Source organism: Oryza glaberrima, chromosome 9 (assembly GCF_000147395.1).
Source record: "Oryza glaberrima chromosome 9, OglaRS2, whole genome shotgun sequence".
Classification (NCBI taxonomy): Eukaryota; Viridiplantae; Streptophyta; class Magnoliopsida; order Poales; family Poaceae; genus Oryza; species Oryza glaberrima.
In genome coordinates, this window is record NC_068334.1 from 11,009,059 (window position 1) to 11,152,557 (window position 143,499).

General features: G+C 42.2%; 9 protein-coding genes, 2 non-coding genes and 2 pseudogenes across 15 annotated transcripts in view; 8 read left to right on the forward strand and 5 right to left on the reverse strand.

Annotated features, from left to right (window-relative positions):
- Nucleotides 1-510: 510 nt before the first annotated feature.
- Nucleotides 511-1,592, reverse strand: LOC127783904 (uncharacterized). Its single transcript, XM_052311054.1, has 2 exons — nt 1,335-1,592; nt 511-1,023 (listed from the first exon to the last, which is right to left on the reverse strand). Exons 1-2 carry the CDS (start codon nt 1,590-1,592, stop codon nt 511-513), a joined length of 771 nt encoding a protein of 256 aa, XP_052167014.1.
- A 16,591-nt stretch (nt 1,593-18,183) lies between these two features.
- Nucleotides 18,184-19,127, reverse strand: LOC127785051 (probable glutathione S-transferase GSTU1). The gene has a single exon (XM_052312474.1). The coding sequence runs from the start codon at nt 19,026-19,028 to the stop codon at nt 18,345-18,347; it is 684 nt and encodes a 227-aa protein (XP_052168434.1). The 5' UTR covers nt 19,029-19,127; the 3' UTR covers nt 18,184-18,344.
- A 4,996-nt stretch (nt 19,128-24,123) lies between these two features.
- On the forward strand, nt 24,124-25,333 carry LOC127783953 (FCS-Like Zinc finger 6-like). The gene is made up of 2 exons (XM_052311109.1): nt 24,124-24,671; nt 24,778-25,333. Exons 1-2 carry the CDS (start codon nt 24,265-24,267, stop codon nt 24,947-24,949), a joined length of 579 nt encoding a protein of 192 aa, XP_052167069.1. The 5' UTR covers nt 24,124-24,264; the 3' UTR covers nt 24,950-25,333.
- A 13,027-nt stretch (nt 25,334-38,360) lies between these two features.
- Nucleotides 38,361-38,447, reverse strand: TRNAY-GUA (transfer RNA tyrosine (anticodon GUA)). The gene is given in 2 exon segments: nt 38,361-38,396; nt 38,411-38,447. It is a non-coding gene; the product is annotated as a tRNA-Tyr (tRNA).
- Nucleotides 38,448-38,719: 272 nt separating this feature from the next.
- LOC127785041 (polyamine oxidase 6) lies at nt 38,720-46,518 on the reverse strand. The gene is made up of 10 exons (XM_052312463.1): nt 46,384-46,518; nt 43,897-44,146; nt 41,110-41,256; nt 40,293-40,548; nt 40,052-40,195; nt 39,786-39,935; nt 39,451-39,708; nt 39,260-39,341; nt 39,029-39,117; nt 38,720-38,938 (listed from the first exon to the last, which is right to left on the reverse strand). The coding sequence occupies exons 1-9, from the start codon at nt 46,505-46,507 to the stop codon at nt 39,038-39,040; spliced, it is 1,491 nt and encodes a 496-aa protein (XP_052168423.1). The 5' UTR covers nt 46,508-46,518; the 3' UTR covers nt 38,720-38,938; nt 39,029-39,037.
- A 9,702-nt stretch (nt 46,519-56,220) lies between these two features.
- Nucleotides 56,221-64,267, reverse strand: LOC127784992 (polyamine oxidase 7). Of its 3 annotated transcripts, XM_052312421.1 has the most exons (11): nt 64,140-64,267; nt 61,904-62,153; nt 60,208-60,354; nt 58,237-58,492; nt 57,965-58,108; nt 57,702-57,851; nt 57,059-57,316; nt 56,824-56,905; nt 56,581-56,664; nt 56,446-56,503; nt 56,221-56,361 (listed from the first exon to the last, which is right to left on the reverse strand). In XM_052312421.1, exons 1-10 carry the CDS (start codon nt 64,261-64,263, stop codon nt 56,478-56,480), a joined length of 1,521 nt encoding a protein of 506 aa, XP_052168381.1. In that variant the 5' UTR covers nt 64,264-64,267; the 3' UTR covers nt 56,221-56,361; nt 56,446-56,477. The 3 variants fall into 3 exon arrangements, with proteins under 3 accessions (XP_052168381.1, XP_052168380.1, XP_052168382.1); XM_052312420.1 differs by having other exon boundaries at nt 56,222-56,503; XM_052312422.1 differs by lacking the exons at nt 56,221-56,361; nt 56,446-56,503; nt 56,581-56,664 and having other exon boundaries at nt 56,825-56,905; nt 57,027-57,316.
- Nucleotides 64,268-66,389: 2,122 nt separating this feature from the next.
- On the forward strand, nt 66,390-72,561 carry LOC127784202 (uncharacterized). 3 transcript variants are annotated; one of them, XM_052311392.1, is made up of 2 exons: nt 66,390-66,869; nt 69,815-72,561. In XM_052311392.1, the coding sequence occupies exon 2, from the start codon at nt 71,505-71,507 to the stop codon at nt 72,510-72,512; it is 1,008 nt and encodes a 335-aa protein (XP_052167352.1). In that variant the 5' UTR covers nt 66,390-66,869; nt 69,815-71,504; the 3' UTR covers nt 72,513-72,561. The 3 variants fall into 2 exon arrangements, with proteins under 3 accessions (XP_052167352.1, XP_052167354.1, XP_052167353.1); XM_052311393.1 differs by having other exon boundaries at nt 70,257-72,561.
- An 8,431-nt stretch (nt 72,562-80,992) lies between these two features.
- LOC127785217 (annexin Gh1-like) lies at nt 80,993-82,867 on the forward strand (annotated as a pseudogene).
- A 565-nt stretch (nt 82,868-83,432) lies between these two features.
- On the forward strand, nt 83,433-83,577 carry LOC127785519 (small nucleolar RNA Z247). Its single transcript, XR_008019771.1, has one exon. It is a non-coding gene; the product is annotated as a small nucleolar RNA Z247 (small nucleolar RNA).
- A 7,430-nt stretch (nt 83,578-91,007) lies between these two features.
- LOC127783729 (uncharacterized) lies at nt 91,008-96,455 on the forward strand (annotated as a pseudogene).
- Nucleotides 96,456-97,389: 934 nt separating this feature from the next.
- On the forward strand, nt 97,390-101,884 carry LOC127783663 (protein ALTERED PHOSPHATE STARVATION RESPONSE 1-like). Its single transcript, XM_052310857.1, has 5 exons — nt 97,390-98,347; nt 98,441-98,512; nt 98,634-98,851; nt 100,899-101,122; nt 101,296-101,884. Exons 1-5 carry the CDS (start codon nt 97,390-97,392, stop codon nt 101,882-101,884), a joined length of 2,061 nt encoding a protein of 686 aa, XP_052166817.1.
- Nucleotides 101,885-109,982: 8,098 nt separating this feature from the next.
- LOC127784667 (ethylene-responsive transcription factor RAP2-13-like) lies at nt 109,983-111,847 on the forward strand. Its single transcript, XM_052312006.1, has one exon. The coding sequence runs from the start codon at nt 110,504-110,506 to the stop codon at nt 111,377-111,379; it is 876 nt and encodes a 291-aa protein (XP_052167966.1). The 5' UTR covers nt 109,983-110,503; the 3' UTR covers nt 111,380-111,847.
- Nucleotides 111,848-142,000: 30,153 nt separating this feature from the next.
- Nucleotides 142,001-143,499, forward strand: part of LOC127783540 (probable trehalose-phosphate phosphatase 7) — a 2,245-nt gene continuing 746 nt past the window's right edge. The window contains exons 1-5 of the mRNA XM_052310730.1: nt 142,001-142,324; nt 142,424-142,564; nt 142,646-142,978; nt 143,061-143,208; nt 143,311-143,381. Of these exons, the coding sequence (XP_052166690.1) occupies nt 142,049-142,324; nt 142,424-142,564; nt 142,646-142,978; nt 143,061-143,208; nt 143,311-143,381 (969 nt within the window). The 5' untranslated portion in view covers nt 142,001-142,048. The remainder of the gene's footprint in view (nt 142,325-142,423; nt 142,565-142,645; nt 142,979-143,060; nt 143,209-143,310; nt 143,382-143,499) is intronic.

The window sequence follows — 143,499 nt, forward strand, 5'->3', positions numbered from 1 at the left end:
ACGAAAGAGAGACTAGATAGTAAATAATAAATCAGTAAAGAAAACAGAGTACATATAAACAAAACGGGATGAGTAACAGATTAGGTTAACGGCGAATCTCAGCTGACGTGAACGGTCGCTGTCAACGTACATGCACGACGGGTTCAAAATAGTACTCCCTCCGAATTTAAATTTTTTAATAAGACGAATGGTCAAATATTTATAAAAAAAATCAACGGCGTCATACATTAAAATACGGAGTGAGTAAATATTAACAGGTCGAGTTGTGCGTGACACGTACAAATCTCACCATGTATATGCATGTAGGAGTACAAACCAAATTTATTGCTCCCATTTATTCCGATTTTGTTACAAGCTCGATCGATGCAAATGTATAGTGTACTGTATTACAAAACACACACGATTATATTGATGATTTCAACCATATCATCTACTACTACATAACTTTATTTATATAGTAATATAATACGTAACTGTATTTAACATGGTCGTATATACTCAGATATATAGCTAGTGGGGAATACAACGCACAGGCTGCTGCGTATTGGGATCAGTTGTACAGGACGAGTGTCCTGGGGCTGCCGCCTTCAGCGGCATCGTCTCAGATGCAGCAGCAGCTACAGCAGCTTCGTTATGGCCGCCGCCGGCGGCTGCGGCGGCGGCCAACGGCCGCGCCGCCGTCACAGAGTTGGCAGACGCAGCGACAACCAGCAGCAGCATCGTCAGCGCCGCCACCGGTGAGAACCATGTCGCCCGTCGGCTCTTCTTGTTGATCTCGCTCGCACGACCATTCATGACGACCATGAGCATGACGATGATCATCGTGGCGATCAGTCTGTCGGCGATGCTTGATTGGATTTGGTCGTCGGTCCGATCGAACTGCTGGCCATGGCCGTCGTCGGAGTTGAGCTCTGGCTGCAGGGCGGTGGGCATGCGGTGCCCCCGCCACTTTCCGGCGGCCGCCGACGCCGTGTTCGCCTCTGCACGTGCGGGATAAAAAACCTGCTGTGATGCTGATGACAGCTGCAGGGTGTGCAGATCATGAGTCAAAGAGTCAAACATCACTGGTTCAATTTTTCCAGCACAAATTAAATGAGATGCTACAGTACAGTAAAGGTTCAAGTAAAATACTGCACTTCCTAAAAAAAAAGAAGGTAAAATACTGCAGAGAAAGATTCGTGAGATGAAAACCTCGAGATACCAAATTTTTGGTACATTGAGTTACTTAATATCTGAAGATATATGGTACCTACCTACCGGTACGTACCATTTTAAGGATGCTAAATTAGTAAATTATCCTCATGAGATAATTAAACACGGGTAACGGGTCGTACCTTTCCGTCGGAGCCGTCATCGTCGGCGCCGACGCCCTGGTTGGTGATGGCGTACTGCACCTCGTCGTCGTCGACGTTGCCGTCCTCCTCGGTGATGGAGTGCACTTCGCGGTGACATACGTCGCCACCGTCCACATCGGTGAAGTTCCTTGCGGAGTCGACGCCGCCACCACCCACCTGCAGCTTGGTGATGGCCACGTAGAGCAGGAGAACACGACGTAGGCAGACGAAGAGCAACACCTGATCTGACGTACTCATGGCCTAACGCTGTGTGAATTCTATTGTAGTGCTTGATGACGGTAATTAATATTCGTCCGAGCTAGCGCAAGGGTTTATATATATATATAGCCCAGCGCCCGAGGGAGAGGGGCGCTGGAAATTCTTCTTGCCGAAGCTTTCTTTCTGATAAGAGGTTGTGTGAAAGTTCATTTCTTTATTTATCCCTACCTAATGTACATAGTTATCGAGATATATGCATAGTCATTCGTTCGTGATGTCATGACTGCCATTCGTGCAGCCATGCATGCTCGATTGTGCCAGTAACCCAAATTCATTATAGTAGTACAAAATTAAAAATAAATTGATGAAGTAAAACAGCATGAGAAGGCTGATACGTAATTCTGGAGTTAAACAATTGAGTCCATCCATGCATGGTAATGGTGCATCAACACCATGCATAGATGTAAAAAGATGGATAGATGTCATATCCTGTTTTAGGCCAGCTAAGCATGCATCCACATACTATGTATATGCATGCAAGAAAAAGTGATCGTGTGTGAACGGCCGCGTACATACTCACAAGTTCCTTATGCGAACAAAAAAAATATTACCACTAGCCGCAAGTAGTACAAACAGAATCATACAAAGGGGATTTGCAACGAGACAAAACAGAAAAATACCAAGGCGTTTGTAAGGAGACAAGTGCTCCGTCCTCACTCCGTTCTAGACAAAACTAAATGAATTAATTTGCACATATATTTAAAAACTAAATGAATTTGAACATAGATTAATTTTTATAAGTTTTGTTTTTTCTTAAATACAAAACGACTTTTTATGGTGTCACCCTTTTATCCTTACTGCCGAATAAATAAAAAGCTAGAAAAAAATGTATCTGAGGACTTCCGGCCAAAGGACATTAGCAAAAATAGATTTTCACTGGTGGTCGCCATTTCTTCAGTCGGACCTCTTAGCAACCGTTTTTCGCTGGTGGTAGCCAAAGAGTACCGCTCACAAAATTAATGTCAACTTATTAAAACGCCCACAGCCCACCTCACCACCCGTCCCCGCCTCTCGATCTCCTTCCCTTCTCCCTCCTACCTCCAGACTCTCTCGCCCCTCGCTCCTTCCTTCCCTCGCCCTTCTACCTACTTCCTCTGGTCCTTTCTCCACCACCGCCAGGCGTGCCACTACTGTCGCCTCTCTAGGAAGCTGTCAACATTCCGTACTGATGCAAGATTAGCTAATAAGGAGGTCAGGGCCATCGGATCTAGGAGACCCTAGCCTCTCCGCTGGTGGATTCGGTTGGCTGGAGCGGGTGGCGAATAGGACGATGATGAGAGGGAGTAAGAAGATGACCGGTGGTGAGACTCAAGTTGGGATCGCTAGATTTGACGGCGGTTCTTGGACCGCTAGATCTGGCAGCGGCGACGGTCCACTTCGACGACGACCCTTGATGGCGACGGCACGACGGCTCCACACGCAAGCTTGACCATGTTGACCCTCAGTGGTGACAATGTCTAGGGTTTGCGGCTGACTCAGTGATGGCGATGCCGACTGCAGCTTGGTGACAACAGCGATGACCTTGACTGCGATGCTTGTGGTGACTGTTGATGCTTGTGTTGATGTAATGCTGCTGTTTAGGGTTGAAAGTGATTCAGAGAGTTTCCGTCTGACCGGACCTTTTTTCGGAATCGGATAGTTTCGGTCGGATATATCCGGAAAATTTTTAATTCGAATATATTTTTCGGAAATGAAAACGAATATGATATAGGTGATATCCGTCGGAATCGGATAACGGTCGGATAATATCTGGTATTTTCTATCGGATATCCGACTTACACATAAGGCTGCCATAGCCTATAAACCATCCTTACCCAAGAGGCAGCCTAGTCCAACAACAAGGATAACCCTAGGAAGTCTCCAATACTCTCTTTCTCTCTCTTTCAGTGATACATGCACATTAAATTATTTGTTTCATGATAACATAAATTTGTATGGAAAGTAAACATAACATTTTCTATCTCTTCCTTGCCCTTACAAATAGAGATAAAATTTGAAAATGTTGATGTTTTGTTTTTGAAAACTAATGGCTACATCTCTTCCTCAATTTAAGAAGCTTACTTTGAGGGGTATTGATATTTAGATAATTATTCGTTCTGTATTTGTTTCTATTCGTATTCGCTCTGTATCTGTATTCGATAATATTCTATTCTGGTTTTGTATCCGGGTTTCCGATCCGATTTTGATTATGAGAAAAAAAAATATGAAAATGAATATGATAGAGCAAGTTTTTTTTTTGACCGTATTCGATCCATTTTCATCCCTACTGCTGTTGATGGAAGTCTGAATGTAGATATGATGTAGTCTGCTGTTAATGCTTTGCCACTGTTATTCACTACTAGAAAAATGAATTTTTAGCAACGTTGGCCTTTTATTTCTTCAAGTAGGTATGACCCTCGGAGCTAAATGGCCGCCTAGAAAAATATAAATCGGGGTGGAGCTCACCATCCGCCTGCGAAAATCAATTTTTCCAGGCAGACCACTTAGGAGGCCTGCCTGCGAAGATACATTTATTTTCATAGGCGGACCTCTTAAGTGTTCCGCCTAGAAAAAAATATGATTTTTGCAGGCGGAACCTTATGTGGTCCGCCTGCAAAAATCATGCCTCCAAAAAAAAATTAGTCATCCTTATCCTCTCCTCCACCATCCTTATCCTTTCCTCTCCACCACTCATTTCCCTCCCCCTCCTCTCTCTCTCTCTCCTTCTCTCTCACACTCTTAGCAAAAAAAAAATCCTCCACCGGCTCCCCTCCTCCCCGTCTCTGCCGCCGGCTCCCTCCTCTACGACGATGACCGCGACACCGCCTCCGCTCGCCGTCGGCTCCCCTCGGCCGCGAGACGACGACCTTCGCGGCGCCGTGAAGCGGCGGATCCACTGGCTCCGCCGACGGCTGCCCTCCTCCCCGCCTCCGCCGCCGGCTCCCTCCTCGATGATGACGACGATGACCGTGACGCCGCCTCCACGAGCCTTCGACTCCCCTCGGCCGCGACGACGACGACCTTCGTGGCGCCGTGATGCGGTGTATCCACTGGCTCCCCTCCTCCCTACCTCTGCCGTTGGTTCCCCTCCTCGCCGCCGGCTCTGTCTCCGCCCTCGGCTCCCTCCTCACCACCGGCTTCCTCCTCGACGACGACGACGACGACGACGACGCCAACGACGCGAAGACGACGACGACGTGACGACGGCGCCACCGGCTTCCTCCTCGATGATGACGACGCGATGATGGCGCCAACCCCTGTGGGGATGACAGCGGACGGAGGAGGAGAGCCGTCGTCGGCCGGAGAGAGAGGCCGGCGGCGGCGGTGGGGCGTCTTTTTTTTTATTCGCTCAAATGTGCTTTGCAGGCGGGTGAATCTACCGTCTGTGAAGATGTCGTCCGCCTGCAAAAATTGATTTTCGCATATGGGCCTATGAAAATTATCTATTTTCACAGTCGTTTGCTTATAGGCGGAACGCTAGTCCGCCTAAAAAGACGGATTTGGCCCGCCTGCAAAATCCTTTTTTCTAGTAGTGATTAATGGAAGTCTGGATCCGTTGAAGTGTCGATGCTTGCTGCCACTACTGTTGATGGAAGTCTGGATCTATCTATTCTTATTTTTTTGGGCCAAAAACCTAATGACTAGACCGTTTCTGGATCTTCAGTCTCCACTAACGGGTGACATAATGACGACACACCTGAAAAAAAAATTGGATTTTTGCAAACAGTTCTCTTAGATGTACGCTTGTCAAAATTGATCTTTGTAAGTGGCTGTGAATCCGCATGCAGAAACGGTCGATTTTTATTAGTCTTTAGTCAATGGTGCCGGACCGTTAATCCGTTAGCAAAAAACACTTTTGGTCGCTAGTGAACACTTTTTTTAGCAGAGTTTGACGGGGGGATCGGGTAACGGAGCCAACAATATGACGGGCCGGCTAGTGCTAATCAACTATGGTGTTTTTGACAGCAATATGCAGAATGTGTAGACGTTTTTTAGGTTTGAATTGGTTGGAAACTCATCGTCCTGCCGGTTACCATTTGCGAATAAAATTCCCGTTCCCAAGTTTTGTACACGCCTCACCTGGCGTTTTTTCTCCTTGGAAAGGCACCTTAATTTTTACTTGACAACACATGTAATCGCACGTGAGAACTAAGATGAGAGATCTTGTGTTTGAAACCCACATCCAACATATATTTTTTTTGACTTAGTAGATCATGGTCTTTAATCTTTGATTTGCTGGTCACGGATTTTATAACCAGGATTAATAGGGTTTTCAACGTGTATAAAAGATGAGTTGTCGACCGGTGCACCTGTCAAATTAACTGCCTTGCATCCAAAGCTACAACTACGGCTGATCCTGATCCTATCCAATATTATTCTAGACTAAAATTAAAAAAAGTTGTTCCATCGGTGTGCTCCATGCTCCGTTTCAAAGATTTTGGAAAAAAACATTGCTGAAGTCGTGGAATCAGAACACAGCCCAAAAAGGCCGTGTTTAGTTACAAATTTTTTTTTCAAACTTTCAACTTTTTCATCACATCAAAACTTTCCTACAGACATAAACTTTTAACTTTTCCGTCACATTGTTTCATTTTTAACTAAACTTTTAATTTTGATATGAACTAAACGAAGCCAACAAGGACAATATTCCAAAAGGCACCGCCGTCAACAGCCGAAAATTCAGAACAGGCGGCGAAGAGCAGCACTCACGCGTGATGATTAATTAACAGATAAACAAAACTGGTTTTGTTACCATGCACGATTTCATATAACATCAGCTGGCTCGCGAGACGCAAAAGCATGGGGATCAGGTGTACGTACGTTGGAGTTGGACTACACGTCTAAACGTACAAATTCAAGTGCAAGACATACGTACTTACGCAACTGAGATGGACAACGTGATGACGGTATATATACACAGACACAATTAATGGAGTCCGAACTACTCCTCTAATTGAGAATCAATTGAAATGAAAGCATTTCTCACCTGCGTGTGCGACGGCAGCTGGGTCCTTGCGCGCTCGATCATATGTCGATCAGGTCGTGCATGACTGGCACGTCAGAAACGACGACCACCTTGCCCGCTGCGCTCATTTTAATTTTTTTCTCCACTAACTTTGTTTAGTAGCTACTGCTTCAGCGAAGACAGATGCATGCTTTCCAATCTGCAAGTCTCCCTTTCCAATTGTCACTCAAAAATGAACTTAAAAAATAGTTACTTATTATGTGATTTCACAATAAATTTAATCCTAAAATCATGAAAGCTAAGCGCACGGTAACAAGTAGGGGTGAAATAGAATGTGTATTTCTGACCGCCCAACCCAAGGCCTGTGGAAAGGATGGATATTGGAGAGAAAAATGGATATCCAGTAATATCCTAGTTCGAATTCGATCGAATCTGCAAAAATAAAAGGTTAGGATACGGGAAAAATTATATCCTTCCGTATGTCCCATATTATCAAAAGTATATGGAAACATACTATAAAATTCATCCACAAACATAATAAAATACTGATTAATCACTATTTTATGAGCACACAAGTAATATTGCATAATCTTTTCCTTGATGTACTTTTTTAACACTCTAATTGCCTCCCTAGATTTAATATTTATTAATTAAAGATACAAATAAATACGCGTTCCCGAATCTGATTCCGAGTAAAAATTATATATAAAATAGGATACGGGATGAGGATTCTTAAACATGGGCCTAATGGGTAACTAACTATTTATGGGCTCCATCATTTGGATCCCTCAAATAGGTGTCAGTTTGAATCGTAAAACAAAATATAGACCATCCTCAACTTCTAAATGCAGTGTAAACTAAATCCCTCAGTGGTTTTGGTTGGTGGTTTTAGCTGACGTGGCATGTTGACCCAGTTGTTTTTCTATGTGGTGTTTATTATGTGGCATCACAATTTTTTTTTAAAAGAAAGTGGGACCCACATATCATAACACCACCTTCTTCCTCTTCTATCCTCTCCCTCTGTCCCATGATCCCATCCTCTTTGTTCGGAGGTTTTTCCTCTTCTACCTTCTCCCTCTCTCCCATCTTTTCTTTTAGCGGGTAGATGCGCCAATGAGGAAGCAATGGAGGGGAGGGGGAGCTCCGATGCGGCAGCGGGGCACTAGAAGCTGGAGGGGGAACTCCGGTGCGAGCTTGGTTTGGCAAGAGTGACGATGCGGGTGAAGACTGAAACCATCGGTGACCGATATTGGAGACCAGGTGGGTAGGGACATTGCCATATCCCTTCGCTTCCACACCCTCTTTCTCTTGGTTTGCCTGCCTTCTCCTCAAGGTTCTCCATGTCGCTGGCAAAGGACGGTTTTGGCTGCCCTCCCAAAATCCTTCCAACTCGATTGGTGGCGGCAGGTGAGCCGGCAGAGGGAGCAAATCGATGGGGACGACTGCGCCATGGCCTCCTTGGCCATGGTGGTCCCTACGACGAAGATGAGCAGAAGGGTGGGAGGATACCGAACGAGCGCAGGGGCTTCTCAAGTGGCGGCTCCACGGCAAGTTCTTCCCGCCGTTGCCCTGACGGGATACCAAGCTGGGTCGCCATCTTGGCAGTCTCTGCAGGCAAACTCTGTGGGGGCGGAGGCGGCGATGGGGACTCTGCATGCTCTGCTTCGGTGGGCAGGAACGAAGACTGGCGGCAGCCCTGGAAGAAGTCATCATAAGCCATGGGCAGAGCATTGTTGTGTTCAATGGGAGGGGGGCACTGACATGTGGGTGATGAGAGAGAGGTTGGTTTACTGACATGTGGGTGATGATGAGAGGGGGGCACTGACATGCGGGTTCCACGTGAGTTTTTATTTAGTGCCACATCAGCACCACGTCATTCAAAATCACTCTCAATACTTTCTTTAAGACTATATTTACACTAATTTTAGAAGATAAGGGATACGTTATACCCATTTTATGGTTTTAGAAGATGAGGGATACATTATACTCGTTTTACGGTTGAGGGACGTAATTGAAACTGAGCCAGATAAGGGATGAAAAGTGAGCCTTTTCCTTCTGCAAATAGGCCGACCTAGAAATGGTGAGATTTATGGCCCGATTTTCCACAATGGTATAGTGATGAAGTACTGCGATAGTGCCAAACAATTAAGCGAATGGTACGCAGGCGACGAGTCACATATATATGATGCCAACAACTGTAGGATTTCCTAAGATGAGTTGTAGTAAAACAGAAACCTCAATTTTTTCAGGATAAAATAATTAACTAAATGATGAGTAATGAGTAGTGCGTGTGCGTTAACGTTACGTGTGATGACCGTGGAGTTCATACCGAGTGACCTCAAGTACTAGTCGTCAGTTGGTTATGTCGCACGTAAGTGTACATCAAGTACGATTTTGTCCTCCTGCTGGTTGTGACTGAAATTAACAAGCTAGCAAAACTGAAAAATGCAAATTACAATTGCCTGCTGGAACTTAATTACACGCATACTTATGCGGTCCTCATTTGACCCCACGGGTTTGAAATCTTGACGTCTCGGTACTGAATGATGATGCGGGCTGTGGTTAGCTAGTGTTTATTAGCGTACGTCATATATGTTTCTGTACGTGGAGACCGGGAGGAGTATATAATTTGATCCATTCCTGAGATCTCTGTCTGAATCTCGATCGATTAATTGTTTTTTCGGTCTGTTGTTTTTTCTCAGACAAACAAAGTCAAGATAGAGACACGACGGTCGTCTCGTCTCCCCCCAGCTAGCTGCTTGCTGTATTTGGTTAATTTTATAATGGAATGATCAAAACAATTAGGGAAAATATATGTAATGGTGTCGGGATGTTGGCGTGCAATGGCACAGCAAGTGGTGGAATATTTTGACCTCCGCACGCGTACGAAGTAGTAGAACCTCGTTTGACACACTGTTTCGACCGGTGCATCGTGCAAGGGCGAGTTAATTTCGGATATATATCGATCACACAGTGCCCCGCCTTAAGCCTTTTATTATCTCCTCGGCGTGGAGAGAGATTCTTGTTTCACGGATTAATGGGTGTGTTTAGTTCCCGAAAAAGTTAAAAGTTTGAAAAAAGTTGGGAGTTTGAAAAAAAAATTAGAAGTTTATGTGTGTAGAAAATTTTTCAATGTGATATGATAGATGAAAAGATGGGAATAGGAGAAAAACTAAACACGGCCAATCGTAATCGTAGAAGGCATAACATATTACATATCTCATATCTCTAATATGGATATATAAACACTAGCTTGTCTCTGTCCTTGGCAGTTCTGGTGTCTTCTCAAGTTGACGTGAAAGTGTGCCTCATCGGAAATTCAAGACAATCACACTAGTAATGATCTGCATCTTAACAAACTAGACATCCACACAAACAACACAGAATATGGCCCAATCTAAAATTTGGCAATGAACATTTGCAAGATAAGAAAAATCAAGCACAACCTATAAGAGTCAGAAATGGTGGTGGCGCTCGTGGGTGAAGGAGATGGTGGAGGACGCCGGTGGTTGGGGGGAGAGGGCGTGGACACCGGCGGTTGGGGGATGGAGGCGGCGGTAGCCGGATCCTCGTACCAGAACCCCGTGGAGGCCGGATCCAGCGGCGGCTGTTGGGTGGGCGTTGGAAGACGACAGGGGCGGATCCGAGGTTTGTGGGCGTAGAAGTTGGTTGCGCCGTCGATGGAGGCAGTCACTCGTCGTCTTCATCGCAGCCGCCGTCAGCATCGTCGTCATCGTCGCAGCCACCATCACCGTCGTCGTTGTCGCAGCTACCGCCGCCATGGCCGCTCGCTCTCGCCCGCCTAAGCCTGCCGCCGCCACTCCCGAGGGCGGAGACGGGCAGATCTGCTGCCGCCGAGCCGCCGCCGCCTCCCCTCCCGCCGGATCTGGCGGAGGGGAGGGCGCCACCGCTGCCACCGTCGGGCCGCCACCGCCTCCCCTCCCTTAGTCGGGCCTCCAGATCTGGCGGACGGAAGGCGCTCCCACCATCCGCCGCTTCCTCCTACCCTCCCGCCATCTACAGCCGTTGCATCTCCACGCCGTCCGCCGCCACCACGCCTCCCTTCCCGCGCCTCCCCTCTCACCTCTGCCGGATCTGGCGGGATGGCGCCGCCGCCCCTGCCAGGCCGGCGCTGGCGCCGCCGCTACACGCAGAGATATGGAGAAAGGGAGAGAGAAGTCGAGAGAAATGGAGAAAGAGAAAGAAGACAACCTTGTCTCTTCCGAGTGTGGGCCCCGTCGGGAGAAGAAATATCTCCTCCGGCTCGGGTTGGGAAGGTTGGTGACGGCTTCGAGTATATATAGTGGGGACAACTAACCTCAAACGGTTTAGGGTTTGAACCCGTTTGAGGTGAGTAAACCTCACCTCTGACGGGCCATCCGGTTGCAACTCGTCACAGGTAACTAGTCACCTGTGACGGGCCAGAAGTACAAACCGTCAGAGGTGAGGATTAACTCACCTTTGACGGGTTCCGTTTTCGACCCGTCATAGGTGACTAGTTACCTGTGATGGGTCGCAGCTGAATAGCTCACCGATGACGGAATCTTTTAGGACCCGTCAAAGGTGACCATCATCACTGACTACCACTTATGCCCGTCACAGATATGTCGTCACAGGTGTGAGGATCTGGTGTAGTGAGAAGAGGCGCCATCCTTCCGCTCTTCTTCTTCTTCCTCTGGTCCGCCGCAAGATCAGCTAACACGATGATGATCATGGTCACCAGCTGAGCGGCCAGGTCGGAGTTGATCAGCTCTGGTAGGGCAGTGACGACGCGGCGGTGCGGCTTGCCGTCGCCGACGTCCACCGCGGCGGACGCCGGCGGCAGGGAGGAGTCAGTACGTGTCCCATGAACGATTCTTGTGGACGGCATGGAACAGTTGAAATTAACAGGCTGCAAAAATCAGCGTCAACATGTATAGCAGTACAGTCGTACAGGAGATCGACATAAATTCATCCGTAAATAGGTCAGCTTAATTAATTTGGGCATGGGTCTTTAAAAAGGAGAAAATGACAAACCCTGTATGGATAGGATTTATATTTTATAGGCTAATTTAGTTCTAGTCAACACTAGATTGAAAATGCGGCTCGATCTCTCACAGGATCGATGCGCGCACGTACGTGTTCTTGCACTCATTTTTCTAGCTTCCTCTCGTTTCGTGGTGTCTTTTGCTGTATGTAAAAGATATATATTTATACATGCGTAGAATGGTCAGATTTTATATATATATGTTACCGCTTAAACATAGTGAACTTGACCTTTTCATCAGTTTATATGTAGCTGGAATTAATAATATTCAAAGTACATGTACACTTTTTTTATGTTATTTGTTGGTTGGTATTATGGTATACATATGTACGGTTATTAGCATATCGCCGAAACTTGTGCACACATGCATACGTTCCCCCCAAGCAAAATGAACTGAGGATGGAAACGTTTCCTATATAAAAACCCTAGCTAGCTAGTAGTTATAAACTGCGTCCTCCTCAAAGCTCTCTTCGACCAAATTAACAAACACATGAGATATGAGGGCTATACCTGATGGTGCTGTGACTCCGAGCCAGCTGAAACAAAGGTCGGAACGGCGCCGACGACGACGCCGGCCGTCGTCGACGGGTGAACGCGGCGACAGTAGTCGTCGTTGTGGATGAGAGTAGCAGCATCGGTACGCACAAGCACCGGCCACACACTAGTCAAGCCGGCGTCGTCGTCGTCGCCATCCAACGGGCACACATACGGTAATAAGAAGCACACAAAGGCGAGAGACAATAGTGCAGTCAAGCAGCAAAGGGTACTGATCAGTGCTGGGTTTGATCGACGAGCCATGGTGGCTGATTAACTGACCGACCAGCTCTATTGCAGTACGGCTATGTCCTGTCTGCACTCTCTGGAGATCACTTGGAGAGGGATGAGGAGCCGAGGAGGAAGTTGCCCCTATTTATAGGCCTAGTGTGGAGTACTCCCTCTGTTCCAAAATAAGTACAGTTTTATATTGTTTATATCCAACGTTTGACCGTTCGTCTTATTTAAAATTTTTTTATGATTAGTATTTTTATTGTTATTAGATGATAAAACGATGAATAATACTTTATGTATGACAATTTTTTAAAAAAGTTTTCAAAAATTTTTCAAATAAGACAAACAGTTAAAAGTTAGACACGGATACCCACGACTACACTTATTTTGGGACGGAGGTGATAAGTTAATTTGTGAGTTTTGTGTCCAACGTTTGACTATCCATCTTATTTTAAAAATTTATAATAAAAATTCACTCATAAAGTACTATTAAGGTTTTATCATCTAACAACAATAAAAACATTAATCATAAAAAAAAATCAAATAAGACGAACAATCAAGTTTTGGACACAGAAACCTATAAATGAACTTATTTTGAGATGGAGGGTGTACCATTTATTCTAGTTAAGCTCCATATGTGACGTATCCTCAAGAAAAAGTCGGTGGTTTGATATATAGAGGTCTTGACTTGGTTTATTTGCAAGGGAATAAGACAACGGTGATTAGTGGATAAACACAACAGTAATATGCACGCGGCTTTACCATATTTTTGGATTGATGCAGCAAATAAAAAGGTGGACTATAGTTTTAGCATAGACAGGATGCATGCATTCTTTTCAATCTGCAAGTCTCCCTTTCCAATTGTCACTCAAAAACTAGACTTAAAAATAGTTACTTATTATATGATTTTCACAATAAATTAAATCCTAATCATGACAGCTAAGCGTGAGGTAACAATCTAACCTTTCCACAGGCTTTGGGTTGCGAGAATCCTAACGAGCGATCAATCGCTCCGGGCGATCAATCCCCCTCCCTTCACTTTTCTTTTTTGGCACCGCATTATTTTCCTATTTTAAAAAATTTATGCACCTAAAGTTTACACGTCTAAAGTTTATACACTTAAAGATTACAGACCCAAAGTTTATAAGTCAAAAGTTTATATATCCGATTCAAATTTAAATTTGAATTCAAATATTTTTTATATATAGTATATTTATACATCTAAAGTTTATAGACCCAAAGTTTATAAGTCAAAAGTTTATATATCCAATTCAAATTTGAATTTAAATTCAAATATTATTTTGAATTTGAATTCAATTTTTTATATATAGTATTTTTATACACCTAAAGTTTATAAGTCAAAAGTTTATATACCCGATTGAAATTTGAATTTGAATTTGAATTCAAATTTTTTTATATATAGTATTTCTATACACCTAAAGTTTATAGACCCAAAGTTTATAAGTAAAAAGTTTTATATATCCGATTCAAATTTAAATTTAAATTCAAATATTTTTATATATAGTATTTTTATACATAAAATTTCTAACTTTGTTTTTTTATTATTTTTAAAATTTATGGTGTAGTAGGAAGAGAAGAAGGGGAGAAGGAAGGGGGAGAGGACATATAGGGGGATGGGGGTGATCGCTGCCAGCGATAACCCGCCCATTAGCGTCGCCCCTTGGGTTGGGCGGTTAGAAATACGTACATATCCTCTTTCACCCCTAGGAGCCGGTATGAATAGTGCACATATCACTCATCCCGTATCCCGTATCTTGTTCTCGATTTATATAGTTTTCCTTAGAATCGGATTCAGAAACATATATTTATTTATATATCTAATTCATAAATATTAAATCTAGGGAGGCAATTAGAGTGTTAAAAAATGCATCAAGTAAAAATTTATGTAATATTACTTGTGAGCTCGTAAAATAGTGATTGATCAATTTTTATTATGTTAATTTGTAGATGAATTTCATAGTATTTTTTCATATATGTTTGATAATCTAGGACATAGAGAAGGATATAATTTTTCCGGTATCCTACCTTTTTCTTTTCAGATTCAAATTTAAACTAGGATACCGTATATCCATTTTTCTCTCCTACCCGCGCCATTTTCGAATTTAGAGAATACCATGATCGTCCAACCGTATCCAACCCGATTTCAACCACAGTAACAAGTCGATGGTGCATGAAATGGAATTTGTATTAGTCATCGACTCAAAGTAAGCAATAAAGAGGAATAGATTAGTTTTCAGGTGTGCAAGGGTGTAACGTGACTGAGACATGTCCATTGCATGCATATGGCCATATATATGGGTACGTGGAGGTAGCGAGTCTGGCGATACATTGTGCAATTAGTTGAGCTAACAAGTACATAATGCATGCATGATGTGAGTTAGTATCTATACTACATAACAGGCCCGTTGCATATATACAGGTGGGGAGTCATATACAGATGAGAGGAACACAGAAATGACCGGAGAGAATCATGACTTAAGTCTTCAATTCGTTCAGTATAAAATACTTTGTGTGTGATCACCTAATCCTTTGGCTTTACCATTAATAGTCCACCGATCAAGCGCGTATACATGATAAGGTAAACCAAAATTGAGTCATTGTCAGTCGCGATCCAACCAGCCATAATAATGATCCAGTCACACTATAAGAAAACGATTTTTGCGACCAAGCTCTTATTTTTCGTTGGCGAAGTAAAAAAGATCAGTCTATAAACAGATTTGAGAAAGATATATACTTCTTAAGAATTCCGTTTATAAAAATAAGCTTATTTTTATAGGAAACAGATCCACATGTCCATTTTACATTAGCAATCCCCTCTCCTTTCACCCATTAATTAAGTCTTTCCTCATTCCTCTCCTCATGTCCTCATTCCTCCCCTACTCCCCATCTCATCATTCCTCTTCTCCCCTGTCTCCTCTTATCTCCTTCATCATGAACGTGCGAGCGGGCCAGTGGCCAGCTTGACAATGGGAACGACAGTCTCCGCGGGTGGTTAGCAAACGGCGAGAGGGCGGCAGTTTGCCTTCAGAGGAGCACGTGAAGATTATAATGATGCTACCAAACCGCGCAGCACTAAATCAATCGCGTTGATGTAAGGTGTAGTGGGCCTCAGCAGCAGCGACGATGACAAAGGAAAGCCACGCAACTGCTAATCCAGTGTCCCTGGAGCCGTAGGGGTGGATCCGCCGCCCATTGGCCTCGGGTGCAGCGGGCCTCGGTTCCAGCGACGATCACAACAGCGCCAAGCCACGCGGTGGTGGATCAAGTGGCCTCGACCTCGGGAGGCCAGGGCGGATCCACCGCCGCCAGCCTCGGGTGAGGTGGAGTCTCAGTGATGACAACGACAACAACGGCGGAACAACGGCAGTGGCGGATTGCATTGATGATGATTGGGACGGATTGCGGTAGTATAGATTGGGAGCTAGATTTTTTTTTATTTTGTTTTGCATGCGGTTGGCTTAACTTGACCATTCGTGGAATCCATTTTCGTGCGTGGTTGTACCGTCCATTTGAGAAAAATACCGATTTTCGTAGATAGTGTGGTTCAGCCGTTTGTGAAAATGTGTTTTGGCTAATTAATTACAGGTCTGACGAGGCAATACCAGGCGAGATATCGATCCGAACCAGTAGACGGTGTTTGGCCTCTTTGGGAGCAAGTCCTATGTCCATCGCCCGTTTATTTGGATCTATGTTCACGTGTACGCTAAAAATCGATAGACCAATTCAGTGCCGTTCCATGAAAAAAAAAACAGACGACGCTGTCCTTCTAGATGATGGACGACAGGACGAGCCCACAAAGCACGACAACGATCCTCGATCCACGAACAAACAGCCGGTTAGTCATCGAAAATAAGCTACGCCCTCTCAATTTCAAATATAGCGTGGAACTATCTTTTTTCGATGTTTTATAATATAAGACTTATATGTAAACATTTAATTAATTAACTAGCGTATCCCTTCCTCCAGATTCATTTTTGAAAATCCTTTACTCTCTAAATCACTAAATACACAGAGTATAAATATGTACCGTAAAAAATACCCGTACGTTACAACGGGAAAAAATAAAAGTACACCAAATATTAAATAACTTTAAAATGACATTATTTTTCATAACATGGTGTAACATATGTTTTCTTTCCGTGTAGAAGCACAGTGTATATGTTTTTTTTTCCATATATTTATAAATTATTTTATTACAGTAATAAAGAAATATTTATTCATATTTGTGGCTTAGAAATCAACACATTAATTGAAAGAAAAAATACACCGTTGATCATAGGGGATCTAGAAAAAGTTTTGGTCCATGTTTAAATATAATGATGTAGATTTATCAAATATAAGCTCTATATTTATAATTAGAATTAGATTTATCCAAGTCATGATCTCATACCGGCCAGCAAACCGAACTGTTTTCTTCGTGCCAACATAGATGGGATACAGCTGGGGTTTGGAAACATGAACACACAATAAATAAAAGGTCATTTCAGCAATTATTTAATTGAAAAAAGGAATCAAAATCCTCACTTTCAGGTTTGGGCTGAATATGGTAAAGTCCTGACTCCCTCCCTTAGTCTCTTCTGTTTCCTGTTTCTTTCTCCGTTAAAGTACAGTTTGCGTCCTACTTCAATCGGGCCTAGGAAAAGAAGTCCCAGCAAAAGTGTAATTTATCTCCCTATCGCTACAGTAACTTCTTCGAGCTCCAGCCGAGCTAGAGCCAGCCTACACCCGACGCCACCCCAATCCCGCGTCCGATTTAACCAAACCCGTGGAGATAATCTCAAAATAATTGAGGGTTTTTGTTCTATATCTCCTACTCTATCTTTCCTCTCGAGAAATTGAAGGAAAACCGCCGTCAGAACTAGTTAGGGATTTTATCTGATTTTAATAGTTGAGGAAGACCTATAACCGATTTTGTGGTTCAGGGATACCAATCGATCTCGACGTGTAGTTGAGGGAGGCAAATACAGTTCTTCCTTTATTAAACTCGTAAGCAGGATTCCTAGACATGGGCCTAATGGACAACTAACTATTTATGGGCTCGATCTCATGCTGTTTCTGCAAATAAGTCGGGCAGGAAAGGAATAAGTTCATCTGATGTCCCTTAACTTATTAACAAATCCGATCTTAGTCCTTCAACCGGAAAACCACATACAAGGGATCCCTCAACTGTCAAAACCGGTGCAAAATAAGTCCTAGGACGGTTTTAGCTGACGTGGCCCCTGTGTGGCTAATTTGACTCGGTTTTCATTTGACGTGGCAATTCTGTGGCACATGAAGCAAAATTTAACAATTTAAAAAATAAAACAAAATACATGGGCCCACGTGTCAGTAGGGATGCAAGCGGCCAACCCGCAAATATACTTATATGTTAAATAAAGAGTAATCTGCGGATTTTCGCGTCATGTCTCAGCTTGCGGTACTTGGGGGGATAGGTGGACTTTTTCTTTCCCCGAGTTGGTCTAAACAGAGAGGCTTATGGGCCCGCTATTTCGGAATAAGAACGTAACGCACGTGCGGCCCATGATCAGGTTGACACAGCCCAAACTCGTCGGCCCGATGCACACATTGGCTTAATGGGCTTCATGTAATGGGCTAGGCTTCCCTTGATACCCCGAATGTCCTTTTTAATTTTTACCTCACGAGAGGACTGAGGACGAGGTGTCGCACCGCACGTGCTGCAGTCAACCCTGCATTTCATTCTCCGGGGGATATCTATTCGTTTCGTACAATACGTACGACGACCCATAAAAACAAGTACGTTAAATTGTTTTGATTATGGACAAACAGAACGCGCAATTCAAACACACAAGTACACAACTGCACTTTCTAATTTATTCGTGAAGCTCAAGCACATACATACAGGTGATAGGTAGGAGCAAAATCACAACGCGATAACCAAATACAGTAACAATAGATACTAGATCATATATATGCTGCGATTGTTAACCAAACCAAATCTGGAATTCTCACTCTACTTGGCGCCAAACTTGCCCTTGAGGTAGAGCGCGAACTCGTACACCTTCTCAGGATCAGTAAGCGTCTTGGCGACGCTGTCCCTCCCCTTGCATCGCTCCCCCCACGCCACCAGCCGCGGGCAGATCTCCGCCACGGCGAATCCCGCGAGCCTCTCGTAGGCGTGGAACCACGCCACGAACGGCACGAGCACGACGTCGAGGTAGCCGAACGCCTCGCCGCCGAAGTAGTCCCCCTCCCCGAGCTCCGCCTCCAGCGTCCCCAGCGCCTCCGCCATGTCCCTCTTGGCCTGCTCGTGCGCGGCGTCGCCGGCCCTGAGCTTCCAGAGGCGTGTCTGGCAGTCGAACAGCTTCTTGTCGACGTAGTCCGCCCAGAACCTGGCACGCGCGCGGGCGTATGGGTCGCTGGGGAGGAGACGCGGCGACTCCTTCTTCTCCGGCTCCGGCGGCCATGTCTCGTCGATGTACTCGAGGATGACGAGGGACTCGCAGACGGGGCGGCCGGCGTGGAGGAGGACGGGGACCTTCTTGTGGACGGGGTTGGAGCGGAGGAGGAGGTCGCTCTTGTCGGCGAGGCTCTGCTCGCTGTACTCGTACTCCACGCCCTTCTCCGCCAGCGCGATCCGGCAACGCTGCCCGAACGGGCTCACCCAGAAGTCCAGGAGCACCACCTCGTCCGCCATTGCCGGCCGCCGGCGCTGCTAGCTGCTCGTCGGAGAAGAAGATTGGAAGAAGAAGCTGGTAGTAATGTGGATCAGTGAAGCTAGCTGCTTCTGCGTTTTGTGTGTGATTTGGAGGTTGTTCTGGTGAGCTTTTATAGGCGATGGAGATGTGTGTGGCTTGCGTCAGCAGTGACTGCTATGGCTCAGTTGATTATTCCAAAAGGAGGCTTCCTGGTTCATGGGTGTGGCCTATTTTGGCATATACATATATGCACTTGGATTTTGACAATACAAATGCATAACTAAAATTCGTCATATTTTTTGTTATGATGTTGTACTAGATGGTTTGAGGCAATACAAAATGTACATACACATATGTGTGCTTCCAAAATTGTTTTACACCAACGATAATAGCTAGAATTTAACTCCTGATGAAGTGATTATTACCTAGATGCAATGGTGGGAAAAATATTTATTGCAAACTTTAAAACTATCATAGAAAAAATAAAAATTTAAGATTTATCTACGTCACTATAAGGTACATGAATAAATCTCAGATGATTTTTCTTAAAAAAATATATATACTATAGTTTTTAAATTCGCGCTATGATTTACATTATATATTTTTCTGCCTACTCTCTATTCCTAGTAAAAGATAAGTAAGTCATGTATTAGTTTTTTACCTGCTAGGAGAAAATTTACATACAGATTGTTTCTTGCTGTGATATTGCGTCCGCTAATACAGAGTAGGCCGGTGCTTCCTTAATTTTCTTTGTTCTTTTCGACAAGGATATGATATGCTTCATCAAACGTGTACACACGAGTACCAAACGCACTCACCCAGTCTCTCCGGCAGTAAAGAATTTTAGTACTTAATTTTGGTGTGTGCTTGCAGTTCCAGATTGTTCTCTCATCCTTGACCGCAGCGGCGGCGTCACGGCCTGCGTCACGGTCTGAATTCCCTGCTTGCAATTCGTGGATGTTTTGTTGTGTGATCTGTTGATCTGTTCTGCTAGCTGTTGCCTCCTCCTACCTGCTCCTGTTTTTTACTAAAGCACGTGTACATCTAAATTGGATCTCAAATCAGTACTCTAAAATGGATCAAGAACGCAAGATACCCCAATTACAGTGATAAAATGAGGATGACTTCTGAACTGAACCTCCTGGTATAGCATTCGAGGGCAAATAAGAGTCAAGTAATGTGACCAAAGCTACAATGGCTCACAAGCAGGGGAAAATTTTTCTTTTCTTAAGGTTGCGGTAGATATACTCGATGGTTCCTAGATGGATGGATGAACGAGCTGTAAGAAATCCCATATTACGATCGACTGTTGTGACGTTAGGCATGAGCAGGGAGATGACAGGACAATGTTGAATGATCCTCTTTTCTGCTTGCACTCCAAGTAGCATCTCCCAATTCTTCTCTCTCTCTCTCTCTCTCTCTCTCTCTCTCTCTCTCTCTCTCTCTCTCTCTCTCTCTCTCTTCCTTTCCTTTTTTGGAGATGAACAGTAAATAGTGACAAATATTTAGAACCGAGGTATTCCGAGAACATATCAATTATCTCAAACAATGAAGAAACTTATTAAAAAAGTAATGCAGATATGCATCAACTAACAACAGGTTACCCTAGCCTCAAATCGATCTGACACAAGTTCACTCACTCCGTATGATTGCTATCACCATTCACCAACATGTTCAGGTTCCATGGACAAATGAACCAAGGGTAACATGTTAGAGAAATATGCTAGATATATAGATATATAAGAGGTTGCTAAAGTTAGCGATCACAGAAGCATTGCCGAGCTACTGTCAGAACCATTCTTGGTTGTTTTCTTTCTAATATACCGACGAAGCTTTTGCATGTGCTGGAGGAAAAAGAAAAGGCATAGCTGTAAGAGCTTGAGAAAGATGCAGCACCAGTCCAATGGCGATCTCTGCTGAAACGACTCTCAACCCACCAATGATCCTAGAAGTTCAGGCTTCAACGAAACTGAAATTCGGTTTGCGTTGTCGTAACGGATGAGGCTTTTATGTTTTCTACGCATAACGAGAGCAATATTCAAATCCTTCCTCTGGCAAAGCTTCTCCGGGAGGAGTCGCGACGGTGGGTGGTAGAACGGTAGAACCGTGCGGGGCTAAATGTTCTATTGGGCTTTTAGCGTTAGGCCTATCGAAAGTGGCTCTATCCTGCAAGGGCGTTGGGCTGGGCCTGCTCGACAGGCCCACCAAGCGAGACGGCCCACCTTACAATACTGTAGTACTAGCAACTTATGGCCTCCGCATCACTCCACTCCCCCCCACAGAGAATCCAGTTAAAAAGCACGAGGGGAGGTGGGCCCAGAGGAATCCCACCTATAATCGCCCGCCACGTGTGGGACCCTCGGCGTCAGGTGGGCCCCATTCTCGCTGTTCCTGTTCGTCCTGCCTTCCCAAAACCGACGGCGCTACAGCGGCCGAGCTGACCACCGTACGATACCCCACGGCCCGCCCACACCGACTGACGCGTGGGCCCAGTGAAACCCGCGTGTACGCGAGGGCCGCGTGCGGCAAGCGATTTGGGTGGGCGCTGGAGGCCGACCTTTCCCCACGCGTGGCCCACGACATTCTACCGGTCCAAGTCGTCCAGCTCAGGCCGGGCCCACTATCCCGATTCCCATGGGGGCGCTTTATTATGCCCCGGGGCTTTTAATTGCTCAAGTGATTTTCCGGAACTTTTGTTTAGGTTTAAGTCTATTGGATTAAGTTTTTATGTTAGCTTTCTTGGTTAAGTAAAAATGTTTGTTCAACCTAACTTTTTGGTTTAATAGCATAAGATTAGACTATAGCTTTAAAAAAACCAAACGAAAAAATTAATTATTTTTTTAGGCTTGGGATTTTAAGTTATCTTTTTGGCTTATTTGATTTATAAGCTAATGGATTTAAATCATAAGTTTAATCGTGAAGTTATAACTCTACCTCACTTAAGTCAAAGAAAAGTTTTCTAACTTAGCTTTTGGCATAATAGTGTAAGAGTGGCTTACCACTTAAAAAAACGAAACAAAAAAAGCTATTTCAGTGTCCATAATGGAGTACTTGTTTATTTAGGGTTAAACTTTTTGACTCATAAACTGGCTTATAAATCTAAACAAATAAGACTTTAAAGTTTTTTGGTTGAGAAGTTGGCTTATAAGTCTAAACAAATAGGACCTCAGTGTTGTTAGTATGCTAATATTCCTTTGGGCCTGTACCCTTTTTCATATAATATAGCAAGATTATAAGAACGTAAGATTAAATTTGATACGGTGTTTAGATTCGTTATACTATGAAGTATTTCATATGATTTATAAATTGTGATATTATATGATGGAGGGAGTACTAATTTCATAATTATGAATCAATTTGTGATTCTTTGATATATTTTGGTGGGAAGAAATCTCAATAAGGTCTATTTTTTTCTAAAAACGAAGGGTTGGTTTGGTTTGTGGCCTAAATAGGCTTTACCAAATTTTGTCGGTGCCAAATTTTGGTAAATTTTGGCATGATTAATTTTGGTAAGGCAAAGTTGTGTTTGGATTGAAACCAAAATAGGCTAAGTTCACTATTGAAATGACCTATTTTCTTATGCATGCCAAAATTTGACTTCAAACCAAATAGACAATAAACACTATTAAAATTACCAAATATTGATAAGCCTAATTTTGACCTCAAACTAAACCAGCCCGAAATGCATATATAGTGCTTGACTGTTTGGAGCGTTCACAATGCCGTTGTGTCACTCATAAGTGAAGTGTAATAATGGAGTGACAAGTATTGCTTACAAAATATTTTGCGCATGAAAATAGCATCATGTACACAAACCTACACGACCAAATGTGATCTTTGATCAGAAAATAAGAGGAGATGCTCGAGTTTTGGTAATTTTGGCTAAATGTTTGTTTTAAAGAAAAGGCACCAAGCATTTATATGATTGAAGGGACCTGTGAAATCCGAGGAGTAAATTATTTTCCTATCGTCTTGGTAGTTAGGCATAATGAGACAAACAACCTTTTGGCAAGTTCATAAGTTTTACGTGTAGTTTAACTAAGCTAGTTAGACTGAGGTTTCTTTGGTGAAACTTACCCTGTTTCAAATAGTATATTTTCAGTGGATGCTTACATCTACGATTAATTATTCTTTCAGTGATAAACGATATCTCTATCAACAACGAACCACCCATGATGACTTTATCAATCTCTAACCTAGTCTTTCAGAGGTGTCCATAGTGTAGGGTGTACAAGTGTAAACTTCGTCAATCACAAGATATGCTACATTTATTGTGATGAGTATGCGCACATTGTTAGCATCTATGTTTATACTGTGTTCATTAAAAAAAAATTAACAGCTTCTTTGGAGCAATGATTAAAAAACACACCAGAATATTGTTTTACTCCACCTTATTGCTGTAGGATTTGAAAACATATAAATATTTATTTAGCGCATTGAATGGTTTTCATGAAACAAAACTTGTGAATTTTGGAGGCACATTCGATAGCTATTGCTACGTTGCGCTGCACTTTTATGCGCGGTTGTGCTGCTTGCTGCTGCAGTTGGCTGCGGCATAGCCAGCCAACACAGACCCTATATTCCTTTAATTGTTCCAAACAAGCTAACATGAAATTTTTTCCAATGATTAAAATCCTTCAATTTTCTTTGAAATTCCAAAAATCTTAAGGAGCCCTAATAATTAAGTTTGGTTGCACATACATGACAACTGGTATGTGCACCGCAGAGAACCCCACACCAGACTCAGCTTTCATGCATCGAGCTGCTCAATCACACAAAATTTCTCCCCATTTATGAGATATCCCAATCACACTAGTAAATGTTGGTAGTGCCACTACCAATATACAAAACCAACCAATAAAATTTAAAATAAAAATTTAAATAAATTCAGCATCGACAGCTCCCCGACCGAGCCAAGATGCGAACAAAAACGCAATCATCAGTCGCGAACAAAAGAAACACAATTGGCTCGAGAGAACGAACAATCAGTGCAGAGCCGAGCCCCCCGCGCTGACGTGGATCCGACGGATCGCGGGATCCCGATCCGACGGCCCAGATTCCCTCTCCCGCTTCTTTTATCTCCACCCCCTCCTCCCAGATCCTCTCCTCCACACACGCTCGCCGCGCGCACGCACGCTCGTCGTCGCCGGCCGCCGCCTCGTCGTCGTCGTCGGAGAAGGAGGAGGAGGAGGAGGCCGTCTCTCTGCGTTCTGGCTGCTCGCCTGCGTGCTGGTGATGATGGTGGGGAAGAGGGGGAGGGGAGGGAGCAAGAATAACCCGATGAGGCGGACGACGAGCATGACGGAGTTCTCGCCGCCGGACGTGCTTGCGGCGGTGGTGGAGGAGGAGGGTGAGGATCTCGAGGCCATGATGATGGTGGTGGGTCAGAACGGCGGCGGCGGCGGAGACGGGGCGCAGGACTGGCTGGCGTCGTTCGGCGGCGAAGGCGGCGGCGGAGGAGGAGGAGGAGGCGCGCCAGGGCAGGACTGGCTGGCGGCGTACCGCGCGCGCGCGGCGCCGGCGAGGGCGGGGCTGAGGCGGAACTCCGCCGACTACTGCGCCGTCGAGACCGCCTCGTTCCTCCGCGCCTGCGGCCTCTGCCGCCGCCGCCTCGGCCCCGGCCGCGACACCTTCATGTACAAGTACGAACAGTCGAACACCTTACACCTCCTCCTACTCCTCTTCTAGTTCCTCCATGAATTCATCCATGGCGCCCACGGCATGTCTAACGCACTGTGCGCTTCGCAGGGGAGAGGCGGCGTTCTGCAGCCTGGAGTGCAGGCAGCAGCACATGACGCAGGAGGAGTGGCAGGACAAGTGCGGGGTGACGTCCATGAAGAAGGAGGCGCCGGCGCCGCCCAACGGCCGCCGCCGCTCCAGCAAGACCACCACCGGCGGCGGCACGGTGGCGGCGGCATGATCGATCGATAGCCACAGCCTCTAGCTACCTAGCAAGAACGCGGAGCTCATCAGCGTCACATACCTAAGTATACTACAAGTTACAACCACCATGCACACGGCTCAATTACGACGACGACGACGACGACGAAGAAAGCAAAGCAAGAATCGATTATTAATCCACCATTATTGTATGGTTCGATCGATCGATCCATCGATCTGCCTGTAGAGAGATACCATTAGTTTTGATCAATCCATGTATGTATCACCTGATCAGTACTTGGATCGATCGAGATGTTAATTAGTTTCAGAGTTCTTGCCGATCAGTGATGGGTTGATAAATTGATTAATTGATCATATATAATGTTGTGGGGAATCTATGGCCTCCTGGAACAGAGGAATTTCATATGAATTTTGTGAGAATTGGACTTTTTTTTTGAAAAAAAAAGCTATATAAAAGGTTCTTAGAGTTAGTGGTGCAGATTGTTTGTCTACAGTTTAAGCACGAAGAATCGATCGATGTCAAATAAAAAAGAAAAGAAAACAGAAAGAGAAAGCTTGCGATTCTTCCTTAGTTGTTTCTGTACGTGTTCATGAGACGGCCACCAGCTTGAGCCACTGAACCATGTCATTAAGGTGATTAAGCCAATCCCGTGATTTTCTTAAGTACTAGTATAAAGCTTGGTAATTAAGCTCTCTAGCTATGGATGCTTGTCACATGGATACCGATGTGGCCATTACTGCTAGAAGCCACTTGCCTGCAGCTGCAGGGGACAAGCTGAAGTAAATACAGAAATGCTAACAACTCTCATTATTTTAATGTGCAAGTACAAGTTGGTACATCTCCAGAATCAGGTTTCAGTGAAAGAAAGTACTCCTACTACTTGTGCGTCCGCATCTTTAATCAGATGCATCGGTTCTGAAGTTCTGATCAGTCTGAAACTCACATCGTACGAAGCAATTACTAGTTAATTTGAATTTAAGATTCAGTTATCACAATCTTACTACTAGTATTATTTTGCCCACATGTGATTAAATATATACTACCTCTGTCCCAAAATATAAATATTTTTAGCTGATTCATAGCTAAAAGTTATTATATTTTAAGACGGAGGTAGTATTATATATAAGCCGTAACCTACAGCTAATTATAACCCGTAACCGCTTATTAGAAATAAAATTATGCGTAAACTTTTATATATGTGTTCTTAGTAGGCTCAGTTCAGCGGTGGGAGATTGTGAGTTTGTTTTGTTTTTCGTCCGCACGCTTCCTGAACTACTAGACGGTGTATTTTTTTTACAAAAAAATTCAATAGAAAAATTTCTTTAAAAAATCATATGAATCCATTTTTGAAATTTAAAATAGTTAATACTGAATTAATTATGTGCTAATGGCCTACCTTGTTTTACGTATCTTCTCAATCTCCTGTTCTCATCTCATCTCAATCAATCTTCTGTTCTCATCTCATCTCAAACACAGCTTAAAGGTCAATATAAAAGAATAAGAAATTTTTTTCATGATTTTTGAGATTGTACGTGTACATACTAAAAATTTTACACTTAAAATTTTGGTAAATCAAGCTATCCAAGACTTGGAGATACCAAGTTTTGCACTGAAAAATATAATATCTCTCGATACCTTGCTAATTAGGACAGTAAGGTTAACTAAAAAATAATGTACAATGACGAAATATCGGAAATAACTCTAAGAGAGATTTGAAATTTAAATTTTAGATGCAACTGAAATGCTGAACAGTATGTACTCCTACGTGCTTATACATTGATAGTATTTTTTTTGCTTCTCCCTGAACGAATTTTTACTGCTAGAAGAGGCAAGGTAGCCGTCATGCCTTTGTCTCTATATATATATGGTGGTACGGCCGTCGATGTGGACACCTAATTTGTGAAAATGCTAAGTGCAGGTTAACGCTTTTGGGCTATTTGGTGCTCCTGCCGTACGCCGATCGATCGGCTACCCAACCAAAGAAGCAATGTTCCGTTGTTGTTGAGACAGGTTCCAAAGCATTTATTTTGCATGATTCTGATGGACCATGTTTTACTTTCTCAGATGGCGCGATTGCAAATTTAAGTTGATTTGGACTTTCTGATTTGAAGCTTTAGACTTTTTAAACACTGTACTACAGAAATAATTTTTATATACAATAATCCCTATAGATTGTAGACGGACCGTAACTGATCACGCCTGCAAAAATCGATTTTTATTTTCGCACATGGCTCCTTAAGAGGTCCGTATATAAAAAAATCTATTTTCGTAGACGAACCACTTAAAGGGCCGCACACAAAAATAAGTATATTTTCCCATGCGGTTCACTTAAGGGGCCGCATATAAAAATAAATTTTTGCATACGGGCCTCTTAAGTGGTTTGCATGCGAAAATACCCCTCTTTTGCACATATATTATTTTTCTCCTCTCTCTTTTCCTTCTCACCACTTTAATTTTTTTCACCTATTCTGGTCTCTCTCTCCCTCTTCCTCTCCTCTCCTCTCCTCTCCTCTCTCTTTCTCTCCTCTCATCACTGAGCAGGAGTGGGCGCCACCACCCCGCGTTGATCCGGCGGCCCGTCCCTGCGTGGATCCAGCGCTGGAGACGACAGTGGGTGGTGGGGCGGCAGATCCGGCACCTGCAATGATGAAGGGTGGTGGGGGCGGCGGATCCTGTGCGGCGATGACGGCGGGCGGCGGCAGCGACAACGCTGCCCCACGCAGATCGAACACTGGCGACAATGACAAAGGGCAGTAGGGGTGGCGGATCCGATGATGACAACGATGGCGGGCGGCGGGGATCCGGCCAACAACGGCGGCGGGCTAGTGCTTTGACGATTTGGGTTTTTTATTTTTATTTTTTTCGTCGAAATTATTTTTGCTTGAGGTGACCGTATGCGAAAATGGGATTTTCGCATGCTGTTGCGCTGCCCGCATGCCAATATCCGATTTTGACAAATCTTTTGGCGTAGGTGTTTGCGTTGGCCACATGCAAAAATCACTTTTCACCGCATATAAAAACAATCTGTAGTAATGAAATTTTACAAACATCTTTTTAAGATAATTCAGATATTTTATTGATCGCACAAGAAGTACTTACATCCTTGAGCCCCTGCGGTAAAAGCAGTTGACAACATTTTGTTAATTCTTTCCTTAGTTCATATTCATATTTTAAGTTGTTTTGACTTTCTTTTTAGTATTTTTTAAGTTTAATTTCAAAATTTTAGCCTATCAAATTAGTTTCATTAAAATGAACAATTAATATGTTTTGATAATATGTTTATTTGGTGTTAAAAATATTGCTACACTTTTTTATAAACTTTATTAAACCTGAAAAAAATTATCATAAAAAATCAAAATAATTTTTAATACGAAACGGAATGACTAAGTAAAAAGCCTCGAAGGAGTAATGGAAGGTGACTAGACAAACCCATGTCTCCTACTACCTCCGTCCCATAAAAATTGAGTTTTTACCTTTGAACATTTGTCCCATAAAAGTTGTATTTCTACTTATGTGGGACCCATTAAACTGATTGCATATTCTTGTAATATTCTTTCCTTCCATCCCATCTCTAACCCATTCTCTCAACATTCCTTTTAACCAAGTTTATATATGGAATGTGCGCATGTACTGTGTTCATTAAATAGGGTTATTGTAGTCATTTGTCTATCCTCCTAATATGCCTTTAATTTTTTAGAAATTCAATTTTTATTTGACGGAGGTAGTAAAATTTAAAGTACTAACAAAGACCATGCCTAGTTCACTATTCAAATAAGAAACTTTTTAAGCAATATACTAGCTACCTTATTAATTTGGTAATTGGATACTGTCAGTATTAGCGTATAAATATCATTTTGAATATGCAAATGTATGAACTGAGATCGTCTATGAGATCTCCAATTTGGTGAGGGCGAGGCTAGCACAGTAGTAGCACTATAAATAATCACTAAAGTTTTCATCTCTTCTCAACCATAATTAGAGCATAATTTAGTCCGACTTTTCTCGCCTGTTATTCCTTGTTTCGCAAGTACTGGTTAGAGACTTGTCGCCTCTGGACGAAACCCGTTTTGTTCTCTCTCTCTCTCTCTTCTTTCTTAATAATTGATTGGTGAAACCCCTACCCTCATTTTAGAATAAAAAAAAGAGAACAATATCACTGTAATTCACATAAAAACAACCATACTTTTTAGGATTGGTATAGTTAAAAAAAAACATCACGACAAGCTATTAACACACACTAGACGCCATAAAAATTAGCATACATTTGGCAATGAAGTATGAGGGTCAAGAGTTTATCCCTGTATATAACGTGATGGTGATGTATATATAGGGGATTGATAATAATAGTTCACTATTCTCTTCCTTGCAAACTCTTAATTATTTTGTGCCATGACCAGCCTAGACAATGGGACATCACCTACTAGCTTATTTCTATTTTCACAATAATTTCTAGCAGACAGAAACAGCTATATGGTGCATATGGCCATCGAGCCTAGGCAGCTGCCCAGCCAGGCTAGAAGCTGGTTTCGACAGCGTGAGTGTGACCAAAACCAATAATTTGCTTCATGCATAAAAAATAGAGTAAAACATTTTTCCCGAAGTAACTAAACATTTTAACTTACTAGCAACTAATTTAAACCTCACGCATGAATGTGCCTCTATTGAGAGTGTTTGAGATGATACGAAAGAAGAAGATTGACAAGATACACAAAACAAGGTGACACATTAGCCTATCAAGGTGACAAGAAAATAATTAATTGAGTATTAATTATTTTAAACTTTAAAATGGATTAATATGATTTTTTAAAATAATTTTCCTATCAATATTTTTTAAAAAATCATTCTTTAGCAGTTCGGAAAGTAAACGCGTGGAAAACGTGAGACTTTTTCTCTCTTTGTCCCTCTCTAGAGGTAAAGAAAAAAAAATACACAACCCATTTACACACACCATGATCAAACGACAACATCAAACCATTTAGTCCCTTGATTTGTCTTCAAGCCAAACAAATTAAAAACCAATGCCAAAGTACCAAAACAAGAACACATGTTTGAACCCGGGAAGAATGTGCACAAAAGTGCAAAATCACAACTGGATCGCGAGGTCGATCTCTCATCACTTGCTCACTAGCCAGTAACCACAAAAAACCCATACATTTCAGTGCTCACGAGTGGTCCGTCGCTTTGGATGGATCCACTCGCAGCCAACCACGAGAGGAGCTTAGCCCCAGGCCAGCACAAGCAGCACCGTCCAGTTGTACCGCGTCTCCATACGCACGCACGCGCAGGACCGGCTAAATTCCTCCCAAAATTCGTCACACCCAACGTCTCCCATTTGCTCCCTTCCCCTTTTACATTTTTCTCTTGTCTCCATCTCCCTCTTTCCATGGCTAAAGAGAGAGAGAAAAAAAAAGAGGAAATGGTATAATATCACACATGAGAGCCAAAAGGAAAAGGAAAGGCCATGGCTTTGGAAAGGAAACTTTACTGTTTTTTTTTTCTTCTTTTCATTCTCTCTTTCTTTGCAAAAGTTCTGTGACGTGCTCTTCCTAGCTATTTAGTGGCTAGAAGAGGTGCATGGCATACGAAAGTTGAGGGGTGATTCGTAATATGAAGCTACCAGGAGCTCGAATCCATGCATATGGGTCCTCCTCGTTAAAAAAGGCGATTCCTAGGGTTTGCTAGATGAGGTTGATATCTAGAATTGCGATTCGCCGCGTTCGTATGATACATAAACACAACTAATCCATCATTCTTGGATCTCGCAAATTGAAAGAAAGGTCATTCATGGGGTTTGCTAGATTAATTGTTGACGGGTAGCTAGCTAGTACTGGGATGCGCTGCACTTTGTAACATGAAATGTTACGGATAAATTAATGGTGCACACAACATAAGTTGGTAAGAGTAATAAGTTCGTAATGCATGTTTATATATATATATATATATATATATATATATATATATATATATATATATATATATATATATATATATATATATATATATATATATATATATATATATATATATATATATATATATATATATATATATAATGTTGAATGGTTTCGTGATGTTTAATTAGTATTGAATGAAGAGTATATGTAGAAATTCATATGTTTTATAACGGGGCAACATATCCTATGCACACAGACCCTCACGTGTATACACGTACACACCAACTAAAAAATGTCACCAAAAAATCTAGAAAAAATCATACACATACTTTCAATTGTATTACACCTAGGGTTAAAATCTTAACGTCAAATTCATTATATTTTAGCCGTAACTAAAAAACAAAAAATCTGACAGTTTTAAGGTTGCAATTTTGTCAGAATTCTATCTTTTTTGTTATTCTCTATGTAGAATGAATTTGAAGATGCGACTTTGCACGTAGATGTAATACTATTGAAAGTACATATATGAATTTTCCTAGAATATTTTGTGATAATTTTTAGTTGGTGTACACGGTGTGTATACGCGAGGGCCTGTGTGTATAGGATACGCTCCCTTATAACGGAGTATACCTCAAGTTTTCCTATTAGTTGTTACTGTAGACAAGAAGTTGTTAAGAGCAAGTTTGAAACACAAAATAAATATATATTTGCTTAGAATAGGAGTAGTTTTACAAAATTCTGTTTAAATAATTGAATATCACATGCATAAAACTTTTGTAAAGCTCTCCCTCTATTTGCCAAAGCGCGGCACTCTGGCATATATATTCTGCAGCAAATTAACCAAGGGCGGACCAAAGGCCTGGATGACCTGGGCGGCTCATTAGCAGGTCACTCTATTATGATGACATGTATTTTCTACAATGATGTTTTAACTTCTACGCGTGTGTTTGCCCAAACTCTAGAGAATTCTTGGGTTCTCGCTGCAATAGCGAGAACAATATGTATCTCTTTCTTGATCGAAATATGCCAATATTTCCCCTTATTCGTTAGCATTGGCGAAGCTAGGATCTAGACATGAGGGGGGACGAGCTAACTTATGAGGTGTTAGTTAAAAAAATATATCAAGACAATCCATGGAGATTTTAGGACTTTGATTGCATATTAGAGTAATTCTCTTCTCGCGCAACTTCCATGATGTTGGCATGATTTTATTAGAATAAGGTAGCAATCTTCCGTCGATTTTGAAGAATATGGATGAGCAATCTTCCCCCCACCCCCCTTCTTCATCGTATTCTATTTAATTTGGCAGGCAAAACTAGAATTTCCATGGTTTTTCTTTCGCACGTTATTGTATAAATTTTCGTAAAAAATCATAACTGTAAGTGTATAGGACCTAAAGTCATCAAGTAATAGCCCATCTTAATCTTATCATCACTAACGCAGCATGATAGGAATCGGAAGGGATCTGCATTTTGGGTTCGCGGGGGGGGGGGGGGGGGGGGGGGTTCATCGTTGGAGGGGCCAGGCCTCCCTCTTGCCCTAGGTTTCGCGCCCCTATTTATTTGACTAACTTCCGTTTATATATTCCTATCCTAGCTAAGAGTTAGTTGGCAAGACAACCGAAAGAGGGGAGAGGATGAAATATATATCAAAAAAATGATAGAGAGGAGATTGTATTAATTCATCTTGAAAACATGCATTATATATATATATATATATATATATATATATATATATATATATATATGGTTGGAAAAAAATAATATAACTCATTAAATGGGAACACTTTAACTAGAAAACCTAAACATCATCCATATATGAGAATAAAAGCAACATGCTTAAATGAAATGCCACTAAAAACCAGGGCCGTCCTTAGGGGCGTGCGGCCAGCGCGCCCGCACAGGACCCCCAATTTTTAGGGGCCCCTGGGCCCAAAACTTCAACACTAGATATATAACTCAATAAGTAAATTGGTAGCCTAACTAGTCCCAAAAATATGTTTTTTTTCTTGTTGTTTCGGCTTCGATTACGCCTTTGTCGGTTCACAATCTTGAATCGTCTCCCATTGTGGACCTCGCCAATCGCCAATCGTCAATCGCAACGAACGAGAGCAGTAAACGACGCCTCACCTCTCTCTCTCGTGCGGTCATGCCGCCTAACGCTGTTGCCGCCTGACGCTTGCCGTGCCCCTGACCTAATTCTTTCTGGTAATTTCTAATCCGGTACTCCTTAATTTTATATTATCATTTTAGGCCATTCTAGATTTCTATGAAATATATTAAGAAGTATAAATTATTTTTATATTATATCATCAGTTAAGTTTTTATCCTTCAACTTTGCACAGGGCCCCTAAATTTGACGGGACGGCCCTGCTAAAAGCATAGGTATAGTTCCTCCGTCCATAGTATTTGACACTTCATTATAACTCTATAAGTAGCCACTAAGTGCCAGTTGATAGAGCTTTAATTAATCCAGGAATTTTGAATTTAATTAAACAGCGATAATGTCAAAAAGAAGCTAAAAGAGTGTGGACTATTTCAGTTCTGAGTCTACTTACATTGAACAATTCAGCCGGCATTAGTTAGAAGTTAATGTCATTAGACTATTTAAATGGCAATAATTCCTTTCAGCAATAGTACCAGGGAGAGAAAGTTAAGTACTATAGCTGAAATGATTTAACTTAGGGAGTGCTTAATTCGCGAAAAGAAAAAATTTGGGTGTCACATCGAATGTTTGACCGGATGTTAGAAGGGGTTTTCTAACATGAATGAAAAAACTAATTTCATAACTCGCTTGGAAACCGCGAGACGAATCTTTTGAGCCTAATTAAACCGTCATTAGCACATGTAGGTTACTGTAGCACTTATGGCTAATCATGGACTAGTTAGGTTTAGAGGGAACACAATTAGATTAGCCAATTGGCAATTAAATGCATCATGGCTGTGTTTAGTTCAGCGCAAAGTTTGGATTTTTGTTGAAATTAAAGATGATGTGACTGAAAAATTGTGTGTGTATGACATGTTGATGTGATGGAAAAGGACTGAAGTTTGGATCCAAACTTTGGATCTAAACACAGCCCATATAAAGTGACAGAGCCAGAAGTTTCAGAACAGCTGAGGCAACTTACCCAACAACATGCTCTGCATTCTGACTAGTCTCCCCTTCTAGTGCAGTTGCAATCACTTGCCAAAACAAGATCTTAAAAATTATTATGACATTGCCATCCTAACTTAATCTGGGAACTATTTGGTGATCTCAGTGCTGTCCCTACAAGAAAAAAGTACATGGAGTAGTGGAGGGGCCTTGCTCCTTGTTGGAGAAAGAAATCTCACTTGATAGGTTCCTTTTCTAGCTATAAACATAGTTATTAGCGTATTGATAAAGAAGTATAATAGTGTATGTAGCCTAGCTAATTAAACAGTACTTTCAATGACTTTTCCACAAAAATTTCAGGTGCTGTTGAACTGATAGATACTCTGACCGAAATCACTAACTTGAGATGGCTCCAAGAGAAAAGTGATACATATATATCTTAATTGCTAATATCCTAGGAAAAACACTTAATTGCTAATTTCTAACTATCTTAGATTATGTGTAATACATAATTTTTCAGATAATGTTCTCTATTTCATATATACCTGCTTGATTTGCTACATAGGAGTTTTAAGGAACCTGTAATTTTGGCAGCATCTACCAAGTGTGGGCTTGTCCGAGTCAGCACCAATCAGGTAGCTAGGTTGTTGTTTTCCAGCCCAAAATTAAAATCATTTTCGCCATCTTTTGGGTCCTGGTTACTGGTAGCCAGTAGGCTTGCACTCTGAAATGACACTTGCAAGTAGCATATATCTTTGGCGTTTTTTTGGTTCAAGTGAAGTGAACGATTGGTATTTGGGACCATGTACAAGTGGCAAGCACTGCAGTTTGGAATGAACTTTTCAGTAAAATATATGTAGAGAGAGTGATGCAAGTTTCAGCTGCTTGTGGCCAAAATTTACAGAACAATATTGTAAAGGGATGTGATCTAGGTGCAATGCTCAGCAGCAGATGATGCATGGGTGTCAGGGAGCAAAGAACCTGGTTAACTACTACTGATGATTCTGATAAGTATGTGTCGCCAGATCAGCGAAAGCAACATATGGCTCTGTATAATGAAAGGAAAAGGCTTTCAAAGCTTGACGTTTGCTTCAGAATAAAAAAAAAAAGACTGATGTCATATGCTGCGTAGGATATGATACTAGTGTTACATATAATTAGCATCAGTCCATCAATCAGACCAGGATATCATTGCAGAGTTGAGCGTCCCTCATGATGTGTCAACAGCAAACAATCCCTTCAAGTGTGCATATGCATAGTCCTTTCAAATGATACATTGAGAAAACAGATGAATGTAGAATATATATATATATGGAACTTTGACAGAATTGTAAATACAAAACAGAGAATCGCAAAACGCATAAAAAATACAGAAATAACTATTTGAATAGGTTTCAGGAAAAATGCAAGAAATGAATGAGTGAGATAGATTAAAAAGAATTTTCCAAGAGGTTGAGCCTCTTGCTAACTTTTCTTCAAAATCTACTTTTAGTGAGCCATTTTTTAGAAATTTCATAGGATTCAAAAAGCTTCAATCATATATTTCAAATGATTAAATAGGAAAAATTCCTATAGAATTTGAGTCCTACAAAATTTCTCCACGAGTATTTTGTTTCAAAGGGGGCGCCATAATCAGATATTGTGCATTCCTCATGATCAGTACCATACATAATTGATAACAAATCATTATCATGATCATTTGCAGCGACAAAAATCGATAACAATGTTGAATTAAATCACAACCATTGATTTATCTTTGTCGGTAAGAAGGTTTTGCTCCTAGTCACAGGATCCGTCCCTCGACCCGGAAACACCGTCCCTGTCCCGGGAACACGGATTATTTTCGTTCCCACCTTGTAAAAATCTCTCGTGAGTAGGGTATCACGTTCCTCGATCCTATATCGACCCGGAAACTTTGTGACTATACTTTTTGCTCGCTTGCCTATCTACGACTAAATTAAACCAAACGGAGCAACTTACCTATCTGCACTATGGCCTGGTTTAGTTCCTAACTTTTTCTTCAAACTTCCAACTTTTCCATCACATCAAAACTTTCCTACACACATAAACTTCCAACTTTTCCGTCACATCATTCCAATTTCAATCAAACTTCTAATTTTAGCGTGAACTAAACACACCCTATATTTGAGCTGCAAGAATGGACAGAAAAGGAGAAAACCACCGTACGTCAGTCTACCCGCAGGAGCCCGGATGGCTGAACCGCCATGACCACGACACGGCAGCTTGCCGACCCGTCAATGCAAGCTGAGGACACACGCACGAACATCAACTTGGCGCAGCGGCAGTGCTCTTCATGTTTCAGTTCAGGTTCACTGGAATTACACATACAGATACAGTGCCCCTGCCTCTTGACTCTTGTGCAGTGCCAAGAGGCGGCAAGCTGGCTGCTTGGTGGCCAGTCGGATATATCGATCAACCGATCGACCGGCAACTGCAATTTAACGCAGTGGAAAGCTCTGCCGGCGAAAGGGAGGAGACGGCGGCTAGTGGCAGGCAGGGTCGACGTGCTGCGTACGTACGGGCGCCACCCCTGAAGTGAACGGTCAGGCCGAGAGAGCTCGTGTTGTTGCTGCCGTTTTTGATCTTCAGTAGCCACAACCACATTTGCATGTACTTTGGCTTTTGCTGTAAGCTGGAGAAATTAATGGTAGTCTGTCATGTTGATAGTACAGGGAGAGTGATAATCCAAACAAATCAATCCTATCCTAATATATCTCTGACTACCATATACTCTATTATGTCATGTTTCTTGTAATTATTCGATTCTTTCTGCCATGTGCCAAATACGCTGGCATCTGTTTCAAAATACTAGTACTATTTTTAGATCTTGAAGTAAAAAAAAAAAAACAAGGGTAGAGGAAAACATTTTCTTTTAGACATTTTAGTGGTCAAAATTTGAACTTTGAATTGCTTGGATTCTCTTCCCAATCATGTTATTGGTTGAAATATGTGAAATTCAAGAACAAATACCATATCGAACTAAGAGCACATATTTGGTGCCAGGACTTTGGAACGCCAACGTAAAATGCGCCTCATTTTACCGTGGGCATAATTTTACTTAAAATCAAAACGATTTTGCTAAACATCAGACGACAGTTTTTTTCCCCTAGAAATCACTCGAATTTGCTTCCATTGGATCACGCATGATTTAATTTAACGGCTGCGATGCGTCTCCTACCATACACGCTATACAGACCGCCTAGTAGTATTTCTATCGAGCACACAACAAACACTATAAACAAATAAGGAATATGAACGGATGCAACCATATAAGTTAGTTTGGTTTGATAATTTGATGTTCTATTTTTCATGGCGACTTCGTGGTTATGTTTTTTTCTCGATCCTTTGATATATCTACAAATGTAAATTCAATTGATATGACATGTAAGTGTATTATAATATTAATAAAAATATTGGGAAAGTAAATATGTATTTATTATTTTCTTTAAAATATAAAATTACAATTCTATATAACTAAAATTGCATTTATAAATTCAGTTGATATGACATGTAAGTACACTATAATTTTGATAAAAATAATATGTAAGTAAATATATATTTTTATTTTTTTTTGTAGTTCGTTGGATGTAAATCTTAATGTAGGAAAACTCTGAGTGATTTTATCACTTGATAAATGGATAGGCAAAAAAAAGAAAAGGGATAAAAGGCTTTGTGGGAGGCATGGGCCGGCTGCGGACCGTGGGCCTGGAACAGGTTGCAGGCGTCAAAAGAGGCATTCTGAAAGGCCAGCAGGCCCAAGAGCCCGTTCTTTCCGATCGATCGAGGAAGCCAACAGACAGCGCCGCCGCAGTCCGCACGACGCTCGAGCAGATTGGCCTCCGGCGACCGGAGAACCGCGAGAAGAAACAAGCCCTGCAAGAGAAGCGGTGCCCTGCCTGCAGGGAGCACCCCATGGTTTGTTCTTGTATCTAACTTAGTACTCCCTCCAAATATTTACTCCCTTCATCTCTAAATATTTGACGCCGTTGACTTTTTTAATTATGTTTAACCGTTTATCTTATTTATAAACTTTTGTAAAATATGTAAAACTATATGTATATATAAAAGTATATTTAACAATGAATCAAATGATAGTAACATAATTAATAATTACTTAAACTTTTTTAATAAGACGAGCGGTCAAACATGTTTAAAAAAAGTCAATAGCGGTAAAAATTTAGAGATGGAGGGATTAATTATTTTCCACATGTATGTGGCTTTTCTTTATTACAGTATATATATTTTTTTGCCAAATTCTATGGTTTCAGTGTTTATATGCTGACGTTAAATGTTGTGTATTAGTCCAACCGAGCACGAGCTGCTTGGAGTTTGCATTTTGAATGCCTGTAACTTGGTCGAAAAACAAGTTCTAAAAGAACGAAAAAGAGTTTGCATTTTGAATGCCTGAAAAACAAAAATTGTCCGACCTGCCGGATTCGAACCAGCGACCTAAGGATTTCTCTGCATCAAACTACAGTCCTCCGCTCTACCAACTGAGCTAAGGTCGGATTTAGTGTTAGACACACAAATTTTATATATATACACTGCTATATTGAGTTCTGTTTTTTTTTTTGACATTGAGTTCTGGTTAGATATTCAGCAAAGTCATAATCGAAGCTATAGATATTGCTTGTTTTTAGAGAAAAATATCGGTTTTTTGATTCATATAAGTAGAAAATGAAATGGCTAATCCGAAGAGATTGCTCTCCGTTTCATCCTTCTCCATTGGTCCATCGGAATCCCAAGCGTGAATTGGTGAATGAACGGAGTATCTTGTAGTCATCAGAAATTACAGATTTACAAATCTACGCAAGATTTTATTCATTTCGAAACAATAGCACATATATACATCAGCTGAACTGCTGAAATATATATTCAGCAACAAGAAATAGCATAAGTAAACAATTAGTGTAAACACTTTTTCCTCAAATTGCTTTACACCTCGATGAACAAATTGTGGAATCTCACATTTCTCATCCCATCATGAAAATGCTTGCGCCTAGAAATACAAATCAACACGCAGGATTAATTAACTGAAGATATAGCTTGGAATGTTCTCACAGCCAATTGACAAGGTAGTTTGACTTGCCTCCACAAACTAGCCGTGCTTGCCCCCGACATTATATTTGCACATCTTCTTCTGTGCACAGTTGATCAGAATCTCTGCAGAGTCAATACCTGACAAAAACAAGCAAAGGCACAACGCACACTTGAGCACAAATATTAGCATTACAAATCTCGTCGATCCCTACCCTAGGGTAGTTCTCTTTTAGAACAATAAAAATGGTTTAAATGTCCGGCCTATCTGACATATGGATACCTGCAAGATAAGCTCCATGGACATAGCCATTGTAGCGCTCGCTCGTGTGCTCACCGGTGAAGTACACTCTCCCAACCGGCGCCTTGTGCACAGAAACAGCAAAAAATACACACAACCAAAATTAATCTCAAATCCAAACCGCATCAATTTGTGAATTGTGATTAGCATTTGGTTGGAGTAGTAGTTCGTACCCTGAGCTGGTCATACTCGTAGCGACTGACGCCGATGGGCCAGTTGGAGAAGCTGCCCCGGAAGAACCTGTCGGACCACCATCTCGGGACGAGGATGTCGGTGGCGTCGGGGACGTCCTCGTCAGGGAACATGCTCCTCACAACCTCCATGATCTCTGCCTTGGTCTGGCTGTCCGGCTGCTGCTCGATCCGCCTCGACTCCTCGTCGGTCACCGTCACCAGGAGCACATTGGCATCCGGGTATTGCTTCTCAAACTCCTGAAGAATGTTCAGATCATCGCAATGTACTACAATTCGATGTGAGTGGATTGTATATATTGCTGCATATTTTGTACCTGCCAGACTCCGTAGTAGCCTCTCCTGGTGCTCGCGTAGAGGAAGAACTCCCTCCCTGCCCCTTCGGGCCAGAATTTCTTGGGGAACTTGACGAATATCTTGGTGTACACGGCCATGTCGAATTGGTAGATCGCAAGAATCTTCCAAGACTGATGGAAACATGCAAGAAACGTAAAGTAAATTTGACTGTTCGATATGCACATCTTAATTTATATTTGGAAGAGGATATGTTGAACATGCAAGGACATTGGACATAGAAACTGACAGGCAGCTGTGGCTTGAACTGTATGAGATCGCTCTGCAGGACTCCCAAGCTCGCAGAAACCATGACATAGTCTGCCTGGTACGTCGAGTTGTCCTCCGTCTTCACGGTGACGCCGGTCGAGGAGTAGGAGATCTCACGCACCACCTGCATCGATTATATATACCACCATGATGATCGCGTGCTTAATCAGTTCATCTTTTCTGACAGAAAAGATCATGGCATCAGAAGTGATATGATCAACCTTGTTGAGCTTCAGGCGGGCGTCGGCGATGTTGCCGGACTTGTCGGCGTTGAGGTACTGGCCGGCGAGGTGGTGGACGACGGACTCGTAGCCACGTTGGTCGGCGACGAAGTAGGTGTCGTCTCCGAAGTCGGTGAAGGTGGGGAGGGGAACGGTGTTCTGCAGGCTGGTCACGCGCGGCGGCTCGGCGAACTCGTAGTCGTAGGTGAAGTAGTCCACCGCCATGTCCACCGGCGACGACGGGCCGTTGGGTAGGCTGCCAATTGCATGCATTTGCACGCACCCGAAACAGCAGAAAGTAAATTCACAGCTTGTAGTGCTATGTTGTACTGCTTGTCAGGCCAGTTATTCAGGCCAGCTAGCTTGTACTGGATTTTGGATTTTTCATTTGCGCGTTTTCTAAGCTTCTAAATGGATATTTTGTGTAAAGTTTTCTATATACTGTTTTGCTGAACCAACTTTTTAAATTTGTAAGTAGTAGTTAATTAATTAATTTGTGTATATACCCTCAAATAGCTATCACAAAATCAACTTGTTCATTGATCTATCAAAATTCCAACTATAAATCTTGAAGGAGGCCTTAGTGTCTTTTTGGGCCTAGTTGATAGTCCTACATCTTTCGAGGCCCAATATACGATTAGTTCAGTCCTTACACAAATTTCAAACGATTTTCTATATCTATCTATACTCTTACAGTAAGACAAATCAATTCGAATAACTTTTTTTCGCAAAAAAAATCAAATAACTTTTGAAGTGTTCTTTTATGTGCTTAACGTTTTTTTTTTCAAGTAAAGACTTGAGGGGCAGAGGCACGTACTGATCGTTGAGCCGTTGCATTGAAAGGATTGACATGTCGTCCCGGCCACTTGGGTGCAAAGTGACGGAGAGATTCTGCCCACTCTTGTCCACTTCATCTGCCCGATCCATTCTCTTCTGCACGTATGCTTCGTCACAGAGGCCTCCGCTGAAGTTATACAACATCAGGCAACATGCATATATATATTGGAGGAAAAAAAATATACATGATACTAATTAATTAAGTTTCCATTATTTTTTTAAAAAAAATAATTAAGTTCGGTGTAGAATCTACTCATGTCACAAACATTTATCGGTTTGAACAAATATAAGTTCCTGGACCCAGGTAGAAACTTGCAGTATCCATATGCGTTAATTTGTCGAGAATTTATACGTTTGTTTTTTTCCGAAAGATCAAAATTTCAATTTATATTATGTTTGTTATGTTGACATTATGTATTTGTTCCAATAAACGATGAGGGCATTACTTCATCGGATACGCACGTAACTTCACACGTTCTAATGATAATTCCAAGTCCAAGTTCAGTTCGGCCTCCGGAGATAGTACTTACTTCAAACGGACGTAATGTCTCCATGCCAACTCCGATTTAGGTGATCCTGGACTTGATGGAAAGCTTATCTTGCTATCTTTCAAACGCATCCGGTCTCATATCCAAATTCATTCCGAGTCAACAGGAATCTTCAAAACAAGACATGGCTAGTCCCATCTCGAAAGTGTCTCCCTCCACCTCCATGAATTAGCACTTAACTCTAGATCCATTTTCCTATATAAATGTATATGTATACCCTCTAGAACAATTGTGTTTTGGTTTAGTTGGATTTTGCCAAGTGCCATTCACCTTGTCTATAGTCCTCGCTCGATTAATTAGTCGGCGACAATAGATTCAGAGCCTCTAATAGTTGGTGTGTTGATTTACCGGATCGATTAGATATATCACTTTAATCACAACTATTAATTTGTGCTTAATTACCTATTCGCAATATTTAGATTGCATCTTATATCTTGTTCTTGCAGTGTTCTCTCGTTTGCATTGTAAAGATCATCAACCGTGTGTCACGGTTGGTATGACATCGTTTGTGGTGTAGCGATTGCACAACGTCATGTCCTTGTTCTGATTGGTAGCCATATTGCAAATGTCGCACTCGATCAAACCGAGAGTTATCCCCTCACTAGAAGATTGGACCACGAAAGAGAACGTCATCCATAAAATTGAATCCCCACTAAATATTTTTAATGCCAATTTTCTCTTCTGATGAGAAGTAACGTTACCATAACTATTTCTAACCTTTCGATCACTTATGCATGGTGCAAATTGTCCATCTTTTCTCATAAAGCCATGTGCACATGTAAACATTACATATGGCCAATTTGATACAACTTGTATGCTATTGCGATTGGTTTCCCATAAGCATGATGGGGCCGGGCACTGTTATCTTGTTGGCCACTTGCCTACGAACGTACAACTGTGAGGTGGCATTCAGCGTGAAATAAATAGAAGGTTGATCATTAGAACAATCTTAACCCAAAAACTATTACTAGTTTTCATATATAGCATGTTATATCGACAATGTACGCAGAAACTATATACCCAATATAGACGATTTATTTAAAATAAACTCTCATCCAATCATCTCCCTTCTCTTTCTTTTTATCCTTATTTTTGTTCCTTTAAAACTAGTGTCTTGTATAAGAAATAGTTTCTTCATCTTTTTCCCTTTGAGTGTTGGGATTGCCCTTAAGTGGTTTAGAAGGTTTAGTATTTATCTACTCCCTTCGTCCTAATTTTTTTTTATTTCTAGCTACTAATTTTAAGACCTTATTCTGAAGTGCTAATTCAACTTAGCTATTTCTCATTTTCCGTTAGTATGTTTTTAAATTGCTAAACGATGTCTTACCTACAAAATTTCTTTTATATACAAGCTATTAAAAATCAAAAAGTTTTTAATAATTAATACAATTAATTATATGCTAATCACATTTTCTCATGTGCGGCTAATTAGCCGTTTGATGTATCTGCTTAGAACGGGTTCTAAGACAAAGGTAGTATTTATAAGTTTACCCTCTCATGTTTACCTATCTATCTTCCAATGAGAACCCATACTATCTATAGTTTACTACTAAGGAACTCCTCGCACAAAAGAAATAAAAAAACTCAAGAAATGGGGAACTGATAGCTAGTGGCCGGGAAAGAGAAAAAGTTTGACCAACAATACCTAGTTTTCTTCCAAGTACTATTCTATGTTTACACGGTAGATAGTTTCAAGGTAAAACCAAAAGTTGGGAGAAAAGTCACTTATATCTCTTGATCTATATTTGAATGTTTTGTGCTTGAACATTGTGTATGAATGTTTTAATTACCTGAAAATTGTGTGAAATTTCTCCAATATTTATATGAATGTTTTAATCTAAAAAAAAGCTTTGCATTTTGAAATTTTTGATCTCTTGTTGAAATTTCATCAACTTTTTCAAATTAAGTATAATTATTCCATTTCGTGGGCCGCACAAAGTATCCAATTATTAGTTACTCTTGTTGATAAGTGAATGGTGCATGAATACTAAATGATACAGTTCTGAGTGCTGTGCTGTGCATGCAATAATTAACCAACAGTGGTGACGATTTGGAATTGATCTGATGATGAGTGTGTTAATTATTGTACTATGATTCGCACACATCAACATATGCAATTAAAACATGTCATTAGAGAAATATGTCTGATTAATCACGTGTCAAGTTGTTAGCTGCTCCAATTTATCCACCAACTTGTGGTTGTGTGAAAATGTACGTACTCCTTGTAGACGTTCTGGGCAAGGCTGTCAAAGTCGGAGCGGAAGCTTCTGAGCTTGAGGGTGGAGTTTACGATGGGCCAAATGGGGTTCTTCTTTTCGCCATTGACGCCCTCCACCCAGTTGGCACCGATCTCCACATTGACGCCAGCGAAACTCTGCTTATGCATCCGCCCGCCAATGCGGTCTGTCGCCTCTAAGATCAATACGTCTGCTATCCCAGCCTCCCATAGCCGCTTCCCTGCTGAGATACCTGCACAGCAATATAGATGTAAATCAATGTACATGCGGTTCTCAGCTTGTGGAGACCGAGATTTTAACTCATGATATGTACTACTCCTATATATGGTATCTACCACCGGACCAATTTATCTCTAATGTGTGAACCATAATTTGTACTATGGGTCCATATAAACTAACATGTAACATAATTAAGAACATAACATTGTGGCTAACATAGTAATAATATTGGAGTTACTACTATAGAATCCCTAATAGATATCAGCTCATAAGTGTTGGTTCGTTTAAAACCAACACCTATGCACCTTTTAAGCAGCTATAGGAAAAGCTGGCATTAATTCTATAAGTATCGATTTTGAAAAAACGAATGACACATATAATATATCATAGGTGTTAATTAATTAAAAAGCTGACAAGTATAATGTCCACTCCCCCCTCCCCTTCCTCCCTCCAACGATTTGGTCCGGTGGTGTCTAAGGTGTGGTCGTGTCATTGTGTGCACATGCGTGCTCATGCACAGGGGCACTCCTCATTCAACGCTCGGAACCCTGGTGGATGAGCACCTATTGAAGTTCCATCGGGACTGCACGCCCGGGGCCCACCGCCTATCTTTCCCCGCTGTCGACGAGTTGCTAGGACACTTCAAGCACTTCTACAAAGAGCTTTGTCGCCCTTTGCTACCAGGTCGGTGATCCCTTGCGCCTCCACAACCCTTTTTTCCAAAGATTATAGGTGTCGGGTCTGTCTATAGAATTGACACCTATAATCTCTATAAGTGTTGATTTTATAACTGGCACCTATGCGAACGGGCAAAGGCGCCTCCAAATTAATGCTGGTTGGGAATCTAACACCTACGAGGGATTTTCATTCGGCAACTGTTATACTCTCTCTGTAGTAAAATAAGACAACCTAGAGCGACATATCCTAATACAACAAATCTTAATATATATGATACAATAAATCTGAACATATAGGATGCGTTATACCCTAGTACGAGGTTGGTTTATTTTCGGATGGAGGGAGTAGGGAATAATACGAGTGATGGTAGATACCACTGTAAAAGTAACTAGCATGGTGGTCCGTGCAGATTGCGCGGTTAGCATCATTATATTTTCTCTCATATAATAGCATATATGTTTTCTCATTATATTATTAAAATATATTACAATGACAACATAATTTTAAATTTTACAATAACTTTACGAAACTACTAATGTGTAATATTCATATTGTATTTTATATACATGTTAGTTATTAATTATTTTTTATATCAAATTTTAGTTATTTATAAATTATATATATTCCTATATGGACTCTAGACTCGTCTTTTAATATTTATTTTTTTTAATTCTGAATTTTTATTATTTCTAATTGTATTTCTACGTGGACTCTAAACTTATCTTTCAATATTCTTTAATTTTTAATTTCAAATTTCAGTTACTTCTAAATTGTATTCCTATATTGACTTTAAACTCTTCTTCCCATATTTTTCTTAATTTCGAATTTTAGTTATTTGTAAATTGTATTTTTATACGGACTCTAAACTCTACTTTTAATTTTATCATGTTTATTCCCAATTTTAGTTAGTTTCAAATTCCTATATGGACTCTATAATCTACTTCTAATATTCCTTATTTTTTAATTCCAATTTTCTATTTTTTTAGTTGTATTTCTATATGGACTCTATACTCTACTTCTAATATTCCTTATTTTTAATTCCGAATTTCTATTATTTCCTAGTTGAATTTATATATGAACTCTATACTCTACTTCTAATATTCCTTATTTTTAATTCCAAATTTCAGTTATTTCCTAATTGTATTTCAATATGGACTCTAGTCTCCTCTTCTAATATTCCTTATTTTTCAATTTCGAATTTTAGCTATTTTCTAATTGTATTTCTATATGGACTCTATACTCTACTTCTAATATTCCTTATTTTTAATTCCGACTTTCAGTTATTTCTAAATTGTATTTCTATATGGAGTCTAGTCTCCTCTTCTAATATTCCTTATTTTTTAATTCTGAATTTCAACTATTTCTAAATTGTATTTCTATATGGAATCTAGTCTCCTCTTCTAATATTTCTTATTTTTTAATTTCAAATTTCAGCTATTTCTAAATGTATTTCTATATGGACTCTGTCTTTTCTTTTTCTCCGATTAATGTGAAAATTTCTAGACCATGAGAGCGAACGTGGAGGCTCATTTTTCTATTTTTATAATAATATAATAGATAGATTATACGTACCGGATATGCCAGCGCCAACAATGATGACCCTTGGCCGGCCGGTGCCAGCGACGAGGGACGGAAGAAGCTGTGCTATGGATAGCGCTAAGACAAGAAAAATGGCCATCGTCGTGGGCTTCGTCATACTGTCTTCAAGTACTCTCGATCTCCCTTCTTGGCACGAGAATGAACTTGTACCTACATATATATATAGTTTCCGAAAGAGGTTGTTGTGTGTACATTGTATTGTTAATTTGGAGGAAAATAAACGTGACACATATATAGATCGAGTCGTACACGCATGTTTTAAGGTTGTAAGACGAACAAATAGACCGACCAGCGAAACAAATTGATCGTCGCCTTCCATTTCAACGCGTAGCCATTGAGAATTCGTATTTGCTATAATTGTGTCGAAAGATTTTTTAGTTGATTACAGTCAGTTCTCTAGCCGTTGGATCTATGTTTAAGATCCATGCTTCCATACCTTTTCCTTGCCAAGAGACCTGAAAGCATGCTAGCTAACCTCTAAAGTCATGCAAATCCGAGTGAAACGGCTCCTAATTTCGTGTTATATGCATGCATGCATGCTATTCCTTAATATAAATTTACACCCCACTTACATCCCACTTACACACCATTTACACATGTAATTACTATATAATTTTGAGACTTACATATGTAATTTTGAAACTTATATTATAAATTACTAAATTCACATATGTAATTTAGGGACTTACAATATAAATAAATACGTGTTGCCTATTTTTTAAGTAAAAAATATGGCGCTATAAATATAACTACACCGGACCCTTGAGAATTTTATGCGTACAGGTCAAATGTTTTCCTTTCCGAATTTCCGATCTAAGGTTTAACTTCAGTGTCATAAACAAACGGTAACGGTGCACCTGGAAGTCATATATATGCATATACATGTCACGTCATATATGGAAACAACTAATTAATATTTCCTATCTAGCTTAACCTATGACATTGTTATCTTGTAGACATGTGTTCGATAATTAAATCATTTGACTTATAAAAAAGAGTAAATTGCATAGTGGAACATCTCTTTTTACACCATTGTATAATTTGGAATAGGGTATGTTAAACTACCCTCCTCAATTTGAGCGAGATTTGTTTGCTAAACAGTACACTAAAAATGGTTTTGTAGACAATCCCTTTAATTTTTTCTCCAGACAGGCTAAAAAAACCCGTATGTTAAAAGATTTTGAGCTAACAAATAAATACATATATGCAAACTTGTTAAGAGGCACGCTTAGCAACAGGACGGCCACCTAGTCTTCTCCCTCTTATTTTCTCTCCTCCCTTAAAAAATTCTATGTCCTCCTTTACTTCCCCTCTCCTCTCGAGACATCTCCTCCCTCATCCTCTCCTCTCTTCCTCACCGTGTCCTCCACCAACCGACGATGGGAGCAGTGACGACAGTTGCGACGGGAGTGCCTGCAACTAAAGGAGGGGTGGCGACGAGAGCAGCAGAGCAAACTTGAGCTGGCGCCAGCGGCCCCACGGCAGGTGCATCCATACTGCTGGGAGGGGCCGATTCGGAGGCAGTGCCTCCGTAGTGCGCAGATTTTGACGCCGGCCCTTCGAGGGACGAAGGTGGTTGGCTACTGGCGATGGCAGCTTCATGTATAGTGGGCTCTGGGCTTCGGGCTCGCCTCGGGAGCTACAGGGACGACGGCATCGGGGGAGCGGCAGATCAGCCGCCGCCAGAGCTATGGTTCGGAACTAAGGATTCATGATTTTAGAGTTTTTATTGTTTTACCTTTTTTTAGGCAGCGCCATAACTAACCACCCGTGAAAATCAGTTTTTGCGTGCAGTTGTCCATGCAATTGCACTGTAGTAGTGCAATGTTTCACCTTGAGCACGTTTCTCTTTTTTATCCACTCGTTCTTCAACCATACAAATCTGAGTTTGCGGTTGTGGCCATGAGCAAGGCAAAACGAGCTTAAGTTGTTCCTATCCACACTCATTGGTGCAACACCCTATAGGTGTCGGTTGGGAACCCACATATGTGCTAGTTTCGGCAAAACCAATGAGGAGAAATCATATAGGTGCCAATTTAGGAACCCATACCTATGAGGTTCCATGGAACCAAAGAAATTGTAGCGACCCATATCCAAGAACACATTGATTAACATCACATTCATCAACACCATATGCCACCATCCATCCAACAACAACATGGAGACCCTAAGATTGAAAGGTTTCCATGAACATCGAAGAAAAAAATTGAATCAAGCATGCACAAGTCAGTAGACAAGAACACAGATCTGGAAGGAAGAATACTACACCATCACCGCTGTTGCTCCCCATGGGTAATATGGAGTCAAGAATCTTCCTGCCGATGTGCTGACCGCCATCAATCCCCCCTCCCCCCAAAGTCCCCACACAAATATGGTTGCCTTGTGGATGGAGAAGAGAATAGGATGAGGGCGGATGGATCAAGAAGGGAAGCGAATTTGCACGCATGCGTGCACAGGGGGGTGGGGGGCATTTAAGCAGGTACTTAAAAACCAACCTGGCTAGCTAGAGTTATTTTCTTCGGTGCTGTCGGTTCGGCTCAATCCATAGGTGGCACTGATGTATCATATATGAATGTCAGTTTTTAAAAAGCCTTGTTTGCATGAAAAATCCCTCGTAGGTGCTGGTTTTAAGTGAATCGATATCTATGAGAGCGTTACGAATGTGACGTTTTGTACTACTGACTATGTTATGCGTTGGTTCCTTGCCGATAGCAAAAATGAGAAAGTGGAGAAGAGTTCACCATGCACTTTTTGCTTGCTGGTGGGGAAGAACAAGAGGACATCCTTTCCTAAGCTCGAGCTCCAACACTTTCGACGCCTAAGGATCGAGCTCTAGTTCCTCCACTACGACTCTCTCTCTCTCTCAGTCCTCTCTCTCTCTCTCTCGGCGGTGGTGGCTGCCGGATGCATGACGGTGATGGCGGAGGAGGTCAGCAACAACAACGGTAGAGGGGTCTCTCTGCCTCCCTCGTGGATCTGCGGTTGGCTGGCCTCAAGAGGGGCGGATCCTACAGCGGTGGTGCTAGGGGAGGCGGATCCAGTGGTGGTGGGTGAGAGGCTTGGCGGCGGTGGATGAGGTCAGCAATGGTGACAGCGGAGAGGCCTCGTTGCCTCCCTCGTGGATCCGCAGCTAGCTGTTCTCGAGAGGGGCGGATCCGGTGGCAGCGGTGCTAGCGGAGGCAGATCTGACGGTGGTGGGTGGGAGGCGTGGCGGCGGAGGATCCGGCCTCTACTACGTGGCAACGGTGACGTGAGGGATGGACCCGATGTCCATTTCCTCTCCCACGCGGATCCCACCACCCCTATGCCCGATGAGGAGGTGGAGGATGAGGACGAGGACGTCGGAGATGACGAGGACAGCGGCAGTGGCTTCAAGCAACGATGGTGACAACAAGGATGGCGGCGGCGGCTTCTAGGGTTAGGGCTTCGTGATTTTTGGTTCTTTTTTTATTTTTGCGTGAGGACAAAATAAGCACCTGCACGCGAACCTCTGATTTTCGCGTGCGGGTGCGCCCACCCGCACACAAAAATAGCGATTTTCGCATATCATTTGGTGTGTGCAGCTAGCCCTACCATACACGAAAACCCCTTTCGGGCCGTCTGCAAAAACCTTTTCAGTACTAGTGTCTGTTCTCGTTTGAAGAGGTACTTGCTTGAGTAAAAGAAAAGAGACCGAGCGCAAAGAATATATATGGATTATCAAGGAAGTTTATTGGGGACCAACCCAAGACCTTCCCAAAGTCTACTCCAACATTACCATGCCACTTTTGGTCTGTAAAAGGCAAAAGATAAAATTGTACACGTTTCGGATTCGGATTCAGGTCTCCTTATAGCATAAGCTTCAAATGAAGCTAGACTCTAATCTAGAAGGAATCTTAGGTCACATGAGTACTTGTTGGAAAGCTTATGGAGGCAACTTTCATATGGTTTTGGTCTCACATCAAAATTCGTCCTTAGCAGTTAGGAATCTGCAAAACAAGCCACATACCTCACATAGTCTGATTCTGATTTGAGCTTTGGGCCTTGTATTGTATCGTGCGCTAAGACCAAGGGGGTGGTGCCGGGTAACCCTAGGATGTCCCTAATCATATTTATTCAGTAGCCGCCATAGTTTAGACTCGAGTTTTGCTTACATTATTTTTGCCATTACAGTTGCGTCACTGGTTCAGTTTGTAGAACCCTATTCGAGTGCTTAGTCATTCATCTACAAATTGAGTTGCAATCTACGTTGCTCTTACTTGTTTTCTTCCATTCGCACACAAGGATTAGCCTTCGGTGAGGTTAATCAGGCTGATAACCAGAGAAAACGTGGTGTTGCGATTGCAGGGTTCGGGTCGTGTTGATCGGAAGCCAAATCATGTGTGTGTCAAGTTTCCAGCAAATCGGGAGTAATCATTACCTATCCAGTATTTTTAATGTATGATGAAATTGACGCCCATTCGCTTTATTGAAAAATTATATTGAAAATAAAAAACAAGTCATATTTAAAGTGCCTTTAATAAAAATACAAATTATAACAAAAAAAATCAAAAAATGAATTACACTTTGAACTAATCTTTATCATCAAATTAAATTTCAAGTTGGACCATCTACTTTCACTTTAGGCCGCCATATTTTGTTACCAAAGCATACATTCGACTGGTGGCCCACATTGCCACATGTAAGTGAGCAAGAGCTATAGCATCATTTTCCCCACCGCGTGTTGCATGTCACTCAGCCTTGTTTGTCCCCACGTCAATCCCCTCCTCTCACCTTTACGAAGAAATATCCTCTTCTTCCCCACTCCACCAAACGACGAGAGGTTGAGCACTGGATTTGGGGACACTACTATAGAACCCTTAAATGGTGCCGGTTGGGAAACCCCCTTAGCTGCCGGTTTTCCCAACCGACACCACGAGAGTGGCATAGATCACAGAAGCCTAAAGCTGCCGGTTTCAAAACGAGCCAAAACAAATCGGCTTGATGCATCGTGCTGTCAAGCCGATCCAAAAAAACCCCAAATCCATGAATACATCTAGATCAAACAAATCACAAATCATCACATCAACCAATATCAACAAATCATCACATCAACAAATATGAACAAATCATCACATCAAAATATCAACAAATCAAAAATCAAAAATCAGCCACCGCCGCCACCGACGACACCGTCGCAAGCCACTGCCGCAGATGGGAGGGTGATCTCGGGCCGCCGCCGTCCTTCCTCCCGCCAGATCTAGCGGAGGGAGAGCGCCTCCAGCCGGCCACTGCTCCTCCCGCCGAACGCCGCCGCCGCCCCACGCCGCTACAGCGGAGGGGACGGCGCTGTCGGGCCGCCGCCGCCCTTCCTCCTGTCGGATCTGGAGGAGGGAGGGCGTCTCCGGGCGGCCGCCGCTCCTCCCGCCGCACGACGACGACGCCGACACACGTTGCTGATGACACCGACACCGACGCCGCTGCTCCTCCCGCCGCTCTTCCTGCTGCCGGGAGAGGAGAAAGAGAGGAGGAAGAGAAGAGAAGAGGAGGTGTGCGGTGGAGAAGAGAGAGGAAGAGAAGAGACCGAGAGAGAGAAAGACGCGTGAGAAAGACGCGGTCTCCCTTATCCGCTCCTCAGGCGGCTCGGCTCACGGCTCGATCTGAAAGGTGCCGTTTTTTTAAAAAAAACCGACACCTTTAATTTATTATAGGTGTCAGTTTTTACTAAAATCCAACATCTATAATATAGGTGCTGTTTTTTTTAAGAACCGACACTTATAATCGCTTAAAGGTGCCGGTTTTTCGTGTTTTCGGACCGCGGAGGTGGGAAAAGGCTTATAGGTGCCGGTTTTAGCACTTCCGGTATCTATAGTGCCGACACCTATTTGAATGTTTTGTAGTAGCGGGCGAAGTGGTGAAGTTGGATGAGCTCATGCAGACTGATGAGGAACTTGTCAAATTGGCCACTAACCCTCTTGCTGCACAACATGCCCTCTTGCTGCACGATACACCCTTGTCTCCTCACTTAATTTCCTATCTAATTGGCCCGCCGTTGGCGCGTTAGCTATTTTGAAACCAGCGTAAAAGGTTTTTTTTATATCAGTATCATAATTTTAAAACCCTAATTAAAACACAGTAGAAACGCATAGCCGTCATGCCAATAAGCACATACGTACGCACCCACCCTTATAAACGAATACACATACAACTTTCTTGCGAGATTGGATTGACAAATTTTAAGATTGATGAAATTATCCAAGCACCTAGCCATCATCAGGTACATCGCTTACCATTAAAAAAAGTTCTAAATGCGAGTGCCAGAGTTATAATTTTTTTTATATCTAGTATTTTAATATTAAATTTTGATATTTATAAACAGTTGATTATGGATTTTAATTTGTGTGGTAAATTAATATTTTTGTTGTTAATGTATGAACAATTGATTATGGATTTTGATTTATGTGGTAAATTTAATATTTTTTGTTTACTCGTGAGGCGTACGTACAACTGGAACACTTTTTAAAATTTGAAAATGAAGATTATTTTATAAAATATCCCGTGTATTCCATATTTTCATTTGTAAAAGGGGGACCTGCAGGTATTTGTTGTCAGGTCCTTTTCCCTTTTGTTTGATTAAATTTCGTTAGCTGTTCGTGTTTAACTTTTTGCGCTCAGAAGTTCATCAACATGGCAACTTGCATCGCATGCGAGTAATTAAATGATTGGGTTCAGTGCTGGTAGGCTGGGACCGGGGTGGCTGGATTCACATCCAAATAATCTCCATAATACATCTTGATAACAAATATTGAAATATATATCTACATTCTAAATATTAATTCTTCAATTTCATCTGTACTTTCTCCATCCTATAATATTAAGCACAACCAACACTAACAAAAAAGTCTAAAATAATTATCGCATGGTCTGAATCATATGTTCAAATATGATCGAGAATATATATATCCTAGAGGATCTTCTCTAATTAATATCGATCTAGTAGTATTTATGATGATATCCATTTATCTCGCTTCAATTGTTATTTTGCTTTCCTTTTTATCCAACCAAACTAAAATATGTGCATGTCAAAAACCTATATCTTTTTTATTATGTTAAATATAAAATGGCTTTTCTAAATATTGAACCTGATTGCATTTCTTCTTCTTCTAGTTTTTTATGAAATACTCGGACTATAATAATAAAAAAGAACCCTTCATGTTTTTAGTTGATGTATCTTTTTTTTCTTGCTAGCTATTTCCTTTTCATGTTTGATTCCTACTTCTTCCGTTTTATAGTACAAGTAGAAAAACATAGCAATATTTTCAACACAAAATTAACATATTATCAAAGTATATTAAATATTAGTTTTAATGAAACTAATGTGGCATTGTAGATGTTGTTAAATCTTTTCTATAAACTTAAATCAAACTAAAAGAAATTGACTAGTAAAAGAGAGAAAGCTAGTTATAATATAAAATGGAGGGAGTATTCTTTTTTTTTCATTTAATTATATGCTTTGTGCCATCGGTGTACTTATATATACCACAGCGCCTTTTTTTATGGAAAATTACAACCAAAAAAAAAACCCCCCAAATGTTACTCTGTGTTTGAAATTTCCATAAGATTTAAAAATTGCCCCTCGATCTCCTAATTCCCCTTTGTTTGAGATTCCTCCTCTATTTTTCTCTTTCCACCTGTGTTATATGAATTAGGGCATCTCATGATGGATACTATTTCAAACACATTTTCTTCCTCATCTTAATCTGTCCAATAAATCAGGCAGCTCACCAAACCCCATAGGCAAGCGTAATATATAGCTCATCTTCCGTCGTCCGCAATGTCTTGTAGAGGAGACTCGTGACCCCTTTCGCCCAATGACGTACTGAGTACCATGCATGGGATGCCGGAAGCCACCATGGTCATGTTATCTGGCCATGCCTAACACGAGTGGTGACCACGGTTCCTTGCCTATTATTTTTCAGATGAGCGCGTGTGCGAAGAATGGACAATAATTGACAATTGGGAGAATCTCAAACCAAGGTGCATTACGAGGGATGTATTTGCAACAAATCGTTTTATAGAGAGAAATTTCAAACTTCCTTAATTGGTACAATCTAGAATGATAGTGCTCTCAGTTTAATCTTAACGAGCGATGCAACCCTGAGAGAGCTACTCCCTCTGTCCCATTTTAAGTACAGTTGTGATTTTCTGTGTCTAACATTTGACCATCTATCTTATTAAATAATTAAATATGGTTTAGCCGTATTATATAGATATAGAGTAGTACCTCAAACATATCTGCATTCGGATCGATTAGCCATACACTAGCAAAAATTAAACAATTGCACATGAATTAGGATTTGGTTTGCCTAGCATCTTATGGTTATACCTTTGATGTTAGTGTTATAGATATTGTATACCCAATAGTTTTAGGTTGGGCTCGGCGGAGCTTACTAAACATAAGGTGTTTCAGATAAGGAAAAAGAAACAGAGTCTACTCGGGCACTATAAGGATTACTCGGGTCGTATCCATACTTGTTTCCCTAGTTCTACTTGTAAAGGGGGCACCCGACGATATAAATACAAGAACCCATAGAGGGAGAGAAGAGGAGTAACGAACGCGCCAAGACATCTAGACAGATCTAGACACGCTAAGTCAAAATACAAACCAATACATATATAGACAAACTCAATGTAGAAGCCACAAATACCGACATGAGGGATCTAGAGACAACTCCAATCTCGTCAAGTTCATATTCGAGAAAGCTGACTACGTTAACAGTCGACTAAGTGTGAGAGCTCCATGTTGCCAAGCTGACGGAGACTAGATTAGGTCATCCCATATATTGTACTCATGTGATACTTATATATAAAGGCAACACCAGTTTCGGTCAACGGAAGTAGGGTTATTACCCATTAGTTAAGGGGCCCAAACCTGTATAAAAATCTCTATCTCCCATCTCTTTTAGCTGAATTTCGCGTATATCCTACCACTCACGATTCCCAAACTGTACAAATCATGTCTGAGGGTATAGTCCAATTGGCACTTTGTCTTACATGTTGGCCTCATGCATTCCTCCATATTGTCCAAGATTTTTTTTCCCATTTAAAGAGCTGACTAGACTAACCCGTGACAAGTGAAGATTATAAATGAACTCTTAATTTTGTAAAGTACACTAAACGCCGTTATTCAAAATCGACCAAAGCCTATCTTATATGGAGCACACAAAAAACAGAAATATAACATGTGATGAGAAAAAGAGATGGGAAACTGGCCTTTGCTCAAATCAAAATTATAAACTGAAAAATGATCCCTAATCAATTCAATCGTACGTTCCACTGCGGCCCATATATGATGTCACATGATTAGCAAAATGTACTACAAAAATTAAAATTTAAGCCAACATTTTGTAAAATAATGAATTCTTTCGAAGAATTATCCCATCTTATCATAAATCAATAACTTATTAAATACTCCCTCCATCCCATAATATAATGCTCGCACGTATTTTAAGATTCAACTTTTAAAACATTTGACCAATACTTAGTATAATAGATTGAGATTTAAATCTTCTTTCATATTGTTATAATTTTGTTGTTACAAACCTTATAGTATATGAGAAATTATAAGCTAAAGATTAGTTTTGGAGACCGTACCAACTTTAACCGCACCTTATGTTATAGAATAGAGGGAGTATGTTTTCGCAATAAGAGACAATGACTTTTTAGTATTAATTATATTGATCAAACCAATTATATAATTGCGATGTTGGGAAAATTTGACAATGTTTTTTTAAGAGACGGATACCATTAGTTATTAGAAATCCACAAGGTGTAGGGTATGACATGAGAATCCCAACAAAACGAAGTGGGGATATTGGACATTATTTTATCTGAAAATTATAGTTTAAACTATTGAATTGGTCCCTGTAGAGAAGATACCATATCCGAAGATATATGAAGATACCATATCCGAACATATATACATCAGCTCAACTGTTGAATTATTCAGCAACAAGAAGTAGCATAAGAAAACAATTAATGTAAACACCATAATTTTCCACAAAAGGCCCTACACACCTCGATGAGCAAATTGTGGAATCTCACATTTCTCATTCCATCATGAAAATGTTTGCGCCTAAAAATACATATCAACACGCAGGATTAATTAACTGAAGATAGATCACAGCCAATTGAGAAGATAGTTTTACTTGCCTCCAGAAACTTGCTTTCCCCTGACATTACATTTGCACATATTCTTCTGTACACAGTTGATCAGAATTTCTGCAGAGTCAATACCTGACAAAAACAAGCAAAGGCACAGCACATAATAAAGCACAAATATTAGCAAATCTCGTCAATCACTAGAGCAGGTATTTTTTTAAGACAATAAAAATGGTTTACATCTCCGGTCTCTCTAACATTAGAGACATAGGCTAACAAATTAGGCATAGATACCTGCAAGATAAGCTCCATGGACATAGCCATTGTAGCGCTCGCTCGTGTGCTCACCGGTGAAATAGACTCTCCCAACCGGCGCCTTGTGTGCAGAAACAGCAAAACATACACAAAACCAAATTAAGCTCAAATTTAAACCTCATTTGTTCATGACCAAAGAAACATCAAAGTAGCAATGAAAAACATGATCTGTAGTGAATTACGATTAGCATTTGGTTGGAGTAACAGCTCGTACCCTGAGCTGGTCATGTTCGTAGCGACTGACGCCGATGGGCCAGTTGGAGAAGCTGCCTTGGAAGAACCTGTCGGACCACCATCTCGGGACGAGGATGTCGGTGGCGTCGGGGACGTCCTCGTCAGGGAACATGCTGCTCACAACCTCCATGATCTCTGCCTTGGTCTGGCTGTCCGGCTGCTGCTCGATCCGCCTAGACTCCTCGTCGGTCACCGTCACCAGGAGCACATTGGCATCCGGGTATTGCTTCTCAAACTCCTGAAGAATGAGCACAGAATTCAGATCATTGACGAAGTTTTGACTTTTGAGAGAGAGATTACTGCATTGCAATTCATGATTGGCAGCTAATTGGCTATTGTATTGCTGCATAATGCCTTTATACTTTAGAAGCACAATGCTGCTCGCATAACATATGACGTTGTTTACACTGTTGACTTTTCGTTTACGTTTAACCATTCGTATCTTTTATTCAAAAAGTATATAAAATATAAGTTAAGATTATATATTTTATTTGATAATAAAACAAGTCATAATAAAATAAATGATATGTATATATATATATATATATATATTTTAATAAAAGAATGATCAAACGTCTTGTGAAAATTCAACGGCATCGTACATTTTGAACTGGAGGGAGTACCTGCCAAATTCCGTAGTAACCTCTCCTGGTGCTTGCGTAGAGGAAGAACTCCCTCCCTTCCCCTTCGGGCCAGAATTTCTTGGGGAACTTGACGAATATCTTGGTGTACACGGCCATGTCGAACTGGTAGATCGCAAGAATCTTCCAAGACTGATGGAAACACGCATGAAAATGTAAAGTAAATTCGACTGTTCGATATGCACATCTTAATTTAATTATATTTGGAAGAGGATATGTTGAACATGTATGGACATAGAACTGACAGGCAGCTGTGGCTTGAACTGTATGAGATCACTCTGCAGGACACCCAAGCTCGCAGAAACCATGACATAGTCTGCCTGGTACGTCGAGTTGTCCTCCGTCTTCACGGTGACGCCGGTCGAGGAGTAGGAGATCTCACGGACCACCTGTATATATCATACCGTGCTTAATCAGTTCATCTTTTCTGACAGAAAAGATCAATTACGAAAACAATCGTAGCATTAGCGCAGGAGCTGATCGAGATGAGTTACAGAAACAGAAGTGATCGATCCACCTTGTTGAGCTGCAGGCGAGCGTCGACGATGTTGCCGGACTTGTCGGCTTCGAGGTATTGGCCGGCGAGGTAGTAGACGACGGCCTCGTAGCCCCGTTGGTCGGCGACGAAGTAGTTGTCGTCTCCGAAGTCGGTGAAGGTCGGGAGGGGAACGGTGTTCCGCAGGCTGGTCACGCGCGGCGGCTCGGCGAACTCGTAGTCGTAGGTGAAGTAGTCCACCACCATGTCCACCGGCGACGACGGGCCGTTGGGCAGGCTGGCCATTTCATGGATTTGCACGCCACCACCACCCAGAAGAACAGAGAGACTGAATCACAGCTTGTACAACTATTGTACTACTCCCTCTATCTTTAATTTTTTTTTTAATTCTAATCCATTTCTGAGCTTGTATTTGGACATACATGTTATCTAGATACATCTTTAGAATTAAGTTTTTTTACATAGAAGTATGTTGTATACTATCTGTCAGGCGGGCCAGTTATATATTTAGTCTCTGGCCTAACCCAGCCTACTACCGGTGTATGTTCTAGTTTCCCGACAGCAGTGACTGTTGTTTGTTTGTAAAATGTTTTTCTTTCCCATGCTTAATACATTGGCCGACGCCGTCCACTGGCCCGGCCAAAAAAAACTCTATCGGTTTTTAATATACGTTGCCGTTGACATTTAGTTATTCGTCTTATTTAAAAATTTTAAGCATAAAACATATCAGTCATGCTTAAAAATATTTATTGACAAATCAAATAATAACAAAATTAAGATGAACAACCAAAAGTATCTAACAATGCCAATGGCATCATATATTAAAATTTGGAGGTGTGAAATCATGTGATGATGTAATCTTGGTGAAAAATAATTGTCAAAGTATATGTGAAAATACGACGAATAATGTTTTCGGTTTTTCATCTATGTTCAGGTTGGTTTTGTCGATTTTTAAAATCGGTTCATATTCATGACTTCTAAATGGTTTAGATACATATGTGATACTATTTGCATGATGATGTGAGACAAGTTGGTGTGAACTTGTGCTTGGATATGAAATTTTGCGTTACTTGAGGTACAAACGATCAAGGAGATCATGCGGGATGCTCAGACTAGAGAACAATATACATGAGTTCTCTTATGGCATACACGTGGTGTTGTGTGTGTATGGAAAGTAGAGTCAAATTTAGATTAGAGCCTAAGTTTGAGAAGTTTGGTGTTGTATAGGGATGTTGTTTTGCTGGTTCGAGAGGGGTTTTTTGTGTGATTAGGATTCTTAGTTCCAGTAGGATTCATGGCTAGGTACAGCTATGTTTTATGTATAAATAGGCGAGGGGTTGAGATTAGGAGTATATCGACTTTTAAGGGAGAAAAGTTAGTTCTTGCTTTGAGACTTTGACTCTAGTTTATGAGGTGAAAGAGCAGTGCTTTAGATGCGATTTGTAAACACAATTTGATACAATACGGTTGATCTACTTTTAAGAGTTTTGTCGAGACGTGTTTTTTTTTCGGATCTCAATGGTCAGACCAGCATCAGACAAGCGGTCTACTCGACGGGCGGTTTAACCAGCGGCGACGAGTAGGCAGGCAGATTCATCGCACACGGTGATTAGATCGGCAGGACTACGGAGTCAGACTGACGCGCATATACATCAGTCAGACCAAACTTCGTGAGGTTTAAGGGCTATTTTAGTTAAAAGAGATTTGGTTTTCTGGTACTATCATTTACCCTTTCTGGTAGAATTGGTTTCGTATTCATTCCTGCATGAGGAAGTATCTCTGTATCTGCTAGACTGGTTATTAGTTTCATTTTGGGCCTAAACCCAGAAGCCTACAACTTTTCAGAGGCCCAGCATATAAGCAAATTCCATTTGTTTTGGAGCTACTATTTGAAATACATGAAAGATCAATTCAAATAGCTTTTGAAGTGTTTTCTAAGTGCTTAAATTTTATTTTTAAGTAAAGACTTGAGCGGCAGATCTAGGCACGTACTGATTGTTGAGCCGTTGCATTGAAAGGATTGACATGTCGTCCCGGCCGCTTGGGTGCAGAGTGGCGGAGAGATTCTCCCCACTCTTATCCGCTTCATCAGCCAGGTCGATTCTCTTCTGCACGTATGCTGCGTCGCAGAGGCCACCGCTGAAATTATTCAACTTCAGGCAATATAATGCAACATGCATACGTATGCTAGTAGGATATATATATTTTGGAGGCAATAATATATTTACATGCATAGTTTGTTTCTATTATCTGAAAACACAATTAATTAAGTTTTGCTGTAAAATCTATTCATGTCACTCATAAACATTCATCGGTTTGAACATATATATGTACCCTAGTAGAAACTTGGGTATCCAGACCATATGCGTTAATTTGTCTGAGTATAAGTACTACTATTTTTCGAAAGATCAAAACTTAAATTTATATTATGTTTGTTATACGTTGACTTTATGGATTTATTCTAACAAAGTTGAATCTCCATTAAGTATAGGTTATGCTAATTCTATCTTCTCTAATTAAGCCACGTCACTTCGTCTGTTTCTAGCCTTTAGATCACTTATGCATGATGCAAATTGCCATCTCCTCTCAATGAATCCATAGTTTGCAATTTCGGTTTTAAATTTTAGAAATTTTGGTAATTTCAGACCGTACCAACAAGCACAAATCTCCTCTCGAATTTTCGATTTTTCAAATATTTATGAATTTGATCAAAATTTGTTTCAATTAAGTCAAAAGATGTTAAATTTTTAAATAATTTCGGTAAAAAAACACTGAAATCCATGATTTTTTTAAAAAATTTTGGCAACCACCGAAATTTCGGTGTTACGGAAATTGCATACCCTGCATGAATCTGTTCCAATGCATACCATCTTTTGTTTCTAGCTTTTTGTATCACAATTACCTCAAATTATTTTCAGCATTTGGACCCGATCTATGATCTCTTCTCTCTTACGGAAGCTACATTGTCTATAATTTTAGCATTGGAGGATTTCCTCAAATTATTTTTCATATTTAGATCATCGATCTATTATTTATTTTTCTCTTATAAGGCTACATTATTTATATTTCTATAATTGGAGGTTTTATTTATATGTTATTTGGGCAAACCATGTGAAGTCAAATTCTATAGATATAACGTATTTCTTTTTATATAACTTTCTCGCAGCTAGCAACCGAGTAGAAGTTAATGTTCAAAACTATCCTGTTTAAATGACAAATATGGATGTCCGAAACAGTTACCTATGGCCATTTTAATATTTAATTATATGAAAGTTTTAATCTCAACAAGAAACTTTGCATTTTGAAAGTTTTTCTGTCTCTTTTTGAAATTTTCATTAACATTTCAAAAATTTCAAGTTAGAAGTTGCATATATATGTTAATTTATTTAGAAGTATACTATTCCATTTCATGGGCCGCACAAAGTTATTTTTTTATTAGTCTCTCTTGTTGATAAATGAAAGGTGAATAGGTGGAGTACTTCTGACAACTGGGCATTAATTACTCTCTTTTTTTCCCAAACCAACAATGGTGACAGATTGGAATTGGCAGATGATAGTGCTTGTCTATTACTATGATGCGCACACATAAATATGTGAAAAATATGATTTTAGAGAAATCTGTTAATTTAATCATGTGTCGAGTTTTTAATTATTTCAATCGATCCACCCACTCATGGAATGTACGTACTCCTTGTAGACGTTTTGGGCAAGACTGTCGAAGTCGGAGAGGAAATTCCTAAGCTTGAGGGTGGAGTTGACGATGGGCCAAATGGGGTTCATCTTCTCGCCATTGACGCCCTCCACCCAATTGGCGCCAATCTCCACATTGATGCCGGCAAACCTCTGTTTGTGCATCCGCCCGCCAATGTGGTCCGTCGCCTCTAAGATCAATATGTCTGTTATCCCAGCCTCCGACAGCCGCTTCCCGGCTGAAATACCTGCACAAAACAAAATAGATGTACATCTATGGAATTATTGTCGTTTCAATTTATATGAAGACCAGGATTTAAATCTCAAGCACCTAGGCTACCAACGCACATCTATGGAACTATAATTGTTTTTATGGCTTCTGCATAAATTTACTCCCTTCGCCGTAAATCAAGGAGAGAGCGAATTAAGAGCATGACCAACAATATCCTTAAATGAAACTTAACTCTAAAATTGAAATTTCTTTTGTGAAAAACTTGCTCCAATAGTTTCTGGAAGAGACCCCTTCTAAGTTGTATGCAGGCCATAATTATCCCCGTATGCAAAAATCGCTCCCCAGAGGACGATTTAAGACATGCATAGATTTTCGTAGGCAGGCCTTAACATACTTGCATAAAAAAAAAACATATTTTCGCAGGCAAACTTGTTAAGAGGCCACCAGCCACCAGCCCAACAATGCCTTAAAATATCTAAGTTCCTCTCTCCACTCTGCACTCTCTCCCTACTCCTCCCTTATCCATCCTCTTCCCACTCCTCCTCCAATGCCCCCTTACCTCTCCTCTCCTCTCCTCACCCAAGGCCGGGAGCGGCAGCGGGTCCAGCAGCAGGCGAGGAAGCCAATGGAGTAGGCGCGCGTGGACGGCAGCGGCGGTGTAGCATCCTCGGTGGATCCGGCGGCGGTGGCCCACCCCCGCGCAGATCCAGCGACAAAAGCCTCGGGAGGGGCAGATTCGCTGCCAGCAAGGTATCGATGACGACGACGGCGGGGACACGTGTGGACGATAGTAGCGGTGTAGCCGCCTCAGTGGATCCGATAGTGGGGGCCCTCCCCCTCGCGGATCCGGCGGCGACGGCATCAAGACAGGCGGATCCGCCACTGGCGGCCTTTGGTGCTGCAGGGTATCGATGACGACGATGCCGGGGCCCTCTCCCTCACGGATCTGGTGGGGATGGCCCTGTCCCTCTGAGATCCACCGCCGCTGGCATTGGGTGTGGCGGGGTCTTGACAACGACTACGGTTGGTAGCGGACTACATCGATGATGACGATGGTGGTCCTCTCCCGTATGGATCCAACGGCGGGGCCTCGGTAGCGGTGGGCTCACGGGCAACGGCAGCAGTGCTCGATCTAGAGTTTTGGATTTCATTTCTATTTTCCTTTTTTTTAGAAAATCATTGTAGTTGGGCGTCCTTATTTCGCCGCATGCAAAAATTGGGTCTTTGCATGTGGCCTCCTTAGGACACCCGTCTGCAAAAGTGCATTTTCACATGCAGTTGTTGTGCCTGCATGGGAAAATGCCGATCTTCGCAGACACCTGGCTCTAGGAAGGTGCTCCGCCCGTGTGCGGAAATGAATTTTGGCTGTATGGGAAGATCATTTTTGTAGTAGTGCTATATATTTATCCAAAAAATTAGAATCTCCTTATCCTTTTTCGCTCTCCACAAGTCAAGACGCTCTCACTCCCAATTTCCAGACAACAAAAGGAGAGGGCAACACATGGAGAGAGATTGCGCGTGGGGAGAAGATGTGTGGAGCGATTTTTGTTTCTGTATATGTTGGTAATTAGGAGTATTTCTACTTTTTATTATTATGAGTTAATTTAAGATATCGGTTAGAGATAAAACTCTATTTACACCTTAAAATTAAATAAAAATTCCAAACTACAATTTTAGAGATAGGTTTGTGGGTATCTGTTGGGCATGCTCTAAGGAGTTAGTTAGTGTTATGCCTGGTTTGTTTGCATGCCCACATGCTTTCTGCGTGTATAGGCTAGCTGTGGCAGTTTGCATGCATACACACATTATGAAAGGGTAATCTAGGAAGATAGTGAATCAAACTAAAATTACACGCTCTCTAATTAATCTAAGACGAAGGGAGTAAAACAACACGTAACATGTGTGATATAAATTCTTAAATTACGGCTAACATCATTTCATTTAGTAATACCTACTTAGAATACTATGAGTGACGAAGATATCACCGTAAAAGTGTACGTACCGGATATGCCGGCGCCGATGATTATGACCCTTGGCCGGCCGGTGCCGGCGACGAGAGAGGGAAGCTGTGCCATGGATAGTAGCACTATAGAAAGAAAAATGACCATCGTCGTGGGCTTCGTCATACTCTCTTCCATCACTGCTTGGGCATTAGAATGAACATAGCCTATTTATATATATGTATAGTTTCCAAAAGAGTTTGTTGTGTGTACATGTATTTGTTAGGGGAAAGAAACGTGCAGAGTCGTACGCATATGGTTTTGGTGGAATTAATCTCTTTGGCGATGGTGCAACTGATACTTCCTCCCATCCAAATCCGAACTTCCAAAGAGATTAACTTTCGTATCTAGGCATGCACATGCAACCCTCTATTTTTAAATGTGAGCATGTAACGGCTGGAATTCTATTTCTAATCAAGAAGCTCAGGTGTGTGCGCAGTGGTCATTTCATCGGACTTCGATTAATAGGCTATTGATCGTTAGGACAAATCACTAGCTCGTAGCAACTTGTTTAGACCTAATTGACTGTTTGTTGTCGAAAATGAAAACATTATTATCATCTGTGGTATGTTTTGTTTTGTAATTTGGAACTGCAGCGGTCAGTTTCAAATCTAATCCATCTGCTTATTGGATCGTCAAAATCATAATATGTAATCCTTGATTTGTTTTACATAGAAGCGGCATCAGCAAGCAAGCAGAGGAGGAAGATCAATAGGGTATTGTAACTGTAATACTAGCAAATACATGATGATGGGTCATTTGCTTAATTTGTGCCTGCTAGTTTGATTAGAAATAGAATTCCGGACAATATACATGCTCAAATGCAGGTGGGCGCAAATCGTACGAAACACTGTGTGCCTCCTTAATTACGGCCGAGGCACCATCTGATCCAGCCCATAAAGGGTCTCCATGGGCCTACGGGCAGATAGACAAAAGGCCCAAATTATACACCATTGCTCCACTACTTCAAACAGGGAATAAGTTCACTTTAGATTCCTTTGTCGTCAAATCTGAAATTCGCCTTTAAACAATAACTAGCTGGTGGCCCGCGCAATTGCGCGGCTAGTACCCAAACAAAATCATATATTTTCAGTATAATTAATTTTCTTTAAAATTTATTAAATAGTTATCTCGTTGTCTTAAGACTTCGAAAGACCAAACCTTATCATCCCCATATTTCTAATTATATAGTTTTTTGAAGTCACACCAGCTGGTACCCCTTTCTTCTGTCATATCCTTCTTTATTTACTTGCTCGATCTACCAATATTTCTATTAATTCTCCTTGAAACCTTTAAAAATTGGATCTTATAGGCTTTAGAGTTTATTGTCTCGTTGGATTTCGTTTTTATAATTTCTAGAACTCCCGTCAAACGTTGCCATTATACTCCTCTACAGTCCGTCCACTGTCTTTTCTCTCTATTGTCATTGGGATTTTAAAAATTGAACATAATTATCATTCGGGTTCATTTTTTACTTCCTAGAAGTACCGTCAAACTGTTAGCGGCTTTGCCATTGTACTCCTTTATGGCTCGCTCGCTGTCTCCCTTCTTTATTGTCATTGATATTTTAAAATCGAACATGATTATCATTGTTTTTTTTACTTTTTATAAGTTCCGAACCTTTAAAAGTTGGACCTTGTAGTTTTTAGAGTTTATTGTCTTGTTGGGTTTTATTTTTTATAATTTTTAGAAGTCCCGTCAAACGATGCCACTATACTCATCTACGGCCCATCCACCGCATATTCTTTATTGTTATTGGGATTCTAAAAATCGAACATAACTATCGTTGGAAATTCATTTTTTATTTTCTAAAAAGTCCTGCCAACCGTCGGCGGCTCTGCAACTATACTCCTATACACCTTACGCGCTGCTTCTCCTTTTTATTGTCATTCAGATTTTAAAAATCAAATATAATTATCAATAGTGTATATTTTTTTACTTTCTAGAAGTCCCGGCAACCACCTTACCCGTTTGCTTCACGGTCCACATGTTGTCCCTCCTTTTAATCATTAGGGAAATTTTGCTACAGGACACTGCTTATGTGTGGTTTTAGCCCTAGGACACTGCACAAACTCGCTTTTGGAGGAAAACACTCCATAAACATAAACATGGTAATTTGCCAGTGGACACCGCGCTGATTAAAATAATAATTTCCGGTTGAAGAGGAGAGAGAAATCACGTAAAATGTCAAAATTGCCCTTGGGCCCACATATTAGCTCTCCTCTCTTATCTTCCATCTCTATCTTCTCTCCTCCTCCAGCGGACAGGAGCAGCGACACCGGGGATGCGCTGGTCCTGCGCCTCGGCGAGCACCGCGCCGAGCTTGTCCCCCTCACCGTGCGGGAACCGGCGGCCAAACGTGATGCGGCAAAGCACCGGCGAGGTGTTCTTGGTGAGGTGCGCGAGCAGGCGCCGGAGCTCCTTGTCCCTGACAGCGCCGTACGTAGCGACGCGTCGCCGTCGCGGAGCTGGCGGTGCCTGCGCCGTCGGCGGCGGTGAACGCACAGCTGCAGAAGAAGAAGGCGGTGGCGGCGGCGCCGACGCTGCAGACGTGGTCGGCGCCGAACATCACGCTCACGATGCCCGGCGTGGACGCGTTCATCAACATGTGCCTCCCGCGGCAGAGGGCGTCCTTCACCACGGTGGCGTTCGTCCTGGAGAAGCATATCGACGTCGTCACCTCCACCATCCCTGCCGACCAGGACAAGAGCTTGTCCAACGTCCATGTCCGCGTAAGTGCCATAAGTTCACTGATAATCTCTTCCAAATTGCTACTCCTCCATCCCAAAATACCACGTCTCTGCCGCGTCGCGTTTGGCCGCCGGTTCCCGCACGGTGAGGGGGACAAGCTCGGCGCGGTGCTCGCCGAGGCGGAGGACCAGCGCATCCCCGGTGTCGCTGCTCCTGTCCGCTGGAGTAGGAGAGAAGATAGAGATAGAAGAGAGGAGAGGAGAGGTGACATGTGGGCCCAAGGGCAATTTTGACATTTCACACGATTTCTCTCTCTTCTCTTCAACCAGAAATTATTATTTTAATCGGCGCGATGTTCACTGGCAAATTACCATGTTTATGGAGTGTTTTCCCCAAAAGTGAGTTTTGTCAGTGTCCTAGGACTAAAACCACGCATAAGCAGTGTCCTGTAGTAAAATTTCCCAAATCATTATTAGGTTTGTAATTGGTGTTTTATTAACAGTTTTTTATATGTCGTATCAATCGCCACCACTATACTCCTTTATAGGCCTGTTACTTAATTTATCTCGTCATGTGTTTTAGATGGTTTTTTCTTTCAATAGTATTTATTCTTTACCACCAATTTTAGTTATTTACAAATTATATTCCTAATTGAAAATTTTTTTTTCTTTTTCTAATTTCAGAATTTTTTTCAAATTTTAATTAATACCATATAAGTGTTCTTTTAATATTTTTATTTTTTATTTTTGAATTTCAGTTGTTTCAAAATTGTATTCCTACTTTAATTCTCTTTTAGTTTTCTAATTTTGGATATTTTTTTATTTTTTATTCTGAATTTTAATTAATCTCGTATTGGGTTCTTATATGGATTCCTATTTCAATATTACTTATTTTTAATTCTTAATTTCAGTTAATTTTAAATTGTATTTCTACTTGAACTCATCTTTTTTTTTTTTTTGCTAATTTCGGATTTTTTTATTTTTATTCTGAATATTAATTAATCTCGTATTGCGTTCTTATATGGACTCTTCTCTCAATATTCCTTATTTTTAATTCTGAATTTCAGTTATTTTTAAATTGTATTTCTACCTGGACTCTCCTTTCTTTTCTAATTTTGGATTTTATTTTATTTTTATTCCAAATTTTGATTAATCTGGTATTAGGTTCTTATATGGATTCTTCTTTCAATATGACTTATTTTTAATTCCGAATTTCAGCTATTTTTAAATTGTATTTCTACTTGGACTCTCCTTTTCTTTTTCTTCGATTAATGTGGGAATTTCTAGCCCCCACAGCGAATGTGGTGTCTCCTTTCAAAGCTGTTTTAATAATATAATAGATACCAAATATAACTCGTCCCACAACTCTAAAAACCATTTCAAATAAGACCCAAGGAGGTTTGGACAATGGTTTTAGGTGACGTGGTGCCTACACAGATGATTTGACTTGTTCCTCTTCCCATGTGGTGTTGATGTGGCATTAGAATCAAGATTAAAAATTTAAACAAAAAGTATATCCGGAACACCTTCCATACATGAGACATGATTCCATATACAATACTACAAAAACGATTTTTCTGGATGAGACCTCGTTTGGTTGTAGATGGATCATAACTGACATGTCTGCAAAAATCGACCTCTATTTTCGCATACGGCTCATTAAGATACCATTTTTGTATGCGGACCACTTTAAGGGCCGCATGCAAAAAAAATGACATCTATTTTCACACCCCCTTAAGAGGTCTGCATGCAAAAATCAATTTTCGCAGCTAGATCTCTTAACGAGCCGACTGGAAGTCTAATTTGCCTTCTAATTCCCTCTCAACAGTTCAAGAATTTCCAACTCAACCTTATCTTCTCCTCTCTCTCTCTCTCCTCTTCACCTCCTCTCCTCACTTCTCTTCACCTCCTCTTTTCTCGATCTCAGTTGGCGGGTGGGCAGTACGGCACGACGGTGGGCGGCGGCGGTGGTTGTGCAACGTGCGGAGGCCAGCGGCGGCGGTTGTCCTCCGCGAGGAGGCCGGAGGAGGAGGCGCCCGGCGACGGCTTCCCTCCCCTACCCGGATTTGGGGACGGCAGCCCTCCCCACCACGGATCCAGGGACGGTCGCCCTTCCCCCACGCGGATCCGACGACAGCGCCCTCCCCCTGCGACGACGGCGACCTCGGTCACGCGGTGGGTGGGAGCGATAGGGGCCCTTTCCTGCGATGACGACTAGCGGAGGCCATCCACCGCACGGATCCAGGGGCAACGACCCTCCCCATGCCTGGATCTGCCGGCGGCGGCTCTCCCCTTGCGCACATCCCGCAGCGGCTGCCATATCCCGCGACTACGACGGTGACCTCGGCGACAACGACAACCGCGGTGACAGTGGCGGGCGCGAGCGACAGCCTACGGTGGTGGGAGTGGGCGGATCTGGGGAGCAGTGATGGGCAGCCGGCTGGTGGGCTATTGTTTGGGATTGGGCGACTGGCGGCGGCGGGGCTGGGTTTTTTCTTTTGGGGAATTTTATTTCTTTTTTCGTGATTTTTTGTTTTTTCATGCGGTCGGCTTAAGGGCCCGCATGCGAAAATCGGATGTTTTGCATGCGGTTACGCTAACCGCTTGCAAAAATCCCGATTTACACAGACCTTTGAGTGCATGCGGGCCGCCCGTCTGCATGCAAAGATCGATTTGGGCCGTATGCAAAAATGAAATCTGTAGTAGTGATAAAACTTGGTATATGGTGAGCCACACCGAACCTAACCCAAAAGTATTGAGAATACCTTATCGATAACACCGACAACACACCGACAACCTGCAACATTTATGCGGGTATAAGTTGGGCCCACCTATGGTAAATGCATAGAGGATATGGTTGTATCATTTTGATAAAATCATTTGCCGTTATTGTCGTTACACCCAGCTAATGTTATAGCAAAATGATTGTTTTGAACAAACAATTGCAGTTTTGTAAAATTTAATCTTTCATATTTAATTTAATGTAGAGCAAAGTGACTTCGGATATGAATGAAAGGTTATGTAAGGACTTCACTGAAGAGGAAATTGGTACTGCCATGTTTCGGATTGGGCCTCTGAAAGCGCCGGGTCTAGACTGTTTCCCGGCTCATTTCTACCATCGTAATTGGGGTATTTTGAAAGATGATGTGGTAAGGGCGGTGCAGTCTTTTTTCAGAAGAAGTGTTCTTCCTGAAGGAATCAATGACAAAACGATTGTCCTTATCCCGAAAATAGAGAATCTAGTAGAGTAGGATTTTCAACCTATTAGTTTGTGCAATATAATCTATAAGGTTGTTTCTAAGTGCCTGGTGAATAGGTTGAGACCTATACTGGATGACCTCATATCCCAAAGCCAGAGTGCCTTTGTTCTTGGCCGCTTGATAACCGACAACGCCCATATAGATTTTGAATGCTTCCATTTTTTTCCAGAAAAATAAACAACCACAGAAGGCTGCTTGTCCTTACAAGCTTGATTTGTCCAAGGCGTATGATTGAGTTGATTGGCGTTTTTTTGGAGCAATCAATGGTCAGACTAGGGTTCTCTCATTGTTGGGTTAGCTGGATCATGAATTGCATAATCACAGTGAGGTACTCAGTTAAATTCAATGGGAACTCTTCTGTCTACCTTTTCTCCTTCATGCGGACTACGGCAGGGTGACCCATTGTCTCCCTTCCTCTTCTTGTTTGTAGCTGATGGTCTCTCCTTATTGCTGGATGAAAAGGTTCATAATGGTGATCTTTCCCCATGTGCACATTTGGCTAGTTGATTAATCCAGCGAAATGTTCAGTGATGTTTGGGCCTTCATCCCCTACTGCAGTTTGTGAATCTATCAGAAGTACTTTGCAGGTTGCACAAACTAGTTTTGAGGATAAATATCTTGGGTTTCTGACTCCTGAAGGCAGGCTAAAAAAGTCAGGTTCCAAAGTATGCAGGCTAGGATCTGGAAAAGATTGATACGATGGGGAGATAATTTCTTATCTAGTGGAGGTAAGGAGATACTTATCAAGACTGTAATCCAAGCAATTCCGGTTTATGTCATGGGTATTTTCAAGTTGCCTGAGTCGGTATGCGAAGATTTAACAAGGTTAACTCGGAATTTTTGGTGGGGAGCTGAAAATAACGAAAGGAAAACTCATTGGAAATCTTGGGACTGTCTAACAAAACCGAAGAGCTTTGGGGGGCTGGGATTTAGAGATTTTAAAATCTTTAATCAAGCCCTGCTTGCAAGACAGGCCTGGCATCTCCTTACGAATCCTGATAGTTTGTGTGCAAAAGTACTCAAAGCAAGGTACTATCCTACTAGTTCCCTAATCGATACCTGCTTTGGAGGCAATCCATCCCCTAGGTGGCGAGCGATTGAGTACGGTTTGAAGTTATTGAAGAAGGGTATCATTTCGAGAGTTGGGAATGGAAGATCCAACCGGGTTTAGCGTGACCACTGGATTCCTAGAGGTTACTCCAGGAAGCCAATTACGAAGAGAGGCAATTGCAGACTGAAATGGGTTTCAGATTTTATCACTGAGAATGGTACCTGGGATCTTGATAGTTTAAACTGAGATTTCTAGCCAGTTGACGCTGATATCATTGCTGGAATTCGTATTTCCTCTCGTGCAAAGGACGACTGTGTTGCTTGGTATCCGGATAAAAATGGCGTCTTTTTGGTCAGGAATGCGTATATGCTAGGTTCGGATCTTGCACATGTGAACTCAAGCTCTAGTTCCTCACCTCTTCAAATGAAGAAATCTTGGGATCTGATTTGGAATTGTAATGTCCCCCAAAAGTTCAAGATTTTTGCGTGGAGGGCAGCTTCTAATTGTCTTGCTACTACGGACAATAAGTATAAACGAAAAATGGAAGCTTCGACTTCCTGCACAATGTATGATTTAGAGGTAGAAGACACTATTCATGCCCTGTGTCGCTATCCATTAGCAGGATATCTCTGGCTTGCAATGAAAGACTCAGAGAGTATGCCGTTGGCCTTGAATAATCTGAGAGCGGGGTCGTCTTGGATTTTCGATCATCTAGAGCCGCTTCCTGAACCTCAACGAGAGATGTTTCTGATGATCTTGTGGAGAAATTGGCATGTTCGCAATGAGGTAATTCACGGCAAACCGGCACCACCAGTGGAGGCATCAAAGAGATTACTCCAAAGCTATGTACATACATTGTTGGACATCCGACAACACGATGCTATCAATATGGAGAAGGGAAAGCATATTGTTAGTGTTAACCTTAGCTCCAGCGTGTCTGGTAAAAAAAAAAAGCATGCGGTTGTCACTCAGAGATGGGAACCTCCTCAATCGGGATGGATGAAATTAAACGTCGATGTCTCCTTTGATACGGACATGAAAAACGGTGGCACGGGTGCTGTTCTGAGAGATTGTTCAGGGAAGATTATAGCCGCCTCATGCTCTCACCTGCACAGGTGCGGCAGTGCTCTGGAAGCAGAACTTCAGCAATCAAAGAGGGGTGCTTGTTGGCTCTCCAATGGACCCTCTTCCCGATTGGTGGCGCTGCAGTTGATCCAGTCGAAGGAGAAGAATCTGCTGGAACTGGCTTTTCTAGTCAAGGAGGTGAGTGACCTCTTGACTGGTAACAGGGAATTCTTGCTCAGGAAGATCCATCGAAATCAAAATTATACTGGTCATGTTTTAGCGAATAAAGCTCGGTGTGATGTCTTATAAAAAATTTGGTTAGAGTGATAATATATCACATAATGTAATGATGATTATATTCCTGAGTAATTGATTCCCTTTCCCCGAAAAAAAAATAGTCCATAACAACATACAATTCATGTTATGTACATTACTTTATACAGTCCCAAATTATATTTTGCCGAACGACGAAAGATCATCGATCCAAAACAGAAATGCTAAAATACAGATAGAGATAGTTGATTGGATATGATACATAAATATCTCGATCGATGTTGTACTTCATCTTGATCTATTGTAAAAATTGTCTGATGTACTGGACGCATTCATCACCAAGTCCAATTTAAAGATGAGAGTCTAAGGATTCGATCGCATATAGTACTGCATTTCAGTATTTCACTATAAGGATGCGTAACGCGTGACTGATGGCGATGTGTAAACCTAATCGATAGACTAGCTATATTAGCTGACAACGTGTGATTTTTGGAGATTTTTGCCGGCCTTTCACAATTAATCAATCTCAACACAGACATACATAGAGAGTGTTATACGAACGTAATCCCTCCGTTTCACAATGTAAGTCATTCTAGCAAGATTCATTAATATCAATATAAATGTGGGATATGCTAGAATGACTTACATTGTGAAACGGAGGAAGTACGATTTATCGTCCTTTTTATATAAAAAAAGGATTGTTTTTGCTGTTTGTACGAGCTGGATTAAGGCCCTGTTTCTTTCAGCTTGGGATTATTATAATCTAGATTATTAAGTCAGAATACTATAAGCTAGATTGTTATAATCTGTAGTAGAATAACCAGTTAGATGTTTCTTTCCTAGATTATTAGAGCCTAGATTATTGGGTTTGCAAGTCTAAAGAGGGAGTGGGTGGCATGGTGGGTAATTTTTCACCCAATAATCTGGAAAAAACTCTTCTAAATGAGCTTATCAGATTATAATAAACTGGGCTTCAGATTATAATAAGCTACTTCGATAAGTTGTTTGTTTCTTTCAGCTTACTCCCAATAATCTGGATTATAATAATCTCAAGCTGAAAGAAACAGGGCCTAATTCTAATACTACTAGTACCTCAAACATATCTGCATGCGGATCGATCAGCCATACACTAGGAAAAAAATAAATAAATAATTGCATATAAATTAGGATTTGGTTTGCCTGCTAGTAGCCTCTTATGGTTGTACTACCTTTGTCTTACATGTTGGCCCCATGCATTCCTGCATGTTGTCCAAGAATTATTTTTTCCAGTTACAGAGCTAGCTAGACTATACCAATGAAGATTGCCGGCCTTGATATATAAATGAGCTCTTAATTTTTTAAAGTATACTATATTTAAAATCAACCAAAGCCTATCATATATATATATATGGAGCTCACAAAAAAGAGAAATATTTTCACAAAAAAAGAGAATATAATATATATCTGATGAGAAAAAAGGATGGGAAACTGACCTTTGTTCAAAACAAAATTGTATAAACTGAAAAATGGTCCTTAATTAGTTCGATCGTTCCACTGCGGTCCATATATACATGAGGTCGCATGATTAGCAATTTGTACTACAAACGTTATTAGTAATATGTAAGCGAATATTTTGTAAAGTAATTAATTCTTTTGAAGAATTATCCCATCGTATCATAAATCAATAACTTATTAATATTTTCTGCAAGGAGAGACAATGACTTTTTAATATTAGATTGATCAAATTAATGAGATCTAATTGCGACGGGGGAAATTTGACCACGTTTTTATTAGAGAATGCATACCATTAAAGTCATTTGAAATCCACAAGGTAGGATATGAACATGAGAGTCCCAACAAAACGAAGTGGGGATGTTGGACATTATGTTTAAAAAAAATAGTTTAAACTATTGAGTTGATCCCTGTAGAGAAGATACCATATCAAAATATATATAGAGAATTAATTAAAATAAGATGGAATCTTGATTAGCTCGTTCAAGTCTTCTACGAATGGACCGCATACGACAGAAATCAACTTTTTTGAGAGGCTCTGATAAAAGAGTCATATTTTTTTTTACGCTAAATGTATGGCCATGCCACTTGATTAATTATGTTCTGAATACAAATCAAATTCAATTGTAAAGCATATTATTATTATCATCTATATAAACACTCTCCCATATGGAGAGACAACACATACTAACAGTGGCGGACCAAAAAAATTATACTGGACGTACCCATTCTAGCGATCATGATCACCATATATTTTTTTAAAAGAAAACACCCAATTCTAATGGAAGAATTTTGGCAGATTTTGGTCGGATTTTTCAAAATACTGTTCAAATGTGATCCATAATTCATGAAAAATCTATAAAATTCACAACAATCAATTCGATGACCTAATCTATTTAGCTGTTCTTTTTCCCCCACTATTTCTCTTCATCTAGTCCTTTCCTCTTCCCCTAATTTGATTTCTTAACGATTACAAGATCAAGAGAAATTGTGATCATTGTTATATTCTATTTTCTAAGAGGATTCTATTTTTATGTCCTTTGATTGCATAGTACATCCTAGTGTTTTTCCAAAAAAAAAAAATTGGGTATGCCGGTGCCAACCCGGCATACTCCCTAGGTCCGCCCCTGCGTACTAAACACAACTATTACGATGGTTCTGTATAGATTCGCATCAACTCTTGCTTTATCTAGCTTGTTTATATATGTTGGTTGAAATGGAATATATTTTTTATGTATTTTTTCTGATTATAGTGCTTTCTTTTCATATATGTAGGGTTCACCAATTAAGCTATGACATTTTTTTTTATTTTAAGCTAGAGTAATTTTCTCATGGGTGAGCGACTGGAGCTTGTGGCGGAGGAGCTTGAAGAAGACGTTGTAGATCTTCACGCCGACGCCCGGCATCGCCTCACCTAACCTCGCCTCGCCTCTCGCCTATATCCCACGGCGATGACAATGGCGCGGCGCGGGCGGAGCCCTAGGCTGTGCGGGTGCGGCGGCAGGGTGGGGAGGAAGATGCGGACGAAGAGGGAGGAGTTGGGGTGCGGCGGCAGGGTAGGGAGGTCCTTGGAGGCGACGCCGTCCGCCACGGAGAAGGCCGGGTTCAATGGCGCCGTGGTAGGAGACCCCAAACGCTGCCGTGTTGTCTTCCCCGCGTGGCAGCTAGCGGCGGCGGCGTGGCGGTTGGTGGCGGCTGGCGGTGGCAGCGTGGAGCACTGTGGCGCCACGCGGCGGCTGGTGGCGGCGGCGTGAAAGAGGATCGAGTGAGAGAGTCAGAGAGATGTCGTGCGGGTGCTAGGGTTTTCCTCTCCTCAACCGAGTTAGGCTTTTGCCGTGCGAGTTGTGTTGTCTGTTGGGCTTCTCCGCGGCTCGTTAAGGCTCGCGAGCTAGCTCGTTATATCTAATTAACGAGCTTTAAAGTTAGCTCGGCTTGTTACGAAATTTAAACGAGCTGAACGAGCTAACGTGCCACGAGCTTTCTATCCACCCCTAGTCAACCCTCTACGCAGTGTCGCACATGAGGCGTGGTGCGGTACTGCCGTAGAGAATTTTCTTCCGGCAAAAACACAAACTTAAACACTACATACTTCACAGTTCACACGGTCAACCAGCCATAGCTTGCAAAAAGCTGCCTCCAGCGGCAATACTCCCCAACCACAAGGATCCAAAATTACCACCTCCTTCTACATGCGCATGCAGGCCCCTCGATCCATCTGGGTCGCATCCAATTTTGGCGCCAACACATGCAACTTCCTCCCTTTTTCCCCATGGATTAATTTTACCTCAGCGAAACAGCGATCAGATTAAACTAAACCAACTAATTTAATTTGCAGCCACGTACATTAGCGAACACTCCATTTCACCGGTCCACCATGCATGCACCACCCGCCACCACCGCGGCGCGACGCAGACGGCGACATAAACAATCACACAAAACCGCGTGACGCCGCCGGCCGGCTATATATACCGTCCTCATCTGACCTGCTGCCATCGGCTGCGAAGATTTCTTGGTCAGTTCAGTTGAGTTCAACCATGAACGCCACCGCCGTCGAGGTTAGGCGCGCCGCCAGCGGCGGCGGGGTGAATGCTGCAGCGTTTGGCCGGAGGATGACGAGGCCGGCGGGAGGACACTGCAGGGTGATCAGGGCGGCGGCGACGTCGACGGTGGCGAGCGGGAGGGGGGAGGACGACTACTACAAGGTGCTGTCGCTGGAGCGGCCGGAGGAGGTGGGCGCGGAGGAGATCCGGCGGGCGTACCGGCGGCTGGCGCTGCGGTACCACCCGGACGCGTGCCCGCCGTCGCGCCGCGCCGAGTCCACGCGCCTCTTCCTCCAGCTCCGCCGCGCCTACGAGACGCTGTCCGACCCGGCGCTCCGGGTCAGGTACGACGCCGAGCTGATGATGATGCGCGTGAGGCGGCCGGCGAGTGCGGCGAGGCCGGCGGCGGAGGAGGACGCGTCGTCGTCGTCGTCGTCGTCGTCGTTGGCGAGGGACGTGTGGGAGGCGCAGCTGCGCACGCTGCACGCGCGCTCCGACGAGCGGCGGCGGCATGGCGCGGCCGGGACGACCAGACGCGGCCGTTGGTTCGAGGTTTGAGCTGTGAAGACGAGATCGATTTCTGGTGTTCTTGACTTGGCTCGATCGAGCGTCTGCTGGTGGTTGCCGTTTTTGAGATTTTCATTCTTTGGCTGTCATTGTGAGATTATTATTTGTTCCGGTGGCATCTCTTTTTTTACTGTGGCGTTTGAGGGTGTTGTGTACTGTAAATTGTAAAACTTTTCCAATTGTGCAAAAGTTACGTGTAATCCCCTTGGAAAGAAACCATCTGAACTTAAGTGGTGTTTGAAACTCATATAGATGAATATGAATATAAAGATAGAGTGTTTTACGCGAAAAAAAGGTGGTATTAACGTATGATTAATTGAGTTTTAATTATTACAAACTTGAAAAATATATTTATATAATATTTTATAGCAACTTCCATATAGAAAGTTTTCGCACAAAACGCATCGTTTACCCGTTTAAAAATACGTGTCAAAAATATTCCCTCCATTTAATATTATAAGTCGTTTTAAACTTTGTTAAGTTTGATCAAGTTTATAAAAAATAACCACATCTAAAATATCAAATTAGTTTCATTAAATTTAACATTGAATATATTTTAATAATATGTTTGTTTTGTGTTGAAAATACCACTATATTTTTTATAAACTTGATCAAACTTAAAAAAAAATTGATCAAGAAAAATATCGAAACGATTTATAATATGAAATGGATGGAGTACAACACAGCGTCCGGCAAAAAGGAATGGATTGGACAGTAATATTTTGAGATATTATGGATGTATCCCAGAGATTTTAGGGAGTACTGTCTGTGATACCATTGAGGTTGGCTCAAGTGCATCATACAGTGAAGAAAACGGGCAGAACAGAGACAAGCCTATCTCCTTAATTTCCTATTAGATTCTCTCAAAAACTTGTGAAAATTTTGAATATACACGATGGACAAGCAAGTTCAACCCTGGTCCTTGATGTTTCTTGGTCATGTGTGAAAAATTGATGCAATGATCACAACACAGATTTTAAGATATGGATACCCAAAGCGATGAAATTTGTGAATAGACGAAAGAAGATAGAGAGCTCCCATCCTCACTTCACTAGACTGGCTCACGGACTACACCCCCCGTCTAAAAAAAATAAATTTTAGCTATAAATCTAAATAGGTGTTTGTTCAAATTCATATTTAGGAGTTAAGTTTTTTTTGAAGGAGAAAAAAAAGAAAGGTTGAAACTTGTGCAAACATGTCGCCTACCGAGCTAATAACCAAAGTGTACAGGCCCAAAGTGTGGAAGCACGGGCTTGGTGCTTCTTGCACATCCACTCATCTTCAAAAAAGCTGGATCAGACCAGTGATTTATCTTTGGAAAACCAAATCAGTCTAGGCTATGTTTAGTTTCTAAAATTGGGGAGAAATTTGGTGTGAACTAAACAGGACCCAGCTGAACCGGGCAGTTTTGAGGTGATCCAACAACCACTGATGATACTAGGTAGTGTGTTGTGGTGGGTTATCCAAAGGCCTAGTTCTTCCATTATGGCCCATATCTTTGAAATAAAAAATACTTGACAAATATAATATTGGTTGTGTATATACACATTTAGTGGACCACGATGCAACCACCCCGATCACCAGCTAGACCGTTGGACTGGTGAACCAAGAGGTTAGTCAATGTTGATATTTTCTTTTAGAGTAAATTACACCCACGGTACAACAACTTGGCAGGTGGGTGCGATATAGTACAATAACTTGAGAATTGAACGTCCGGGTGCAACAACTTAATAAGTGAGTGCGTTCTAGTACAACGACTTGACAATTTAGTATTTTGGTGCATCAACTTGGCTAATCATATGTTGTCTGAGTTTTTTTTTCACGATATCAATATGCCATTACATAGTAATCCTACGGATATTACCTTACTATATTGAATTTAATCTTTAAGAATTATACTACACATACAATTTATATCCAATTACCTTTAAGAACTTTTTTCTTCACCTTCTCAAATATCAACCAAATATAATAATTTCTACATCCAATTTAATTGACTTTCGATTATTAGTTATTAGGATAAAATATAAATATGCTTACACAAATCCACACTAATATATTGTCAAAATATGTACTTAAAATTGAATTTATATAAAAAAATGCTCCAGATAATTAAGTTGTTGCATAACTTCTTAATTTATTGTATCAAAATTGTACCTATCTTGTAAGTTGTTGTATTTATATGATCGTATATAAAGTCTTTAAACTAAATTGCACCTATATGCCAAGTTGTTGCACTAAAATGCTTATTTCTCAAGTTATTGCACCAAATTGCACCCACCTGCCAAGTTGATGCACCGTGGGTGTAATTTACTCTTTCTTTTACATTGCACGGAAGAAACACTCACAACTATGCATGCTCACCACACTCGTCACTCGTTAAGGTGCCCTATAACACATGTTTGAAGAGAAAGAAGTCAGCGGCAAAATTAATCCCTAATCTTATTAAAATCTTATTGAAAATACGTCCAGCGCACATGATTTTTAGTGTGCACCAAGACTTAAACTCTAGTGTGTACATGATCTTTAATTACTTCCGTAAATCCGTCTATGTTCTTTTGGAATTGGGGATGTTTGATTTGAACAGATCACAATGAGAATGCAAAAAGGTGTTTCACCCTACTTTCAATCACCGATCGATTTCACACACTAGCTAAATACTGACTGATCAGGAAGAATGGAATGATCCTAATCTGATAGCTTTGCGTGGCTCATCTTTAGACTCAGTTTGCACTCATCTTATCAGCTTCTTATTAATATCCACACAAAATGCTTAATTAGCTCATCTGAACCGTGGGTTTGGAAATCCCTGTTCTAAACTTTGTGGGGGCATGCTCAATTATAGAGTCTAGTATAAACCTCTTAGACAGTACGAGGCTATTTAAAAACCATGTCTATACAACAGTTAAAAGGAAAAAAGACTCTAACCGTTAATTAAAAAATATTTTTTTATCTTTTTTCCCTCATATAGTTTCTATTTTATGGAGGCTAAGTAGATGTTGAGTTCGTTGTTAACCCAACAATGATGTTTTGTCTGTCATGTTTCTCTCTTCTAAATAAATACTCTTAATTAGTAAAACTAAAAGTCATCTATTAATGATGATTGTACATACCCTGATAAATAAGTAGCGACCAACCCTCTTTCCATCAGATAAGTCTAGCGAAAGACGACCTTTTCACTCTTTCAGTACTCCAGCTAATTAAAATTCATACATACATGGTATAAAACACAGCCTTCCTTCTGCAAAAGCCAAGTTGGCACAGATCGAAAAGATGAACCTGTTTCCTTCTCTAATTCACACTCGTTTTCTTTTTTAAAACCTAAGGCGGAATTTTGTTTCACTTTTATATTTAGAAGAGGAGAATTGACTCAGTTTATAAAGAAAACCGGACCTAAAAACCATACAACTGAAGAAAACCGGACCTAAAAACCATACAACTGCACGGTTAATTCACACTCGTTTTCACGAATATGGTGACGCTGCCATCCAGATAAACGGCCATCGTCAGCTTGACAAGCTGATGAACACCCAACATCGCCATCACCTGCACAATTGCCGCACAGCTAGCTCGAATGCTCGATCTCTTTCTGCATCTTCTCCTATACCTTGCTAGCCGCTACGAACAATCGGGCAGTCAATTACCTCGTCGTGAGATGGAATCGAGTTTGAAACAGGTTGTTGCAGAAAAGTTGAGATAAAAATTCATTTGTTTAAGAGAGGGATCGTCCCAAATTAAGGAAAACGAAGTCGCGGGAACTCGCGGTGGCTGAGCTTGCAAGGGAGGATATATTCTCCCTCGATCCCTTTTGCTTTTCGCTCATCGCTTTTAGAAGGCGAAATTCCAAAGCGTGTCTAGCCCTGAAATGTATAAATCCTACCCGCGTCTCGCTTGCGATTAACTCACCATCGATCGCTTTTGAGTTCAGTGGTGGTGATAGTAGCTGATAAGTTGTGTTCTTCTAATTCCCTGATCAAATGGCCTCGATTAGAGATTTTGCCAAGAGATATGAAGCTGAGTGCAGGCATCTCAACCAATTCTTTTCTGGTACATATCAACTAATGTCTGATGATCAGCACTGCAAGCTTGTCTCATGCTTGCATCAAGAAACAGTTCATCAGTTTCTTTTTTCAGAGATTTGAACAGTTTATCAGAACAATCTGTTTACATTTTACTCTGTATCAATTTCTGTTTCACTGCACTGTTCAATGTTCATACATGTTTCTCCCATACGTTTTCTTTCTAACACGACTCAAACATGGTGTCATGTCACTGACATCTCCAAATCCGTAATTAACCCTTTGTTAACCTTTTTTTTACAAATCTTTGTTAGCTTCATTCCTTGCCAGAGATTAACCACGATTGATTATCACAAAATCTGCAGGAAATGTTTCCCCGAACAATGCGAAACCTGTCCTGGAGATCTTCACCGCAAGGAGCAGCCAGGAGATGAAGCAAATCTGCAGGGCTTACAGCAGCATCTATCGCCAAGATCTCATCCAGCTACTGTCGCAGCAGAAGACCACCTTTGCTGTAATCCCAGCTTCTGATCCTCTTGTGTCAAAACGAATTTCAATCTTGTCTGGTTCGATCGCCATCGCCATGCTAGCTGCCTGATGCACGCAAAAATTAATGGTGCAGAGGGTGGCGTGCCTCAGAGCTAGCGAGCCGTGCGTCCGCGACGCCGACATCGCCAGGGACGCGCTGTTCGGGCGGCGGATCGACGGCGACGTGCTCGTCGAGGTCGTGTGCACGCGTCCCTCCGGCGAGGTCGCGCTGATCAGGCAGGCGTACCAGGCCCGGTACAGCGCCAGCCTCGAACGCGACGTCTCGTCGAGGACAAGCGGCAGCCTCAACGAGGTGAGCTCGATCAGATTCCGTTTGTCTCGTGTTCGATCGATGGGCGTTGATGATTGTTTGATAGGTTCTTCTCGCGTTCTTGGGATCGAGCGGCTACCATGGCGGCCGGGTGGACGCGACGATGGCGATGTGCGACGCCAAGACGCTGTACGAGGCGGTGGAGATCAGCGGGCGGCGGGTGGACCAGAGGGGCGTCCTGCAGCTGCTGCACCACCGGAGCGGCGACCAGCTCAGGGCGGTGCTCGCGTCGTACAGGCGGCTGTACGGGCAGGAGCTCGCGCGGGCGCTGAAGAGGAAGGAAGGCGACACCGGCGGCGGCGGCGGTGGCCGGCGAGGCGAGTCGTCGTCGTTCCCGGGCGTCCTCCGCGCGGCGCTGCGGTGCGCGCAGCTCCCCGAGAGCACTTCGCGAGGGCGGTGCGCGCGGCGCTGGAGCGCGGCGGCGGCGCGGCGAGGGAGGCGCTGGTGCGGACCGTCGTGACGCGCGCGGGCGTCGACGTGCGCCGCGTCAACCAGGCGTTCGCGGCCAAGACCGGGTGGACGCTGGAGAGCGTCGTCCGGAACGAGTTCGGCGGCGGCGGGAAGTCGGACGACGGCTTGACCGGCGACTTGCTCGTGGAGTTGCTCAAGTTGGCCTGAGGACAAGAGATTGAGATCATCTGGAGTTATTGAACCGTGCCTTTATCACTAACATGTGGATCCAATGATCTCCAAGCCCACACCATATGTCAGTGACAAAGGCACAGTGCAGTCTATTAGATATATATGCATGTAACAATATAGCTAAGGATGAGTTGTTGGGCTGTTAGATAAGATTAGTATCTGTTCCTGTATTCAAGGATTGAGGCCAACAACTCAATACTTACGCTATATATTTCTCTGTACTGTTCGCCCGATTAGTGGCAGATCATTAACACGTAATCACCTCACTGAAGGTGTTCCACACTTTGCCTTCTGGTATCAGAGCCTGCTGCTTAGATTAGATTAGTTCGCTTGGTTAGATTCATCAATGGCGAGCTCTTCCTCTGCAGCAGTCACCACCAATCCTTTGCTTGGCCTCCAGATCTCGGAGAAGCTCACCAAGCAAAACTATGCCCTCTGGTCTGCGCAAGTGCTCACAACCCTACAGGGAGTGCAACTTGATGGGCATATCACCGGCATGACCATAGCACCGGCTGCCGAAGTTGAGAAGGAAGAAGGAGACAAAAAGATCAAGACCACGATCACCAACCTGGAGTACACTTCATGGTTCGCCAAGGATCAGTAGGTACTCGGATTCATCTTCTCCTCTCTATCCCGGGAAATATTGCAGCAAGTCGCCAGCTCCAAGACGGCGGCGCAAGCATGGGACATGATCACCGACATGTTCTCCTCCAAGTCCAAGACCGGCACAATCAACGTGCTGCTCGCCTTGACGACAACCCAGAAGGGACCGATGACGATCTCAGAATACATCGCCAAGATGAGGTCGCTCGGAGATGAGATGGCAGCTGCAGGGAAGCCGCTGGACGATGAAGAACTGATTGCTTACATCATCAACGGCCTCAACTTGGACTATGATCCGGCTGTCAAAGCAATCACGGCTACGGCAAGAATTGCTCCCATCTCTTTATCTCATGTTTGCTCACAGCTCCTGAGCTTTGAAAACAGGGTTCGCATTAGACAAGCCTACCTTACTACCTCTGCAAATGCGGCAAACCGTGGCGGCGGCCGCAGCGGCCGTGGTGGAAACTGCGGCGGCCGTGGCAACTTTGGTCGTGGTGGCCGCGGCGGCGGTGGACGCGGCAACACCGGCGGGAGCTCCGGTGGACGTGGGCGTGGGCGTGGTAGTGACAGTCGCCCCGTATGCCAAGTATGCTACAAAAGAGGTCACACGACGGCCGACTGCTGGCACCGCTATGACGATTCCTACGTTCCTGACGAGAAGATGGGAGGCGCAGCAACACATGCCTATGGTGTTGACACCAACTGGTATGTAGATACCGGCGCAACCGACCACATCACCGGCCAACTTGACAAGCTGACGACAAAGGAGAAGTACAAGGGAGCATATCAGATCCACACTGCAAGTGGCGAAGGTATAAGTATTAAGCATATTGGTCATTGTGTAGTTCCTACTCCTAGTCGCCCCTTGCATCTTAAAAATGTGCTCCATGTTCCTCAAGCATCCAAAAATTTAGTTTCTGTTCACAGACTTGTTGCGGATAATTATGCCTTTCTTGAGATTCATGGAAAATATTTTTTGATTAAGGACAAGGCCACGAGGAGGACAATTCTTGAAGGTCCCTGTCGGTGCGGCCTCTACCCACTACCTAGCGATTCTTCATTGAAACAAGCATTTGCTGTGGTGCCATCGTTTGAACGGTGGCATGGTCGCCTTGGACATCCTTCAAAGCCAGTAGTTCTTAGAGTTCTTAATCAAAATAAGTTACCATGTCTTAGTAATTCTGCTCATGAGTCTGTGTGTGATGCCTGTCAATAGGCAAAGTCTCATCAATTGCCTTTTCCTAGATCTACTAGTGTTTCTAATAAACCCCTTGAGCTCATTCACTCAGATGTTTGGGGACCTGCTACAGAATCTGTAGGAGCAAAGAAGTATTATGTCAGTTTTATTGATGATTATAGTAAATTTATTTGGATTTACTTTCTTAAACATAAATCTGAAGTCTTTCAGAAGTTTCATGAGTTCCAGAAACTAGTTGAACGACAATTTGATCAAAAAATCCTTGCTATGCAAACCGACTGGGGAGGAGAATATCTTAAGCTGCACACCTTTTTTAACAATATAGGTATAGATGATCATGTATCTTGTCCTCATACACATCAACAGAACGGTGCTGCTGAGCGTAAACACCGTCACATTGTAGAAGTTGGTCTATCCTTGTTAGCCCAAGCGTCTATGCCACTAAAATTTTGGGATGAAGCTTTTTTGGCTGCCACTTATCTCATCAATCGCCTCCCTAGTAAGGTTATTTCCTTTGACACGCCCCTTGAGCGCTTGTTCAAGCAAAAACCTGATTATGCCTCCTTGTGTATCTTTGGGTGCGCATGTTGGCCGAATCTTCGTCCATATAACTCTCATAAGCTTCAATTCCGCTCCAAACAGTGTGTGTTTCTTGGTTTTAGCAATCTTCATAAGGGGTTCAAGTGTCTTGATATCTCTACCGGAAGGGTGTATGTGTCCCGTGATGTCACATTTGATGAGCATGTTTTTCCCTTCTCCACTCTCCATCCGAATGCAGGAGCATGGCTGAGGGCGGAAATCTCTCTCTTTCCATGTGAACTTGCACCATATGATCAAGGGGGAGAGGAACACAGCGATCATATGCTTGATATTCCTCTGCCTAATGCTACTAATATTACTCCTCAAGTATGTGCAGAAAATACAGATTATGCTGAAGGAAATGGAGCAGAAATAGGCACAGCAAATGACGATGACACCAGTCCGTGTACGCATGGACGGGTGCACGAAGCGACTGGGTCAGCTACACCGGAGGCGGGAAAATCAGCCTCGGGATCGGCGCCTGATGCTGCTGCAGCTTCACCGGGATCTACACGCCAGGGGGAGCAGCGCCAATCGCCGGCACGCACGCGAGCTGTGCGCGAGTCACCAGCCGCCACGTCGACGATAGGGGGAGTGGTACTCCCACACGGCAGCCAGGACGCCATCATTGCCACTGAGGCGTCTGATCAGCAGCAGCCAGGATTGTCTGCATCCACCGGATCGGCTCCAACCTTAGAGGTAATGAGACCCAAAACCAGATTGCAAAGTGGCATTAGAAAAGAAAAAATCTATACGGATGGAACTGTGAGGCATAGTTGTTTTACATCTTCTGGAGAACCCAAAATTTGCATGAGGCTTTAGGAAATAAAAACTGGAAAGAGGCAATGGATAAGCACTTATGAAGAATAAGACATGGCATTTAGTTCCCCCTAAGAAAGGTATCAATATTATAGATTGTAAATGGGTCTATAAAATAAAAAGAAAGGCTGATGGAAGTCTAGATAGATACAAGGCTAGGCTTGTAGCAAAAGGGTTCAAACAAAGGTATGGAATAGACTATGAAGACACTTTCAGTCCTGTAGTCAAGGCAGCCACCATTAGAACCATACTCTCCATAGCTGTGTCTAGAGGATGGAGCCTTCGACAGTTAGATGTTCAGAATGCTTTCTTACATGGGGTCTTAGAAGAAGAAGTATATATGAGACAGCCTCCTGGTTATGAACAGTCTAGACTAAAGAATCATGTGTGCAAGTTAGACAAGGCCCTGTATGGGCTTAAGCAAGCCCCAAGAGCTTGGTACTCAAGGCTTAGTATGAAGTTGCATGAATTGGGGTTTAAATCATCAAAGTCAGACACATCTCTATTCTTTTACAGTAAAGGTGATGTTACAATGTTCATGTTGGTTTATGTTGATGACATTATAGTAGCTAGTTCTTCCTCAGATGCTACTGTTGTTTTGCTGAAAGGGCTGAACCAAGAGTTTGCTCTAAAGGATTTAGGTGAGTTGCATTACTTTCTTGGCATAGAAGTTAAGAAGGTAAGGGATGGAATAATATTGACACAGGAGAAATATGCAAATGATGTATTGAGAAGAGTCAACATGGTCGACTGCAAGGGGGTAAATACACCTTTGTCAGTCACAGAAAAATTGAGTGCTCATGAAGGTTCACCTTTAGGCCCAAATGACAGCACTCAATATAGGAGTATAGTTGGAGCCTTGCAATATTTAACTCTAACTAGGCCAGACTTGTCTTTCTCTGTGAATAAGGTATGCCAGTATTTACACTCACCAACCACAGATCACTGGGCAGCAGTTAAGAGGATCTTGAGGTATCTCAAGCATACATCTAAACTTGGCCTGAAGATTAGCAAGTCTAATTCCTCGCTTGTTAGTGCGTTTTCTGATGCAGATTGGGCAGGATGTCTAGATGATCGAAGATCCACTGGAGGTTTTGCTGTTTTTATAGGACCTAATCTTGTGTCATGGAGTGCATGCAAGCAGGCTACAGTGTCCAGGTCGAGCACTGAGGCAGAATATAAAGCTCTGGCAAATGCTACTGCAGAGATTATGTAGATACAAACTCTGCTTCAAGAGCTTGGAGTTCAGGTACCAAGGGCTGCTAAGGTATGGTGTGACAATATTGGTGCAAAATATCTTATAGCTAATCCTGTCTTTCATGCTCGTACTAAACATATTGAGGTGGATTATCACTTTGTTCGAGAACGAGTTTCTCAGAAGCTATTAGAGGTAGAATATATATTTACCAATGATCAAGTTGCAGATGGTTTTACAAAAACCTTGACTATGAGACAGATGGAGATGTTCAGAAACAATCTAAACCTTACAGGATAGATTGAGGGGAAGTGTTAGATATATATGCATGTAACAATATAGCTAATGATGAGTTGTTGGGCTGTTAGATAAGATTAGTATATGTTCCTGTATTCTAGGATTGAGGCCAACAACTCAATACTTACTCTATATATTTCTCTGTACTGTTCGCCCGATTAGTGGTAGATCATTAACACGCAATCACCTCACCGAAGGTGTTCCACGCTTTGCCTTCTGATATTTTACACAGTCGACTGCACAGGATCATGATCCGAGGAGGGATTCAGATCCTCTACAGTCATTGCACCATGTTTTCGTCACATGAAAGCCCCCCCCCCCCCCCCCCCCCCCAAGATCGATCAGCTCATATCAACGGCGAGGATCCATCACAATCTTCCATTCTTCCTGCATGTAGTGGAGATTGCAGCTGATACATCTCACGTTTGTCAAGAGTTAGATTTGTTACTGTATTTTGGTGATGAATATAATGGAATAATGAGACGAACAATTATACTGTTATATACACACAGCTACACATGCTACCACATGAATGTTCGTACTTATAGGGTTGATCAGATGGGCTGAAGATGGGATAAGCTGGTGCGAAGTTCAGACCAGCTGCAGCTGACAGCCATTTACAACTGCTGCAACCACAGCAGCTGTGGCTGCAAGGCTAGCCTGAACACACTCTATGAGTGTGCCTCTAAAACAAGCATGAATAGTTTTTTTCCCTATTAAGTTTATGTTAAAAAAATGGAAAATATCTCTCCAAAATGACAATGGTTTGTTATGCTAAAGGCTATCACTGGATTTAGGCCCTGTTTGGTACGGCCTCCAGATCTAGCGCTCCAAATTAAAGTAAAATTATAGTAGTTTAAAATTGTATATTTCATCTAAAATTAAAGTAAAATGATTTATCTAAATATTATCAATACAAATATATATCCAGATCCATAAATTTATGGAGCTAGGAATGTCCAGCTCCAAGAAATCTTGGATCTAGAGCTGTGCCAAACACCCTCAACATTTAACTATTTGCCACTATGATTTGTCACTCACAGCCTATGACAGGTGGGTATTTTTTACAAGTGACAATTAAGGATTTTACAAGTGACAAATAGTTAAATATCTCCTAAAGAAAAGCGCGAGAAGATGGACATAACAGAAAAGCTAATACGCATGCGAGGGCAAGCTGAGCAAGTTGCGAGAATGGGGCACTCTATGTCCGCCCATGGCCATCTCCTTATCTATTATATCCTCTCGTACCCCAACCAACCACACGTCCACACGGGGGAAGAAGCGACAAGAAATTGAGACGACAGCGTTGCACACATGTACTACCGCTACTCCGCACCAACAACTTCCTAAAAAACGCTAGTGAGCTTGACCTCCTTTACATTGCCAATGATCCTTGTCAACATCATGCCTTTCCTCCACATTCCCCGTCCTATCCCCACTCTCATAGCCTACAACGTCACCTTTTGTCGTCTCATTGCACAACCACCTACCCTAACTAGTTGCTTGTGCTTGTGTTCCCCTATTGCTAACCCTACCCTCCGCCCTCTCCTGATCCCCGCGGCTTCAATAGCGCCGCCTAAGCCTCACTGCCCACCCTTGACTACTACCTTCCTAGCTATTCTTAGACTAGAAACTTAAAACACCTCTTCCCCTTTCCAACGCTCCTTCCCTCACTTATCTCTCTCACTCCAGAACCTTAATCCGTCGAGAAGCTAAAATAGGTGATAGCACGATATATGTTCCGATGTACGAAACCCATTATCTCTGTTCTACTCCTCCCAAATTTTGCATCCTAAAACGTGATGAACATGCATCCTAATTAAAATCCCCCAAACAGAGCTCATAACATTTTCACCACTCGCCTGCAATCTCAGATTTCCCAAAAAGGAGTCCACAAAGCACCCTCCCCCCCACCATTGAACAGTCAATCGCACACCCCGTCTCCCCCACTGACGCGTGGGCCCGGAGGCTGCTCCTGTGGGCCCCACCTAAAATCCCTCTTCCCCTATTCCCGCTTCATTAAATGCCCCTCCTTTTCTCTCTCTCCTCACACCTAGCACGCGCCGCCTCCCCTCACCGGCGCCGTCGATCGAGCCCCGTTGCGTCACATGCGCCGCGTGCGCCGCGGGAGGGTGGGTGGGTGGGGATGGGCCGCCCGCCGCCGCCGCTGTCGTCACCATCCCGTCCGCCCTCGCGCTGCATGCGTGCGCGCGCGCAGCCGGATCATCACCAGTTCGATCAATCACTACTAATGCCCCGCATTTGCCGCGTCAGCGCTGCTGGCTAGCTGCCGCGAGTGCCAGGTTCGCATGAAGGAAGGGGACAGTCCTAGAGAGTAGAGAGAGGAAGATTACAGCTTGCTGATGAAATGCGCTACTGGTGAGTAGTAGTAACGCCATCTTTGCTCTCCGCATTTGGCTTCTTCTGCTGCTCCGCTTTGTGTGATTTGGGTTGCAAATTAAAGGTGAGGTCTTTTTCTCCCCCTTTTCTTTGCCTTTTGGATTCTTGGACTCGATCGACGGGGAGTTCTTTTCTCCGGGGGGAAGGGATTGCTTCTCCGACTCTCCGTGTCTCGTCGTTTTGATTTCGCTGCGCCCTGGAAATTAAGGTGCAGTCGATCTCCCCTGTATGCCACGGTTCTTGCTCCGCCGCGCCGCCATGGTCGGCTGGGGATTTTGGGGGATTTTTTTAGTTTGTTTTCTTCAGTTTCTTGGATTGGAATTCTGGCTCTTGTTCATGCGACCGTGCTTCCCTGATTGCAGGGGGGATGGTAGGATGTTGAGGTGAGCTGTCTACATGGTGATGTTTGGCTGATCACCTTGTTCAGGACTTGTTCAGGATTTCAGGTGAGTGTTTCAGTTCATCCATGCCGCTCGTGCTCGGTCTTGTAGATTGATAGTTTCGTCTTCGTCCTGTGTCGTGAAGTTTTTTTTTTTTGTTTTCTCTGCTGTTTGACGTGTACTTTTGATTTCGTTATGCTTGATTGATGGACTAATCATTAGGTGGTCTCCGAGCGCATAGGCACCCTGAATCGATGGATTGCAATGATCATATTGCTCTTTATCTAAAAAAATGATTATATTGCTGTGGCAGAATAGGGTGTTGTTTCTTTTTTCTTCTTCAGAAAGTGCAGGTGTGATCTTAAACAAAGTGGTCTTTCTGTTTTCAACGGGTTGAAGTTTTTTGTGTTGGTTAGCTCCCAAGTTGTTTAATAATCATTGGTTTCATTTGTTGGTATGGTCCCTATGGATACCCTGAAACTTGGAGTTCAATGGACAGTTTCTCTGTTGTATCTTGATTATTGTTTTTCTGCGGGGAATCTTGAATTTTCTTTATAATTAGCCTCAATACTTATGCTAAATCCTTTGGTTTCAACATGCGTAGATTATAATTTATAATCATGTCCCATCGATAATCAAGTGAAATGGACTTTGTCATCGATAAATGCAATCTATATTCTGACATGAAACATCCTTTTGTATTTGCTCTTTTATGTTTGCTTAGCTAACCAATTCAGTTTTCTGATAAAATTGATAAACACATCTTTATGGCCATGTTCTGGTGCATGTCATAGATTTTTTAATGCTTGATACTAACCCTAAAATCCAAGGGCATGAATAGAAATGGTGATGTCCTTGTAAAAACCATGAATTTTCTGGACATGATAGCATGTTTTATCTGTATTTATGGTGTAAGTCTTTTTTGTTATCAGGAAGTGAACCATGGGTTCATCTGTCTCAAAGCAAGACGAGGACACCGCATTACTGATCTGCAAGGATCGGTTGAGACACATTGAACAAGCAATTGATGCAAGGTATGCCCTTTCGGCTGCTCAACTTGCATACGAGCAATCTCTCCGCGGTCTTGGCATTGCTCTAAGGAAGTTTGTGGAGGCACACAAGGATGATGATGATATAGAGCGGTCTCCTCATTCTTCTTGTGCTATAGTATCATCATCGCCACCTCACCGTTCCGATGTTAACCATATGAAGTCAGAGGCAAGCACTTCTGTGACTGTGACAATCAACACAAGTCAGGCTAGCTCTGTTCAGAAGGAGCAGTCCATCACTGCTTTCCTTCCACCACCGCTGCAACTAGAGTTTTGCTCCTCATGGGATTTCTTTGATCCAACTGTTGTTAGTGAAAATGTTGCATCAGATGCCTCAGTGAACAGCCAAACATTTGAATTGAGAACGTTGGAAGATTTGAGCAATCCAAACGAAATGGGTTTGGCTTCTTCAATTGGAAACACAAGTGAAATTGTTGAGGTGCAAGAAGTGTTTGGTGCACTTGGATGGAAACAGGTTCACAAAAATGGTAACCTTCCTAACTTGCGCCACTCTAATTCTAATGAAATTCAGATGTCTGGTACTCATTTACCCAATGACTCAAGCTTGGAGGAAGAGCTCGACCAAGTGCAGACGCAGGCTATAGGAGGACAGAATTCTAATGATGTTAGTGATAACATTAAAAGTGAGGCCAACCATACAAATGTTAATGCTCCCAAGAATGAAGATGCCAAGGCCATTTTCATCACTGACTCTGACTCATCCAAAGATTTTCTTTCCTGTGTGAAAGATCGTGAATGTTAGTTCTCTAGGGTAGCTGTATCCTGCCATGAGGTCTCGAGGATGCTTGAGACGAAGAAGATCCACCTTAGCATTTCTTCCCAGACAAAAGGTTAGGACAACATTTTCATGATGGTAGTGTCCTCGTGATTTTTTTTTCTACTTAACATTGGTGCTAATTTCTCGAATAAACTTTGAATAGCAGGAAAATCATCAGATGTGCTTTTTCGACCAACATTTCTCATCGGTTGCAAAGCCGGAACTGCAGCATCTGATGGTATATTTATCTTCTGCAGACAAATACTGAAATTTGTGAACTTCGGTGTAGTTTATACTCCAACAATGTCAGCCTCATTTTGATGTTTATTGAAAAAATCACATTCATTCTTTTACTGCAGGATCAGAGAAGCGTGTCACAAAAGCAATCACTTAGAATCGCTCACTTTCATCGCGATCATCAGCATCTAAGAACCCACTTACTCCAGCTCAAATGGACGATGAATTTTCAGAGATCTGTACTGACTTTGTTGAAGAGTTTTGTATGATTTCAGGAAGCCATGCATCCTCTTTAGATAGACTCTACGCTTGGGAAATGAAGCTATACAATGAGTTAAAGGTGAGCTCATATGTGCTCTTCAACCGATGCTTATAAGAGAATTGCACTGGCAATGGATCTTTTACAGCATCTGTGTAGAACCATGGGATTCTGCTTGTCTTGTGTTTTATTAGAAATGTATCAAAATAGATTGTATTATAGTTGTTACCACTATTGTCACCAATTCCTAATGCAAATATACATTAAAGCAAAGTCACAAACTCATACAGAAAAGGTAAATATATGAAAAAAAAAATCTTTGACGCATTAGTATCTGCCTTATTATGTAACGCACAGTCCAATGTGGTAAAATAGCATGCATAACTACTTTTAAGGATTAAATAATTACAATCATTCTATGTATTTACTAATGTAAAAAAAATGTGAAATGTGTCAATGTATATTGTTTCCGACTTCTTTAGGTAGCATTGCTTGTTTTATAGGATGTACTTCTGCATTAATTTGTGGTTTTATGATGCAAACTTCAAACACATAGCATTTCTAGATTATCATTGCGATTCATTTGCAATTGGCATTCTTATTGCCTCGATGGTTTGATGAAAGAACCTAGATTCCCGCAACATTGGATAATAATAAGACATGGAGGGAAGAGTTCCACATAGTCTTTGCTCCACTTTCATATTTTTGGTTTATAGTTTTGTGTATGTTGTTGCTTCATTTTTCAAGAAAAACTTGTGTTGCCAAGTTTCTGCATTTTTTTTTTCTGTTGTTCATGGTTGGTTTCTTTTGTGTTAGCTAGCCTCTTATTTTTTAAATACACTACATGAAAAAAATCACCCATACATTTGCATGAAGAAGAGGGCGAACGCTATCAAACCGTACAATATTAAGGTGTTCAACCAAGAACTATATGGTTATTAAGGCATTCAAGATCTGCCATCACAGGTATCTCCTCGCCTTATGGCCGAGAGAAGATACATATGTTGTTAAGGCCACATAGTTATTGTTAAAGCCAGGGAGAATGTGGCGAATGGCGGTGGCGTGTTGGTCCTAGGTCGAAGAAAGAACATCTGATTTTAAAGCCACCTATTGGGTGTGCCCAAGTCTTTTTGTCGGTTTGTCACAACTGGGTCTAGGTGCTGACCACCGTCACGTTTGCTTTTCTTGCTCACCTTCTCTAATTTTAGTGGCAGTGAGCAGTGAGGTGGAGCTTTAGATGTTATTATTGAGCTTTACAGTATGCTTGTAGGGATCTTCTTCCCACAAACGACAAGGTGCTCAAGTGTTAGCCTAGGGCACACTTCGCCTTACCTATGTGGGGACCATGACGTATTGACATGTTTATTCAACCCTTTCTGGATCAGAGCCATCAGACAATGACCTATTGCACATACCAAAAGTGTATTATATTTCAAAAGAGATGTTTGTCGGTGTTTGAAAGGTATTATAGGTACCATAACTTCAAAGGAAATTGCAATCATCAACCACTTTTTACTGAAGGTACCTCTATCTTTTGAGAACCATATAACACCCTTAGCATAGATATTTCTTAAAGTGAGGGTACTTGTATACTACCACAGTCCTGAAATATAGCACTTCTGGCTATACACCGGGACAAGTACTTGTCCAAGTACATAGCCAGAAGTAGCTATGTTTTGGGATGGAGTCATGGAGGTAGTACACTTCTAACGTCTAAACAAAAAACAAATGCCTAAATTTATGGGCATACCATAAAAAATGAGTTGAGTAATGCATAGGATGTGTTAGCGAAATAAGTTATGCATTGGGGGCAGAGGATTGCTATATAAGGCTGAAGGCAACTTTGATTACATTGGCGAAGTACGTAAGAAGGTTATGTTGGAGAGTAGATTTGGGAAGCGTGGGGACGAGTGTGAGTTAGAGAGTGGTCAGGGAGGCCTTGGTGAAAAAAGGGAACATGCTGATTTGTTTGTTTTGACTTCTTTTATATAGTGGCAGTAGCTTCGAGCCTCTGCATCAACTATGAATGCACACAGCCATATATGTTTCTTTCACTATCTTAAATCTTTATAATCACTCCCTTGTAATAATGTCTTAAATATCTGGGGTTATATATGGTATTTGTATTTATCTATTAGAGGTTCCTACAGGTTACAGAATGCAGAAATTGCATTAGGATATAACCTCATTAGTGTCATGATCTTTTTGGGTTCAGAATAGCTTGTAGGAGTAACAAAAAAAAAATGGGGGAAAGAACCGCTACAGTGTTTTACTGTGCCTAAGTGTAGGAGGCATACTATATATTTTTCTGCTTAATTGGATTTCTGTACTCTAACCTAGCTACTTTATGAACTGCAGGGTACAGAATCACTCAAGAAGATATATGATAAGAAATGCGTTCAGTTAAGGCACCAATTTGAAAGGGATGCGAGTGCCAGACAAGTTGACAAGACTCGAGTTATTGTTAAAGATTTGTATTCGCGGCTCAAGGTAGGAATTGAAGTACTATATTCAATCTCTAAAATAATTGAGAAGTTAAGGGATGAAGAGCTGCAGCCCCAACTTCTTGAACTATTAAAAGGGTAAGTCCATTGTCAGAACTATGTTTCCTTTTATTTTCAGTTAAATGCTGCACCCTTTCAACAAAGTATTCATGGTTTCATCAAATGCGAATCGCTCAAACAAGATCAAGCTTGCCCTTATTGGTAACTTCTTGGCATTGATTTGGATACTTCTTTTATCGTGCATGACATAGGTTGACGCGCATGTGGGCAATGATGCATGAAATTCACCGAGTTCAGCAGACCATCGTCCCGTCGTCGGATATCGATTATGTCCTGAGATCTCCTCGCGGCGAGCCGTACAAGCAGCCCTTGGTGAACCTTGTCAACGAGATGGGTTTCTTCTACTCCAGCTTGACGAATTGGATTGCTGCCTACAAACTTAAAACACCTCTTCCCCTTCCCAACGCTCCTTCCCTCACTTATCTCTCTCACTCCAGAACCTTAATCCGTCGAGAAGCTAAAATAGGTGATAGCACGATATACGGTCCGATGTACGAAACCCATTATCTCTGTTCTACTCCTCCCAAATTTTGCATCCTAAAACGTGATGAACATGCATCCTAATTAAAATCCCCCAAACAGAGCTCATAACATTTTCACCACTCGCCTACAATCTCAGATTTCCCAAAAAGGAGTCCACAAAGCACCCTCCCCCCCACCATTGAACAGTCAATCACACACCCCGTCTCCCCCACTGACGCGTGGGCCCAGAGGCTGCTCCTATGGGCCCCACCCAAAATCCCTCTTCCCCTATTCCCACTTCATTAAATGCCCCTCCTTTTCTCTCACTCTCCTCACACCGAGCACGCGCCGCCTCCCCTCACCGGCGTCGCCGATCGAGGCCCGTTGCGTCACATGCGCCGCGTGCGCCGCGGGAGGGTGGGTGGGTGGGGATGGGCCGCCCGCCACCGCCGCCGTCGTCACCATCCCGTTCGCCCTCGCGCTGCATGCGTGCGCGTGCGCAGCCGGATCATCACCACTTCGATCGATCACTACTAACGCCCCACATTTGCCGCGTCAGCGCTGCTGGCTAGCTACCGCGAGTGCCAGGTTCGCATGAAGGAAGGGGATAGTCCTAGAGAGTAGAGAGAGGAAGATTACAGCTTGCTGATGAAATGTGCTACTGGTGAGTAGTAGTAACGTCATCTTTGCTCTCCGCATTTGGCTTCTTCTGCTGCTCCGCTTTGTGTGATTTGGGTTGCAAATTAAAGGCGAGGTCTTTTTCTCCCCCTTTTCTTTGCCTTTTGGATTCTTGGACTCGATCGACGGGGAGTTCTTTTCTCCGGGGGGAAGGGATTGCTTCTCCGACTCCCTGGAAATTAAGGTGCGGTCGATCTCCCCTGCATGCCTCGGTTCTTGCTCCGCCGCGCCGCCATGGTCGGCTGGGGATTTTGGGGGATTTTTTTAGTTTGTTTTCTTTGGTTTCTTGGATTGGAATTCTGGCTCTTGTTCATGCGACCGTGCTTCCCTGATTGCAGGGGGGATGGTAGGATGTTGAGGTGAGCTGTCTACATGGTGATGTTTGGCTGATCACCTTGTTCAGGACTTGTTCAGGATTTCAGGTGAGTGTTTCAGTTCATCCATGCCGCTCGTGCTCGGTCTTGTAGATTGATAGTTTCGTCTTCGTCCTGTGTCGTGAAGTTTTTTTTTTTGTTTTCTCTGCTGTTTGACGTGTACTTTTGATTTCCTTATGCTTGATTGATGGACTAATCATTAGGTGGTCTCCGAGCGCATAGGCACCCTGAATCGATGGATTGCAATGATCATATTGCTCTTTATCTAAAAAAATGATTATATTGCTGTGGCAGAATAGGGTGTTGTTTCTTTTTTCTTCTTCAGAAAGTGCAGGTGTGATCTTAAACAAAGTGGTCTTTCCGTTTTCAACGGGTTGAAGTTTTTTGTGTTGGTTAGCTCCCAAGTTGTTTAATAATCATTGGTTTCATTTGTTGGTATGGTCCCTATGGATACCCTGAAACTTGGAGTTCAATGGACAGTTTCTCTGTTGTATCTTGATTATTGTTTTTCTGCGGGGAATCTTGAATTTTCTTTATAATTAGCCTCAATACTTATGCTAAATCCTTTGGTTTCAACATGCGTAGATTATAATTTATAATCATGTCCCGTCGATAATCAAGTGAAATGGACTTTGTCATCGATAAATGCAATCTATATTCTGACATGAAACATCCTTTTGTATTTGCTCTTTTATGTTTGCTTAGCTAACCAATTCAGTTTTCTGATAAAATTGATAAACACATCTTTTTGGCCATGTTCTGGTGCATGTCATAGATTTTTTAATGCTTGATACTAACCCTAAAATCCAAGGGCATGAATAGAAATGGTGATGTCCTTGTAAAAACCATGAATTTTCTGGACATGATAGCATGTTTTATCTGTATTTATGGTGTAAGTCTTTTTTGTTATCAGGAAGTGAACCATGGGTTCATCTGTCTCAAAGCAAGACGAGGACACCGCATTACTGATCTGCAAGGATCGGTTGAGACACATTGAACAAGCAATTGATGCAAGGTATGCCCTTTCGGCTGCTCAACTTGCATACGAGCAATCTCTCCGCGGTCTTGGCATTGCTCTAAGGCAGTTTGTGGAGGCACACAAGGATGATGATGATATAGAGCGGTCTCCTCATTCTTCTTGTACTATAGTATCATCATCGCCACCTCACCGTTCCGATGTTAACCATATGAAGTCAGAGGCAAGCACTTCTGTGACTGTGACAATCAACACAAGTCAGGCTAGCTCTGTTCAGAAGGAGCAGTCCATCACTGCTTTCCTTCCACCACCACTACAGCTAGAGTTTTGCTCCTCATGGGATTTCTTTGATCCAACTATTGTTAGTGAAAATGTTGCATCAGATGCCTCAGTGAACAGCCAAACATTTGAATTGAGAACGTTGGAAGATCTGAGCAATCCAAATGAAATGGGTTTGGCTTCTTCAATTGGAAACACAAGTGAAATTGTTGAGGTGCAAGAAGTGTTTGATGCACCTGGATGGAAACAGGTTCACAAAAATGGTAACCTTCCTGACTTGCACCACTCTAATTCTAATGAAATTCAGATGTCTGGTACTCATTTACCCAATGACTCAAGCTTGGAGGAAGAGCTCGACCAAGTGCAGACGCAGGCTATAGGACGGGAGAATTCTAATGATGTTAGTGATAACATTAAAAGTGAGGCCAACCATATAAATGTTAATGCTCCCAAGAATGAAGATGCCAAGGCCATTTTCATCACTGACTCTGACTCATCCAAAGATTTTCTTTCCTGTGTGAAAGATCTTGAACGTCAGTTTTCTAGGGCAGCTGTATCCTGCCATGAGGTCTCGAGGATGCTTGAGACGAAGAAGATCCGCCTTAGCATTTCTTCCCAGACAAAAGGTTAGGACAACATTTTCATGATGGTAGTGTCCTCGTGATTTTTTTTTCTACTTAACATTGGTGCTAATTTCTCGAATAAACTTTGAATAGCAGGAAAATCATCATACGTGCTTTTTCGACCAACATTTCTCATCGGTTGCAAAGCCGGAACTGCAGCATCTGATGGTATATTTATCTTCTGCAGACAAATACTGAAATTTGTGAACTTCGGTGTAATTTATACTCCAACAATGTCAGCCTCATTTTGATGTTTATTGAAAAAATCACATTCATTCTTTTACTGCAGGATCAGAGAAGCGTGTCACAAAAGCAATCACTTGGAATCGCTCACTTTCATCGCGATCATCAGCATCTAAGAACCCACTTACTCCAGCTCAAATGGACGATGAATTTTCAGAGATCTGTACTGACTTTGTTGAAGAGTTTTGTATGATTTCAGGAAGCCATGCATCCTCTTTAGATAGACTCTACGCTTGGGAAATGAAGCTATACAATGAGTTAAAGGTGAGCTCATATGTGCTCTTCAACCGATGCTTATAAGAGAATTGCACTGGCAATGGATCTTTTACAGCATCTGTGTAGAACCATGGGATTCTGCTTGTCTTGTGTTTTATTAGAAATGTATCAAAACAGATTGTATTATAGTTGTTACCACTATTGTCACCAATTCCTAATGCAAATATACATTAAAGCAAAGTCACAAACTCATACAGAAAAGGTAAATATATGAAAAAAAAAAAAATCTTTGACGCATTAGTATCTGCCTTATTATGTAACGCACAGTCCAATGTGGTAAAATAGCATGCATAACTACTTTTAAGGATTAAATAATTACAATCATTCTATGTATTTACTAATGTAAAAAAAAATGTGAAATGTGTGAATGTATATTGTTTCCGACTTCTTTAGGTAGCATTGCTTGTTTTATAGGATGTACTTCTGCATTAATTTGTGGTTTTATGATGCAAACTTCAAACACATAGCATTTCTAGATTATCATTGCGATTCATTTGCAATTGGCATTCTTATTGCCTCGATGGTTTGATGAAAGAACCTAGATTCCCGCAACATTGGATAATAATAAGACATGGAGGGAAGAGTTCCACATAGTCTTTGCTCCACTTTCATATTTTTGGTTTATAGTTTTGTGTATGTTGTTACTTCATTTTTCAAGAAAAACTTGTGTTGCCAAGTTTCTGCATTTTTTTTTCTGTTGTTCATGGTTGGTTTCTTTTGTGTTAGCTAGCCTCTTATTTTTTAAATACACTACATGAAAAAAATCACCCATACATTTGCATGAAGAAGAGGGCGAACGCTATCAAACCGTACAATATTAAGGTGTTCAACCAAGAACTATATGGTTATTAAGGCATTCAAGATCTGCCATCACAGGTATCTCCTCGCCTTATGGCCGAGAGAAGATACATATGTTGTTAAGGCCACATAGTTATTGTTAAAGCCAGGGAGAATGTGGCGAATGGCGGTGGCGTGTTGGTCCTAGGTCGAAGAAAGAACATCTGATTTTAAAGCCACCTATTGGGTGTGCCCAAGTCTTTTTGTCGGTTTGTCACAACTGGGTCTAGGTGCTGACCACCGTCACGTTTGCTTTTCTTGCTCACCTTCTCTAATTTTAGTGGCAGTGAGCAGTGAGGTGGAGCTTTAGATGTTATTATGGAGCTTTACAGTATGCTTGTAGGGATCTTCTTCCCACAAACGACAAGGCGCTCAAGTGTTAGCCTAGGGCACACTTCGCCTTACCTATGTGGGGACCATGACGTATTGACATGTTTATTCAACCCTTTCTGGATCACAGCCATCAGACAATGACCTATTGCACATACCAAAAGTGTACATAGCCAGAAGTAGCTATGTTTTGGGATGGAGTCATGGAGGTAGTACACTTCTAACGTCTAAACAAAAAACAAATGCCTAAATTTATGGGCATACCATAAAAAATGAGTTGAGTAATGCATAGGATGTGTTAGCGAAATAAGTTATGCATTGGGGCAGAGGATTGCTATATAAGGCTGAAGGCAACTTTGATTACATTGGCGAAGTACGTAAGAAGGTTATGTTGGAGAGTAGATTTGGGAAGCGTGGGGAGGAGTGTGAGTTAGAGAGTGGTCAGGGAGGCCTTGGTGAAAAAAGGGAACATGCTGATTTGTTTGTTTTGACTTATTTTATATAGTGGCAGTAGCTTCGAGCCTCTGCATCAACTATGAATGCACATAGCCATATATGTTTCTTTCACTATCTTAAATCTTTATAATCGCTCCCTTGTAATAATGTCTTAAATATCTGGGGTTATATATGGTATTTGTATTTATCTATTAGAGGTTCCTACATGTTACAGAATGCAGAAATTGCATTAGGATATAACCTCATTAGTGTCATGATCTTTTTGGGTTCAGAATAGCTTGTAGGAGTAACAAAAAAATGGGGGAAAGAACCGCTACAGTGTTTTACTGTGTCTAAGTGTAGGAGGCATACTATATATTTTTCTGCTTAATTGGATTTCTGTGCTCTAACCTAGCTACTTTATGAACTGCAGGGTACAGAATCACTCAAGAAGATATATGATAAGAAATGCGTTCAGTTAAGGCACCAATTTGAAAGAGATGCGAGTGCCAAAGAAGTTGACAAGACTCGAGTTATTGTTAAAGATTTGTATTCGCGGCTCAAGGTAGGAACTGAAGTACTATATTCAATCTCTAAAATAATTGAGAAGTTAAGGGATGAAGAGCTGCAGCCCCAACTTCTTGAACTATTAAAAGGGTAAGTCCATTGTCAGAACTATGTTTCCTTTTATTTTCAGTTAAATGCTGCACCCTTTCAACAAAGTATTCATGGTTTCATCAAATGCGAATCGCTCAAACAAGATCAAGCTTGCCCTTATTTGTAACTTCTTGGCATTGATTTGGATACTTCTTTTATCGTGCTTGACATAGGTTGACGCGCATGTGGGCAATGATGCATGAAATTCACCGAGTTCAGCAGACCATCGTCTCGTCGTCGGATATCGTTTATGTCCTGAGATCTCCTCGCGGCGAGCCGTACAAGCAGCCCTTGGTGAACCTTGTCAACGAGATGGGTTTCTTCTACTCCAGCTTGACGAATTGGATTGCTGCTTACAAATGCTATGTGGATGGTCTCCACTCCTGGCTGCAGAAATGCGTGCTGCAACCTTACGATCACACCCGGGGAAGGAGGCTGACGCTCTCGCCTCGCCGACACCTTGCTCCTCCCATGTTCGTGCTCCTTGATGACTGGTCCTCAGCAATCGCGTCACTCCCGGGTGAAGAAACCTTGGGCTCTATCAAGAACATCATGTCAGATCTCAAGAAAATGTTCAAGAATCATCAAGCAGAAGGTAACAAACCGGAGACTGGATCGAAGCTGGCAACCCTGCAGGCCGGTTTAGCAACCATGTTCGATCGGCTGTCAAAGTTTTCAACAGCCATGTCCAGCTTGTCTGAAAGCGTGAAGAACTCAACCGAGGCTGCCCGCGAGGCGTATGCCGTTGGTCGGTCAGGTTAAGTTACAGGATCATACCCATTACCTGGTAAATTTGTTTGAATTCAGTTTATATAGGACAAAAAGAAATAAGTTTCGTCAGAAAGATGGTGATTCGGTGGTGGTGGTGGTATACCCGTCAACTGTACATTCCTTTTACCTGTTTGTGTTCCGAATGTTGGTGGCTCCTGACTAGGCCAGTCAGCGTTTTTTGTAACTGAAATGGTGATTCTGTTTATGCTTCTGGGTGAAGTTTGTAGACAAGTTTACCTGCTGTTTGTTGTGTTGGTTATATGTTTCTGATGCAGTCATGCAGCAAGCAGCGATGTTGGCACTAGGCAGTGACATGCCAAGTTTTGCTTGCCCTGATGGGATCTGGCAGGTTTGGTTGGTACTCTCAATCTCTCATTGATCTTTGTGGCAAAATGGCACTCAGTTTGATTGTTGGGCTGCTCGGTTGGACACTGCTTGGGTTGGGTGAGTGATTATGTCTGGAGCCCGGAGGCTTCTCGTCCCAATTGGAGGCCAGCAGTAACTGGGCGGTCCACCAATGGCCGGGTGCTCAAGGGCCATGAAAGGTGGATAACTTTTAAGGGTACGTTTGGTTCTGTTCTATTTTTCCTGGTGTTAGATCCCAATCATATAGTTTCAGCCACTCAAAAAGAAAATAGAGTCGAAGTGTCTGACAAAATAAACTAGAAAAGTGAAGCATCATATAGTTCAGCCACTAAAAAAGAAAATAGAATCGGTTGAAGTGCCCTGACAAAATAAACTAGAAAAGTGAAGCATGGTTTAAGGTTACTTCACAACTCCAATTTAAACTCAGCTTTTGGGGTTAAATTTAAAAGTTGAAGCTCTACCAAACAAACTTGTTTTAACCTAACTATGTAGCCAAAGATTTATGAGTGGTAGGCCCAACATCACCATTTGTCACGGACGACACTGCAATCGCAAGGCAAATATTGAACCAACCAAATATTGAAAATCATCAAAAAAAAAAACGGATTGATCGCTTTCAAAACAAGAAAATTGTCTCGCTTGAAACTCTCCAAATTACTCCATGGTCCAAACATTCCCCCATCACCGCGACGACTTCGCGCGCGCGCGCGGGTAACTTGGGGAAAACGTGAGCGCATCAGCAAAAGCAGCCCAAGCTGGGATCGAACGGAAGGCAGCCGCCGTGCCACAAGGCAGCAGACGTGAAGGAACAAAAAAAAAGGCATGCAGAGGCGAACACGGCGGTAGAGAGGAGGGGACAGACGCCGCGGCGGCCGCGCATGCTGCTGTCTCATGAGCCGTCTCGTCCCACACAAAAAGGCTCTCCCCTTCACTCCACACGAAACCACCTCACTTTTGCCTCTCTTCCTGATCTTTGTTGACATTGGTGGGACTAATTGCTAGCTAGACAGACTACTAGGATACAAATGAACAGTCAGCGAGGCTCCAAAAGATGATTAGATGAACAATCAGCACATGACTCGGATCATCAAAACAGCTGCTAACTTTTTTGCGGTAATGAACTCCCCGGGCCGACAAACTAACGTCTACTTTGAGGTATAAAGGCTGTGTTTAGATCTAAACTTTGATCCAAACTTTCAACTTTTTCCATCACATCAACCTGTCATACGCACACAACTTTTCGGTCACATCATACCAATTTCAACTCAAACTTCTAACTTTGGAAGCAATTAAACACAGCCAAAACTTAGCTATAGCGGTTAACTGCGGTTTTGTCGCGCAGTCACCTAGTAGTAGATGCAATAGTATAGCCAGCTACTTACTCTAAATCATCTATAATCAATTTAATAGCCAATTTATACAATAGTAACATATAAAAGTATACTAAACTATTAGTATATAGTCACACCTGTCATAGATACATTTCGTTTTGAAGCTCGTACTGCAGCTGGCTACACACCTGTAACCCGCTGCTCATCTCTCTCTTCTTTCTTCTTGATAGTTGGCATATAGCCTGCTATTTAATCTGCTCGTATAACCAATTCACTAATGGACTAGTCGACAAAGTTATAACCTAGGAAACCATGTTAAGTTAATCAAATCAACGCTCCAGTCCAAGCATACGCACGATGTACCCTCCACCAAACGAAAACAAGAAAAAGCGAAGCCCTCACATGGTTTACGCCACAAACCGAAACTAACACGCACAAAAAGGAGCCGCAAATCCGACGAGCAAATCAGTCAATCAATCACACGCGATTACCGCAACGATCGAGGTGCACTGCATGCGCCGGCGCCTCGCGGGGGAGAGGGGAAGGGGGAGGAGAAACGCGCGGAATAACCGAGGCGCTGCACGGCGCGCACGCACGCAAGCGGCAGCATCACATGTGTGGCGCAGCGCAGCGCAGTGTGGGCGCGCCCGGCGGCGAGGCCTGGGGGCGAGGTGACGAGACGACGGAGAGAGAGTTAATTTTTTTATCTTTTTAATTTTTTTAGTTAATTTTAAAAACAAATTCTTCCCAACTTTTTTTAGAATCTTTTTTTTTACGCCAGCATGTATAACATGGCAAAACAGCACTGGGGCACGTCACACACAGCGAGCGTGAACGCTGCCACGCCAGTCAGTTTGGCGTCAGTGTTGTTTTGCCACGTCAATCCAACTGGCATGGTTAAGAAGGTTTAGATCTTGGGCTTGTTCAATTGCTACCATTTTCAACCTTACCAAGTTTTGATAAAATTTAAAAAAAGCGGCTACATTTAGTTTGTTGACAAATTTTAGTAACTGCATATAAAATCTTGTCAAAATTTTAGCAATCTTATCAAAATTCGGCAATGCCAAAACTTGGTAAGGTTTAAAACGGTAACAAAGTGAACAAGCCTCTTGAAAATAAGTTTTAAAAATGTTTATTTTAAAATTAAAAATTTAAAAAAATTCTGAAAATGAAAAAACAACGAGGGAGAGACAGCGGGCATGTGGCCTCGGCAGCGCGCACGGGCCGTGCCCGGCGCCCTGTCCGGCGCCTGGGGTGGGCGCACGGTACGTCGTGCAGCACATGGGGCGATGGGTCGTGCATATGCCAATGCGTTGGGAGGAAGAACGGGTTTGATGATTCGTGGATCGATCGATCGTCCGGAAGATTGCGGATTTGCGATCCTATTCAGCTTTCAGCTTCAGCGGCCCGACGACTGACGAGATGGGAGCAACTGATCATCGGTAGAGGCTAATTAAATGTTGGGCACTGTGTTGCTGCTCTCGCCAACTAACTTGCAACTGCCGCTTGCTTCGTGGGGGCCATGTGTGCCCCCCTTTCTTTAGTTCCCAGGGGAGCAAACGGATCCGATCCGCTCAGTTTCAAATCCGTCCGAAATAAGGATATGGTATAAGCTTTTAAAAATCTGGCAGATATAGATACAGATACGTATTATCTGATATTTTTGTTAGATTATCTGATAAGCCATTTTTCGGATAATCCGAAATTATCAACACATGTAACTACATAAGTTGGTCCATCCAATGGCCTAATTCATCAATTAATATATATTTCTTAGTATGAGGCTTTCATCGTCTCATGTCACACTTGCGTAGCAGTATTTTTATATTATGGACATCATGTATTCATGTTATTTAGAACTTAAGCCTTTAATTATTACGATGGGTTGTTTATTGATTATTGTATTATTGTTCCTTGCATCGCTAACTCGATGTTGTATTGATTGCATACACACATAACATCCGATAAATTTATTTCGTTTCCGAACCGATTTCGCACCATTTTCGATATCCGAAATAATCCGCTCCGCATCTACATCCGTACACTATCCGCATCCACTCCAAATCCATTTATAAAACTTGTTTAGGATATAGGTATGACCACTATCCGTCCGAATCCGCTCCGTTTTCACCCCTATTAGTTCCCGTTCTTTTCAAGGTAAACATTGGAGTAGTATTTCACAAGCCCCTAAACAACACGATTTTTTTTAACAAGAACTTATAAGCATTTATCAAAAAACATTTTTAAATCAAGTTTTTAACTTTTTAATATTTAATTTGTTTGTTTCTATACTTGAGTAATTACCATAAACTTATTTTATTAACACTTCACAATGGATTTTTCTTAACTGGCACTCACCTCACTAGGTCACCGGTTTAGGTTTAGCACTATGAACCATAGTGGAAAAAATCGGACCAATAGATGACCCAGTCATCTTGCTGGTTCACCGATCTGACAGTCCAACCGTGAACCAGCCGGTCGTAACCAATCAACCAGGGATCGACTCCCCACTAGCGCACATTTTCATTCGATTTTTGCGAAAAAAAAAATCAAGCCTGCGCACAAGTATGGCCCAAAACACACTAACTGGGCCATCGTGTGGCACATTCATTCACTAACTTGCCTTAGTCTGGTCCGACCAAAGGCGGTTTATTGCCCGGTTCATCACAAAACTGGCCGGTTCAAGCGATCTGAAGCGGTTCAATTGTATGTCCGGTCTTTCTATTTGACCGAACCATTGCAACCTCTGGTTCCGGTTTTTTCGGGTTAAACCGCTGACCTGGTCTGATTTTTTCCACTATGAACCCTACCAGCACTAGACCGATCTTTGGTTTTGGCGACAAGCCTTGAGAGTCCTCTTGGCCGTGCATCTCTCCCTCTTATACAAGTGCTAGTGGGCTTGGGGGCTAAACCGATAAGGATTTAAGTTGGTTGTTAACTGATCAAACTACCTCTAGTTTCTTATCTACTCTATTTTATGTTAGGAAGATAACGGTGGAATTATCTATCCTTTAAAAATCATATGAATTTATTTTTAAATTTAAAATACTTAATGGCTCACCTTGTTTTATATATGCTCTTAATTTTTTCATTTCCCCCTACTCTCAAATTAAGTGGTTACATGGCTAGAAGTCCATACTCCATAGTGATGGTGTGTGGCAAAGTTACGATCATTCGCTCCATTGAACCGCAATCATTCTACGAGCAATCCGTTAACAAATCTAACAAGAGACACAAAGCACGCTGAACAGTGAATCGGACGAGGAGAAAATGCATGATAATTAAGCACTAGCCATAGGCGTGGAACCAGTGAGGGTGACAACTAAGTCAACTAATAACCGGTGATCTGGATTATTAATTTGATATTCTTAGTTCCAGCTAAGTAAGTTCCATCTGCCCAGCTGTTTTCTGGGATCAAGCTGTTGGTTTAATTTGATCTTCCAGAGGTCAGGTCAACTTCCTTGCATTGCATTATGGGAGAGCCAACAGTTACACATGACCAACATCTTTTTGTCCATAACTTATGGACCATTAGTACATTATGCTAGTAGCATTTATATATTGATTGATACTTTCTTTTTTCCTGCACTTCTAACATGGACGCAATTGAATACGAGTACTAATTAATTCACTCGTTTGTTGTAATGTAGTAGTACTAAGATATTTGTTGTAATGTAAGATCTGGGACCTTTTGCTTTGACCATTAATAGCTTAGATTGTCAAATACGAATGCTGTCATCATTCATCAGTAGATTTGTCATCAAGCATACACTTGTGTATCGTGTGTCACATTAATTTCTGTAGTTAATTCTATTACAGAGACGGAAAGGTATATTATTGGCACCACTAATTCTTCCCTGGGACAAATGGCACAATGCTGACCGGTTGCTAATCATACTATAAGCCTATTGTTAGCACGTCGTTTTCAAAATCAGCAAGTCTCTGAAATAGCATCAAACGATGCGTGGGTACATCACTGAACACGACACGTCGGTACCCACTGCGTGATGGTGATGCAAATGTACAGGAGCAGTAGCAGCGTCGGAATTAACGAGGTGGTTATGGCGTCGTACGTGCAACGATCGAGACGTGTAGAGCAACGCCAACAAATCGCAGGCAATGCCGTGGCCACGACGATCCCATGCGTGCTAGCGATGAAGATCGATCGATGCCTGCATCTGTAACATCAGAGGAACAATCGATGAAGAGAGCTACATAGCGCAAACAGAATTCAGAATGCAAAACAGGAGAAGAGGATCCTGCGTGCATTACATGGCTCATGCCTCATGATAGGTCACATGCTGATCTTGGTAACTTGTGGTTTTACCAGCTAAAATGTTGGATAATAGAGGATAGATGAAGGACAAATAGAGGATTTATTAGCTTTCCTTTGGGATTGGCAATTGTAGATACCTTTGGTTTAAATAATTTGCTACCTTGATTTTCAGAGAAATGCTATATATTCCCTCTTTTAAGGGTGGATTCAGTAAAAAATATTGCAGATGTCACTAACTAGATAAACAATATAATGTTAATGTTTTATTTTTCTTTGTTCTAAAGAATATTCTGTAACGGGATTAGCATAGGGTCATTGATATCATCTAACACGACCTAATACAATTGGATGCATATCCATCCCTGCCCCCCCCCCCCCCCCCATACATTTTCACATGAAAAAAAAATCTAGCCTAGTCTCTTGATAAGGATCTTGTGCACAGAGAAGCTTCTAGCTCTCTCTCTCTCTCATCGCCACTGCCGCTTTGGTTCAGCTATTGCAATGGGCATATGTAGACAACAGAGTAAGAATGGGCCAACACTGGCTATGTGTCGAGCGCAAAGAATAGGGCATTGTTTAGTTGAATCCAAAGTTTAAATTTTGGTTGAAATTAAAGATGATGTGACTGAAAAGTTATGTTTGTATGATAGGTTAATGTGATGGAAAAGGACTGAAGTTTGGATCCAAATTTTGGATCTAAACACAGCCTAGCTATAGTTGCTAGTGGAGAGCTAGCATATGGATGTAGTGATTGAACCGAGCGATGACATAATAGGATGAAAGTTGGATGCATCGAACATGGAGAACACAATCGTCACTTCGATCATCATCCTCGAGGTCACAACTTCTGTCACCCCCAACAAACTATGCCCATTGCGTCGTCTTTGAGCGCTTTGATCTCAAGTCCCCACGCTAGTTGACATTGCTTTTCTATATTTGTTATCGTCCCGCCGCATTCCTACTGCTATTGTTACTCTCACAGTTTATGCATTGTCTTACATGTACTCCATAGCTCTATGGATGAGTATACACTTGTCTAGTGTTGCTTGCCTTGGAGTGCGCATGTAGCTAGTGACAATTTAATTAGTTGCTGGTCAATGCTCTCAATTCTCTCCTTTTATCTCAACTTATCTTTTCTGTCAGCATGAATGAATCATAACCATCTAAATTATCTGACTGTATTTGTTCTTATGTGACAATGGCCTTCCTGCAAGCATATGGGATTGCAATAAATTATTGTCAAGTTTTACAATAAAAAATAAGATTAACATTTCCATATTTCAAACACTGTATCCTAAAAAAAAAAATCTATGTTTTCCAATAATCTGTTTCACACGTATAATACGATTCTAATTTTTCACAATTTTCTATCCAGCATTTGAATGGTGTTTCCGGATGTCAAAACTCAAAACACAGCAACATGAGAGCAAAACACACTGTACCAAAAAGTCACCGGTTGCGTTAAAACAAGAAAAATACAGGACAACCTGCTGACCAAAAGGAAGTTCATCATCAAACACACAAGACACAACTTGCCCCTCTATCCCTTCTCAAAAAAAAAAAAAAAAAACTTGCCCCTCTACAAAAAAGAGAAAAAATGCACAACTTGCCACGGCCGGATACCCGTGGAATATTCGCGCCAGCTCCAACGCCGCTGCGGCGCATCGAACACCAAACACAGGTATAGCCCCCACCTCGCACCCTGCCACGTCACCCGCTAACCGGAAGCACCGGTGGACGCCGCCGACACGTGTCGACCTCCTCGACACGTGGCGCGCGCGGGGTGGAGCCGCACGGCTCCACCCGTCCTGCCGCCACGCCGCACCGGATCCAGTGGAAGCAGCGCCCAGTGTCACGCCCTCCACGCTGCGTTGCCGCAATTATGCGTCACCGCGTGGGGCCCACTCGGCAGTGAGACCATGCAGGCTCCGCTGCTGCTGTCATCGCGAGAAAGCGATTAGCGGGAGGAGGAGTAACATCGAAGGAAACCACTAATCACGGATTATACCGCTCTAATCCGGGGCGATAAGACGAGGGAAATTACTAATTAAGGGATGGGATTAACCGGTAATGGTCTTTGGAGCTGGAGAGCTTTGCTATAAAAGAGCTCCAATGGCGTCCCTCACACCTCCCCGCCTACCATTCCCACTTTCGCCCACACACACACCCCGCCGCCACCATCTCCAAGCCCACGAACACCCACAGCCACCGTGAGCTCGAGCGAGGTAAGAAAAGCTTTAGATCTGAGCGACTTCGAGCGTCTTCAAGGTAAAGTTTTCTCGAAACCCTCTTCTTCTTCCTCCTCTGGCTCCCCCACCTGTTCTTCTACGGTTTCTTGGTTAGGTTGCTTGCAGAGAGCGAGAGACCCAGGGCCTTTTAGATCCAGGGCTCCCAGATCTGCTGTTTTTCTTTCATCTTCTTTGTGTTGTTCTAGTGTTAGGTTGGTAGCCAAGAGGGGTTCTTTTTCCACACCTCACTTGCTAGATCTACCACCAAAAAGCCATCTGTTTTTTTACTGTGGCTGTCGATTTCTCCCTCCTTCCTGCCTGTTCTTGATTTTGGATTCGGAACCAGGCAAATCTTTGTTACTACTGTTTTAGTATCAGAAAAAAAAATCCCAAAAAAAAGAGTAAGTAGATGGCTGCAGCTATAGATCTGTCAGGGGAGGAGCTGATGAGAGCACTCGAGCCTTTTATCCGAGATGCCTCCGGCTCACCTCCGGTTTGTTCCCAGTTTAGTCCCACCTCGCCATTCTCCTTCCCGCACGCGTTCGCGTACGGTGGCGGGCTGGCCCAGCAGCCAGAGCTCAGCCCGGCCCAGATGCACTACATCCAGGCCCGCCTCCACCTCCAGCGGCAGGCGGCGCAGGCCGGCCCGCTCGGCCCGCGCGCGCAGCCGATGAAGGCGTCGTCGTCGTCGGCTTCGGCGGCGGGGGCGGCGGCGACGCCGCCGCGGCCGCAGAAGCTGTACCGCGGCGTGCGGCAGCGGCACTGGGGGAAGTGGGTGGCGGAGATCCGCCTCCCGCGGAACCGCACGCGGCTCTGGCTCGGCACCTTCGACACCGCCGAGGAGGCGGCGCTTGCCTACGACCAGGCGGCGTACCGCCTCCGCGGCGACGCGGCGCGGCTCAACTTCCCCGACAACGCCGCCTCCCGCGGCCCGCTCCACGCCTCCGTCGACGCCAAGCTCCAGACGCTCTGCCAGAACATCGCCGCCGCCAAGAACGCCAAGAAGTCCTCTGTCTCCGCCTCCGCCGCCGCGACATCCTCCGCGCCCACCAGCAACTGCTCGTCGCCGTCCTCCGACGACGCGTCGTCCTGCCTGGAGTCCGCCGACTCGTCGCCCTCCCTGTCGCCGTCCTCCGCCGCCACCACGGCCGAGACGCCGGCGACCGTGCCGGAGATGCAGCAGCTCGACTTCAGCGAGGCGCCGTGGGACGAGGCCGCCGCCTTCGCCCTCACCAAGTACCCGTCCTACGAGATCGACTGGGACTCCCTCCTCGCCGCCAATTAACACTACCACCACTTCTTGGCTAGTACTCACGCCGTCGTTAGCCTAATCGTCGCCGCCGCCGCCGCCGTGCAGATGGGATTTTAGACATTCTGCACCGCACGGACGGGCATGGATTAGCAGTTTTTAAGTCCCTAATCCTTTTGGTTTGGTTCGTTTGTGTACGTAGATCGATCTCTCTCCGGACTTGTTTCCTCTGTAGATGCTAGGGTTGGTTGGTGTTCTTCCTCAACCGGAGACGCCGATGCTACCGGCAGCCGGCGTTTTTGTGTCCGGCGTGCGTCTCCGGTGGCCGGTCACTGGTCAGTTACTCCGGCCGTGGCGTCCATTGCTCTTCTAAAGTCTGTTATTACCTTCTACTGCTGATCTTACAGGTTGTAAACAGTAGTAGTAGCATTATTATTATTATTATTATTATGTCTTGTAATATTATTAGCGTGTTATAAGAACTTGTAATGTGAATTACCTCTACTACTACTACTATTATTATTTAGCGTCGTTGTTAAAATTGTTGTGTGTGTAATCTTTTTCTGATTTCACCTTCCAACTTGCGAAGATCTGCCTGTTGAGTTGCTTGTGTGGGGGCAGAGAAACACTTCGCTTTCCAGAAAGGAGAAGACGAACAAACTCGTCTGTCTGACTGTCTCTGCATCAACGTCACTGGATTTCGGCTAGCGGATGCAGATCTCATCTCAACGGCGCGAAGCTTCGGGCGAAGATGTTCTTCAATATTTTCCGCTTAATTTTCTACCATGTTAATCCGAAAGCGACGCTACCCGTGGACCGGTCAGAGAGTGAGGCTCTCAGCGGGGGCAGCGGCAACGACGGAGCACGTCGCCGACGAGATGCTACGCCGTAATGTTTTTTTTTTTTCTTTTTTCATCGCCTGATTTGGATTTCGCATCGCTCCCGTCAGGATGTACTACACGGAATCGCGTTCTTTAGCCTCGGTTTCAATGACAGGACACCGTTGATCTCACGCGAACGTGCCGTTGCGTTTTACTGTGTGTACTACAAGGAATCGAATCTTGCAAGGTATAGTATGATATCCGTGACGGGCAACGACGATACCGTGACAGGCAGGCTCGGTGCATCGATTTCTTTCTTCTTTTTTTTTTTTTGATTTGAATGTTCCGGGCGGAGTTGGAAACAGAGGCGCGAGAGTGGAGGAATTCCCCGCCAAAAAATATCGAGAGATTCGTAGCAGTAGGTCCAGCAACCGCAATAGTAAATAGTAAAGTAAGGTGTTCTCTATAAAACATGTATATCTCAGTAATATACTAGATTAATAGTAAATCACCTCAATAGTATGTCTACATAGATATCTATAGCTCTTATGTATTGTCTCGTTTTTCTCTATAGACTATCTCTAAGTTAGTAGATAGCTTTACTCTCTCTTTTTATTTAATATCTTCTAAGTAGAAAAATATGCTGACATGGATCTATTATAGAGAGTTTATATATAACTATTATGGGTGCCCTAATGCCCATGGGTGGCGGGAAACCGCGTAGCCTCCGCGTCCGCGCCAGCGACGACTCTCGTACTCTCTCTCTCTCTCCTCTCGTCTACAAAAAGGATGGGCCTCATTGGCCCCACCCACGTCGCCCTCTGGATGAGGGTGGCATTGAATGCGTGTGTTGGTGGGCCCCACCACCACGCAGGAGGTGGGCCCACCTGCCAGTGTCACAGGGGCTCAGTACGCAGAAAGAGAGAGAGATCAGGTAAAAATGGAATGGAAAGGAGAGCCGCCAAGGCGGCCACAGGTGAAAGCCGACGACGACCACGACCAGGCTTTCTCTGACTAGTGAGTGATACATACTCCTACAATTAACTGTGGTGCTTTGGTTGGTTGCTTTGGCATGTGGTAACTGGCAATGTGGCACGCGCGCTGTCCGTCACTAGCGATTCTTGTAGAGTGTAGTACAACTATCTCATCATATTTTCACCTGATCTAAGGGCCCGATCGAGAGTGAGGGTGGGGGAATAATCCCACTGGCACAGAAAACGGAGCAGACCATTAGCACATGATTAATTAAGTATTAGCTATTTTTTTTAAAATGGATCAATATGAATTTTTTAAGTAACTTTTATATATAATTTTTTTAAAAAAACACACCGTTTAACAGCCTGGGAAGCGTGCGCGTGAAAGACGAGGTGGTGGGGACGTTTGTCCGTGGGAACGAGCGCACCTTTAAAGCCGTGAGGCATCATCATCAATCCAGTGGCAAGTTGGGCTTATGGCACTGTCCGGCTGCACACTCCAGTAGCAGTAGACGGTACTCCTTAGGCCATTCGCCACGTGTCACCGTGGTGTTCTACACCGACTCGCTAAACTTGGGCATGTGTTCTTCGTTAGTTTTGGCAGGCATGTGTCAAAGCAAGGCGAGGAACTGGCGAGGAACGGTGCGCACAACGCGTTGGGAGAGGGCGTGGGCCTGTGCTTCGTCGCTCCCAACGCAACGCTGGTCGGATCTGGTGACGTCGATGGCGTGGGCATCGGCGGCCTGGGGAGAAAGGAAAATGGCGGCAGCGGTGGAAGAGGAGGCGGTGAAGGAAGAGGCGGCATCATTTATAGGTCCTAACCTCGTTCTCGTTCCCGTTCCGTACCGTCAACCTCGTCGTCGTCCTCCGCTCCAAGCCACCTTGGCCAGTCCGCAGCAGCAGCTTGACGATGGCCTCCTCGAGTCCTCCGCCTCCCACGCTTACCACTAGATCCGTGCCGTCCCATTCTGTGCCACCCCGCTCCACGCCGCTGAGCGGCCGTCCCGCTCGTAGTCTCTGTCTCTACGAGCTCCACGCCGGCGCGCCGGCCAGGGTAGGATGGACGCCGGTCGTAGGTCAGGGGAGGAGTCCTCGGTTACCGGTAGGGGGAGGAGTCAGGACATCAGCCGGTGAAGGAGGGGAGGGAGCCAAAGTCGCTGGCTCGTTGTCGGGAGTGAGTGTAGGAGAGGTCGAGAGGAGATAAGGGGGGAGAGAGACGGGGGAGGGAGGAATTTATAATTTTGTTTTGGAGTCTAGGGTCTTTGGTATAAATTTTGAACCTCTACACAAAATGAAAAAAGTATGAGAACTAAATCAAATAAGTGGTAGGGACTGAAATATAAATTTAAAGCCACACCTAAAGCCACTTGCAATATGGAGAACTCAAATTTTGGACCTGTGACCCTAGCCTATGTGGCAGTCTGAGGCTCCTCATTTGACTGGGACACAATGTGAATGGCTTTAGTAGTTTACATCTTTTGATTCTTTTAGTTAAAAACTTATTTTATATATAGAGCTCTGAGAAAACTTACACCCTAACTTCTGAGAATTAATCTAGATAAATGTTTATCTAAATTTATCTTAAAAATAGTTTTTTTTAACTATTCTAGGAATCAACGTTTTTTCTCGGTGCAAAGGTAATGATACCGAGATGTCTTGGTGTCAATATCGCCAATAACGTTAGCGTTGACACCCTAGCCCCATGTGATAGCTAAATCATTGACGTTTAGATGTTGGACTTCGATAACAGGATCACTAGCGTCGGGAAAAAAGGTCTAATTTTAAATATGTGCTTTTAAGAATCTATTTACAAAATAATTTTTAAAAGGCTCGAAACATAAATAGAATCCGACAGTAGTAGGGTAAGTCTGGTTGCTTGGCTGGGCTTGGCGTTGCATGACTTCTATCCTTGCTGCTACACGGGAAAAATATACAGTGCAAAGCATATGACACATGTAGTGGAAACCTGAAAACTGAAAACTATAGTTACATAAAAAAAATAGATGTATTCGTCCACGTCATCATGAGTAAAATTTTGACCCCTGATGATTGTAGTTCTCGATGCAAAGGTATTCATACGTCTATTTTTTAATTTGATGGTAGTTTTTGGCTGTCTACTATATACGTAATTTCCGGTGTATATTTATACTACTCTATGCTGAATGCTGAAGTAAATGTGAAATGGCAGGCACACCAGCCACTGGACAAGGAGGTAGGGTCGGCCTCATCTGCAACTGTTCACCGGTCACCACCACCGTTGGGTAAGTAGCGGCAGCGTGTAGTGGGCAAGTCTCAAATACAGTGATCCTTGGTGGCCGGTACAACATTCTTGATGGCAAAGTGGTTGCTCACATACAGTGATCCATAACTAGTGCTTTATTTTTGTTGGGAAGTCCAAATGATACTCTTTTTTGTTGAATTGAAAATAGGGCCAATTGGTTTGGAGCCGGTTTTTTGTCATACCAAAATTTAGTGCCAAAATGTTGGTATGTTTTAGTACCACTAGATTGATAGTATAGAATTTGTATAGTATGTGTAAAAATTGATAGCAAACAAAACATCCATATAACATTATTGAAGTTGCCAAATTTTTTTGGTAGGACAAAGCACTATAAAAAAAAATCATTTTCCCATACAATCAAAACCAATTTTCGCATGTGGTTGGGTCACCGCCTGCTAGGGCAGCGCACCTGTCCGCGAAAATCCGCCTTCTGCGGGCGGTAAATTATGTCGCCCACCCGCGGAAAGAAAAATTGCTAAAACCCTATCTAGCTCCCATCCACAGGTGACATTAACACTATAGTCTGCTATCGCTCGTCACCGTCGTTGCCACAGAGGCCCCACAGCTCATACTCATTGTCGTTGCCCTGCCCCCATGCCTTCACCACCTCCACCGTTGCCCCTTCTCACCCTGGTAGCAGCGGCAGCGTGGATCCGCCTGTCACGGGGATGCTCGACAGCGGAACCCATTGCGGCGCCACCCGACGGCGGATCCCGCCTAGAGGGGAGTTAGCTGCCGAATCCTCGTGGGAGAGGAGTTGAGAGAGAAGGGATCGACTACCGTCACCGTCGCCGAGCTTGAGCACGCCGTCAGCTGCTCGGGAGGGGGAGGGGGAGGCGAGGGAGAGAGGAGGTGAGAAATGAGAGAGAGAAGAGGGGGGGGGGGGTTGAGAGAGATAAGAATGAGGAAGAGAGGAGGTGAGAAGATAAGGATAAGAACTTATAAAATTTTGAAGATGTGGAAAGGAAGAGAGAAGGATGGTCAACTTTTCGTAGGCGGACCTCTTAATCGGCCTCTTGAGATAATGTATTTTCGCATGTAGTCTTTGAACCGACCCCGGGGGAGCAACTTTGCATGTTGGCGCAGTTTCGGCCCGTCTTCAGCCTAGAGGGGGTCTTTTATAGAAAAATCGATTCTGTAGTAGTGAAGATTTATTTTAATCCAAACAAGCCCACAATCTTAATAAACTTTCCAACCATATATTATGTAGAGAGAAACATGACTAGCCAAGTCGGACATCTCCTAAATGTTAAAGTATATCTACGAACAACCAATTTGCTCACCAGCGTAATGTATGTCAGCTTGAGCTTCGAATGTTTGTAATCCATCCCATCCATAATGTAACCATTCGTGGTTGCAATGGTGACCATATCCTTTACTCCTTCCCTCCGAAAAAAATTAAATCTAGGATCATGTTTAAACCTTAGTAAAGCAAATGTAGAGCGTTTAGATAAGTAAAAATATTATAATCAATACTAAATCAAATTTAGTAAGAAACTAGTTAATCTTTTATCGTACACGGTGTCTTTGTCATTGACATGTGGACCCAGGGATCATCAGGCCCACATTTCAGTGATAAAGTTATGATCATCAAGCCCATATTTCAGTGATAAAGTCATGTGACTTCGACTATAGAGGATCCTGATCCGATTAGTTGGCCTCTGACGTAGCGTTGGTATTGGTTGAATAATCAGTTTAAGTCTTATCTCTCTCTTTCATCACATCAGTATGTCTTAACCCGAAATCATACAAAATAAGTACTGTATCAACTTTGCCATATGAAAATAACATAATTTCAAATATTGTTTTCACCTGGAAAGATGTGTAGTAAAAAGTTGCTTTTGTCAATGGCCTTGGATAGGTTGTATCACCCAGAGTTACATTCTGCAATGTGACAGTTTGTTTTCTTTTAAGACCCAACGTTTTCGATGACCAGAGAGAGATAGAGTGAGAGAGTCGTTAAATTGTGGCCCGTATATTATCCGTGAATCGTTAAATTGCTGCAGAGCAGAACAACGCAAGAAAAGACGGAAACGGTGCCGCCCCACTACGCTACGCTACTGCTGTTCCTCCTTGTTTTTGTGGACTTGCAGCAACGGGCGTGCATTTGTTTATCTGAATTTTCTGATTACATTTCGGCGTGCGCTATGGATGGAGGAGGATCTTCAGATCAATCCAGCATCCATCCTTTTTCTAAGGCCACGAATTTTCAGGTTTAATTTCTTCTGGATCATGTTAAGAGGATAATTCAGCGTCCAAACTTTCAGCTTTTCTTTCTCTGTGAGGCTACGAAGCCACGGTTTGGAAAAGAAAGAAAAAGGCAAACTCTGCTGCTGCTCATCACTGTCCACTAATAGTGAAGTTATGGATCAAACATGATCTGGGTTTTGCTGGGGGATTTAGCCCGGCTAGGCTTCAATATGTTGGGCTTGCCGGGCTTCAATATGGTAGCAACAAGAAAGCAGCCTGTCTGGACAAAGTTGGGAGCCTACTCGTACTGAACGGCGATTGTTTTTTTTAATTGCTCCCACTGATCTATTTATGTTACTATGTATAACTGATATTGGTACTATTCAATTTCAAATTTTGACAACTTCTTTTTTCCCCTAAAATATATTATAATACTTGATATATATTATGTTATATTACCAAAGTGTGTATACGTAGTGTTTCATCCATCATACTCTAATCATTAAAAAGCAATTTATTGTTAAAGTGAAATGCATGGTAGCAGTTGACAGTGTCATTACAAAATTATAAAGATGGTCATTATGCTTTAGGCTTTATGCAAACAATTAATATGCTATATTCGGATAACTATATGGGCGGTCAAAATTTGGTACGCTAATATTTTTAATGTATTATTTGGGTAGGTAAATGCACCCCCTTTGATTATAAATATTTTTCATATTTGATTAAACTTTAAAATTTATAACCACCAATAATTTCATAAATATTTAGTTTAATAAAAAAAGACACTAACACAGACACGTCTACCTGTGTTACATCTATAAAGGGTTCAACCAGCAATTACAATTAATTGGTTAAAACGTGGCCAATCATCTTTAACGGTTGGAGGCCCTTCACATATGAGGTGGCTGATGTCTATAATTGCTTCTCAACTGGAGCCGTTACAGATAAGTGCTAATCCCTAATGGTTTCAATATTGCCCGTTACAGATGAGTGATTTGTAACGGCTCGCTTAGGCCCATCGCATATAACCGTTACAGACGTGAGAATCTAAGCTAGTGAAAATAATATAACAGAGTTGCCTTGAAAAGATATATATTATACTTTATAAACATACTTTAATACAAAACTACTCCCTCAGCCTCAAAATAAGACTCTTTTACTTCAAATTTGAACCAGATGAGTGCTTATTTTAGTACGGAAGGAATAATAATTAAAGTTTTAAAGGTTTAATCAAATTTTATTTTAAATGTTAAATATTTATGATAGAAGAAAGCATAACATTCTTACCTAGGACACATCTGATTTTGGAAATAAATAAATATTTATGCCCCAAAATTGGCTCATGGTTTTCACAAAACCAGTGTAAACAACCGGCTGTCTAGATCGTAGCCATGCAGCTAGCTGGCTGCCAGGGATCAGTAGAAGTACTCTGTGCAGTGAACAGGGTGAGCCATGAGCGTCATCACTGATGGTTCTTTTTGAGTGGCTAAGCATGTCACTGGAATAGCCCATGATCATTCCGGATGCAATGCATGGCTAGCTTCAAAGTGAATAAAACTGATCTAGAAACATCTGGTTCTTCATAGCCAGAGACCAGGCTACACCATATAAGAGACCACTATGTACTTTCTTGGTCACAAAAATGATTTGCATGCTCAACTAACATGGTCCTAGATACGCTCTGCTGGGTCCAGAGACAAGTGTCTAGATCGTGGAGAGGGGAATTTCAGTTTATGGGTCCGATTCCATTGTAAGGATTGCCCCTAACACCGTTCCATCACAATCTAGTGAATCTTGGGATTTGATCTAAGGAGGATGTCTCTACTCGGATGTAGCACAACAGTTTGTTTCTGATAAGAGATTTGATTTATAGAGTGGACTCTGCTCGGGCATACTGCAAACGTTTTATTCTGATTAGATAGCTTATTCTTTTAGGAGAACACGGAATAAAGGGACATATATATATTCTACGCACATCACCCTCACACAGATCAAGCTTAGAAATTGCTAGCAAAACCCAATTGCCCATTGTATAGCTCACATATATACTATCATGGAATAGCTTACACATTGAACATGTGTAGCACTAAAATTGGTTTGTGCCAAACTTAATGGCGCGACTTAAAATTGGAGTAATATTCTATTTAGTTTGGACTACATCGTCGAATGATAAGTACGGTATCAAGTTTATCGAAGGTGATGTTTTAGAAACCATATGTATTGGGTGCCACAAGTTATTCAGATTTGTTTCAGTTTTTTTTTCCTTTCTTATTTTTCCTGCATTCCTAGTTAGTGCAGATCGAGGACATATAAGTATTTTTTTTGCGAGGATATATGTATTTTTTAACTTAATAAAATCTGCATTATCTCGTTCTATTATTCATCGTCTGATCACATGCATGCTAGTTTCTGATAAGAATAGTCTTTCTTCAATATTTGAGGGAGGAGAGGGGATTGCATATATGCAAGTGCAGAATTTCTACAACAGGATGAGTTGTAAAGCGCATAATAATTCACCGAAATATAAGAATGCACACATGCAAGATAGATCGAGAATTGGATAGATCCAAGAATGCTCAGGTTGGTATGTATTAAGTCCATTGTTGTGGTCGTCCCAGAGCTTAGCTATTGTCCTTTTAACAAATTCTAATCCCCTTAGCTTTATCATCAACTTGCATGCTCTGCGTGTGCAAGAGGATTCCAGAAAAGAAGAAAAAAATGTGCTAGAGTGGTTGTATTAAGGTAGCAGATTTGGTAGTCCTAGCTTTGCTTGATCCATTGCTTTAGGCCATGAAGGCATATAACGGCAGGGATAAGCCCAGATTAGCACCACATGACATGGAAGTGAAAGGCGTGTGCTCACCAACCATGTAACCACTCAAAATCTCACCCTTTTCTTTTGTCCACAAAGCTTTTTCTATATGCAACTAGCACATATATAGTCATAATTAATTAATTCAACAGGAGGCATCTTATTACCATTTGAAAGCTAGATATATGACCAGGAGGCATGCATGTACACATATATATAGCTAGCTAGCTATTTGATTTGAACAATATAAAGGCCTTGATAAGTGCTACTAATCCATAACAACACTAGTAGTATCCGGGTTCTCAATCACATTGTGGACCATTTTGGCATATCATTTTGTGCGCTCAATCTTGATAAGTACTCCCTCCGTCCCATAATATAAGGGATTTTGAGTTTTTGCTTGCAACGTTTGACCACTTGTCTTATTTATTTTTTTTGAAATTATTATTATTTTATTTGTGATTTACTTTATTATCTACGGTACTTTAAGCACAACTCTTTGTTTTTTATATTTGCAAAAAAAAATTGAATAAGACGAGTGGTCAAACATTGCAATCAAAAACTCAAAATCCCTTATATTGTAGAACGGAGGGAGTTGTTATTTGTGCCTTTAATCTGACATGCTAGAAGGGGGTAGGGGGAGTGTATTAATTATATTGTGTAACTCATTATCTGTTCGATTGCTTAAGATTGCACTAAGAACGAACTAGCTTTGCTTGGCTTGATAGCTGAACTGCTGAAGTGCATTTGCCATGGCAGCCATGCAAATCCATACTGTTATACTAGTTTTTATTATCTCATACTTTCCAAAAGAAAAAAAAGGCCTTTACTCTCCAGCTTTTGTTTTTTTAGAAAAAAAATGCAGGCATTTGTCGTTCTTTGGCCCCACTTGTCCCAGGTTAATGTTTGGGATTTAAAGTTTTAACCTCATTTCCACTAGGACATTACGTGTTGCTTTGTATCCACGTTAGCAGAGTAGAGAGTGTGAATCAAGCGCACATGGGTTAATCCAGAATTTCAGATCCATCATCCTTGTGCAAAGGAAAGGATATATGATTTCAACATACACAAGAGCTAGTGTGACCAGTATAGCAGAGTGTGCACCCACATGGCCATATATATTATGAAAAAGTACGAATTACCCCCTTCCCCGAACTATCGCGGTCGATCGAATTACCTCACTGAACTCAAAAACCAGATATCGCTCACCATAAACTTTCAATACCAGACAAAAACACCCCCTAACTCAACATCGCAGTGGTTTTGGTCCTAAGTGGCAGTCCAGTCAGCAATTTTTTATTTAAAAAATGGTGGAGCCCACCTGTCATAGTCTCTCCTCTCTATCCCCTCTCACCTCTCTATCTCTCTCGTCTATCGCTCGCTCACCGCTGAGAATGAGTGGAGCACGCGCCGGCGGTGGTTGGCCCGACGCGATGGGACGGCTAGAGAAGCCGTCGACCGTGGAGGCGAAGGCAGCGCGGTCGAGGACTAGCAGTTGCGAGTCTCCTCGAGGCGGAGGCCGAGGATGAGGCGCGCCGGCGGTGGCTGGCCCATCAGGCTCACCAGGCCTTGTCCTCCTGTGGTTAGGGGAGTAGCGGCCGACACCGGACTTACGCGAGAAGGAAGCCATGGCGGGGGAGAGGGGCGACGCGGCGGGGCGGCTGCGGAGGCCGGTGACCACGGAGGCAAGGGAGGCGCGGTCGACGGCAAGGCCGAGGCAGCTCGGGGTCGCGGGTGAGCACCGTCGGCGGGTGAGGCAGCTCGAGGTCGCGGGTGAGCAGCAAAGAGAAGAGGAGACGAGTGGTTCACCGTTGCCATTGAGGTCACTGTCCGGCGCTGAGGCGGAAGCGGTGGCGCTGCTAATGCTCCTTTCCCTGGAGACGGCGGTGAGGCCTCCCCCCCTCTCTCTCTCTCTCTCCCTCCTCCTTCTCCACTCAGGCAGGCGGTGAGCGACAAATCCTCCTCGGGGAACGCATGGCGCGCGCGGTGGGCAGGGTGAGGCGGGCGGCACCGAGGACATTGGAGGCGGCAGGCTACCGTGACGAGTTTGCCGCCCATCCCCGTCGTCCCCGTGCCCGATTGTTCCTCCGCCGCCTCCGCTCCAATCTCCTCTCCTTCCCGATGCCCTCGCCGTCGGCTCTACCCCATTGGTCCCGTCGCGACGCGCCCTCCGCAATCTCGCCGTGCACCAGAGGGAAGAAAGAGAGAAGAGAGATTTTAGCAGTACTCCGACTGCCGCCGCGTCCTCTACGTGCTCGCTGCGCTGCCCTTGCCTCCGCCTCCATGCTGCTGCCGGCACGTGCCGCCCTCGCTTCCACCTCCTTGCCGCCGCCGGTAGCGTCGCTCTACTGTGTCGCTCCGTCTCCCCTGCCGCCGTGCGCTTCAGAAGGAGGGAGAAGAGCGCCGCGTCGTGCCCTCTCCCCAGCCGCCACCCGCTTTAGAAGGGGATGGAGAAGAGAGAGGTGGTGGGGATTCTAACGAGTGGGACCTAGCGATTTTTTTTTTAAAAAAACTGATGATTGGACTGTCACGTGTGCTATTTGAACCCTAAACCGCTTGCAACAGTGAGCGATATCTGGTTTTCGAGTTTAGGGGGTAATTCGGTCGATCGTGATAGATTAGGGAGGTAATTCGTACTTTCCTTTATATTATGGATTGAGAACAAGAGGATAGCTTATTCTTCAACGCATCCTTGTGACAATCTCCTGCACTCCCAGATAAACAGATCATGCATGAGCATATATATCGATCTTGTTAGAAGATATAGCTAGCTTTGATTGTCAGTCAAAGATATGGCTCCCTTTTTATCACCATCACAGTCAGGGGCAACATGGCTAGTGGTCACTTCACTATCAACGGTCATGGATCGAGTATACTGATCCACTTTTAAATGCCGTATCCTTACATACTCCCTCCGCTCCAAAATACAAGTGTCTAGATTTGTAGTACTAAATGTGTTATATCCATCCAAAAATCTTTATATATTTGGATGGATATACTACGTACATTTTGTCCTTTAAAACATAATAATTAGGAAGGTGGCCCGCGCAATGCGCGGGCATCCATATTATTTAAATATAAGATTATATTTTGTTCGTAAGATATGTCTTATAAATTAAGGGCAACTCAAGGTCACACGTATCTAAAAAATCATTCATCGAAATTTTAATAGAGAATGGATTAAGGTCACATGACATTTGAATCAACTGAATAATAAAATGGTGCTAGGTAATTATCATTTCTATCATTTATACACATAATGTGACAGTGTGAAATATGTCTATAAGCTAAACTTGTGAGAGTAAGGAAATCAAAGTTCTTTGGATTGAATCGTCTCATTAAGGCACATGATATAGTGACAACCAAATTAAGGATAGATCAAATGTTTGATTTTTTTTTCCTATGTAGAAGTTCAACAAATTCATTTTTTTTCACAGTTTTGAAGAAATTTAATGGTATGTTAGGACACATATCACTCACATAATTCATTGGCTTGGTAATGCAAAATATTAGCAATTGTTTCAAGATAATTTCTTTATTTTTTTCATGCTTGATTGTTTTCTTTGAAACAACATTTGTTTGAAATAAGATCAAAATTGTATAAATTTGATTAGTATGTGTAGTGTACTTATACATTTGAAGTGTTCTATAGTAAAGTTTGCTTTTGTCATATAATCCAATTGTATCAAATAATATTGTTTTATCATGTAAATTATAATCAATAAGTTCAATATGATTCATATCATCATAATTAATGAAACTTGGTTAAAAAATATGACTACCTAAAAATTATTGTTCGCTTATTTTGTTTTTTTTCTCCTTACTTAATGGTGCCTTTGTCATTACTCTGAATCAAAGAAAAAGTGGCACATCATACCATGGCTCATATATAGCTATAAGCTATTACTCTATGTCCACTCATTATTGCTCAGTAGTGTCCTTCACTCACCGATCATCTTGTGATAGTTATATAGATAATATTTATCAATTTGTTTAGTTTACATAAAGGGCAACACCACATTGCTCCTTTCTCATGCATGGTCATAGAGTCCAAAATGATTTTTCCAAATAATGCTCTGCATTAACACATGTATCTAGAACATTAACTACATAACATATACGTGTGGAACACATGGTAGTTTTCGTTCTAGATTCACCCTTATTTACATACATGTAAAGAGTGTAATGACAATCAATAGTGACACCTATTAACAATTGTTATATACCTAATTAGAATATGTCTTAATTATATTCATCTCATGACTCTGACTATCTTTGATCACCTTGAGTAGTAGAAAAAAATAATTGTACTGCGGGTTTAGGATGGGTGAAACTAATGGATTATTTGATTTTTATGATATCTATTTGAGGGTATAAATGAATGAATTAACTTATACAAATTTGAAATGTTGTTCTGGAAAAAGCGCTTTAAGAAAAAAAATAGAATTGTTTTCCCGAAACACATCATTTAGGAACATGGGAAACATGCAAATGAAAATACAAAATCTAGATCGAAAAGGAAAAACAGGGAGTAAGACTCCCTTATATTATATAAGTACAATTAGGTAATCAACCCTTAGTTTTAGCTTACATAGAGTTGCATGTTGCAAAAACTTAACCCAATGGACTTCATTATTTTCCTTCTGCAATAGTCGTTCAATTTGTTTTCACTTTATTAACAAAACAATCATTATTCATTGATGATTTGATGCGTCCTCACCTTGGCAAACTGGTACGGTGTGGTGATCGTGATCACCTTATTGCCTCAATCTGGTGCACCACATTGTCGTGGCGCACGCATGCATGTGTTGTGTAGAGGAACGGAGTGATGTTTTTGGAGAATTTTTTTAGAAAAATAGATCTGATGGTTTATTATCTATCAATTTAAATGAAAATCGATAGCCAAATATTTTAGCAACAATATAGTCTCAAATATTGGGTCCACTTGTTGGTTTAAATATAAATTAGTCGATATAGATTATAAATTGTTAATTTAATAGGTATAAAATATAATGGTGTAAAATTCAAACAATTTTATATTTGAAAAAAAATTAATCCACCAGTTCAAGTAAAAAAATTATCTTATATTATTAATTTAATAGGTTAAAAATACAATTTTTTAAACTTTACTTTTAAACATTATAGAGCTAATTTTTAGTTATATTCATTTGTAAAGAGTTAATTTATGATGATATATATAGTCTATGTTTGTATAATTATAATTATTTTAAATTTATTATCACTAATATAACTGTTTTATCACATGTACATGGAGAAAGTTGGAAAGGAGAGAGAAGCAGATGTATTTTTTTAATTGATATATATAATTTGTCTTTTTATGTTTTTTTGGCTTTAATCTTCTTTTATTGATAGTGCGTTACTTACGTACTTTGTATTTTGGGGTTTTTTTTTTACGATCAGTACTTTCGTGAACGGGAGATTATAAGATGGAAGTTTTGTAAATAGATCTAATCTAACAGTAAATAACAGATCAGGTGTTTTGCTAGTGTTTTGCTTTTCTTTTAGAATTTATAGGAATTTCTTTAATTTATTAAGTGCCACATGACAGCTTAAAAGCATTTGTATAAAATTTAATAAACTTTTTGTATATAATAGATAATAGATTGATAAATACATAATTGAAATATAGAATGATAAAGAGTGTTGATTGGATATCTTATATACGATCTAGTTTAACCGCATATATTTATAGAGCGATATATTTTATTTTTAAATAGTAGAAAATCCTACTTTAAAGCCCATCAATTTTTTTTAATGACACTACGTACGTATGTTTTTTCTTTACTTTATCGCTTTTATCCGGTGAAGAGTAGATAATTAAGCTTCATCGTTTTTATTTCAGATGTACGTACGTACTGAATACTTTCCTTTTTCTTTTCCGTCCCACAGGAAGAAACTATTACTTTTTAAAATAATACATCTAATCGAATGGTCCATAATATCAGGTCAACCAATTTTAATGAAAATCGACGGTAAGATTAAATAGTGTCACGTGGTGATCTAGAAGTGTTTGTAGGAGCGTCATATGGCGGCTTAACAGTGTTTGTAGGAAGTTTAATGGACTTTTAGTATATAATAGATAGATAGATTTCTGACTATAAATTTAGACATGGGTTATTGGGGTTCATAGCTAGATTTTTTTTTAAAGATGGCTTGAGTATATGCAACGAGAAACAAAGGCATGCATACATGTCATCATTTGGTTAATTAGACTATTACAACTTGCAATAGCTACCTACCTGATGTACGTCGAAGCAAGTACAAGTTGCATGCAAGCTTTATTGTCTGTGTCTGTCTTTAAGAAAATTAAAGCAGGGAGACTCTAGGATCAGAAAGAAGAATAAGCTGTTCAAAATAGACCAACTGTTCATGATGCTTTTCACCTTCCTTTCGTTAATTAGAAGCATATAATCCCAGAGATTTCAGCGTCAAGGGGAAACCATTTGTAGCTTGGTAGCACAGGTTATATAATTAAAGCCACCAACCAATCATTTGGGCTAAGATCGAGCGATACTGTTACGGTGCTGTTGCATTTACTTTTGACTAATTAATCTGCGAGCTACCAGGCCAAATGGATCAGCCCCAATGATTAACAACGCTCATGGATTGGAACTAATTACACAGATTCATCCCGATCTGCAGGTAACAAAAATATGCGAACCTTTCTGCAGCCAATCTATGCAATGGTACAGAAGTGTAAACAGATAATTGGTGGCTTGCAGAGAAGATGAATCTGAATTATATAAGCAGGTTGGGTGCTTGTTGTTGGTGGCCATGTGAGTATCAGTATGTGACCCAGGATGACTCGGATGACACAGCTCTGCTCGCCGACCGATATGAAAATGACGGTGATCGACTGCGACTGCCACCAGTTGGCGGCGGCCGGACGAGACCCCCCCGCGTCGTTCCTCGTCGTCCTCCACCTTCGGCTATCCCTGCTTAAAACCGACCTCGAGCTTCCCTGTTAGGCTGCCTGGCAATGTACTTGTCATTGGTTCCCTTTCCTAAACCTCCCGATCCTATTTCTATAAATTGGTTGAGCGTTCTATAGAAGATTGATGCCTATTTGTACAGCTACCGTGTATCAACATGCATGATTATCGCATTGAGCTGTATCATCCAACATTCCCTGCTCCGGCGGACGGCCCTGCTCGCCAAGCCCTGGCTCTGTTGGTCTCTGCCTCTGTCTCAAACAGATGTTGTTCGAGCCATTGACTGGATGGCTAAAGGAGAACAGAGAGAAGGAAGGATGATAGGATGACAGGTGGGCCCTGTAAATTCATTGTTATTATTTTTCTGATTAGGATGTCATGTTGGCACCACGTGTACCAGTTTAAGTCAAGACAATCCATAAGGGATAATTTATCCGGTACGAAAAGCTTAGGGTGTAAAATATTTGGTTTTGTATTTTTCGGGGGTAAATTGGATTGGCACAATAGTTCAGCAGTGTAATTCAAACTTTTTTTTAAAAAAAAAAGTTGTTCTACTATTTTTTACTCTCTATCCCAATATAACTGCAACATAGTAAACATAGGCTCTATTTAGTTCACACCAAACTTCCCCCAAACTCCCAACTTTTCATCACATCACATTCAAAACTTTCCTACACACATAGACTCCCAACTTTTTTTTCCAAACTACTAACTTTCCCCAAACTTCTCCCCAATTTCAAGAACTAAACACAGTCATAGTATAGATGTGACATTTGTACTAGGTTGCATTTATATTGGGACGGGATGAGTTTTAAAGATAGTCAATTCGAATATGCTACCACTCGGTGACAATGATGCATATAAAACCATCTATGTACCCTCTATTTAGGGGGGTTTAAGATTCTGAGAATTAACCAATGATAGTCACTTAGTAATCAATTTAGCGAAGCTGGAAAATGCCTTTAGTTTATTTTTATACAACAGTTGCTGATTCTTCAAATCTAGATTGTTTGGAGTAGCTGTAGAGATTTACTAATACACATTGTGCTGCCTGAATCTTTTTCAAACATGACCATAGACTAGATGATAAATAATCAAGATCTCTCTTTGCCGGAGCAATGGAGGGACCAGGAGAACACATAGGTGAGAGTGAGTCGATCGAACGAAGGACATGGGGCCTGTTTACTTCTTGCCCTGAAAATCTTGCCTGACTCAGACGCAACTCTCCGACATCTAATTTTGTGTGCCTGCAGCTGGATCGACCTGCCTGAGCGAGAGCCCTCAGGTCAACCAAACAAGGCCATGATCCCCCGCCGCTCGTGGGCGCACGCACAGGCCATGTGACCCATGTTAGTAGGCCGCCGCGCATCGATCTGGACGCGCGACTGCACCTACGACGTTCGCCTGAATGCAAGCATGATGCACGCACCCGTAGACGTTGCTATTGGAGATATATCCTATGTGCAGTGTAGTACAAGTACTATGGTGGTAGTACGTACTATATTTTGCTGCTTTTGATAACAGAGGATTATGAGAAAAAAAAAACCAGTAAGAAAAGGAAAAGAACATACGTGTTCCCAGTAGATTTTGGTTGCCAACCAGTGCGATGACATAGTAATTACCGGCGAATTAACCATGACAAGCTGACGCCCAATGGATGAAGTGGTCGAGCTAGCACTGCAGATTAAACAACAAATTAACCTGCAATGACCAACTAATTTAGCTAGATAGCCAAGTTTCCGTGTCAGCCATGTGCGCCCGAGGAGGGCTACCTTGTGCAGCTGCCGGAGGATCGATCAATGCAGACATGCGCACATTCATCCATGCAGCTGCAGGAGCATGCAACGGCGGCTGGTCTTAATTAATTTGCTGAATTGAGCTGATCAGCATGCATGAACGCGTGAAGGCACAGGCAGAGGGCCGGCCGTTGGTCGCAATGCAGAGGCAGCTAGGCGCGCGTACAGTGATCTGCCTCGATACCGCGTCGATCCATCCATCGGCTGGTCCGTCGTCCGTCCGTCCCTGTCGCCCACGCCGGAGCCTAGAGATCTGTCGGCCTTTGGGCAGCCACCCAACAGTCAAGCGTCGTGCGTGGTGGCTGGACCATTTTCTCGTAGTACCAAACTACGTACCAAACCGATCGATCATTAACTACCTTCAAGAGTACTCTCTTTACTGTACTACTCGTTTTTGAAGTGTGCTCGATCGTGAATGATAAGAGCAAGTATAATCGGAGGCCGTATGTCGACTAAATGCTGAGATGGAGAAAATAAGAAAAGAGAGAGAGGAGAAGCGGGCTGTAAACTTACAACCGGCTTGGATGCAAGAACCAAAAAATTCTGTGAGAGAAACAAGTGGGCCATATATTAATTTTAAATAGCTAACTATTATATGTGTGTGGGCTAAGAGAATGCGGCAAAGAATCTTATAGCCAACAAGTCGGCTGTATTATTAGCCTTGCTCTAAGTAGTAGTAGGAGATACTCCCTCTCAGTACTCATAAAGAAAGTTGTATAGGACAATGTTTAAATCAAACATTGGGAATATAAATCATGAATAACTCTTAGGTTGTTTAGTTTGAAAATGTAAAAATTATATGAATAGATTTGTCTTGAAAAATACTTTCATAAAAGTATACATATATCACTTTTCAATAAATATTTTTATAGAAACAAGAAGTTAAAGTTGTGTTTTGGAGACCGTGTCGCTGTCGAAAACGACTTCCTTTACGAGTACGGAGGGAGTATTGAATTCCGACAAATAATTCTCTAAATTATTACGAGAATATCTGACCATCCTAATAGTTTAGAGGGATTAATGTGTTATTTTGACAAATTGACCCTTTTCAAAAACTTATTTCGAAACTAACCCCTGCCAAAAACTTCAACCAAAACTAGGCCGTCGGCTCAGCGCCAAGCGCATTGGCGCTGAGGTTGGCCGTGTCAGCGCCAACGGGACTGGCGCTGACGTTGTGCCACCGTGACGGCCGGGCCGATCCCCAGCTGACGTGGCAACTACCTCAGTGCCAACCGCTTCGGCGCTGAGGTGCCCAACCTCAGCGCCAACCGCTTTGGCGCTTAGGTGCCCAACCTCAGCGCCAAATACGTTGGCGCTGATCTTGGCTACTTTGAGCCCGGCCGAGGCCGCCCCAGCCAGTTAGTCCTCTGTTTTTCCCCAGCCGCCCGCCTAGGGTTCGGTCGCCACCGCGTTCTCCTCGCCCAATCTCCCCCCAAAACCTCTCTAATCGAAGGTGATTTGTGCGGCATTGAGTTTGGGATCGGAAGAGAAGGTAAACCCCTGTATAAACCCTAAGTTCCCCAAAGTTTTATTGGATATTTTGCATTGTTTTGGTTGTAGACGTGGTTTGATAATAGTTGGCTAAGGATGGATTATTAGATGGATAATGTGGGTGGGGATGAAGTGTGGAGGTGGCATATCTTTATCCATTTGGTTGTTGTTGATACATTTGACAAAATATATTTGGGATGGATGTTTGGTGATGCACTAGGGTTTGATGGGAGATGGATGTGTGGTGATGGCCTAGGATGTGGGATGGATTTGTGGTGATTGAGAGGGTTTGAAAGGGGTTGATGTGTGGGATGGATTTGTGGTGATTGAGAGGGTTTGAAAGGGGTTGATGTGTGGTGAAGGGTAGGTAATTTGTAGGAGTAGAGTTTTTTTTTATCAATAATGTGTAGTATTTGAGTAAGGTACTTATTTATTGGAAAAATTAGACATGTTGTTAGCTTTTGAAGTATTGGTATTGCAATGGTAATTACATATTATTTTCAAGTAAGTAATGTTTATGCATGGGTTAAAAATTGTAGATGGATAGATTGGTCCGGCTTCATTATGGTGGTTGTGTGGTAGATGAAAGTACACATGGAAGCCAATTTGAGGGAATGACAGTTAGACAATTAGTGTTTTCTGTGAAGCCTACCTTTGAGGAGTTAATGTCTCGCATCAAGCATGAATTGGATTGGAGTGATGAGTCGGTTGGTATGCAAGGGAGATACGATGTGGGCGGCGGTGTCATGTCACATAAGTTTATGTTAGACTTGAATGGAGAGATCGAATGGCAAACATATATAGATATAGTATTGGGGTCACATTTCAAATCTTTTGAGGTGTTTGCATGGAAGAAAGATGGTAGGATAAGGAAGAAAGAACTTATAGACCTTAATGAAAATCCACTCATAGAATCACCCATTAGCTGTCACGAACTGTCGGAGAGGTGTAGTAGGAAGGAAGAATTGATTGAGGAAGACGTGGAGGGGGGCGAGGGAGTAAATGATATGGCGGATGTGGAGGTCAGGGAGGAGAATGACCCGGTAAGGGAGGAAGTACCTGCAGAGGAGAATGTGCCGTTAAGGGAGGAAGTACATGCAGAGGACAATGTGCCGTTAAGGGAGGAAGTTAATGTGGAGGAGAATGTGCCGGTAAGAGAGGAAGGAGATGTTGAGGATGGTCGGGAGGTAGGAGATGATGTGGAGTTGCCTGAGGAAGAAGCAAATGCTAAGAATGTAAGTATGGGCCTAAGGGAGTTGGCTAGGCTGAAATTCTATACCCGAGAGGAGTGTGAGGAGGCTATGATACGCAGTGGATTGAACCCAGGCTGGTTGGAGTATGATACAGAGGATGAATTGGATGAGTTTCCAGCCCAGCCATCCAGAAGGCTTGCTGGGCTGGGCCATGGCCGAAACGGCCAAGTCCCATCTCAGCGCCAACCGGTCTGGCGCTGAGCTTCCCACGGTCAGCGCCATTATGGCTGGCGCTGAGGTCCCAGCCTGCAAGCCATCCAGAAGGCTTGCTGGTCTGGACCTTGGTCGTTGTGGCCAAGTCCCACCTCAGCGCCAGGCAGGTTGGCGCTGAGGTAGCTGCCACGTCAGCTGGGGGATCGGCCCGGCCGCCACGGTGGCATAATGTCAGCACCAGTCCCGTTGGCGCTGACACGGCCAATCTCAGCGCCAATGTGTTTGGCGCTGAGACGACGGCCTATTTTTGGTTGAAGTTTTTGGCAGGGGTTAGTTTCGAAATAAGTTTTCCAAAAGAGTCAATTTGTCAAAAAAAAAAACAAGGGATTAATCGTCAGACTTTAATGTCTTCTACTACTCATCATTCATGAGCTCATAAAAACTAAAATTTTTGAATATTCCATAACCTTCTACTTTTCAAACCAGACAATAAGAAAAACCCATATAAAACTAGTCGGGGGTAGATTTGGTCTAAGCTGACTTACTTGATACAAACGTGACAGATCAATTAGCAAAAAGCATTAAAAATAATTCATAGAACACATGTCATATGCATCACCTCTCCCTCTCTTTATCTCCTGTTAGACGGAGGCAACTGGAGGCTTATAATTAGGTCGAGGACAACGTCTGTTGGCACAGGTGGAAGCAGTTGAAAGCTCAGGCTGTGGAGCTCGAGCTCTTCTCTCGGGGATTTGCATCTGGTTTAACAGATACTTTCACCTCGTGCCAAGTGGAGCAAAATAATGGTCACACACAACACCATATCATAAAAGGAAAAAAGATATCACAAACTTATTTTTCTCACCATATCATAAAAGGAAAAAAGATATTTGTAAAACATGTGTTCTACAAAATTAAACTATTGCTTCACCCAGTCATATGCAATATTATTTGAGAACTTATTTTAATCTCTTAGAGAGATGTACTTTTATTTTGTAACTTGTACGAGTGATAATTTGCATGCTTGTAAAATGATATATCGCATATTATATATTTTATTATTTTTTAACTATTTGGATGATATTTTGTTTTAGAAAATGGATTAAAATCCAGCATCTACATCCACAATGAACTTACACAGCCGGCCACTATTTGGATGACATATATATGTATATAAGAAATGATGAGATAGTTTAGAATCTATTTTCGTATTATTTCCTTTGCAGCGGACATAGTACATGACCCACAGTTAATTTTTGGAACGAGTAAAAAAAAATAAAAGAAATGATCGAGATGACCCACAGTTAATTTACTCCTGACTGAATCACCGGCGGGCAATTCAGCTATGCAAGTTTGTCGTGCATAGCAGTCACTACTATTAGTCCTGCATAATCAGACAAAGACGCATACGCATTGTCGTGGAGTGAGCTAGAGCCAATGTGCGGCAGAGTGTGTTACCACGACTGACTGTCACTGCATGCAGCACTAATAATCGCTTAGCATGTGATGCACGTACACATTATTGTCAGTCAATGTCATGTCATCTCTGCACGGACCAATATTATGTGCGCCAATCAGGAATATAATCAACTCAGCTAGTACTAATTGTTGATTACTTTGATCTTCCCTTTTCTTGGCTGTATTCTTCTCCTCTCTTTTTTTCTTTAGCTTAGCTAGACCAGTAGGAGTACGTTGTCGTAGTAATAGACGCATCCAATTGGCTTGATTTGTCTCGAGCATCTGGTTTCCTTTTCTAATAAAAATCATTAGCGCAGAATTAATTAAGTTTTAATTATTGTAAATTTAGAAAACTGATTTATTTGATATTTAAAACAACTTATATATAGAAAATTTTCTCACAAAACGTATTGTTTATCAATTTTAAAAAATATGGAAATAAAAATCAAGATAAAACCTATTTCATCTGTCCCTAAATATAAGAGATTTTGATTGAATGTGACACATTTAATCTGGATAACTTGTCCAAATTCGTTGTAATAAGATGCGTTACATCTAACCAAAATCTTCTATATTTAGGAACGGAGGGAGTATATAATAACAAAATAGCATGACCTAGATCCGAACAAAATCTCTCCAGGCTCCGTAGTATTTATCTGAGCAACTTGTGTGGGCGGCGAGAGGCAGCTTTACGCTCACTCACCGGCCGCTGATGCTGCCCATGTTTCATCAGTACGAGGAAATGCAATGTATACTACTTCCTACATCTACTTTTAATAGTCATATTTTATCTTAGCACACAGACCAATGATAAACAATTCTACTTGTCATCCATTTAAACATGCTACTAGTCATTTCTCGTAAACAAACGATTCATTAATATTTACATTTCTCAATGTCCCATGTAGCTAATCATGTGTGGAAGAATGGAGAGTCACGCATTAAATCCGAAAAAATTATTAAAATGATAGGTTGTTGGATTGAAATATGACTACCAAAAATAAATTTTTCAGATTTAGAAATATGACTATTAAAAATAGATGGAGGGAGTACTCCCCAAACCAACACACAAAGGGAGTGGTCAATAATTACCTGGTCCATCGATCGGTTCCGACGATTAGTCAGAAAAAGAAAAATAATCAAGAGAAGGCCAATGAGCATCGCGATTTGTGTTCGTTCAGATCGCCAATCGATCGGTACCATGATTGTGATTCCAACGACGGAATTGTTCTCTTCCTAGCCTCAGGGCCCTATAGGCAATTGATTAACCGTCACCTGCATGGATACACTGTACAGTACCTGAGTACCATACGGGGTTCACCAAGAATTCTGTCAAGTTGAACAGTATTGTAAGTGCAAGTAGAATAAAAAACTATAAGCTAGCTAACTACAAACACCTGTGGAGGAGGAAGAAAAAATGGTTTCATATTTGTTGTCAGTTATAGTACAACCTTTAAAATAGTGTATAAAAAGTTAACTAAGAATTAATAGTATTGTAGTACTCCCTCCGTCCAAAATTATAGGGCAAACAAACCCGGTAGCTTTTGACTAATAATCATACTAACTATATCTATACTAATTATTATATACATTATATCACTAGATTCATATTTTCAAGTACTGATGTTAATTTCATATTTTTTGGGATCATATAATAAAAAATACTAGTCAAAATATATTATTAAAAATCGTGTAAAAAAATATAGGTTTTATAATTTGGAACAAATTTGGAACAAATAAAGTATATATTTATATGAAATATTTATATGAAACTACTGTATGTGTAGGCTATTATATTAATTATAAATAACATGGTTAATTTTTAGAGCTATCAGCTGAGTATACTATTAAACGTTGCTCTTATGTCGTTAGCTGTGATATGCTGCCTCGGGCAACCTAGAAAAACTCGAGGAGTCGCGCGGCCACTTGCGGTTGCGGGGAAAAAAAACACGAAAGCATAGGCATCCACGCGATCCTACGATGCCAGCGCGTGCGGATGCCGCGCCCAAAAACCGGTAGCTGGTTTCGCCGCCCCGTAGGGAGCGCAGGCAGTTTCACGCGCGCGGCCCCTGTTTCGCTCCGCGCAACGCGCGCGCGAGCCCAAAAAAAAAAAAAAAACGACGGGGGAATCATCGCCTCCGCTGCTGGGTTGTGGCTTTTTTGCCTTTTGGCGCCTAGCTACGTACCAACCCACATCACGCGCGTGCGCGTGGTGGCACACTGGCATGCATATGGTTGCGGGGGGAAATCGGGGAAAGGAAAACGCGCGGCCCTCGTAGACTCGACTCTCTACACTCGCGCGAGGCGAGCGATGTTGGAGGGGAGGGGGGTTGCGTGTGTGACACCGCTCGGGTTGTCCCTCTCTCGCTCGCGGATGATTCTCCTCGCCTCCACCATCGATCACCACCACCAGCAGCACCAACCCAACCACAGCCTACGCATACATGCAGAGCATATATGCTGCTTTCCTTTCTATAGCCTGTAACAACTAGAGGAACACTCGGGGTTTTTTTTCTAGCTTCACGGGATGATAGTCTAGATGAACTAGATTCAAAACCTCACCCCCTTTTAATTATTTGATATTAGATTATTTTCTAATATTCGTGTATTTTTAGCCTATAGCCATCTATTATATTATTAAAACAGCCTTGAAAAAAGGCACCACGTTCGCTGTGGGGGTTAGAAATTCCCACATTAATCGGATAAAAGGATAAATATTTACACCGTTAGATCGTAGTTGTACTAGATTTTAGTGGTGTAGATTATTCATGACAATATTTAGTCTAAATAGAAAGCAACTTTGATCTAATAGGAAATATGGGAGTCGGACATGTTGAATGAATAGAAGTCGGACATGTTGATTGATTAGGAGTCGGACAGGTTGTCTGAGTATGGATGCTATGGTCTTATGGACAGTAATCAGACAAATTACATTAATCTATGTTTAGATGGTAATTAGAGTGCAAATTGAACTATAGTGATCCACGTTTCATATGTGGCTGGAAAATATACGTGCCATACATACATGGCCATTGGCCATTGATAGTAAAGAGGGAGAACACTGCATGCATGTCATGCCGTATGCACATGCCAAGATAGCAGAGACATTGGGCGGAGATAGCCCACAATCGATCTAGAAGCAAAGCAAGTATGCTACGAAGAAATCAACATAGATATACATTATTTTATAGGACGAGACTACCGATCGGGCGCCCCATCCAAGCGTGAAAAAAATCGGACGCTAACGTCAGCATAACGTCAGAGCCATGCATGCATGCAAAACCATTTTAAACTATTTTTTCTCTTAAATTATTTATCCAAATCATGATCCGATTACACCATTAAATTCGTTGCAATTAAATATTCAAAACAAGACCACACATGGATATATTCCGACGAAATTTTTTTAGCTTATTATTAAATCGGGCGTTATTTCACCTTATATAAAAATAATATTTTAGCAAATAGCGGAAGAATGTTTCAGTTCACTGCAACATTAGATCTATACATAGTGAAACATTGTGAGTACACTTGGTGGAACATTTTTTGTGGAACAAAAAAACGAATTCCCTTAATAGAGAATTTTCAAAATATGTGGGTGATTTGTTGCAAAAGAAGTTTCGTTTACTGCAACATTAGATTTATACGTAGTGAAACATTATGAGTACACTAGGTGAAACATTTTTAGTGGAACAAAAAAATAAAACGATTTTCCTTAATAGAGGGTTTCCAAAATATGTGGGTGATTTGTTGCAAAATAATATTTTAATTCACTGCAACATTAGATCTATATATAGTGAAATATTATGAGTACACTAAGTGAAATTTTTTTTAGACACATGGTGGGGCCAGGGGAACGTGCGCACGGGGAGGAGGGGAGCGCTCGATCCTGCTCCACCCCCGTCGGTCGCCCTGGCCTGAGCATATTCGTATTTTATAAGACATGGCAAATAAAATTTAAGGTACAATATCTTCGCCAGTATGATCTATGCATGTACAAGACCATCTAAAACATTTGATGAGATAAATTAAGTAGCAGGCCTACAAAGGAGTAGAGTGGTGGCAGTTAATACGACATATAAAAACTGTTAATAAAACACCAAATCGAATCCTAATGACGATTAAAAGGAGAGACGACAGGCAGGCCGTGAAGCAAATAGGCAAAGCGGTTGCCGGGACTTATAGAAAGTAAAAAAATAAACCCCATTGATAACCATATTCGATTTTTAAATTTTCAATGACAATAAAAAGTAGAAGCAGCGGGCGGGGTGTATATGAGTATAGTTATAGAGCTGCCAACGGTTGGCGGGACTTCTAGAAAATAAAAAGTAAATTCTAACGATAGTTTTGTTTGATTTTTAGAATCCCAATGACAGATGGGCCTTAGAGGAGTATAGTTGCATCGTTTGATGGGACTTCTAAAAACTATAAAAAATAAAACCCAATAAGACAATAAGCTCTAAAAACTACCAATTTTTAAGGTTCGTAACTTCTAAAAAGTAAAAAAAAACAATGATAATCATGGTCGATTTTAAAATCTCAATGACAATAAAGAAGGGAGGCAGTGGATGAGCCATAGAGGAGTACAATAGCAAAGCCCCTGACGGTTTGGTGGAACTTCTAGAAAGTAAAAAAATGAACCCAAACGGTAATTATGTTCGATTTTTAAAATTCCAATGACAATAAAGAGAAAAGACAGTGGACGGGCCGTAGAAGAGCATAATGACAGCGTTTGACGGGACTACTAGAAATTATAAAAACGAAACTATAAGATCCAATTTTAAAGGTTTCAAGGAGAATGAATAGAAATAGTGGTAGATCGAGCAAGCAAATAAAGAAGGATATGACAGAAGTAAGAGGTAGCAGCTGGTCTGACTTTTAAGAACTATATAGTTGGAAATACGGAGATGATAAAATTTGGTCTTTCAAAGTCTTATGATAACAAGATAGCTATTTAATAAATTTTAATATATAGTTGGAAATATGGAGATGATAAGATTTGGTCTTTTAAAGTCTTACGACAACAAGATAGCTATTTAATAAATTTTAAGCAAAATTATACCGAAAAATTTATAATTGTGTTTAGGTGTTAGCCGCGCAATTGCGCGGGCCACCCAGCTTGTTATATATTATGATGACGATAATAATCCGACGACGTCTAAGGATGAGGCAGGTTAATTGGGATTTGTCCTCGCAAAAAAAATGAAAAAGGTTTATTGGGATTTGTGAGGAGGATACGACTATGAGGACGATGTTTGCATGTTGACCTTTGTTATGGGGCAGGTCACACCGGGCAACAATCATATGTGCCGCACCATGCTAGAGTGCTTTATTTTGTTTTTGTTGGTTATTCGTGTGAGTTATTTAATTTGCTCCACGCTTTTTAAATATTTAATTTATCTCTATAATCAAGAAGATAATCCATCAAAATAATATGCTTAATAATCATGTGTGTTGTGATACGCGGCATTGTTGTTTTTGCTAGTATTCCATAAAAAATATTACAAAAGCCAAAACATAAATCAAATATGAAAATTTAGGAAAAGCAAAACCATAAAATTACAAAATAGATAAATTAATTACACATGATAAGCTAGTATGCGTTGATGCTGAGATTCTAGAGGATTCTTTTTCAATTTTGTTTCTTCAAAACTAAAAACATTTTTATGCTCTCTCTCTCTCCCCTCTTTTTAAATTGTATTTGACATGTAGATCTCACCGAGTAGGTTGAAGCCCATTTGGACTAACCCATGTCAAGTTCAGGGACTCAAAAAATTGTTTTTTAGAGTGTAGAGATTAGATGTCATACCCACACAAGTTTAGGGACTGCCCGTGCACTTCGCTTTTTTCTATGTGTTTGTGAATGTAAACACAAAAGGAACACAAATTTAGATTAATGCATCGCATCTCATTTGTACTACACTAAATGAATATCAAACAAAAATTTCCAAGGTACTGCACCCGAAGAGATAGGGAATAGAAAGAACACAATTTTTTGGGAAGATAGTTAGACTAGAGGAAGACCTTTAGTTGAGAAATATCCAACACTGTATTACTTTTACCAAAAACATTACTAGCTGTTGCAAAGGAATTTAAGGAGGGTGGGGGAGGGGCTATCAAATTTAGAAAGAATATGCGAAGTGAGATAGCTCATCTGTTTAGTTTTTCTAGAACCTATGTACCCGGATTTGAGTTCTAAACTTGGTCTTTTTATAATTCTATGGAGAGTAATAATCTGCAATTCCCTTTCTCAGAGATTTGAATGTTGAAATTACCTTTGAAAATTAAGGTGGTCTCATGTATGGTTGCTCCTTAGAAATGGTATCCTTACCAAAGATAATTTCCTTAGATGGGGCTGGAAAGGGGATAATTTCCTTATTGGTATAATAATCTAATTGTGAAACTATTGGACACTTACTTATGAAATGTGCTCAGGCTTGATTTGTGGAGAACGTAATTAATATCACTTTCAATTTGGGTGCAATTTAGAATATCCCACACATATTTGAGGGATGAAACAATTTTGGAAAAGAAATGAGGAAGCTAATAGAGGTAGGTGTATAACCGTTGTTCCGTGAGCAATTTGGACAACAAGAGAAATGGTGCCTTTTTTAAAAAAAAAAATTACTGCTAATAGAGGTAGGCTTGATTACTCGCCCGTTGGAGCGAATCAGACATGTCTATTTCTGAGTTTCATCCCAAACTATTTTTAAATAAATCACAGGAAGAGACATAAGAAATATAATTTTATGAGTGAGGGATGTGGGTAGGTCAGACGCTAAATAGGATGTCAAGTGACACATATAATGCGAGGTATGGCCAACGACCTTGGAGAAGAAGACTAAGATGAATTCTCTAAGTCTTGGCATGAAGGTTTTATTTAAGAAGAAATGAGTGAAAGAAGTCCAGGGTTTTGGAAAAATGCTACTTATGTCATCTAATTTTGGACCATTTTCTATTTTTCGGTTGTTAAATACAATACTTATGTTAAGTGTTTTTTCTCTCTGTAGAGCAACTTGAAAGACAATGGGATGGCATTATTAAGTCAAGTGTCGTTGATAATGGATTATGTACTATTTGCCCATTTATGTAAATAGAAATGATAGAGGCCTTGACCTCTCTTTTTGGAAGAAGATAACATGACTTGAGAAGCATACTAACATAGACTATCTTCATGATAGTGTGAGTGTGATGTGACGTCTCAATGCCATTTGAAATCTGTAGGAAGCCAACGACATAGTCTATTTGTACCACCATAAACATTATCTGCATACATATTCATACTAGTACCAAGTTTAAAATGTCAAATGAAAAAGTTGGAGAGAAAGATAAACATATATTGGGGTTGAGAGAGGGACAATACAATAATGGGTGGAGAAAGTGGATAAGTAAAGGAACACCAATATTTGTGTGGACGATGAGGCTATCATGTTACGTATTTTTATCTCGACAGAGGGAAACTATTTTAATCCCTTGAGGGGATGTCTCCTCATTGTTTGCATGTCACTTAAATGGTTATGAAAAAATTGAAAAAATTTGAGAAGATATATTAACATGTGATATATCACTCCACAAACATGCAAATTCAAATTCAACTTCTACATCTCGCAACGAAAAAACAAATTAAACTACAACTAGTTAACGTATATTCACAGTCAAATTTGTTTTTTTCATTGTAGTTGTAGTTAACTAGTTGTAGTTTAATTTGTTTTTTCGTTGTGAGATGTAGAAGTTGAATTTGAACTTGCATATTTGTGGAGTGATATATCACATGTTAATACATCTTCTTAATTTTTTTTTAAATTTTTTCATAACCATTTGAGTGCCATGCAAATAACGAGGGGACATTCTCTCGAGGTATCAAAATCCACTCCCCTTGACAGATAAATAACCATTTTTTTTGCGAAGAACAATAACTTTTTTATGACATTATTAATACAGATGAGTTTTATATTTATACCAAACTCCAAATAAAAATATTTAGCAGTATTTGCTACTCGTGTTAATCTCTACAGTACAAGTTCTCAAGAAAATTACACTTTGCCCCGTGGGGAGTTCTAATCTTCCAGTATTTCTCGTCGCTCTCGATGCAATTGAAAAAAATACACACGAGTTGTAACGAACAAAAAGGAAAAACCGCACGGGTTTATCATCAAAGCTGGATCTGCACAACAAACAGCCTCGCAACAGAAAGAGAATCACCACGGGACAAAGGCGGTGACGTGTCACGCGGCGCGGCCCCACACGTCCGCGTGGGCCCGGCACGTGCTCCGCGGCGCGGGGGCCACCTGGCGCCGAGCTGGGCTCGCGCGGGTGTGGCGACGTCGGACGCGTCCAAGACATCGGCGGGGCCCGTGGCCACCACCACCACCGGCGGGCCCCGCCGTCGCCGCCGCCGCCGTCTCCCTCCTCCCTCTCCAACTATAAATACCTCACTCCTCCTCTTCCCGCCTCCACACAAGCAAACCAATCATCACCTCTTCTTCTTGGGGTGTTCTTGACTGGAAGGTTTCTTTGGTGATGGCGAAGGCGAGCGTGGTGGTGCCTGAGCAGGTGGGCGCGGCGGCGGCGGCGCAGGTCGGGTGCCCCTGTCCGGGCACGACGCTGTTCCCGTACCCGCCGCCGCGCGCCGGGATCGCCGTGCGGCGCAAGTGCCTGCAGGCGGCGCAGCAGCTGGAGCTCGGCGCCGGGCTGCGCGGCGGCTGGGTGGAGTCCATGCGGGCGTCGTCGCCCACCCACGCCAAGGCCGCCGCCGCCCTCGCCGCCGGCGTCGACGAGGAGCACGCCGCCTGGATGGTCCGTTTCCGTTCACCGATTGATCGATGTTCGTCGCGTTCTTGGCGCGCGCCCGCTGACACTGACATGAACCGTGCATTTCCGTTCGTCTTTGTGCAGGCGAGGCACCCGTCGGCGCTGGGCGAGTTCGAGAAGGTGGTGGCGGCGTCGAAGGGGAAGCAGATCGTCATGTTCCTCGACTACGACGGCACCCTCTCCCCCATCGTCGACGACCCCGACGCCGCCTTCATGAGCGAGACGGTGAGCTTGAGCTCCCCTCCCCTGTCACCTACTCTGCTCCTCCACTCATCATCATCTCACACCTCTCTCCTTCCTCATCAGATGCGGATGGCCGTGCGCAGCGTGGCGAAGCACTTCCCGACGGCGATCGTGAGCGGGCGGTGCCGCGACAAGGTGTTCGAGTTCGTGAAGCTCGCCGAGCTGTACTACGCGGGGAGCCACGGCATGGACATCAAGGGCCCCGCCTCCCGCCACGCCGCCGCCAAGTCTCCTCCCCACAACAAGGGAGTCCTCTTCCAGCCGGCCAGCGAGTTCCTCCCCATGATCGAGCAGGTGCACGACCGCCTCGAGCAGGCGACCCGCTCCATCCCGGGCGCCAAGGTCGAGAACAACAAGTTCTGCGTCTCCGTCCACTTCCGGTGCGTCGACGAGAAGGTAACTGATCGATCTGCAAGCTCGATTGGTTGATTGGTTTTTCTCATTTGGTGATCGATTGATGATGGAATTGGGGGTGCAGAGTTGGGGGGCGTTGGCGGAGACGGTGAGGAGGGTGGTGAGGGAGTTCCCGCGGCTGCGGCTGAGCCAGGGGAGGATGGTGTTCGAGGTGCGGCCGACCATCAAGTGGGACAAGGGCAAGGCGCTCGAGTTCCTCCTCGACTCGCTCGGTACGTGTACTGTTACTACTCTACAACTTTGCCATTCCTCGTCGGCGACGGCGCACGATCCACTGACCAAAAAAAAAACCCATTGGCTCTGCTCCGCCGCAGGTTTCGCCGACTGCAGCGACGTGCTGCCGGTCTACATCGGCGACGACCGCACGGACGAGGACGCGTTCAAGGTAAATAAATACTTGCACTACTAACCGACAAAAATTACTGCATGCTGCCACGCTACGACTACGTGTAGCAGCAGCAGTAACACGAGACGCTACCACTACTTCGTTTGCAAGTGGTTCG

What these genes read in the sequence shown, in the direction of transcription:
- LOC127783904 (XM_052311054.1), bottom strand. Translation starts at nt 1,592, where the DNA reads ATGAGTACGTCAGATCAGGTGTTGCTCTTCGTCTGCCTACGTCGTGTT. An exon ending in ATGACGGCTCCGACGGAAAG is followed by an intron (nt 1,024 to 1,334) that starts GTACGACCCGTT and finishes CACACCCTGCAG; the next exon opens with CTGTCATCAGCATCACAGCA.
- LOC127783953 (XM_052311109.1), top strand. Translation starts at nt 24,265, where the DNA reads ATGATGGTGGGGAAGAGGGGGAGGGGAGGGAGCAAGAATAACCCGATG. An exon ending in CGCGACACCTTCATGTACAA is followed by an intron (nt 24,672 to 24,777) that starts GTACGAACAGTC and finishes TGCGCTTCGCAG; the next exon opens with GGGAGAGGCGGCGTTCTGCA.
- LOC127783663 (XM_052310857.1), top strand. Translation starts at nt 97,390, where the DNA reads ATGGGTTCATCTGTCTCAAAGCAAGACGAGGACACCGCATTACTGATC. An exon ending in CATTTCTTCCCAGACAAAAG is followed by an intron (nt 98,348 to 98,440) that starts GTTAGGACAACA and finishes TTTGAATAGCAG; the next exon opens with GAAAATCATCATACGTGCTT. An exon ending in CGGAACTGCAGCATCTGATG is followed by an intron (nt 98,513 to 98,633) that starts GTATATTTATCT and finishes CTTTTACTGCAG; the next exon opens with GATCAGAGAAGCGTGTCACA.
- LOC127784992 (XM_052312421.1), bottom strand. Translation starts at nt 64,263, where the DNA reads ATGACGAAGCCCACGACGATGGTCATTTTTCTTTCTATAGTGCTACTA. An exon ending in AGTTCAAGCCACAGCTGCCT is followed by an intron (nt 57,852 to 57,964) that starts GTCAGTTCTATG and finishes TGTTTCCATCAG; the next exon opens with TCTTGGAAGATTCTTGCGAT. An exon ending in ACGAACATGACCAGCTCAGG is followed by an intron (nt 56,906 to 57,058) that starts GTACGAGCTGTT and finishes TCTGCACACAAG; the next exon opens with GCGCCGGTTGGGAGAGTCTA.
- LOC127785051 (XM_052312474.1), bottom strand. Translation starts at nt 19,028, where the DNA reads ATGGCGGACGAGGTGGTGCTCCTGGACTTCTGGGTGAGCCCGTTCGGG.
- LOC127785041 (XM_052312463.1), bottom strand. Translation starts at nt 46,507, where the DNA reads ATGACGAAGCCCACGACGATGGCCATTTTTCTTGTCTTAGCGCTATCC. An exon ending in TGTTGGCGCTGGCATATCCG is followed by an intron (nt 44,147 to 46,383) that starts GTACGTATAATC and finishes ATTGCTGTGCAG; the next exon opens with GTATCTCAGCAGGGAAGCGG. An exon ending in CCCGCCTGAAGCTCAACAAG is followed by an intron (nt 40,196 to 40,292) that starts GTTGATCATATC and finishes TAATCGATGCAG; the next exon opens with GTGGTGCGTGAGATCTCCTA.
- LOC127784667 (XM_052312006.1), top strand. Translation starts at nt 110,504, where the DNA reads ATGGCTGCAGCTATAGATCTGTCAGGGGAGGAGCTGATGAGAGCACTC.
- LOC127784202 (XM_052311392.1), top strand. Translation starts at nt 71,505, where the DNA reads ATGCTAGGTTCGGATCTTGCACATGTGAACTCAAGCTCTAGTTCCTCA.